The sequence below is a fragment of the Taudactylus pleione genome, unplaced genomic scaffold, assembly GCF_031769625.1.
Source record: "Taudactylus pleione unplaced genomic scaffold, aTauple2 ptg000556l, whole genome shotgun sequence".
NCBI classification, from domain to species: domain Eukaryota; kingdom Metazoa; phylum Chordata; class Amphibia; order Anura; family Myobatrachidae; genus Taudactylus; species Taudactylus pleione.
The window spans coordinates 23,472,797-23,616,975 of NW_028284958.1; positions in this window are offsets into that span (position 1 = coordinate 23,472,797).

Sequence of the window (144,179 nt, forward strand, 5' to 3'; positions counted from 1 at the left end):
GTTCCGTGCTCGTTGCCAGGGGTTCCGTGCTCGTTGCCAGGGGTTCCCTGCTCATTGCCAGGGGTTCCATGCTCGTTGCCAGTGGTTCCATGCTCGTTGCCAGGGGTTTCATGCTCATTGCCAGGGGTTTCACGGGAGAAGATGCAGCTTTCTGCATCTTCTCCCGGCACTTCCAGGAACGCTATGTGCTGGACTAACAGACCAGTAGGACCTCTAGCATATGTCTCCTCCTAGGCGGCGGCCATTTTTGGAGGGCCATTTTCAGCAGATTCCATGCGGACGGCTAGTCCGCATGGAATCTGCAGCCCCCAAACAACTACGAGGTCTGCGGGAGCTGAGTCAGCCCTTCAGCACCCCCTCAAAGCCGGCGCCCGGTGCACGTGCATCTCTAGTTCCCCCCTAGTTGCGGCCCTGATGATGACTATGGGCCTGATTCAGAGCTGGACGCAGTGCTAATATTTTCGCAGCTGAGCGATGCACATAAAGTCTTGGAAACCCTTACTACAATTGCGTAGGGAATCGCTAACACTTGAGAAGGGGTTTGCAATCCCTGGGTCTTCCAGGGTGGAGACTGAGAGATCGCAAAACGGGGCCATTTCATGGGCGCGTTATGGGAGTGTCACTGGCATGTCTGGGAGCGCTGCTGCATTCCCAATTGAAAATCCAATGCTTCAAAAGCCATGTTTCGTTGGATTAGAGCAGAGTAGATAGAGTAGACCCTATGCTACTGCAAATGTTTATGGTGCAACCGATGTTCCGTCGATGTTGGTGTGCTTACAATCTCCATCACAAATGCACAGACCACACAGCCTGAAAGTGTTTGTCTCACCGCTCATACTCTCCATCGCACCAAGCTGAGATTAGCATTTGCCTGTTCCTGCAAACGGCTTTTGCGAGAGCTGCTGCAAACGCGGCTGCATTAACAACCATCTCTGAATCAGGCCCTATATCATTAAGCGCTAGATATTGAATACACAGATTGTCAGTGAAATAAGTGCTTGGTGCTGATTTTGGGGTCAGAGTTTTTTTTAAGTATATAATAGAACTAGGGATGTGCAGGCTCGGATAGGTTCGAGTTTGCACGTGGAGTTCGGATTTTTCCCTCCAAAAAAACGGAACTCAGAACGAGGCAAAACGTCATCTTACATGGACGAACATCATCATTCCTGGTCTTTTGTCCAGGAATGATGATGTTCGTCCATGTAAGATGACGTTTTGCCTCGTTCTGAGTTCCGTTTTTTTGGAGGGAAAAATCCGAACTCCACGTGCAAACTCGAACCTATCCGAGCCTGCACATCCCTAAATAGAACACATGTAAATTTTGTGTGAACTGTGCAGAAATGTGTTAATTGGGTAGAATAGCTTAGAGAGGTTAATTGGGTGGCTCTGATCTTAATGTTGTTGAAACAAACAGTTCTAACAACAATTTTCTCCATGGAATTTCAAGTTCAGAGTATCATTATGGTAAGAGTAATGTCAAATTCTTAATACACAACTCAAAATCATGTGGCAGGTGTAAAGCATGTACCTAAGAATAGCAACTACAAGAAAAGATTTTCAGAACTTTATATACTTTGGGTTTCATGCATTCTGGGTCTTCCAACTTACCTTCACTGCAAACTAATGAAACACACCAAGCTGTACATATACTAAGGTCGTTTTTTGTTCGAAACCAAAACCGACCAACACTTATAGATATCACTGTCGTGTTTGTGTCTAAAAAATTCTATATATACTATACATTGAGTTTCAGCTTCAATTGAAACTCAGCGGCAATGTCAGTAGTATTCTGCTGCTCTAAACGACATCAGTTTTTCAGTTTTCAGTTCTAAACTAATGGCAATTCAAGGAACAAACACGATGTCAATCCTGTCCAAACAGAAGCACTGCACAGATCATTATGATCTGAGCAGGCTTCTGAGATGTTAAATGTAAAGAGAGTTAAAACTAAACAAAAAATTGTTTTCCTCTCTCCCCATAAAATCATAACTGGCCCCGGACCTTTCAGCTTGGGACAATATTGTAAAATAGGGAATAAAAACACGTTACATGAACATTACCTTTACTGACCCGTGCAACTCAGGTCTATTATTTGCTCTGGTTGGCAGTCAGTTTTTGGTTGTTTTACAAACCGACCATAAGTAAATCTGCAGTTTTGGTCGATTCACAAAATCAATGGAAAATCAAACAAACACAAAACCGATCTTTAGTAAATTTACCAAGTTTTTGATTTAAATAAAAAAACACAATTCAGGTTGTATTTCTTATTGTTCACCACTAGAGGGACACGGTAAACCACAACATGATCATTTCACTACAAATTGTGAATGTATATTTATCTCCAACTGGGACAATTGTCTATATTTATTTTTATACAGTATATAGAAGAAATTGGTTTAAAAGACAATTCTCTTGAATGCCAGTACCAGATTCTAAGCATCATAGAGCAAGAACTAATAGAAATAAATTCTTTATTCTACCAAAAGTATACTGCTTAGACAGAAAAGCAGAAAATACAACTGGTTACTTAACGAAATGGACACAACATACCAACTTTATTTTGAAATAAAGTAAATAGAACAAACAGAATAATTACCTTTGTCGGAGATATTTTTCTGTTGCCTGAGACTGGCAAATAGTGTGCGGAGCGTTCAGCATAAAGGGAATTTGCTTTTGAATCTCAAAGAATGAACCCTGAAGTTTGGGGCTGGTTCAGAGTTGTACTCTAATGCCTCTGCTGCTGCGACTGTGTACGCAGAGATTATGCAAAAATAGGCGAATGTTGCAGTTGCCTGGTTATGTATCGGGCTGCCCACCAGCGGCTTTGCAAATCCAAGCATCTGCGTACAAGGATTATCGCAGTCCTAAGTAAGCCTATGATCCCCCAGAAAGGAGGAGGGAACTGAGACACCAAGCCATATTTCTTCCGTTCGGGATCGCAGACGCAGGATGTGACATGCCCCCGAAACAATAGTGACACACCTGCGTTCTTTGCCACCATTCCCAATACCTACCCCAAACACTTCCTGTCTGTCAATTGCACTGCGACGACTATGGTAATGTACCTTGACGCATACGCGGTTTACTGATAATCGCTCAACTCTGTAAACAGTGGCATTGCGTACAATTGTGAATCAGGCCCAATGTCCTTATAAATGATCTGCTTTTTCTCTCCCCTCTCCTGGGCAGCTAGCAGCTGCTTGGTCATGTTATTATCTAAAGGCACGTTATAGGGCTCTAGGTACTGCCCCCACCATCTATGCCACAAATTCTAAAAAAGAGTATTTATCCAGGTTTGTGTTATTCCCCCATAAATGTATAATATTATTACCCAGTGTGAATTTGTAAATTAATGTCATTTGGATTTGGAAGAGCCGTCACAATTTCGGAGAGACAATTATTAGATTTAAAGCGGCAATTCGTTTAAAGGCAAGACCAAGTTGGTTTTGCTTTTAAACTAATTGCCGTTTCAAATCTAGTGACAATCTCGCTGGAATTACACTGGCTCCTGTAAATTGCAGGCTATTACAATTGGCCCCCTGACTGAATCAAGGTACAATAAATCCTATTGAAGCTGAGCCTTTGGGAGGAAATCTTACACCTGAGTTCTCAGGGCCTGATTCAGCAAGGATCGCAGTTGCAAAGATGCACGCAATCGGTTGATTAATTCACATTGCGCATGCATCGCAGTGCGCAAACTAGCAATTGCGATGGGAAATGCGTTTGCAGAGGCTACGCAGACCTGAGCACAGTGATTGACAGGAAGAGCCGTTTGTGTGTGATGGTGGTGGAGGGGGTGGTCCAGTGAACGCAGACTTGCCAGTGCTTTGGGACGGCGTTGCAGGGGTGTGCATAAATTATCCACTGCAATACCATACGTAGCCTGATTCCTCATAGCATGTGCTGATGTTAGCAATTCCCGAGTGAGGTCTGACCTGCCTTAACTGTGCGTATGGGTCCGATGTTACCGATTATTTCGCTATGTTGCCCAAGTATACGGATGTGTGTAAGGGAAAGAGGGCGTCCTTATGGTAAACTGTGATCGCAATGTGATTGCAAACATTTGAATTTCACCACTAATAATAGCAACTGCGGAGCGTGCGTTCTAGCAGAATAGCGATCCTTGCTGCATCAGGCCCTCAGTCTGTCTCTCATGAATGGATAAATCGATCAGCCTCACCTACAGGGGCGTTAGAACAATTTTATGTTAGGGGTGAAGCATAAAATCGTTCCGACACCCTTGCGCCTCCCCCCTCCCTCCTTTACCTTCCCTACCCACGCAGGGACTGGAGCAGCGGACGTGCTTTATAGCAATAGGCTGGACATCTCCTGCACTGCACGGCGGAGGAGGTGTAATGTGGGGTCTTTTAACTTAAAGAACGCAGATTACACCTCCTCCTTCATGCAGTGCAGGGGCCGTGCAGCCTATTGCTATAAAGCACAGCCCCTGGTTGCCCGCCACCGCCGTGCCATTCAAATGTTTGGGGAGGGGGCGAGATGCCCCTTGCACCCGTTCCAATGCCCATGCTCACCTATATATCCAGAGCCTTATATTTCTTTCACCTGTACATTCAGAGGCTAGTCTATTTCCCTATAGATTGTCAGCTTGCGAGCAGGACTATCTTACCTTTTTGTCTGTATGTTATTACCCAGTCCAGTCTTATTAATGATTTGGTACCAATTGTATAGTGAATATGCTGGCGCTATATGAATAAATGTTATTAATATTATTCATAACTAGCTGGGATACCCGGCGTTGCCTGGGTTGAAGACTGGACCCTGAAGTACGCATGCAGACTTATATGTTTACATTGCCCTCGTCTGTAACCCCATTCTATTGATCCTGAAAAGGACCCCACTGTTTGCTAACATGCATGCAAACAGTGGCGTAACTACCGTGGGTGCAAAGGGTGAGGCTGCTATGGTGCCCGAGCTGCCTCTGTGGCCCGCAGCTTCCCCTACACCCAGTCATGCACCCAAGGTGGGCCAGTCCAGTCAGGGCCCCCGAGGAGGGCCCAGGTGTCAGTGGTGTTGATTTGGTGCTGGCCCGACAGCTTATTACAGCTGGCGCACCAGCAGGCAGTCATGGAAAGACAGCACCACCGGTCACAGGGCAATCCGAGCTAGTGGACCTGCAGCCAATCAGCAGTGGCTGCTGGTCTGCAAGCTCCGATTGGCTCGCGACCGGCACCAGATTCGAATGGCGCCAGCGCTGCCTGTCTATGTCTGCTGTTGCCAGCCAGTGCATCAACTGTAATTAGCTGATGGCCTGGCACCAAGTCCACACCTGCTGGCAGCTGATGGCACACAGGGAGAGACAAGAGGCTGCTGGAGGGACATGAGAAGGTGATTTGCAGGGGGGGAATAATGTCTAAGGGGCATTACTGTGTGGCATAATGTTATGAGGCATTACTGTGTGGTCAATGTGTAAGGGGCTGACTAATATATATGGTCATTTTAAAAAGGACAATCTCTGGATTTAATGTGAACTTCTATGAGTCATAAAATTTGCTCAGAGTGTGAGGTTAAAAGGGTACTTCCAATTTCCACTGGAGCCAGCCCTGGAACTTGTGTAATTTAAGAATGTCCCCATTTTTAGGGATTGCATGACAGTGTGTGACCCTGATGTAGTTTAAGCCTAGGCAAAAAGCTGATCCTGGTCAAACTACACAACCATGCCAAATTTGGTGGAGCTAGGTCCAAAACTCTGGCTATGCAAAAAGGACAAACAGGCAGACAGACAAACATGCTTTCTTGCTTATTATATAGATAATGATGATAACAACAATAATAATAATAATAATAATAATAATATTCTGTCTCCCTCACCTGTGTATCCAGAAATTAATCTATATCCCTGACCTGTACATCGAGAGATAAATCATATCCCTCACCTGTATATGCAGAGACAAATTAATGAGCCTCCCCTGTACATTCAGAGATGTTTCTCTCTACCTGACACATCCATCCAGAGACTGATCTATCTCCCTCCCCTGTACATCCAGAGACTGATCTTTTCTACCTGTACATTCATAAACTGGTTAATCTATCAAGAGAAGAATCTTTCTCCATCACCTGTACATCCAGAAGCTGATAGGTCAATGTGGTACATCCAAGGGTGGCATGTGAGGAGAGATCTGGTGTGCAGAAATGACATGTGAAGGAAGATCTGGTGTGCAGAGGTGGCATGGGAGGAAAGATTTGGTGTGCAAAGGTGGCATGTGAGGAAAGATCTTCTGTGCAGAGATGGCATGTGAAGATCTGGTGGGCAGGAGTGGCATGTAAGGAAAGATCTGGTGTGCAGGGGAGGCATGGCATGTGAGGAAAGATCTAGTGTGCAGAAGTGGCATGTGAGGAAAGATCTGGGGTGCAGGAGTGACACGTGAAGAAAGATCTAGAGCCCAGGGATGACATGTGAGGAAAGATCTGGTGTGCAGGGGTGGCATGTGAGGAAAGATCTGGAGTGCAGGAGTGGCATGTGAGGATAGATATGGAGTATTCGGGTGGCATGTGAGGAAAGATCTGGTGTGCAGAGGTGGCATGTGAGGAAAGGTTTGGTGTGCAGGAGTGACATGTGAAGAAAGACCTTGTGCCCATGAGTGGCATGCAAGGAAAGATCTGGTGTACAGAGGTGACATGTGAGGAAAGATCTAGCGCCCAGGGATGTCATATGAGGAAAGATCTGGTGTGCAGGAGTGGCATGTGAAGAAAGATCTGGTGTGCAGGAGTGGCATGTGAGGAAAGATCTGGTGTGCAGGGGTAACATGGCATGTGAGGAAAGATTTGGTGTGCAGGAGTGGCATGTGAGGAAATATCTGGAGTGTGGGAGTGGCATGTGAGGAAAGATCTAGTGCCCAGGGATGGCATGTGAGGAAAGATCTTGTGTGCAGGAGTGGCATGTGAGGAAAGATCTTGTGTGCAGGAGTGGCATGTGAGGAAAGATCTGGTGTGCAGAGGTGGCATGTAAGGAAAGATCTGGTGTGCAGGGGAGGCATGGCATGTGAGGAAAGATCTAGTGTGCAGAAGTGGCATGTGAGGAAAGATCTGGTTTGCAGGAGTGGCATGTGAGGAAAGATCTAGCGCCCAGGGATGTCATATGAGGAAAGATCTGGTGTGCAGGAGTGGCATGTGAAGAAAGATCTGGTGTGCAGGAGTGGCATGTGAGGAAAGATCTGGTGTGCAGGGGTAACATGGCATGTGAGGAAAGATTTGGTGTGCAGGGGTGGCATGTGAGGAAAGATCTGGAGTGCAGGAGTGGCATGTGAGGAAAGATCTGGTGTGCAGGAGTGGCTTGTGAGGAAAGATCTAGTGCCCAGGGATGGCATGTTAGGAAAGATCTGGTGAGCAGGAGTGGCATGTGAGGAAAGATCTGGTGTGCAGAGGTGTCATGTAAGGAAAGATCTGGTGTGCAGAGGTGGCATGTAAGGAAAGATCTGGTGTGCAGGGGAGGAATGGGATGTGAGGAAAGATCTAGTGTGCAGAAGTGGCATGTGAGGAAAGAGCTGGTGTGCAGGAGTGGCATGTGAGGAAAGAGCTGGTGTGCAGGAGTGGCATGTGAGGAAAGATCTAGTGCCCAGGGATGTCACGTGAGGAAAGATCTGGTGTGCAGGAGTGGCATGTGAAGAAAGATCTGGTGTGCAGGAGTGGCATGTGAGGAAAGATCTGGTGTGCAGGGGTGGCATGTGAGGAAAGATCTGTAGTGCAGGGGTGGTATGACATGTGAGAAAATATCTGGTGTGCAGGAGAGGCATGTGAGGAAAGAGCTGGTGTGCAGGAGTGGCATGTGAGGAAAGATCTGGTTTGCAGAAGTGGCATGTGAGGAAAGATCTGGTGTGCAGGGGTGGCATGTGAGGAAAGATCTGGAGTGCAGGGGTGGTATGACATGTGAGAAAATATCTGGTGTGCAGCAGAGGCATGAGAGGAAAGATCTGGTGCCCAGGGATAGCATGTGAGGAAAAGATCTGGAGTGCAGGGGTGGTATGACATGTGAGAAAATATCTGGTGTGCAGGAGTGGCATGGGAGGAAAGATCTGGTGTGGAGGAGTGGCATGGGAGGAAAGATCTGGTGTGCAGGAGTGGCATGTGAGGAAAGATCTGGTGTTGCAGGAGTGGCATGTGAGGAAAGATCTGGTGTGCAGGAGTGGCATGTGAGGAAAGATCTGGTGTAGGAGTGGCATGTGAGGAAGAACTGGTGTGCAGAGTGGCATGTGAGGAAAGATCTGGAGTGCAGGAGTGGCATGTGAGGAAAGATTTAGTGCCCAGGATGCATGTGAGGAAAGATCTGGAGTGCAGGAGTGGCATGTGAGGAAAGATCTGGTGGGCAGGAGTGGCATGTGAGGAAAGATCTGGTGGGCAGGAGTGGCATGTGAGGAAAGATATGGAGTGCAGGAGTGGCATGTGAGGAAAGATCTGGTGTGCAGAGGTGGCATGTGAGGAAAGATCTGGTGTGCAGGAGTGGCATGTGAGGAAAGATCTGGTGTGCAGAGTTGGCATGGCATGTGAGGAAAGATCTAGTATGCAGATATCCCTCTGCCCTAATGGGAGTTGACCACAGCACCTCAAGAGACTGGATACAAACCTTCACAAGTGTGCACTGCCCTATAGCGTGCCCCAACTAATGCTTTCCCCCGTTGGGCCCATCATGCACCGTCTGTTCCTCACCTGCACATCCAGAGACAGATCTAACTCCCTCCTCTGTATATCATGAGACTGATCTGTTCCTCACCTACTTCTCCAGAGATTGTATAATTAGTTTTTCAACTAATAAGCAAGTAATCGTAATATATATATATCTCTCTCTCTCCTCTCTCTCTCTCTCTCTCTCTCTCTCTCTCTCTCTCTCTCTCTCTCTCTCTCTCTCTCTCTCTCTCTCTCTCTCTCTCTCTCTCTCTCTCTCTCTCTCTCTCTCTCTCTCTCTCTCTCTCTCTCTCTCTCTCTCTCTCTCTCTCTCTCTCTCTCTCTCTCTCTCTCTCTCTCTCTCTCTCTCTCTCTATATATATATATATATATATATATAAACTCAGCTCCAAATTTCCTCAGTGCTTTTGTAATAATCTGTAATTTCTAAATAGATTGGCACTTTTAGATGTTTTTCTACTTTTAAATCCTCTCCCTTCCTTATATTATTACTGGTACACCAACCACTCACTGTATTTATATATGTACAAAGAAACACATATTGCCAGTATCTCTTTAGTCCTTCTTGGCTGTTTCTATAGTAGGAGAGATCCAGTGCAGCATTTCTAATGAATTCTGGGCACTGTTGGTGGAAGCTCACCACTGACACCACGAGTGATGTCAGTGGGCCGCCCCCAAATGGCAGGCGTTCCGTCGGGAACGCCTCCGTTTGGCCAGCCACCCCCCACCCGCCTACAAAACGGTGCGAACTGTCGATCACTGTCGACACCCGCCCCTTTTGTAGTGAGACCCGGAGCGAGAGAATATCTCTCTCGCTCCGGGTCTTGCACACGCGCAGTGCGGCTGCTGCGCGTTCGCAGGGCCTCAACATCGACCCGCTTGCGAGCGCATAGGCGCTTGCGAGCGTGTCTGAATGAGACCCTCTGACTGGTATCGCTTTATGGGAATCTGGGGATCACTACTTGGTATAGGACGCATGTTATCCGGAAGACTGCGTTGATTTTGGTCCATATTCCATCTGGACCTCAGGTAGGCGAATCCCTGACCCTCAGTATAGTGACTGGAGAAAGAGTATTATATGCCTGTATATTATGTTTACATTGTGAGTGCACTGAATTATATGAAAATACTTACTCTTGTCAAATGGTCTCTGCACTAGCACTTTTCATGTATCGGCTCAACTCTTTTCCACATGATACGGAAAGTGAGAGATACAATTTATGTTTTTCAGATTGAATATCAATCATTGGAGTAAAAACCAATATTCCTGGAAATTGTGGAATTATCACTTTCTGGAAAATAAGTCCCATCTGAAAAAAATCAGAACGGAACCCCCATCTTTAACAGGGTGATTACTTTCCATTACAAAACATTTGTTTGGACATGTTTATGGTGAACAGCGCTTTTGGTGGCATTCGAAAAATCTTTTTTACTGTAAAAATCTGTATTTGAAATATACTCCTATCTTCTGCACACTGACCAAAGAGTGGTAATGAAGGCTGCTGGATCTATGGAACCCCATGTTCCATAGATCACTGCATTGATTTCGTGCGAGGAGACAAAACTTTTATTTGATGGGCAATGTTCTGTAAAGCTGAGATTGTCTGGCTCTGGCTGGATATTGTGGCATAAATTGGGGCATAAAGTGATTATACGCTTAGGGAGGTCATCATAAAAGTGAATAGGGATCGCTGCTCCCCGTCACACCTATACGATAACACCTGCACAGTTTCCTATTCTCTTTCATGTTGCCCTGACTGCTCATTGGGTCTGAAAATGCAGTTTTCTGTAGAGTAAATACCGGTGCATAGGCAAACGCAGGGGGGGTTTCCGTCTGCCTGGAAACCCCCCTCCCCAGCCCACACCATGACCACAATAGAAATAGTAATATAATAGATTGTTACTAGTGCTGCATGTTCTTTTCAGTATCACAACTGAAATAAAAGCACCAACTGTGCTTTTAACATGTATCAGCAGGGCCGGATTAAGGTCTGTGGGGACCCCTATATACCACCGTCCCCTGTAGTAATTCCCCTTATGCAGTGCCCCAGTAATGGTCCCCTTATACAGTGCCCCCATTAGTGCACCTTATATAGTGCCCCCAGACCCAGTAGTGTCCCCCCCTATGCAGTGCCCCTTATATAATGCAGCAGTAGTGGTCCCCTATACAGTGCCCCCAGTAGTGCCCCCAGACCCAATATTGGCCCCCCTATGCAGTGCCCCTTATATAACTCCCCATAATGGTCCCTCTATACAGTGCCCTCAATAGTGCCCCTTATATAGTGCCCCCAGACCCAGTAGTGGTCCCCCCATGCAGTGCACCTTATATAGTGCCCCCAGTAGTCCCCCCTTATGCATTGCCCCTAGAAGTAGTCCCCCCCTATACACTGCCCCCAGTAGTAGCCCACCCCTATTCAGTGCCGCCAGTAGTTGTCCTATGCATTGCCCCCAGTGCCCCCATGAAGCGGCCCCCCCTATGCAATGCCCCTTACACACACAAAAAAACAACTTACCTGAAACCCCGCAACCTGACGCGACCGCCGCTGTCCGCTCCGGCTCCTCTTCTCCTGCAGTATGGGAGAGACGTCAGCGTCATGACATCACTCCCATCATCACCCGGGGGGGAGCCCCAGCCGGCTCCCTCCATTGAAGCAGCAGCCAATGAGAGTCTGTGTGACTCTCATCGGCTGCTGCAACAAACATACAGCTACCGGCGGCGGCTGTGTGTTTGTCACTGTGTAGTGTGGCCGCACTCACTGCGGTCTACACTACACTAGCGGCGGGTGAAGCCACCGGCTGCACCACTGCTAGTGGGGGCCCCTCTGTGTGTGAGGGCCCAGGGACGACCGCCCCTGTCGCCCCCCCCCCTTAGTCCGGCCCTGTGTATCAGTCAGTAATAAATAACCTGTGCACCAACTAGAAGATCTGGAAAACATGCACTGTTAGAGATGCACTGCTATAGAGCCCAATATGTACATACACAGTATGTCCTGGGCAGTGCTAGTGTGATGTACTGACTGGTTTGTACAGTGCTGCACCACTAGCACCAGGTTCAGGTGTGTTCGGATTGCTTCGGTGGCCGATTTCCCCGTGTTCAAATAGGACACACCATGACAGAGAGGCAAGCCTGAATTCCCCTTTTGCAAACACAATGACCAGTCAGGAGGGAAGGTGCAACGCAATTTTATTATTTGTTAATAATTAACAACAAATAACAGGAGATATTTACCTTTTACAGATGGAATGAAATTAATTACACTATTCAATGACATGGTATTTATTTATTACCTCCCCATCATCTACCGGTGACCCCAGCTGGCAAGCATGTGAAACCAACATGAACCACAATTCCTGCAGAACTTTACGTTACCAAAAAAACAAATGAGAGACCTAAATATGAAACCTGCTGGTCTAGCTTGAATCAATGGTGCTCCGGCAGTCTATAGCTGTGAAATACAGTCTGTGTTAACGCTCCCTTTTTGCTGAGAAAAACATGGGAAAAACACATGCAGGTTAGGCTTATATCAGTAGTGCACCAGCTGTAACAACAAATAGATTATGCAAAATAATTAGCTCCAAGCAGGGTTATGCACATGCAGGTTGGATAGGTTCTTGTAGTGCACCAGCTATACCAACAAATAGTCTATGCAAACAATTAGCTCCAAGCAGGGTTATGCACATGCAGGTTGGATAGGTTCTTGTAGTGCACCAGCTGTAACAACAAATAGTCTATGCAAAATAATTAGCTCCAAGCAGGGTTATGCACATGCAGGTTGGATAGGTTCTTGTAGTGCACCGGCTGTATCAAAAAATAGTCTATGCAAACAATTAGCTCCAAGCAGGGTTATGCACATGAAGGTTGGATAGGTTCTTGTAGAGCACCAGCTGTATCAACAAATAGTCTATGCAAACAATTAGCTCCAAGCAGGGTTATGCACATGCAGGTTGGATAGGTTCTTGTAGTGCACCAGCTGTAGCAACAAATAGTCTATGCAAAATAATTAGCTCCAAGCAGGGTTATGCACATGAAGGTTGGATAGGTTCTTGTAGTGCACTGGCTATAACAACAATGTAACACAGTCCTTGAGCCTTGAGAAAATAGGGACAACAATCTTCCTAATTGCCTGTGCCACAAATTACTATCACCAGAATTGCCAGCCGGGGTTACATTACACCACAGAAATTGGCAAGGTAACAGATACACAGTAAACATGCACCTTTTTCTAATGAGATTACAGCACAAGTAATATAAATTACATCAGCATGAATGGACTTTGAAATGGTTACCGGGCCAAATAGTGTATAAGAAACAATTTACATCAACACCAATATGGGTAAATACTCAAACATTTCATGCAAGCAAAATATTAATCAGCATTGACAATAATAACACAGCGAGCAGTGAACAGCTTTACAGAGTATTATGACAGATAAAGGGCCACGGAGGGCCACTATCAACCCTTTAGCTAACACATGAGTCAAACAGTAAACAGAGCCAAATACATATCACATGGCATTACATTTACTTTAAACCTAGACATAAAATACTTTATACCCACAGTGGCATCAGACATGAGCCGACACCCATAAGGCACGTCCCCTCCTGGACATGAGCCAGAGGTTCACAGGAAAGAAAATGACCACCAATACAACTCTTGGGAAAAAGAGGGGGTGACCTATCTTTTACTTACCCCCTATTTCAACATTACACACACACTTTACCCAATTTAAGGCACTATGACCCCTTTCTACACCCAGTTGTGTGGGAGACTAACCCCCGGTCCCAGCTTTTACACAAAACCTAGTCTCCCAGCCTAATCATGGTTAGTCAGAAGATAAAGGATAATGTATTGGACCCAGGGGACCCAGATAGGATAGGTGTACAGAGGGGCAGGGCCTTAATGGAGGGAAGATAGGAGCTGTGGAGGGACAGAGTATAGGGAGGTTCTGGAGTGATCTTACCCCGCGCAGTGGCTATTCAGCCTCCTCCGATGTCCAGGGCAACTCTGGGATGCACAGCACCGCATCGGAGCTTCCAGTTGCAGACCTCCAGCAGGTATCTTACAAAGAGCAACAGGTGCAAAATCCCTTTCCACAGGGGCTCTGTCCAGCAAACATACACAGCAGCAGGAGGGGTCCTGAAGCACTCTTCCTCTGGGGCTGTCTTTTCTTCTGCCCGTGCGGGTGCCAGCAGGGTTTTCGTCACTGGCGGGACCTTTTCCTCAGCTGGGGCTTCATCTGCGACGATGGAGCGATGAGATCTCCTTCCCAGGCAGCTACTCTTCTCTCCCAGCATGCGCAGACTTCCACATGCGGCGCCTCCTGATAACAGGCACTTAGGAAGGCAGTCCTTTATTCAGAGGGAAATTCTTCCAAAGCAGGATCCTCTATGCAAGTCCCCAAGCAAGCTTCCTCCAGGGACTCACATCCAGCATCAGAGCACCTCTCCTGGCAGATTGGATAGGTAGCTTTCCAGGCTAATGTGAAGTCTGTTAACTGAAGACAGGGCAAACATAAAAGTTATAACATCCTTATTTTTACAGCTCCAAGGGCAACTCCACAGCAACTCCTTACAGACAGCACCAGGTACAGTATTTGTAATCCAGGATAAATGAGAGGGGTTACTGCTCCCCTATTTGTACAGATCCAGGGACACTCCACAGCAACTCCTTACAAACAGCACCAGGTGCAGTATTTATAATCCAGGGTAACACAGGGGGATACTCTCCCCTATTTTTACAGATCCAAGGGCTCTCCCCAGCAACTCTTCCCTGACTCCTTTTACAGAAATTCTATCCAGACTCAGCACTGACAGCCCTGAGGAGGGTATTTTATAAGCTCTCCCTCACTCTCCTCCCTGTCGGTCTGGCATCTATGAGTGGACAGGGGGGAGTCAGCAACAGGCCACCTACAGGGATCTCTGCCTGGACACCCAGGCTACCAATCAAAAGGGCAAGATTTTCCCTCCTAAATGGGACGCTGACCAAGGAGCACTTTCTACCTCCTTGTTTGCACATGCTCAGTGGGGTTCAGGGAGAAAGGTCAGCAAGAGTTCACTGTATTATCCTATGGGGCCAATGGTGCTGTATGATCTTTTATATTATATTTAAAAAAAAATGACAGGGGCTAAAGAACACCTAAGTGTCTCCCTGATTTACTAAGGGGTAACCCCATAACTATGGGGGTATCACACTAGGTTCTTCTGCTGCTGCTCCTCCAGGCTCCCGGACTTGCTCCAATAGTCTGGAATGGTGCCCACATGTAAAATAAATACATTCAGCTCAGGCAGGATGGCCTACTGGCGCATCTAATGGCTTACTGTGATCACTGGGCCTGTATATGCTGAAATTAATACACACAATACACTTTGTATGACCTTATTAAAGCTGGTTAAGTACTAATTCTGCCCTCTTCATTGACAGGCCACACTCGCTCTAAAATTAAGCACTTGGAAACGCCCCTCTAGAAATCCTGCGTTTGCCCTGCTGTTGTTGCGAAGCCGGTGCTCACCAGTCAGAAATCCGAATGCCAGCATCCCAACAGTAAGTAGTGGGGTTAGGAGGAGGGTTAGGGTTACGCACTAGGGGGGGGTTAAGTTTAGGCTGCAGGGGGGAGGTTAGGTTTAGGCTGTGGTGTGGAGGGTTGGGTTTAAGCTGCGGGGAGGGAGGGGTAGGGGTAGTGTTAGGGTACTTACCGATAGCTGTCGGTATCTTAAACCTGTCGGGATGCCAGCGTCGGTATACTGACCGCCGGGATCCTGAGCGCTGGCATGCCGTACCCCACCCTTTTAGAATGCCACAATTTTCCCTGGTGCAGGGCTGAATTAAGGCTTGTGCTGGCCCCAAGGCAACTCATTTGTGGGGTCTCATGCCAAGAAAATTGTTAAAAAGATATACTGGCAATATTAGTAATACCGCAGGGAGACACAGAACGATTTTGGACGCAAGAGCTGTGGATCTCAGTGGTACTTTGTAGGGAGCTAACATGGGGTGGCCAGCCAGAACAAAGTCACAGTAGCGCTTATGCAGGATGTCATATTCAGACAGAGAAATTGTACCTGCCCAAGAGCTAATTTCTATGGTACGTCCAATGGTACCGCTGCAAGCGGGCGTCTCAGTATGATAAGAATCAGCCATGGCTTCAGCAGCTGCTGTGTCTATATCCACCTCAGGAAAAGCCCCATAATGTGGAAATACTCCCAACAGCACGAATATGTTGAGCACACTGTAGTGCTCCCAGTTCACATTATGCCATATAGAAACCCAACTTCACGTTATGCCACAGTGCCCTTCATGCTGGCGATGTAGCTAAGTGAGGGAGGCACTACATGTGTGGGGGCTCCTGTGCCACTGCCCTGGCTGCCCTGTAGTTAATCCGGCACTGTAGTGGCTAAGGGAGCATTAGCAGTGATACATGAAGGAGCTCTCCTTTCATAGTTTTTTATATTTTCATTATATTTGTGCTGGTATGAAGCACAAAAAAATACAGAAAAAACAAAGACCCCCCAAACAAAAAAATCCTTCTAAGCTGGACACTGACCAGCTATTTTTTGAGTTTTGTTTCTTCAGCTCCTATGTTATAGCACCTGGGAAAGAGATGAATATAGGAAAAGCAAGAATTCTTCCATAGGCTAAATTATGTGTATTATGGAACATGGTTATGACTCCGTTTGCCCATGCCACTTCTGATTGGCAGCTACCAGCCAGCATTCTACCTACAACATACAGAAGATGAGGCTGAAAAGGCATGAAGGTGAGAGAAGATAAAGAAAAGAGATGACGAGGGAAAGACTGGGTGGTGCAAGAGGAAATTAAATGGTGGGGGCAGCTAGGAGAAGACAGAGGGGGAACAGATAGGGGGGCAGATGGGATGGGGGGACAGATGGAATAAGGAGACAAAAAGGGAGAAAGAAACTCTTTGGAACATATGGGGTGGGGGTCAGAGACACATATGGGGAGGTGGCACAGTGGCACATGGGGAGGTGGGCAGAGGCACCCATGGAAAGGCACGGTTGAGGCACACATACAAAGCTCTAGAGAGATAAATACAAGATGAGACAGACACACAGGGGTGGTGGAACAGAGAGCTGCAGACACGGGGTGAGATTACTGTGCTTCTTACAATGCCACCTTTTTCCTGTACTGTTCAGTTTACAAGAGGTCTGGCCAATCGAGAGGAAGTTGGGGGAAGGAGGAGAGATGCAATGGTGGGAATAGGCTCCAGGGGCACTGCACTGCACTGCACTGCCTCTCTAAAAGGCAGTGTGCTGCTTGTCCATCACATCTTCTAAACAAGTGGCACTGATGATACTAGCTGCACACTGCCTCTGATACACAGGAATGTCTGTGCATGGGGTGCATTTAGCGGCAGGGATCATCAGCAGGCCCCCTCATATCTATCCCCATCCCCTACCAACCTGATGGTGGCCCTGTGCTCGGTTTTACTGCAAGACTTCCTTGATGATTTTTGTTTGCATTGTAATCAGGCCCAGATTAACGTGTTTGCCTTCCTAGAACAATTTTTTGTGCTGTCCCAAACACATTCCTCCACATCCATAGTTTCTGATGGATCACAGACCAACTGCCTGTCATCTATATAATACAAATCACACGGTGTGCAGCGTTCCGACCCAGAACTGGTCCTCTATAGCCTTCCCAAAAACCTGGGCCTAAGTAAGTAAGTAAGTTAATACTGTTGTTCTCATTCCACATAAAAAAGGTACTTATTAACTTATTATTAGCTATTAACTTATTCAATTGTTAAACTATTTCTTCCAAAGCCAACAGGGGATCAAACCTTACTCTGGAGTTAAACTCTGAACATCACTGGTGGGTGATGTAGTCATAATGTTGACAGTTATGATGTCGACATTGTTGAAATGTTGACATTGAACATGTTGGCATCTGCAGAGACTAGATGGTTAGGGTTAGGCTGCGGCAGAGGAGGGTTAGGGTTAATCTCATGGAGGGGAGAGTTAGGCACTAGGGGAGGGTTTGGGGATAGGGCTATACACACAGCCAGAAGTGCTGCACGATGAGTCGGAAGTCATGAGGATGTCACCGCCAGTGTACCAGGCAAGTTACCACTAAACCACTAGGGATGATTTGTTGACATTCTAATCATGTCATCATGTCATTACTGTTGACATGATACATGTTAACATGATCAAGCATGTCGACATTATGAGCATGTCGAAATTCACATGATGAATGTCAACAAATATACAACACCCATTAGTAGAGCTTAAACACAGTGTAAAGTCTGCATCACCCAGATGGCTGAAGGAGAAACTGGGTTTAGACAAGTAATACCCCTTTTACACCAAAATCCTGGGTACGACCCCGTTTACACTGCAACTCGACCCGGGATATATATCTATACAAAAAAGGGAAATGCTGTCTTCTTGTAGCTCAGTTGTGCAGGATATGCAGACGGATACGTTCAGTATCCCAACACATGGGATGCCGGCGCTTAAATTACCGGCACTGGAATCCCGACACCTGCCAGAATCCCGGCGCTGGCATCCTGAAGTTAAGTTGCGAGGGTGGGGGGAGGGTTAGGGGTTAGAGTTAGGCACTGGGGGGGTTTTAGGGTTAGGCACGAAGAGATGAGGGTTAGGTTTAGGGTGCGGAGAGGTTAGGTTTAGGCACTAGGGGTGAGGTTAGATTTAGGCACCGGGGAGGGAGGGTTAGGGCATGAAGAGGGTGAAGGTTTGGATACCGACTGACAGGTGTCGGTATCCTAACCTTGTCAGGATGCGGCGTCTGGATTTTGACGGGCGGGACGCTAAGCACCGGCATCCCGTACCCATCCCATGCAGACAAGTGGTTACAAAGGATTCTAGTCAATCATATTCAAGTGATTTATAGTCCCTGCTAACCTGCATAAATAAAGTGTTTCAGAGTATTAGAATAAAAGGCATTATTCCTGAATTTCACAAAACATGACAAAGTACTATTACCATGCTCATAGTTATCATCGAGGACTATAGATGCCGGCTGCATAGGGGAGATCCTCATTTCCTAGCTACAAAGGTCGCACAATTCTGATCCATGGAAACTTTTACCAAGGAAAAAGACGAAATTGGAGGAGAAACACATGACAAGAAAAGGGAGCGGAGGATTTGTAAAGAAAAAAGGGGGAAATAAATAAAGACCAGTACAGAACAGAGTGGTGGAGAATATCTAAGCAAACATCTCAAAGCCATCCTTCAGCTGTCAGGAGGAGACATACACATAACCAAAGAGATAAATAAGGTTATCTATTATGGCAATGACAGTATACAGTATATGGTCCAAATAGGAGAGAAAGACATTCATTATTTTACACAGACGGTGTAGATTTACAGAGAGTGGTCCTAAAACGTGAAGATTTCATACCTCTTTTACATCCAAATTCCCCCCCCAAACCTTAACCCTGTTCAATTTAAACAGCGTTCACCAGTCACCTTGTTCAGATCTTATGTGTTTGCTTCAAATCCTCTCTGCTGAGTAATATCTACAATAAGAGGAGTCTCCAGACTATTTTCTCCCGAAGTAGAACATACAGTAAGCAAAGTGGTAAATATAATGTAGATAAATCTGTGGAGGTGTGACAGAGAGTACAGTGTAAGGTGAAATCGTGACAAGTTGGTAAAGGAAAAAGAAGGACCAATGAAGTACACAGGAGGAAGATAGTAATACATTTCATGGCGGAACAGAGGCTATATTTATGGCTTGATTTCTTTGTGAGTTGGTTTGCAGTAATCAGCTAAAATACACATTCAATGTCCATTACTTCGCTCTTAGGCTCCCATAGTGAATAATATATCAGATAACTTGAGAAATGTCCTTCTAATTGCTCTGTATCGCATCTTCCAAACTTTGTTCTGGCTTCTCATGTCTGACTCTATTTACATTGTGTTGGGGGCAAAATTTCAGCTGTCCTTGCAGGAAAATTGCAAATTAGCTTTTACCAGTACATTACATTACATTACAGGACAATATAGTACAGTACATTACAGGACATTCATGACCTAATCAGCTATACTTTCAGCACTAGTCAAATGGGGAATGACTCCATAGCTCCAAGTCAAGTACCAGTTACTTGTATAAGATTGACAGTAACGGCAAAGCCGTATTAATACCTTCGGAAGGGACTTGAGTGCCACGGGCTGCCCCTGCATAAAGCGCCCCTCCCCCCTTACATTCTGCCAACATCACCTTTCCAATGATATTTCGTGAAGATTGCGCATACGCAGAAGGGCTCTGGGGCCATCTTTTAGATGATGTCACACAAAAAATGGCATCGCCAACAGATTACATAGGGGGGACCCAATGCACAGTACACAATGGGCTCTATTCTGGGTGCAGGAATCCCTTTGACTCAGGGTTCTGTACTGCTTATATACAGTATACGCCACTGTGTAGAAGAATTCCCTTAAAAAAAAATTGTCCTAGATAGTCTTGGGGTCAAAAAGCAATGAAGGCGATTCACTTTAGCGCAATGTTAAATAGCCCTGGGAAGAAGTTCCCGGCTCTTTGCAATTGACTACGCTGTTAAATCGGACTACAGTGATTTCCGGGTGCAAGCAGCAGGCCGGCACTTTAGTCAGAGAATGCCGGTTATCGAGACTAAACACCCAGGTTACAGCGCGGTAACCGGCATTTCCCGACTTAAGTGATTCTAGTCTGACTTAACGGCGCAGTCAATTGAATAGCTCCGGGAACTCCTTCTGGGGCTATTCAATATCGTGCTGAACTGAATCGCCCCCAATTACTGGTTATCTGGAAATCTTAGGTACAAAGTGGAGAATTATACAGTTAAAAGAAATCTATTGTACTATCTGAGTCAAATCCAATGAGATATAATAAGCTTCCCCATAAGGACATAAAGCAGAGTAATGAGGACAGCACGGGATGCACTGCAAATGAGATAAAAACAGTTTGCCTTAAATTAAAGATTATAAAAATAGCCAACTGTCAGACACAATGTGAAAACTATTAAATAGACATTTGACTTGCGAGAGCAGCTGAGCTGAGCATTTATTATCAGTCATTGTGTGATATGAATAAAGCACCAGAATAAAGACCACTCTACCAATAAGCTAAAAAGGACGTATCCACGTAAGTGCAACATAATTAGACGCAGACACAAACACTTCCAACTCTAAGAGACGGTCAAAATGACTCCTTAAGCATTCAAAATATATGTAATAAAAATGGATGATCTACTAGTGAACGATGACAAACCCATCTGCGATAAAGACTGGATTCACAGATGACTGCATATGTGGCAAAACCTGGGACTTTTATGTGTTATATGGGAAAGGATAATATTATTGGCTATTACTAAATTGCAGAACAAATAATCACATTTTCCATAAATTACACATGACATAACACATACTTGTCTACTTTTTATATCTAACTTTGTGGAGATCCAGTGGCCAAATCGAAAACTTGATAACCCCATTTGCATGAAATGTGCAGAGCGACTGTAGGTGTATGACGCACACAGAGACATGATGCCCGCTTAGGACGCCTTTTGCATTGTGAAGAGAGTAGTGTAAGCTGCATAATGCCATGTTTCCCATCATCACCGCATTCCACATTAAGGGCGTGATTCAGAGACGGGCGATGCTGCATTGGCTCATGTCTGTAGCCGGGGTCGCTGCTGTGATAAAATGCAAATGCTATTATCCTGGTGTAGTAGCCTGCGCCTTAATGTGCTAGGACTGTGACTCTGCAAGCTGTAACACCGCCGGTGATCTAGGTGCCACCATTGTGTGCACCATCAACACTTGCACCAGTCCTATGGTAGGTGCACTTTCTCCTCCTGACATGGCCGCTGTGGTTGTGCATCTGTGTACGTAGCCGCTTTCACTGACACGCCTGCGACACTCTCACAACACGCCCATAATACTGACTTTCTTTGTGTTCACTTCCAGCCACCGCCCAGGAACTTTTCTGCCCCAATCCTGATACCGCCTGTGCCGATCGCAGCTTTGTGCATACACTCTGTGAGGCGCATGCACCGTAGGGGTTTTAAGAAATTTTCTCACATGTGCGCTTGATAAAAACACTCAGCAATGTGAACATCGGCGTTGTGTGCGTGCCCTGGGGACCTGATTCTCAATCGGATGCTTCAGCGGCCGTTTTTATCTGTCTGAAAATGGGCGCCGAAATCAGTGCAACTGCAGCAAAAGACACTTTTGCTGACTGCGACTCGCCTGGGTCTGGCTAGCGACACCGTTACCGCCCAGAAATGCCCTCTCTGCATCTACATTTGTTCTGCGGCTTTCAGCAGTGACCATCAGACTAAAGACGTCAGCCACTAGCGTGCAGCCCTCTAAGTTCTAACAAGTCACTGGATAGTTTATATGTGTTTATTTAATTTATATTTTCTTTGTCATTGGGATTTAAATTATTTAACAGGAATAGTAATAAATAAGAGGAATAGTGATAAATAATTTATATAAATATAGCCCCGGCTGAATGATTGGAGCAACAGACAGTTTCCAAAAAAGAGGCACTAAGGCCCTAGCCTCATTAAGGAGAAAGTTCAGACCTGTCAGGGAAAAGGGGAACATATATGCAGCACAATAAGCCCAGGATTCAGAGGAACTGTCTCATTGATAATCTGGGCGGCCATAGCTATGACTGTGGACCAATTATGTTGGTTGATAAGATGTGATCAACAACTATGGAAGAATGAGCCTGAAGTGGATTTACATTTTACGGACCACCTGTTTGAGTACACCAGGCAATGGCTCCTTCTTCTTATCAGTTTCTAATTTAACTCAATAGTATGTATGGTAAAAGACCTCTTAGTAATGGTATCTGGTCAACTTATCGACATTCAAAATGTTGACACCAAAATGTCAACAAGTTCTGAATGTAAACAGTCAGAATGTCGATATGGTCATTAGGTCATCAATTAATGTGTAGACATGCATTTAGGTTGACATAGTTAAAATGTTGACACATTCAGAATGCTGACATTTAACATGTCATCACACCAAAATGTCAACATGTGCTTTTGTTGACCTTTAGGGTTAGGTTAGGGTTAGGTTTAGGCTAAAATAACAAAACAAAAAAAAAACAAATGTCGTCCTTTTAACCATGTTAACCTTATTTCTGGTCTACATATTGATTGTCGACCTCATGATTCAGAACCTGTCGTCATTCTGGATATAGACAAGTCATACCACATCCTTATAAATAGATCAGTAGGCTCTCATACACTAAAGATGTGTTTGAAGTGCACTTGTCATGCTAAGGCATATGCTGGAGGGGGATGTAGTAATGAAACCGGCGGCCGCAATGCCGCCCGTCTCAATCCCGACGCTGGAAGGCCGACAAGTGGGGATGTTGCTCATAGCAACCAATCAGATTCTAGCTATTATCTTCTAGAAGGTGCTAGTTAAATGATAAGTAGAATAGAATTGGTTGCTAACTTGCTATGGGTAACATCTAAACTTCTAAAAACTCTCACTTTAGTAAATATACCCCTCAGACTGAGTCACACTCTGTCACATGTAGGGGGGAGTCGGAGACTGCGGCTATTAACTGTACTCCTGCTGGGCGCTGTGGTTGCGCATTGCGCTTTAAGAAGGGGCCGCCCAGTGCCAGCAGAGAGACTAGAAAAAAAATTAGGTGGGCGGACGGTGTTCCACCCTCAGGACAGTTGTGCTCTGTGCGGTGGCACCAGACGCACCACCCTAGCTACTGCCCTGGTATTTACTGCAGATAGTGCCAGCCATATTATCCAGCACTTTAAAGAGAATTATTATTATTATGCTCTATTTTTAAGGCGTGCGAAAGTTTTAGTATGACCATTCATGGTATATAATACAACAGGCCTGATTCAGAGATTTACGCTAATACAATAGCAGCTTTCGTACAGGATGCAGCTGCAAAAATATGCTAATTCCTTCCAAAGCATAGCCAAGCATAGTGACTCCAACTGCTGCCTTCTCATATTCATCCGACGATGTACTACAGCATAAACAATGGTACTATTGACGCACATCGGGCAGTCACGCAGCATGTAAGTCAAATCTGCCCAGCCACAAACACTGCAGCTCTCAGGACACGCAGAGAGCTCTCATACTCTGAATGCAGTTGCAATGTCTAATTTATGCAGGCCAATAGAACTGCGTATAAATGGTCAGACACGCTTGTGTTTTTCTAACCATCCCCCCTATTACCACCCCCAAACGCTAACTGTCACTCACTTTGCGAGTGGTTCCTGTGTACGAGAGTAATCGCAATGCAGTCACAGCTTGTGCGCCATTCACACTAACACATTAGCAAACAGTTTCTCATTCTGCAAAAATATTGCCATTGCATCTGTCTCTGAATCAGGAACACAGGGCCTGATTCAGACACGGACGCTATGCTGCGCTCACTCGCATTGAGTGAGCTCTCGATGTTCCCGATTAATCCTACAACTGCCGGAGATGACGTGTGTTGCGAGTGACAAAGGGGCGTCTTTATACAGGTGCGAGCGCATAGTGCGGCCATTCGCTATTACTTAGTGGGCGGCTTTACGCGACGCAGTGCGAGCACATGATTTAAATAGCCAGCCCCTTTTAGCCAGCGAGCGGCCGCAAATAGCGTCCGGGTCTGAATCAGGCCCACAGTACCAGTAAGAAGTGACCGATCAAGGGTACAGTAACTATGTAATAACTGATAAAATATCCTACCAGAGGGCTAGTTTTAGTGCACCCCTTCCACCCAATCCAACTTTTCTTTTTATAATTAAAAAAGCGCACACATTGACCCCAAAGGCAAAAAAAACACACACATTGGTCCCCTCAGAAAAAAAATCAACACATTGGGACATATTCAATTACTGCGGCTATCGTGACCAAGTTTTCATTAATGCATGTATGCACACTCTCGATTCCCACACTATCCAATTGAAAAAAATTGGTTGCGGTTATTTTTCCTGCAAAGACCCACATTTAAGATTTGTAGATCAGCCTGTATCCCCCCAAAAATTAAAACAAATATTGGATAACAGTATAGATATTACTGTCCCAATGAAAAATATTTTGAGCTTTAAAAATTTTTAAAATAGCTGATTTGTGCTTTTTAAAAAAATTTTTTTTTTAGAAAAACAAACTTTTTGTTTAATTAAATATGACTAAAATGAAACAGTTGAAAAAAATATATGAAAACGTAGATTTTGTAACATTTGTGGCCACTTTAAAAATGTTTGCAAAAAATATATATATATTTTTTTTTTCATTTAAACAAATACTTTACTTGAATTTGGGGTGCATAAAAATAAAAAAAAGTTAATTTTGGGGTAACTTGAGGCCACTTTTTTCACTCCAATAATGACATGTAATTATTGGACCAATTAAGCTAAAATTATCATATGTCCAGTTGCCCCCCTCATGAAAAAATAAAACATATTGGCCTAGACAGGTAAAAAAACAAACACATCGGTACCCAAAAAATAAAACACATTGGCCTCAAGACATCGGGCCTCACTGGGAAAAAACAGAGACACTGTCCCCCACAGGAAAAATATAAAACACATTGGCCTTCACAGGAAAAAAAGAAAACACATATTAATTGCACCAGCCCCCCCCCCCCACAAAATTCTGACCTGTCAGTAGCAGAAGAGAAGAGAGAAAGAGGAGCACCCAGTCACTCCCTGCCCGCAGCCATGGCTGGCACCGTCACGAAGCAGCGACTGCAACCTCAGTTACTAAGTACCTGATCCAGAGTTGTACGAAATTCCAATGGCTTGCATGCAACTCCGTTGGTGGCTGGTCAGCGCATGCCATACATGCCGACATTTCACTCCTTCCTTCCGAGAGGGAGCTGTCAGGCAGTCTCGGCAAGGGGCGGGTCGCGGCGAAAAGGGGGCATGGCCAATCGGTGACGCATAGTTGGGGGGCGGAGCATGTGGGCAATTCAGCACGAATCGCGTCACCGGCCCCTCCGCTGCCGGGATTTTTACAGTAAGTGCAGTGGGGACAGACAGGTCGCTGGTGCCCAGGAGGCTTGCCTGCCTTTCCGGGGGGCCGGGAGCGGCACCCGATTTTTGGGAGGCTCCTGACCGAATCGGGAGGGTAGGAAAGTATGGCGCATGCACAGGATCTGTACTGAATATATGTGCCAATCAGTGTCTGCAAGATCACACGCAGTGCTCCCTAAGCCACCGCATGATTGACATGCTGCGGGCATTTGAGAGCAGGGAAGGGGCAGTGATGTCCTGTGTCCCAGAAAACTGGGGCATGTCTGCCTTGTTTTCAGGGCATGCTGAAGCCACTGTTGTGTGTCTTCCGACGCAGCTTCACTGACCCCGGCTGCTTGAAAATACTGGCCATCCTGAGTTAGCCTATAGTTAGTACTGGCAGTGTAGTTTGCCCTACGGTTGCCCCCAGACCGCCAGTCTGGGGGCAACTGTAGGTTACATCACAAAAGTTTCTCACCATCAGGCTATTACACTTGGGCAGTGGTAGTAATTTGGAATGTTTGGCAGAATTGGATCTGGAATCTGTCAGGTCCAGTGATTTCCACATGGGTGTTTCCGAAATTGCCTTGTGAAGTTCTTTTAAGGTGGGTAGACATTAGGCAATGTGTCACCCAATCCGATGGATCGGGCCATCATATCATCCTCATCGGAAAATGTGTACCCACTATGGACAACCATGCAAGCTTTTGCAGGTCGTTCATAGTTGCCGTTCCGTTGGCCTGCATGAAGGACCGACGGAACGACCCAGCTGGCAAAGCCAGGCAGATGAATGGAGGCGGTTCCCGACATATTGGGCGTGTAATGTGTACCGGCCACCCGATATGTCGGACCGTTGGGCGTCGCTTCGCTTGGTACTCACATCAGTAAGTGTATACCCAGCTTTAGAGTAAAAGGGAATCTTGTTAATCTGCTATCTGGTTAATGAGAATGGGAACAACTAGTTTTTTGATGTAGTTCTAAATCAAGGTCATCTTGGAGGTACATTTTAAACAGGTTTAAAATGTAACTAAATTGTAATAGTGGACTAGGGTCCTGATTCCTTACGCATCGCAACTGCGATTGCAATAGCGATTACGCTCGCAGTCTCACTGCAATAGTATGCTAATCCGTTGCAATTGCTATGCTGTCGCAGCACAACATAAATACACCCACCTTACCTTATAAACATCCGTCATCCTTAGTAAGACTGCAAAACCATCGGTAACATTGAGTACCATCGCAGCCTCACGCACACTTGCACAAGCTCTGACCTTACTCAGGAAGTGCTAACTTCAGTGGATGCTATGAGTACTCATGCTGCATAAGGCATCGCAATGGATAATTTATGCACGCCCCTGCAACAGCATTCAAACGCACTGGCACACCTGCGTTTCGCCAACCACGCCCCCATCACCACCCACAAACGGCACTTCCTGTCAATCGCTCTGCGATGGGTCTGCGTAGTCACAGGGATCGCAGTCCCAATCACAGTGGCCGGTTCGTGCACGTGCACTGCGATGCATATGCATGCGCAGTACGCAATAATCGACCGATTACTGCGTGCGTAATCGCAGCTGCAATCGCAATAATGATCCGTAATGAATCAGGCCCATCATCCAGACATTTACAATTGCTCTCTGGACTTTAGTGTGGCCTGCTGCTGTGGTATGAAGGTAGTGATCAAAGCATTTGTGGTATGGTCTTCGGCCTCCAGGAGAGCAGGGAGACCTGCAATTTATTGTATATCCTTCTTTGCATCACTAAGTCCTCCGTTAAAAGCATTGGTTACTTTGTCCATCACGGAATGAAAACATGCTTTAGCTAGTAGCAGCAGGAGGTTCCATAGGAAGAGAGGCAGAGGTAGCTCTTGGTAGCGATAAAACAATTGGGAGCAACAAAGCTACTTTGCTAGCTTGCACTGATCAATTTGCTGTGTGACATTTGTATATCTGTGTGCGTCTGAATCCTAGAGCCGTATTCAATTTCAGCGGACCCGCGATACTTTTTTGCCTCCCGGACTTTTCACCTACCTTGCGTGTTTTTGAAAAGTATCGCGCGCGTGCCTGCGTATCTCCGTATTCAATTTGAAAGTAGGCGAAAACGGGACCCGGCGAAACTTGAACAAGAGGAAAGTACTGTCAGATTTGGGGAAATCAGCCTGACACCCCCCCAAAAGATGCTGACATGGGGGTTAGCTATGGTTACCCACGATTTGGCTTGCTGAAGGTATTTGGTGTTTTTAAACGGGCTCAATAGCGGCTAAATAGCATTTTTCTATACCTGATGCAGAATAGTATTTAGGAGTATTTTTTGCAGAAAATAACTATTCCCAGCAAATTTGGGGTACTTGAAAATGGGGGCCAGCATATTTTAAAGTTGCTAAAGTTAAGTTGAAAAAATTGTGAAAAATCCACCTGCCGCAAGCACCTACAATGAAAAAAACACCTGGGGCATACTTGGGGACCCCAAATTCAAAGTGATTTTTTGGGGTGTTTTTTAGTGTTTTTTAAACTTTTTTTAACACAGATTACCTTTGGGGGACTGTCTGAAGGCTGCACGGGGGTTCTCGCAACATTGCACTTTTTTCCGCCTGCTATTCATAGGCAAAACTTTTCCACCTATTACATTGCATTGACTTCCGTCTAGGCAGAAAGTCTTCCAAATTGAATACGGCGGAAAGTCAAAACAGGCGAAAATGATGTCATCGACGGAAAAGTATCGCGGAAACTGACTTTTCGCCTCAAATTGAATACGGGCCTATGTATGAAGGGCTCTGATGTGAGCGGCTGCGGCGTTTCCTCACAACAAGTTCCGCTGTGCTTCATCTGTGACTTTGATTGTCATTTGCTTTCATACGTTACCAGATTTTCATTCCAACCAATCAACTAGTTGGATGGTTTGACAGAAAATCTTTACACGTGTACCCAGCCTTAATCAGGCCGGGTGTCTTGCACCATATGGCGTATAGGCCTACTCTCATGCCTACTCTCCCGATTTGGCCGGGAGCCTCCCGAAAATCACTCCTGGCCCCCCAGAAAAGTAAGCAAGCCTCCCGGCCCCGCCAGTCCCCACCCCCCCGCAATGCATCCCCAAACACCCGCAGCCGTGGGGCTGATGACGCGATTTTCGCCGAATCGTGACATCATGACCCCGCCCCCTGCTCCACAATGCCGGACATATCGGCATTGTGTAGCGGGGGCGGTTCCAAAATTTCGCTAGTACGTGGCTCTGCCCCTAGCCCCATCCCTAAACAGTGTGCAAAGCCCTGGCCACACCCCTTTTTACCGGCTCCACACCCCTGCTAAGCCGACCTGGCTGCTCCCTCCCGGAAGGGTCAGCCAGGATATCGGTAACTATGGGCGCTAGATTTTCACCTTTTGATATACATTCCGTGCATGTTATCATTTTAGTGTCGACTTTCTGAATGGTGACTATGGGGTCTATTTACTAAGCAGTGTTAGGAGACAGAGTGAAAAGTGATAAGAAAGTGATAAGGTGCCAGCCAATCAGCTCCCAACTGTCATTTTTCAAACACAGCCTGTGAGATGACAGTTGGGAGCTGATTGGCTGGCACCTTATCACTTTCTTATCACTTTTCACTCTGTCTCCTAACACTGCTTAGTAAATAGACCCCTAAATATACGACACCACCGCTAACAAGTTTATATGCACGTTATGATTGACTCTAAATTCCACTAGATCGCAGCTTGCAGATGATGGAGGTTATTTAAGAACAGGTGCAGTAATCCACAACAACCAATCAGATGCTTTCTGTCACTGGGCCTGTTTCATCATGGATCACAACTGCAACAGTGGCCCTGATTCAGAGCCGGACGCTCTGACAGAGCGCTCGCTCTGAATCAGGGCCGTCCCTGTTCCGTTTTGGAGCGGCCTCCTGGGCTATAGCGGTGGGCCAAAATGATGGTTGCGATGGTCAAGACCATCGCGACCATCGGGCTTGCGACGAGACCCTGCGGTAGAGTCTCGCTGCCGCAAGCCCAGAAGTGCTTTTGGCTCTATCAGAGCCAAAAGCACTCCCACTGACATCACTAGTGATGTCAGTGGGGCCGGACCCAGACGGTAGGCGTTCCCATGGGAACGCCTCCGTCTGGGCAGCGACCAGCGACCATCGACAGCACGCTCCCTTTGGTGCGAGACCTTTAAAGACGGCTTGGCCGTCGTTATTCGGGTCTCGCGCATGCGCACGACGGAGCCGCCTCCATCATGCGCATGCACACTTGGGAACCATCGACCTGCTTGCGAGCGCTCGCGAGCAGGTCAGAATCAGGCCCTGTGTACGAAGATCGGCCGATGGTGCATACTGCGTATGCATCGCAGTGGGCGTGCATGAGTTAACATTGCAATCGCACTGCGATCACTTATGGAGATACAAAACCATCGCAGATCGAGGGACGGGACGTCAGCGTTTGGGGGTGGCGACAGGGCAATAGTTGTAGAAACGCAGGCGTGAATGTCCGTTTGAACGCCATTTCCTGGGCGTGCATAAATTAGCCACTGTGGCGGCATACGCGCCCTACGACAGTTGCAATTTCTGAGTAAGGTCAGCCCTGTTGTAATTGTGCTTGAGGGGCCGATGTTACTCGATGGTACCGATGTATACGCAGGTCTGCGAGGTGTTACGGATGTGCAAAGTGGTAGTGGGCAGTCTGCGTGGATAATCGCAGCTGCGATCGCAATAGCGATTCATAGTGAATCAGGCCCACAATTCGGTATTGCTTTACAGATCTGGCTGATTGATTGCTAGCGGTTACTGCTCTAGGTAAGTTGTGCCTATGTTTGTAACTAACCCCTCCACCTACTGACCCAGGTTTGGATCCTAACACAGGGCCTGATTCAGACCCACTCGCGAGCACTGAGCGCTCACAAGCGGGTCGATGTTGGCCCAGTGTGTATGCGCACGACGGAGCCGGCTCCGTCGTGCACATGCGCGAGACCCGGATAGCAACGGGCAACCCGTCGCTCTGGGTCTCGTACCAAAGGGGGCGTGCTGTCGATGTTGAGTGACAGCACGCCCCCTTTGGTGGGCGGGTCGGGGGCGTGGCTGGCCAGGCGGAGGCTACCGTCTGGGGCCGGCCCCACTGACATCACAAGTGATATCAGTGGGAGTGCTTTCGGCTCTGATAGAGCCGAAAGCACTCTAGAGCTTGCGGCAACGAGACCCTACCACAAGGGTCTCGTCGCAAGCCTGGGTCGCGATGGTTTTGACCATCGCGACCATCTTCCTGGCCGCTTGCTATAGCTGTGGGTGGTAACCCACAGCTATGCGAGCGGCCAGGAGGCCGCTCAAAAAAAACGGAGGGCTGGCCCTGATTCGGAGCGAGCGCTCTGTCAGAGCGTCTGGCTCTGAATCAGGCCCATTGTACGGTATATTTACATCAGTAGGAGTAGTAAAGTTTGGCAAATAAGAATTGGAACAAAATAGTGTATACTCATTTAATTTGTGGAAATTATAATAGTTTCATAACTGGAAAAAAATAATCTAGGAAAAATTCCTCCTTGCCAGACAACTGGAAAACTGAGTCTTCTCCCAAGGAGAATTGTCATTATATATACACAGAATGTAAAATAGCTTATGCTATAGAAGTATTGGTAATACAGAACAGACTGCCTTTGTGTTCTGCAAGTGCCCAATTCTCTACCTCACTGTATATAGTGCTGGTAATACTCTCTCCCTTACTGAATTATTCTCTCTACCCCCCTCCCCCTCAGGGCCTCATCATGCAAGTTAAGTTCTGCTCTCTGCCCCCCGCAGTGAGTTGGCAGCCCAAGCTCTGCTGACAGATGATCCTCGCTGCTGTCTGCAGATAGGACCTGTGTGATGGATACTTTGCCTGTGAATATTATTGTTGCAAATTAGCATGTTTATGAAGGTAAAAGTGCCTGTTTGTATTCTCCTAGTCAATGTCTGCAAGGACTGAGCTCCATCTGCTACAGAGAACCTGGTGGGAGAAGAGTAATCTTAGTGATTCGATTGGTCCACACATCTGCTGTTTTGTGTATCACTGGACTTGTGTAGCTGCCCAATATTATTATACATAAGTCATGTTTACACTGGTAATCTCCTGTAAATTCTATGTTATGAACTCACATCTGTGACAGTTTTAGCATTTAAGGCTGTAAAAATGTCTGTGTTCTATGGCAGACCATACCGTGTACTTCATGCAGGATGTGAATATCTGAATATTATGTATCCAGGGTCGTAGTTGGCGGCCACGGGCCCCGGGTACTGAGGAGAAGGGGGAAGGGCGGTTGGGGGGGGGTGCTCAATCCATGGGAGGCGTGGCTATCAGTGATGTCAGTGGGGAGCTTCCTGCTCAAACAGAGCAGGAAGCTCCAGGGGCTTAAGGTTGATGCGACCCTACCTTAGGGTCTCGTTGTTAGCCCCGATGGTCGCGATGGTCTTGACCATCGCGACCATCACCCTTAGCGGTCGTTAGAGCTGTGGGTGTTAACCAACAGGGTAACGACCGACATGGAGGCGGCCATTCAGGATGCAAGCGGCCGCCCTGTTTCAGAACGACCGCTTGCATCCTACGACCGCCTCTGATTGAGACCCAAAATGCTAGTGATTTAGTGGTATATAAATGTATATAGAGATATGTATATACACCAATAACCATAACACTGACAGGTGAAGTGAAAAATATTGATTATCGCTTTAGAATTGGCACCTGTCAAGGGGTGGAATATACAGTCAGGTCCATAAATATTGGGACATTGACAGAATTTTCATATTTTGGCCTCTATTCACCACCACAATGGCTTTGAAATGAAACAAACAAGATGTGATTTAATTGCAGACTTTCAGATTTAATTTGAGGGTAATTACATCCAAATCAGGTGAACGGTGTAGGAATTACAACGGTTTCTATATGTGCCTCCCACTTTTTAAGGGGCCAAAAGTAATAGGACAAACTAAACAATCCTAAATTAACTTTCACTTTTTAATACTTTGTTGCAAATCCTTTGCAGGCAATTGCAGCCTGAAGTCTGGAATGAATAGACGCTGGGTTTCATCCCTGGTGATGCTCTGCCAGGCTCTACTGCAAATGTCTTCAGTTCCTGCTTATTCTTGGGGCATTTTCCCTTCAGTTTTGTCTTCATCAAGTGAAATGCATGCTCAATCGGATTCAGGTCAGTGGATTGACTTGGCCATTGCATAACATTCCACTTTTTAGCCTTAAAAAACTCTTTGGTTGCTTTTGCAGTATGCTTTGGGTCATTGTCCATCTGCATTGTGAAGCGCCGTCCAATGAGTTCTGAAGCATTTGTCTGAATATGAGCATATAATATTGCCCGAAACACTTCAGAATTCATTCTGCTGCTTTTGTCAGCAGTCACATCATCAATAAATACAAGGGAACCAGTTCCATTGGCAGCCATACATGCCCACGCCATGACACTACCACCACCATGCTTCACTGATGAGGTGGTATGTTTTGGATCATGAGCAGTTCCTTTCTTTCTCCATACTCTTCTCTTCCCATCACTCTGCTACAAGTTGATCTTTGTCTCATCTGTCCATAGGATGTTGTTCCAGAACTGTAATGGCTTTTTTAGATGCTGTTTGGCAAACTCTAATCTGGTCTTCATGTTTTTGTGGCTCACCAATGGTTTGCATCTTGTGGTGAACCCTCTATATTCACTCTTGTGAAGTTGACTTTGACACATATGCATCTACCTCCTGGAGAGTGTTCTTGATTTGGCCAACTGTTGTGAAGGGGTTTTTCTTCACCAGGGAAATAATTCTTTTGTCATCCACCACAGTTGTTTTCCGGGTCTTTTGGTGTTGCTGAGCTCTCCGGTGCGTTCTTTCTTTTTAAGAATGTTCCAAACAGTTGATTTGGCCACACCTAATGTTTTTGCTATCTCTCTGATGGGTTTGTTTTGATTTTTCAGCCTAATGATGGCTTGCTTCACTGATAGTGACAGCTCTTTGGATCTCATATTGAGAGTTGACAGCAACTGATTCCAAATGCAAATGTCACACCTTTTACATGCTTAATTGATAATGAAATAACGAGGGAATAGCCCACACCTGTCCATGAATTATCTTTTGAGTTGATAGTCCCATTACTTTTGGCCCCTTAAAAAGTGGGAGGCACATATTGAAACTGTTGTAATTCCTACACCGTTCACCCGATTTGGATGTAATTACCCTCAAATTAAATCTGAAAGTCTGCAGTTAAAGCACATCTTGTTTGTTTCATTTCAAAACCATTGAGGTGGTGAATAGAGGCCAAAATATGAAAATTCTGTCGATGTCCCAATATTTATGGACCTGACTGTATATTAGGCAGTAGTTGAAGTTGATGCGTTGGAAGCAGGAAAACTGGACAAGTGTAAGGATCTGAGAGGCAAGCAGGGGTGTATCTACCCACTGGGCAGGGGGGGGGGCGCCGTCTGGCAGTGCCACTAGCAGCCAAGGGGTGGACTACCCCAAGGGTGGAACTAGCGGTGGTGTGCTGTGGTACAGGAACCCATAGCTGCCGCTGCACCCACCGCTAGTCCCCCGGGCTCCACAAGTGTAGGGCAGACCACAGTGAGAGTGGTCTGCCCTACACAGTAAAAAACACACAACCGCCAGTGGCGGCTGTGTGTTTGTTATAGCAGCCAGCCAATGAGAGTCAGGCAGACTCTCATTGGCTGCTGCGTAAAAGGAGGGAGCTGGCTGGAGCTCACTCATGAGCCCTGCCTTCCGGCTCCCCCCACAGGGGGTGATGGGAGAGACGTAATGACGTCTCTCCCATAGTGCTCTGCAGAGGAGCGGACAGCGGCGGTCGCATCAGGAGCGGGGATTCTGATACGTTTTTTTTTCTTCTGTGTGTGTAAGCCTGGCACAGGGAGGCTACTAGGGGGCACTGTATATCTGGTGACCACTACTGGAGGCACTTTATGGGGGGTGGTGGCCACTACTGGGGGCACTGTATAGGGGGGCTGCTATTGGGGGCACTTTATCGGTGGGGGGTGCTACTGGGGGCACTGTATAGGGGGACTACTTCTGGGGGCACTGTATAGGGGGACTACTACTGGGGGCAATGCAGATTAGGGGGGACTAATACTGGGGACACTGTATAGGGGGGACTACTTCTGGGGGCAATGCAACATAGGAGGGACTACTACTGGTGGCACTGTATAGGGACTACTACTACTGGGGGCACTGTATAGGGGGGAGTACTACTGGGGGCACTGTATAGGGGGGACTACTACTGGGGGCACTGCATAGGGGGGACTACTACTGGGGGCACTGCATAGGGGGGACTACTACTGGGGGCAATGCAGCATAGGGGGGACTACTACTGGGGGCAATGCAGCATAGGGGGGACTACTACTCGGGGCAATGCAGCATAGGGGGGCTACTAATGGGGCACTGTATAGGGGGGTCTACTACTTAGGGCAATGCAGCATAGGGGGGATTACTCCTGGGGCACTGTATAGGGGGGATTACTACTGGGGATAATACAGCATAGGGGAATTACTACTGGGGCCACTGTATAGGGGGCACTACTACTGGAGGCAATGCAGCATAGCGAGGATTACTACTGGGGGCAATACATAGGGTGGACTACTACTGGGGGCAATGCATAGGGGGAATTACTACTGGGGCACTGCATAGGGGGGAATACTACTTGGGGCACTGTATCGGGGGGGAGGTGGCCGCTACTGGGTTCACTGTATAGGGAGGACTACTACTGGGGCACTGCATAGGGGGGACTACTACTGGGAGCACTGTATGGGGGGGTGGCCACTACTGGGGGCACTGCATAGGAGGGACTACTACTGGGGGCACTGGATAGGGGGGTAGCTGTATTTATTCTGAAATTATGGGGATGGGGGGCGCCCATCCATTAGTTTGTCAGGGGCGCTCGGATCCCAAGATACACCCCTGGATACACAAATCGCTTTCTTAGAGTCTCAAAGGTCTATTTACTAAGCCTTGGATGGAGTTAAAGTGAGCGGAGATAAAGTGCAAGCCAATCAGCTCCTAACTGTCATTTTTCAAACACAGCCTGTGACATGGCAGTTAGGAGCTGGTTGGCTGGTACCTTATCGCCATTAACTTTATCTCCATCCAAAGCTTATTAAATAGACCCCACAGTGCTGTAAGGAAATTGCTGACACTAGATAAATGATTGTGGACGGGAGGGAAGGGATTCAGGGCCTGATTCAGAGACGGACTCTAATGCAATTTTCTTGCAAATCGAGCGATTGTTTGCTATTGCTTATGCACCGCACTGCGTGTGTGCTGTGATCGCACTGCGATCACGCACGCACAGAGGAAACTATCGCTAAGTTACTGACAGACTGCCAGCATTTGGGGGTGGTATTGGGGAGTGGTCACAAAAATACAGGCGTGCCTGCCCTTTTAAACGCCGTTACATGGGTGTGCATAAATTAGCCACAGCTATTGCATATGCAGCTCTGCGTGTCAGAAGAGGCCCCATGGCCTTGCGGAAGGTCAGACTTTCCGCAAGGGTAAAATGGCCGCCGATGTATTTCGATGTTACCGATGTTTACATAGGTATGCATACTCTCACACAGGTGAGAAGGCAGCAGTGGGCATCTTGATGCTCAGGTGATCTTTGCAGACATTTGCATATTTTTGCAACTGCGGGAACGCAGTTACGATCGCATTAGTGTCTGTCTCTGAATCAGGTACTCAGTGTGACTAACAGGATGATGATCACTTCTGTATGGGAAACAATCAGGCAGAGAAAACAAGGGTGGTGGGTAGAGAGGATGCCCACTGGGGGTGGGATTGGAGGGGGTTGGGGATAACTGGCCAGGAGGTAGCGTCCCTCACTTTATAGGAATTCAAGTCATAACCAAAAATAGTAGAGGGGGGAGACTAGAGAAATCAACAAGTATGAACTAAAATGGATGGTCAATTTGAGAACCCTGGCACCATATGGACTAATTCTGAATAATGAGGTGAAATCAGTCATCACAGGATGATTCCACACAACATACACAGGTTCTGAATGTTCATCCTCCACCAAGTTCACCAACACTAGCGATTATCATTAGTTGACATCTATATTCTCAGTTTGATTACTTTATTCCTCCTATTTTGAGCATTTTAATTCCTTCCCTTCCCTTTATCTCTTCAATACTTCCAATAACCCAATTGAATATATTTATGGACATACATTGCTCCTGAGGATGGTGTCATCAACACACCGAAACAGCTGTTGAGCTGATGTGAGTTTTTTATGAGGGAAAAGCATTGCGCTGTTATATGCAGATCTCATTATGGATGCTGATAAGTATTAGCCATATGTCAAGCCACTATGTTAATTGCTGCTTAACTGCCTATTGTACCTTGTACTTGCACTTTATGTTTTTTGAAAAATATATTTTTGTATGAATTCTGGAAGTGCTGGCTGCTTTTTTTTTATATTGCAACATTTTGTATGTGCCTAGCACTCCTGGGCTTCTAATTGGTGAAGTGTGTGCAGTTTGTCTAATTGATGTGATTTTGGACACATATTTTATATGTATGTACACGTGTGCATATATAATTTCATAATGTTATCATTCTCTTCCCAATCTTAGGCACCTCCACCTGTAACACATGTAGCATTCCCCCATTGCACTCAAACCTTGGAAACCATCATGAGATTACCCCCATCGCAATTTACTTCATATTTAACGCCCTAATTCAGAGCCGCTCGTTAGCAGCAGTACGCTCGTAGCGTTCCGATGTTGTGCAACTGCAACCTGCTTAGGCCTCTTTTTTAACAAACTACTGATTCACCCTAATACCTTTGTTGTTTTTTCTAAGCCACAAAGCATGTTCAAAGACTTAACAATTTCACACATTACAGGATTCGGCATTATGAAAGGTGGCATTTTTTGAGACAGGTTACACGTGCTTGTAATGTGTAAATAAATAGTCTTTTTAACGGAAAAGAAAACTTTAATACACAGCAAACACAAACAGAAAGTGAATTGTGACAAGCAATTCACACAGTGAAAACACACTACAAAAAACAACCTACACCAAATGCAAAAAAAACAAACAACACTCAAGAACTGTTGAAATAAGTAGCAGGCCAACATGAATCCACAAATGAGGCGATGAAATAATATTTCAACAAGTTAGTTCCAATGTGGCCACATGTAGACAATTTAGTGGATCAGGTAGTAGGCATCGTTTTTACATGGTTTGAAAAGGAAGACAAGAAAAAAAAATGAAAAACAAGATTAAAAAGGCACATTACAATCGTACATGTAGACATTGGGACAATTAAGTAAATGTTTGTCAATAATTACCTGAAAAATCGGGCCACCACATCATCGCGTATGGCCCCCCCACATACTGACCTCCGACCAACCTCGGGGGGGCCATCCTCAGGTAAGGCATCCTCTGGCTGCATTGGGACACCAATCCTTATGGCGATGTTGTGAAAGATCCCACACAGGTCCACAATTTTCGAAACCATAGCCGGCAAATACATGAGTTCGCCACCAGAGCGGTGGAGGCATCTGAATCGGCCTTTTAAAAGGCCGATACAGCGCTCCACCACCTGCCTGGTGGCTGTAAGTGTAGAATTATACTCACTTTGTGGCCCTGGTGTGGGAGCCAAATAAGGAGTGAGCAGCCAGGGCGTGCAAGGGTAGCCACTGTCTCCTGTGAAAAAACAAAACAAACAATCAGGATCACTGTGTATGAAGCTTTGCATTGGTTACAACTAAAGGTCTCCACTTACCCAGAAGCCATGCATCACCAGCTTGTAGGTTGTTTAATTTATGCCAAATCCCTGATTGCCGGATGACGAATGAGTCATGTGCACTCCCGGGTAATTTTGCATTCAGGGACAGGATCTGGAGGGAGGCATCACATACCACCATTACATTAAGTGAGTGATAGTGCTTTCGGTTCCTAAAAATTGCCTCCAGCCGTGCTGGAGGCTGAAGTGGTATGTGAGTACCATCCACAACCCCTATGATGTGTGGGAAGCCAGCTATTTGGTAAAAATTGGCCTTCGCCACACTAAGGGAACCCATATCCAATGGCATGTTAATAAAATGATGGAGGTGCTTGAAAAGGGCCTCCATCACTGCCCTCAGGATCCTTGAAAAATGAGGATTGTGAGATTCCGGCCACTATTCCCACCGTGGTTTGAAAGGATCCTGAGGCACAGAAATGTAACACCGCCATTAATTGCGTAAGTGGTGGTATTGCTGTAGGACTGTCAATTTGCTGCTCAAGATCACTCTCTATTAATGAGAGAGTGTCTATGATGATTTTTGGAGGAAGAAGCTATCATCGTAAAACCTCATCATCGGGCATTCCAAAAAGGGTGACACATGTTCTAAATATCTTGGGCCTTGCACGCCTACGATGCCTACGTCTGGGACGAGATTGAGGTTGGTCGGGTTCTGGAAGCATGGCCAAAACAATACGACCAACATCAACCTGAAATGGGAAGCCAGGTAGTTTATTTTTTTTTAAATGTAAAGCCAAAAATATACTTATCTTAGGTTAAAAATCCAAAGATGCTTACATGCCGGGGTATTGTCATGAGTGCAACAACCTACATTTCCAAAATTGAAATTCAGGTTAGATTTTTTGGGGGCCATATTTGATTCTTTTCAAAAAACAAAAATGCGTTAAAAGATAGGGGAGAGCACACATTATTTAGAAAATGAACCCTACATTGAGAGGACAAAAAAGAATGGGCAAATTTATACCCAAACAAACATTATTGCGCTAAATAGTTCGCATTTAGCGAAGGAGAATAAGGAAACATTAGTGCGCTAAATAGTTCGCATTTAGCGAAGGAGAATAAGGAAACATTAGTGCGCTAAATAGTTCGCATTTAGCGAAGGAGAATAAGGAAACATTAGTGCGCTAAATAGTTCGCATTTAGCGAAGGAGAATAAGGAAACATTAGTGCGCTAAATAGTTCGCATTTAGCGAAGGAGAATAAGGAAACATTAGTGCGCTAAATAGTTCGCATTTTGACATTGAAAAACCAAGGAAAAATATTTGCCAATAACTGACGCTATATTTAGTGTTAATACATGATATCAAAAAATATAAATAAGACATTAATGTTCCAAATATATGCGAAGACCAACACATCAAATTCTTCAAATAATGTTAAAATACAAACTTACCAAAAGTTGAACAATAAGTCACAGTCCAAAAACTTCTCTGGGGCCAAGCCAAAATAACTGAAAAAAACAAAATTAAATATAAAAATGACGAAATTCGGTTTGTAGATACCTTATTTTTAAAAGGACATGAAAAAAATACTTACTCCAAAAAAAACCAACAAACAAAATATCCGCTAGAAAAAAAAACGAACGGAAAATAGCCAAAAAAAATAAATCACTAACTCCACCTCCAAAAATCCGCCTCACAACCACTAATCCCGCCAACAAACCACGACTACACACAATACCTCCAACAATCAACATCCGCCACCTCGACTTGAGTCGCCCATATCCATAAATAGTCTTTATTTTCCCGCTCAAATTAAGGACGGATCATAGGAGCGCACAATCAATTATGCGTACCAAAAATAAGGACGCATGTATAAATACGTCACGGAAAAGCCAAAACGGTCTGGTGTAGTTCAAGTTGTTTGGATCAAAATGGCTACAGACCAGCAAAACGATAGCCAAGAGGCGCCCGGTAAGTACTTCTCTCTTTCTGATGAAAGGATTAATTAGACCCCGAATTTAGAGACAGTTGGACATGTAAATGATAAAAAATTTTGGTATAAAAGGTGTGGAGGATGCCATGGAAGAGGCTGCTGGGCCGAGTATGCCAACCAAAGAAACCAAAAAAAAAAAGGCAGCCACAATTCACAAGAAAGGAGATGGAGGTTTTGGTACAAATGTGTGTTGACACCCTGCCACAGGCAGATCGGAATATGGGTTCAAGCCAGAAGTGGAAAATGTGGGAGGAGATAGCCAGTGCTGTCAATAGGGTGGGTGAGTTTGAACATCTAGCCCGGGATGTCAAACACCGGTACGTAAAAACTACATTTTTAATATAAGTGGTTACAGGCCCAAATACTGCAGGAATAATGCATTTTTTATCACCAACAGATGGACCGATTATAAATATCAGCTGAAACAAAAACTGGCATAGAGGGCTAGGCATGCAAGGGGGACAGGTGGGGGTCCTACCCCTGTGTCATTGGAGCTGAATGACCTGGCACAGGGGTGTGTGCAGTATGAGGAGGTGTTTGGCGTGTCCAACATGGATACGGACATGCCAGACTTTGCGGCTCCTCATGTTGTCCCAGGTAAATGTTGTTATGTTACCAACTCAGAAATGTGTTTGTGACAATATGTAGATTGTAATGTTCCTCTTTTCTCATTTTTCTCACAGAGACACAGGCTGATGAGTCTGCTCCAGAGGGGAGCCTTGGCCACAGAATTTCTGCTGGCTCTGCAGGGGAGGAAGCAGTAGATCCGGCTGGGGACCCTGCAGAAGCCAGTCCAGGGCAATCCCCCTCGCAGGCAGTGGCCCTCCTCACGGATCTCAATTATAAATCGGATCACCACACGGAGATTCTGCTGAGGATGGATGCCAGTCTGCTACGGGTGGCGGAGGCCATGGAGCAAAATGCTGCGGCCAACGCGACCATTGGTCAGGCCCTGGCGGAAAATATCAGGGCCAACATCCGAATTGCCAATGCCCTGGAGCAGCTCGTTCGCCAGCACATGGTGGAGCCGGCCTCCCTTCGTGATGGAACATCAGGATCCTCCACCTCTGGCACAACAACAGCCATCCCTCCAAATGTGCCTAGCCCTCTGCCTAGTCCAGAGGCCACAACATCTGCCTCTGGAGAGGCCAGCCAAAGGACATCCCGGACCCGGTCAGGCTCCCACCCTACCCCAGCCAAACGGGGCAAAAAGCAATGACAGCACTGGCTAAATTTCCCACAATCCTTCTGTGCTTGACCAATATTCCTTAAGGGCCAAAACTTCCCTCTCCTTTCTTGTGAATTGTTTTTAATGTGTGTTATTTTATTTTGGCCAAATGCCACTCTTGTTTTTTATTTCATTATGTCATTTTTTGTGACGTCATCCAGACCTGCAAACTGGCAAATGGCCTTAAAAAACAAAAAATGTGTGTAAAAAAATAAAAACATTCTAAATCTTCACCATTGTATTGTGACATTATTCTAAAAATGGTTTTTAGGTAAGCCCGGCCCCAAAAAAAAATAATAAAAAAAATAAATTCTAAAGGGTTAAAAACCATTTCGGAGTTTAAAGGAACACTTTTCCATAAAAAAATGGCTGTGAAATTTCCGGGGACATTAAAAATGGAGAAAACACACAAACATGATGACAATATTTAATGCCCACTACAAAGATGGCAAACATCACACTCCCTGAAGAAGGGCTGATCAGCCAACACACGTAGGAGCCTATCAGAAGTTGCACAACCACCACGACAATCCTACCATTAAGTCTCCTCACTGAAGAAAGACTTTTGCAATCTGTTTGCTTTTCTGCAAAATTACTATATTTCAGATAAAAACATGGGGATTTTGTTCATATTCTGCTGAAAACATTTATACCGCGATCACGGTATGTATTTAGATGCCCACCATCCTGACACAAAACGCATGGGCTAAGAAGCATAAGGATTGGACTGAGGAACAGTGGAAGAGGGTGCTTTGGACTGACGAATCAAAATAGTTACCCTATACTATCTACCTAAGAGGAACGTGCTCTTGCTATACTAACAGGTGCATATACATATAAGCCCCATCTACAGGAACCTATACATAGGATCACCTCCCTCTTCTTGTGAGCATTGACCTATTCCCTGCTAGGGCAAGTCCACGGTCCCCAGTCTCTAATTGTCTTTTATCCTGTCCATCTTGTCATGAATATTCAAGGAAATGATGATAGTCTTGCATTGTCCATATGTTTGCTTGTCATCCTCAATGAGGCTGGTTCCATAAATGGGGCAGCTTTGAATATTGTCTTAGGCATAGATATTATCATAGACTTGAGTTATCATCAAGGCCTTTGGTGTATTTTCCTTGGAGAAACAACAGTCATGTGTAAGTAACTTCTTAATCAGAAAAATAACAAGTTTTATAGCAATTAAATGATTACAAACAAAGCTAAACCTTTATTAATAAGTGAAAGAATTTCTGATATCCATCTACCAAATTCATTAATTCATTTAGCTGGGTTTGATTAGGAAATCCATTCATTATCATCAAGATCATACTCAGTAGCGGTTCTAGGGCCGGGCAAGCCGGGCCGTCGCCCGGAGCGCCATGGTGTCCGGCGGGCGCTGGAAATGCCCACCCTCCCGGCGCCAAAGTGTTTATGAAGCTTCAGTGGGAGGGAGCGGAGGAGGGAAGGGGCGGCCACACAGGACGGCGCTGGGCGCAGCAAAGTCTAGCGCCGACCCTGATCATACTCTAGATCAGGCATGTCAAACTCAAAATAGCAACCGGGTGAAATATTCAAAGTCTAAGAGTGTGTGGGCCGCAACAAAAACAAATTCTTATATGCAATTTGAAAGGTTTATTATTAATAAAAACCAATGCAGTGCCCCTTATGCAATACCCATGAATTTGTATGGAAATGTGGAGTGAAAAGGATCAAAGGCGATACCACAAACTATATGTAATCAGACAAAATAAAACAATCAATCTCATATAGGCAAAATAATACTTATACCATGGAACGTTACATGCAGCAATTCAGTGTGCTTGGTCAAATATTGCGATGATGATCAATTATATGAAAAGAGAAAAAAATAACAACAAGGATCAATGTGTAGTAATGTTGTAAAATTCAGATAGTTAATTTCCCCTATTCGGTGGATGAGGAAGTGAGGCAGTTTCCCCAAAGGTTAGGACAGATCCTCGCCACCACTAAACGATGGAATATAGTGTACCAGGGACTCACTTGGATCAAATGTGTGAAATACTTGTAAAGGTATCTTTACTCTACCACGTGTTGTATGAGCAATGTTAAAGTGTACCCCGACTCACATGAAACATGATAGGAATCCACATATAAAGGTTTCTTTTAGGTTCAAGGACGTACGTAAATGCGTCTCAAAACAATGTTAGAAAAATGTTGTTTATTCCAAAAATAATTTTAAAGTACCAATATTATGGCCAGGTTCTTAATCTAAAAGTTCATAAAACAGAGGGCCTGATTCAGACCCGCTCGCAAGCGGGTCGATATTGCCCAAGTGCGCATGCGCACGACGGAGGCGGCTCCGTCGTGCGCATGCGCGAGACCCGGATAACGACGGCCAAGACGTCGTTATGGGTCTCGCACCAAAGGGGGCGTGCTGTCGATGTTGATTGACAGCACGCCCCCTTTGGTGGGCGTGCTGGGGGCGTGGCTGTCCAGACGGAGGCGTTCCCATGGGAACGCCTACCGTCTGGAGCCGGCCCCACTGACATCACTAGTGATGTCAGTGGGAGTGCTGTTGGCTCTGATAGAGCCAAAAGCACTTCTGGGCTTGCGGCAGTGAGACCCTACCGCAGGGTCTCGTCGCAAGCCCGATGGTCACGATGGTCTTGACCATCGCGACCATAATTTTGGCCGCTCGCTATAGCTGTGGGTGGTAACCCACAGCTATGCGAGCGGCCAGGAGGCCGCTCCAAAAAGGAGAAGGGACGGCCCTGATTCAGAGCGAGCGCTCTGAATCAGGGCCAGAGTCCAGATAACAATGGGATGGAGAGATGGAACGATCACATATGCAGGAATAATGTACAAAATCAGCAAGTAAAAAAGGTCCGGACTTTAAAACCTGTTATCTAGGAAACCGGCATACCTCCAATAAGTGCTGGTTTTGGAAATTTTTGGAAATTATGCAGAGCCCCCAGTACTGTCCTTAGTAATGCCCCTTATGTTGTGCCCCCGGTAATGCCCCTTAAGTTGTTCCCCCAGTAATACCCCTTATGTTGTGCCCAAAGTAATGTCCCTTATGTTGTGCACCCAGTAATACCCCTTATGCAGAGCCCCCAGTAATGTCCTTAGTAGTGCCCCTTATGCAGAGCCCCCAGTAATGCCCCTTATGTTGTGCACCCAGTAATGCCCCTTATGCAGAGCCCCCAGTAATGCCCCTTATACAGAGTCCCCAGTAATGTCCTTAGTAGTGCCCCTTATGCAGAGCCCCAGTAATGCCCCTTATGTTGTGCCCCATTAATGTCCCTTTATGCAGAGCCCCAGTAATGCCCCTTATGCAGAGCCCCCAGTAATGCCCCTTAGGCAGAGCACCTAGTAATGCCCCTTATGTAGTACCCCCAGTAATGCCCCTTATGCTGTGCCCTCTCCCAGTATAGAAAAGGCCCCACTCACCTGTCTGTGCAGTACTCACCTTTCTTCACGATGGCCGCTGGGCACCGCTCCAGTCCACATCATCCCGCGTAGACGCTGCTGTTGACTGGATCTAATTAGAGCCAGAGCGGCAGACGCAGGCTCCGCTCATTGCGGGCGACGCGTGATGTCATGACGTCACCTACGTGCTGTATAACAGGGAACGCTGGCCTCTGAATCGATCAGAGGCTTCTGATCGCTTCAGAGACCAGCGTTGCCACCTTACACAGCTGAGCTCCGATCGTGGCAGGGGTGTTGGCCGCATATCATATATATGTGGGCCCACACTCTCGGGCAGCATAAGATGTTTATTCGGGCCGCATGTTTGACATGCCTGCTTTAGATCATTATGTGTTTTCCTGAACTGGTCCTTAAGTTTCTTAATTTTTCATATGTATCTGTATCAGGTCATAAAAGTTATCAGCTATATATGTTACAGCAAGCTAGTCTCACTATTGGACACATACCTTATCAAGCAGCTGTACGGTAGTTGAGGATCAGTCTAAACTTTCCCATAACCTTTACTTTAAATTGCAGTTTATTAGTGATAATTTTAAGCACATCATCTATAACATTATCAATTTGGCTAAAGCTTCTATATTGTGAACATACTATACACTGAGTCTACATATTGTTACCGTTTCCTGTCTCTTGATATACCACTATTTATGCAGTTACTCAGCTTTATACTTGTGATAAAAACTCAAACTTTAAAAGTAAACTTAAAACTATAACAAAGCTAAGTATACATCCCCACAAGCCTTTGTCTGGCCTGGGGCCTAGCAAACCAGCTATTCATAATATCAAGTTACCCCCACTCCCCTTGGATGAAGATTTTGCAATAGGAAGCGTATATTCAGGTGTCCTTCCCATGAAGTTTCACTGAAATAAGTGTACTCATCAGGATTTGGAATAAACTTTCAAATCTGGTCTCAATAGCCTTCCTGGTATGTTACCAAGTTATCATTCAATCTCCTGATTGTAAACGGTGGGTACCTGAATCAAGATAAGGGACTGGAATACAAGAAAACACCTAACTATGTATTTTAGTTAATTGTTTCTGTAAGATTGATACATAGTACACCATGTCTACAGATGACCTTAATCATTATTTTCTTAATTATCTTAATTATCTTGGCCATTGTCTTTGCATCTGCCCTCCAACACACCTACCCTCCGGGCTAGTGACTGATGAGGCTCGTACAGGAGGACATCACATACAGAGCATTTAGGCAGTGGTATAAAATCAATTTGTATGCTTTGTAAGTAGTGGCGGATCCAGGGGGGGCACGCGGGCCCGTGCCCCCCCCTGTCGTTTCTGCCACTTTTTTTCTCCTAAACGGAGAGCAGTAGCAGCAGGGCACTGAAGGGACCCGCAGCGGCATTGACAGCGTTACTTACTAATGAGTCTGGCTGACTCATTACATCACTCTGCGGCCGGCTGCGTGCTGTAACAAAGCAACAGCAGGAGGTGGTCCGGCCAGAGAAGGGGAGGGGGGGTTCTCCCCTCCTGTATCCGATTTACCCTCCTCTTAAGCTCCTCCCCTCTGATGCTGCTAATTGCCGGGGCTCCGACGTCACGATTTAGTGACCGACCTCGGCGCGGAAAGGTTCCTAGGAGCCCAGCGTTCCCAGCCCCAAACTGACTGCACTGGCTGCCGTTTGTGGCAAATAAAAAAGGCCCGGCGACAGCGGGGGGGGCAAAGTGGACACACATACTGGGCCTCGTGGATCAGAGGGGCCCCGACGATAAGGGACAAAAAAAACGGGCCAGCAGCACCTTATTAAGCTTTTTTTATACGACTACTGTGCTGTGTTGCTACAGCAGCCATCCAGCCAAAGTCCCGCCCACTGACACCATCACATGATACACACACCGAGACACGCAGGGGCTGGTGGTCGTCCTCCTGGGTCCAGGTCCTGCTGCCCTCCTGATTCTTTCCTATAGGATTCCTCCCCAACTTTCCCATTGTGGCATCAAAGCCCCCCCTCCCCCCCTCCCGCGGCCCCTCTGTCCCACGTTGGGTCCGTGCTTTGCCCTGCTGTGTCGGCTGTATTATCTGCATGCACATTGATCGGTGTCTGGATAAAAGATCAGTCCTTCACTCACAGCATACACTCTTAAGGTGGGTACACACCTGACAGATATATCTGCAGATGATGGTCAATCATAGACACTGAATCGCCATCATCAGCTTGTACCCTGGGGTCCCGGGGGCGGGACCCGGCAAGGCGGGTTTGGGGTGTGTTCCGCCCCCCTCGCGGCTGCCGCTGTGTGTTTATGGGCGGTCTTCAGACCGCCCGTACACACTTGCCGATGGACAGATATGTCTGCAGACATACCTGTCCATCGGCTGTGCAGCACAGCCAATGCGATGTCGGTGAACGACGACGTTCACCGACATATCGCGGGTACACAGATGTGCAGCAGATATATTGGCCGATCAATTGGTCGGCCAATGTATCTGCCAGTGTGTACCCACCATTACACACTCACTCCGCCCCCCTCCCCTCTCTCTCTCCCTCCCCCCTCCCTCACTCTATGGTTAGGGTTAATTTTCCCGTTCTATGTCCATGTAGATAGTAAAAGTGGTAGCTCACCGGCCTTGCCTCTCCCCTTCCCGTCACGGGTCACATGGTTGTGACGTAAGAGGTCCTTCTACCAACTTGGATCTAGCATCAACCCTCACTCCATCTTTCTCTCTCTCTCCCTCCTACACTTTTTCTCTCTCTTTCCTACTCTCAGCTATTGTGTTAAGCCCCCTTGTTTTTTTTCTGCCTATCTCCCCCACTGATACTTTCCCTTTATGTCCCAGTAAACCTGTTTAACCCACTTTAATCCCTCCTTCAGAGACCTCAGATGGGTTTGGTAAGGGATCCCGGCTGTTAGGAGGCCGTCAGTCAGAATACTGACAGCAGCATCCCGACAGTCAGAATCCCGACCAGATAGGGTAAGTGTCCTAGCCCTCTGTCACAGTGCGCCGGACACTGGGCGTAACAGCACTGGGGTCCTGATCAGCGGCGGCCAGCAGACGGGGAGTCCCCGGCACTCGCTGCTAGTGTCTTTCTTACTGCTGGGCTGATGCAGGTGGCTGCGGCTCCCCCTAGGGGTGCACACCGACCTGCAGGAAGATTTAGTGACATCACAGGAGGCGCCTAATTCAGCCTTCTGGGTGCACTCCTGTGCCAGTGTATAGTCTCTCATATCATACTCCAGTATTCCTGTCTCTAGTGATGCGACTTGTTACAGACCCTTGGCTTGCTTGTGACCTGATTCCATCCCTGGTACTTCACTTGTTATTCTAGTTCTGACCTTGGCCTTGTTCCCGACTCTAAATTGTCTGAACCCTGGTGCTGTCTTGTCCATCGGATTCTGATGCGGTTTGTCGGGTACGTTTGTACGTCTTCATTGTACATCGCTCCATTCCAGAGTATACCAGTACCTGTATCAGGGAACCAAGCCTGAGGGCCGTGACCTGTGTGTCGGAAGCAGCTAAGTCCAAACCTCCTTACAGGGGTCCTTGGTGAACACCGCCGACACAATAGACTTCGCGCCTCAGTACTGGGTCTCGCCAATCCCGGGTTAGCATCTACTATTCATCCATGAGTTGTGACACCCTCCCACTATCCTACCTTTCCCGCAGCCTAACACTCCCCTTCGCATGCCTAACCCTAACCCTCCCCCCGAAGCCTAACCCTCCCTATGCTGGGTACTCCCCCAGAGTGATGCAATCAGGATTTCCTGATAGGCCACGCCCCATTTGTTGGGCTTCGCCGCGCAAGGTGGGCTGAAGAGTGCACACCGGGTGTCGCCTCTGTGTCCAATACTGTTCATATTAATTTGTTAGGTGAATTTGGGAGTACGGGGGGTGTTGGGAGTCAAGTTTGTATAAACATGTTTGTCTTATTTACAGTTCTCTCATAAATGCATATTTATGAATTACAGAGTATCAAATGGAACTGGCTCCTCCAGATCTTTCATGCTGCATAAGAGATCTGGAGATGCGATGAACAATCCAACGCATCGCTATGCGGGGGTGGGGGCTTGATGGCATATCGGGCAGTCGGGCATTGGATTGTTCCATGTGTGGGGACTGCCCGATATGCCGGCCATCGGATTGGCCGTCGCATCACCGGCTACACATCGTACCATGGGTAGCTGGCTTAATACTCCTATTTTCTAGCAGTGTTACTTACCTTTCCAGTCACCAGCTTCTGCGCTTGTGTGCCCTCACTCTCCTTGGGGAAATTTTTCCTCAAATTTCCCCTGAACCTACCTCCCTCCAGTGTCAGAACATGTCCTCTTGTTCTTATACTTCTCTTTCTTTAAAGGAGGGAGATATTCTTCAAAGAAAGAGAAGTATTAGAACAAGAGGACATGTTCTGACACTGGAGGGAGGTAGGTTCAGGGGAAATTTAAGGAAAAATTACTGCACAGAAAGGGTAGTGGATAAGTGGAATAGCCTTTAGAGGCTAAGATGGTAGAGCAAGTTAAACATGCATGGGATAGACATAAGGACATCCTTCAGAAGAAGTAAGGATCAATAAGGGTTGAGGTAACAATATGTTTAAAAATGGGGCAGACTAGATGAGCCAAGAGGTTCTTATCTGCCGTCAAATTCTATGTTTCTATGTTTCACTTCAGTACCTCTACCCTCACTCTCCCTGTAACTCCCCCACAGTGTCACTAACCTCACCCTCCCTGTAACTCCCCCTCAGTGTCCCTAACCTCACCCTCCCTGTAAGTACCCCTCAGTGTCCCTGCCCTCACCCTCCCTGTAACTCCCCCACAGTGTTCCTAACCTCACCCTCCCTGTAACCCCCCTTTCAGTGTCCCTAACCTCACCCTCCCTGTAACTCCCCCACAGTGTCCCTAACCTCACCCTCCTCGTAACTTCACCTCAGTGCACTGCCTTCACCCTCCTTGTAACTCTACCTCAGTTTTTCTGCCCTCAAGAGTGACGAATTGGGGATGTCATGAGGAGACCCCCCTCCTGGTGAGCCACACCTCCTTTCCGGGAGCGTGTGCGCCCAGGGCGCGCACATGAAAACTCTGCCTGCACCTTAGCTCCCTGCCCTACCCCTGGTCTGGAATGAACATTAATAGGAATAACATTAGAAATCTTTGCTGCCTAAATAATGATCACAATGACAAACTTCCAAGGTAACATAAGTCCTGGTAATGGGTTGGAACTGGGACCACCCATTATCAAATGTCTAGTTTCGTCTATTCCCTTACCCTATCATGGTGCCCCCCCTGTCATTTTTTTCTGGATCCGCCCCTGTTTGTAAGGAACACTGAATCTGGGGAGTACTTTTCAAAAGAGTTGGTACAGTCTTACCCGGACTGTTCAATGCACATATTAGACACCTTGTTTCAAAGGCCTGTGCTGTCTGTTATGTGGGTTTACCAAAACCCTGTTCCTTCTGTTACTAAAGTGGGTCTCCTTAGTAGTTTTGGGACACTATGGCCTTCATTCAGAGGCGGCCGTACGGTCTACGACAGCACGGCCGCCTCAATGTTTGTCAAGTGCGCATGCGTGAGACCCGCTACGACCGGCAGCGCCGGTCATAGCGGGTCTCTTTCCAAAGGGGGCGAGCTGTCAATGTTGATTGACAGCTCGCCCCGTTTGGAAGGCGGGCCGGGGGGGTGGCAGCCCAAACGGAGGCATTCCCATGGGAATGCCTACCGTTTGGGGGAGGCCCCACTGACATCACTAGTGATGTCAGTGGAGAGCTTCCGGCTCTGACAGAGCCAGAAGCTCTCCGGGGCTTACGACAAGTGAGGCCCTACACTAGGGTCTCATCATAAGCCCCGATGGTCTCTGACCATCGCGACCATCACCCTAGGGGTCGTTAGAGCGTAAACCCACAGCCTAACGACCAAAACAGAGGCGGACGGTCAGGATGCAAGCGGCCGCCCAGTTTCTGAGCGACCGCTTGCATCCTCCGACCGCCTCTGAATGAGGCCCAATGTCCGTACCTTGGGGATATAGATTGACTGATAAAGTAGTTCTAATCACATCCCAAAATTCTCCTACTATAGTCTGTAGATAATCTCCATTAATATGGCAACCTACCAACAAACAAAAGGTACTTCTATGTCTATTCACTCTGGAAGTATAAGGATCACAAGATGTATCAAGGGACAATACTTATGCTAATCAGGAAAACCAATTATTAGACTGTTAAACACAATAACACATTTGCATTTCTCATTTTCAAATCTATAAGGATTATAGTCTGTATACATTTTTAAAGATTCATTAGACATGTAATTTCATAAAACAAAACAAAAACAAGAGTCTGAGACACATAGATATCCGTACCTGAATCCTTAGGCAGACACAGGAGTTCCACAAACAGTGGAATCTAGCTTGAGCAGAAATTACTGATCTCAGCATTAACGTTAGAAGAATCCACTGTTCCGGTCACTCCCGACGTGTCCGTCTCCGGATCAGGGATAGGAATCTCGTTGGGACTCTCCAAGTATGATAGATCTATATGAGAATCTTCAACTGTTTAGCACCAGGCAGAGCTCATTGTGTGTGTCAAACTCTCGTTCAGGATATCCCTTGTTAAGCAATTGCTTGAGAGGAAAAGAGACTGGAACCACGCAAGTCTGTATTCAGATTCCTCTGAGTGTATTTCAAAAGTAAACAGATCTTTATAAGCGGATTTACAAGCAAAATGATCTCGTAGTGCAATATGTACAATTATCAGTAAGTATTATTCTCCAAGTTTAGTGTTGGGAGAACATAAATAACTCCTTATTCCTCATTATTTCTTATCTATCTCAGGAAGGGAGGTTAGAATACATGGGAGCTTAGAATACATAGTCTATTCATGCTACTATCTTGTCTGAAAAACATTTGCACATTTCAGGGTTTCTGAAACTCAAAGGTTAGCAAAAATCTTTCTCTGTAATACTCTGCATTAAAAGCTATGGATAACCTTAAAGGCATGTAACTAAATGAAGTCTACATGTGGATAGCTTAGTATCAGATTTCTCAGACACAAGTACTGTGACAAGTTAACGCAAGAATAGTAAAAAATGACTTTTTCTGGGCGGTACCCCACTGTGTATACAAGTACTGTGACTCTGTTGGCTGTACCCCACTGTGTATACAAGCTCTGTGACTCCTCGGGCCATGCCCCACTGTGTATACAAGTACTGTGACTCCTTGGGCCGTAGCCCACTGTGTATACAAGCACTGTAACTCTATTGGCCATACCCCACTGTGTATACAAGCACTGTGACTCCTTGAGCCATAGCCTGCTGTGTAAACAAGTACTGTGACCCTGCTGGCAGTACCCCACTGTGTATACAAGCACTGTGACTCCTTGGGCCGTAGCCCACTGTATCTACAAGTACTGTGACTCTGCTGGCCATACCCCCAGGGCCAGCTCGAGGCATGTTCGACCAGTGCAGTCGAACAGGGGTGCCACCCCATAGAGGGCACAACCCCTCCCAACCATTCCCAATTTCAGAGGGATAGTCCTGTTTTTCAGGTACTGCCCCACTGTTCCACCTGTGGGTAAAGTGTCCCGCGGGTGGTTGGGCAGCTCCACCGCCGCAGCCATGTGGCGGTACCGTCCCCAGGCAAGAGGAATGGAGGAAGAGGCCTGGGGGAAGCCCAGCTACTGACGTAGTGCTGTGCTTACACCCAGCCCGACATTAGTGGGAGGCGTGCCATAGGGCACGCCCCCAAATAAACGTAATTTAGGGGACGTGGCCTATGGTAATCAGGTCACACCCCCATTTTCGAACTAAGGCTAAGGAGTGCCAGGTCTCAGTCCCGCACATGGTTTGGCTAACCCTGGAGCCGGCCCTGTGTACCATACTGGGTGAGTGGGAGGGCCCAAGGACAATTCCATCTTGCACTACCTTTCATTTCTGCCACTGCTGTGTGGCAAAGTTTCATATATGTGCTTTAAACTGTGGTGTTTGTGCTGCTGCTCTGTCACTTAGTAACCAGCCAGCTCACTGCAGCCTTTGGCAAATAATGGTGAAAACAATATTGTGAGCTGGTCTAAATTGACTGTAAATGACTGGAAATTAATGTTATTGAGGTTAGTGATACTCTAGGGACAAAAAAGCCCAAATTATGTGATTTAAACTTTTTTGTCAATCTTTGTAAAAAATCCAAATCCAAAGCCGGATGACGAATCAGAGCCAACTCCAAATCCAGCAAAAATGGTCCAGTGCACATCTTTAGTTTCTATAAGGGCTGCTATACCATCGGATTAAGCTCCAGTTTTTTGCATTGGCATGCTATTCTCAGTCTCTGGGCCTGATTCAGATCCGCTCGCAAGCGGGTCGATGGTGGCCCAGTGCGCACGCGCGGCGTGCACACAGCACGTGCGTGAGCCCTGGAGCGAGCGCAAAAAGCACTATCTCCGGCACTGGCATCCAAAAGGGGCAGCTGTCGATGTTGATTGACAGCTGCCCCGTTTGGAGGGCGGGGGGGTGGCTGAGCAAACTGAGGGGTTCCTGCAGGAACGCCTCCGTTTGTGGGCGGCCCTACTGACATCACTAGTGATGTCAGTAGGTGGACTTCCTGCTCTAATAGTGCAGGAAGTCCACTGGAGCTTGCGGAAACGAGACCCTACCGCAAGGGTCTTGTCGCAAGCCCGATGCTCGCGATGGTCTTGACCATCGTGACCATCATCATGGCATCATGGTAACCCACAGCTATGCGAGCGGCCAAGAGGCCGCAACAAAAAAAACAAAACACACGCCCTGATTCAGAGCGAGCGCTTGCTTTTTGTGAGTCGCTCTGAATCAGGCCCTCTGTTCTGTGTCTGCCATATGTGTGTCTGTCTATTTGACATGTGTGTTTGTAACATGTGAGAGGTAGGTGACAGACATAATTTTGATGCATTTTAACACCATTTGATAATGATATGAATTTGTATACTAAAATTAGGGCTAGACCTAATTTCAACTAATCAAATTCTCCAAAGCTTTGGGGTCTAGATGACCCAGGCCATTCAGGTATATTTATTATCCTTCTACTTCTAAATTCCCACACACATAAGTAATACTTTTATTTTCAACTAACAAGTAGTTACCGTCCACATTCCACACCCATCATCAAACCATGGTTGCCGACATTCTGGCTGCCCCTTCCGGCATCCAGATCGGCATGGCAGGGGGGCGGACAGCTTACTGTCATTTGTGGGTGGAGCGAGGGGTGGGGTCAAACTATCACATAATTTTGTCCCCGCCCCTAGTGGGTTTCTCAGGTTATCGCGGGGTGGGGGTCAGGAGGCTTGCCTGCCTTTCCGGGGGGCCGGGAGCAGCATCTAATTTTCGGAAGGCTCCCGGCCAAATTGGGAGGGTAGGCAAGTATGGATCAAACTAGACTACACTGCAGATCTGACTGGTCAGTATCCCACACTGCCCCAAAATCCACTAGAACAATCTTTTCCAGCCAGAAAATGACAGGAATGAAGCTGTAATATAAATTAGTGGTTACTCAGATCATCTTAACAGTCTTTCATAGGTGCATGAAAGAGAGGGTTTTTTTGTCTAGACTAGAAAAAAAGGAAAAAATGTCCCCCAGCACTCTGCAATAGACCAGCAATAAGATTTGAATACTACATTATAATGGAATTCCAGAGATCTTTGTTGCATATATTTGCAAAGATATGTTTAAGCGCCGGACCACATTAAGGCGTCTCTGTACCAGTATCCTTAATGCTACATGATAATAGCACCCACTTTGGATCATATAATTGCATACTGCTATGCCACATTATAATAGATACTGTATATTAATGTATGTGCTAAGTGGAGAGTCAACTCACCTGGAGGTACCACAGAATCCTCCAAATAGCACTACAGGAACTAGCACACCCTCCCAATGCTGATCCCATCAATGCTTCTCAAAACAGTGATATAAAATAGTGGTTGCTCAGATCAACTTATAGCATACTTGCCTACTTTTGAAAAAGCTTTTCAGGGAGACTGTGAAAGTAACACCTATGAGTGCAGCTGTAAAGTGGAGGTGTACTGTTACATCTGAGAAGCGTGTTATAAACCTGACTTGCATCCAAATGTAAATGAGCCGCAAAGCAGTTAGGGCTCTATTTACTATAATCCGCATTTGTAATGCAGATTGTAGTGTGATATTACCGACTGAATTCGCATTGCGAATTCAGGCAATATCACAGGGATTTACTACAAATCCCTTGCAGTGACAGAGCTTGCGAGAAAGCTCTGTCCCTGCGAATCCCCTCCGGAGCCTTATCACGTTATATTTGCAAGTGACAAGTGCCCCGTGCATGCGCCAACCGGCCGCTGCTGCTATCCCCCGTCGCCAAGCCCCGTCCCCGTTGCTAAGCCCCCCCGCGCGATTGCCGACCCCCCTCCCTTAATTACACTTACCTGCAGCTATCGGGCCTTCGGTGATGTCCTCTGTCGCTCCAGGCCAGCTGACATCCCATACTGCACTGGGACCCTGTCAGGTGACGACCGGGCCGCAGTGCAGTATGGGAGACCAGCTGACCGGAGGGAGGACATCACCGGAGCCCCGAACTCCGGTCCCTGGACTCAGGTAAGTTTGATTTTTGTAACTTTTTTTTTTATTTTTTACAGTGAATCAGCGTGTGGTCTGTTTAGACCACACAGCTGATCATTGGGGCCGGCTCCGGGCTCTGCTCTGCCCATTATAGTGGAGCAGGAGTCCGGTAACCGGGGGAGACCCTGAATAACGCCACCTTCTGGTGTTCAGAACAGCGCTGAAACCCGCCGCGGGACTACGGACAGGTATGTTTAAAATAATATGGGTGCAGGGTGTGCGGTGCGGGGCCCTTTTGCCCCGCACACACTGCACCCATTATAGATAAGCCACTGGCCCTAGTGTATTCTGCTATCTAGCTATGACCCATTCATATCGCCATATTATCCATTTCACAAAGCACAGGGAATCTACATACTGTGGGTCTAATTCCGAGATTTCCGCTAATGCAATCGCAACTGCGGTCTCTTACGGATCGCGATTGCTAAAATATGTTAATGTCTCCAAAGCTTGGGCGAGTATAGGGACGCCCACTGCTGCCTTCTCATACCCGTCCAACGGCGTACAACAGTGTAAACATCGGTACCACTGGCGCAGATGGAAGCGGTATGAAATACCGCCGGCCGCATGGCCGTCAGTTCGATTCCCGGCAGCATGAGGCAGACAGCTGGAGAGATCCAGGCAGCGGCAGCCCGACAGCGCTGGAAAGCCCGATCGTCCCTAGGTAAGTACTTCCTAACCTAACCCCCCTAACCCTCCATAGGGGTGCCTAACCCTAACCTCCCCCTCTGTGCCTAACCCTAATCCATACTTGCCTACTTTTGAAAAAACAATTCAGGGAGATTGTGAAAGCAGCACCTATGAGCGTGGCGGTAAAGTGGGCGTGTACTTAGACATCTGAGAGTCGTGTCATAAAATTGATTTACATCCACATGTAAATGAGCCCCAAAGCAGTTAGTAAGATCTACTTGTTGATGAAAATACACTGATACTTCTCAGAAGATACATGTAACCATAGGGATCATTGTGCCCTATAACCAATGCAGGAAATTATACTAATGATCCCATTTGAATGTATATATCTATTTTTTTCTTTTATATAACAGTGTCATAATGGGATGAAATGAGGGAGATTGGTAGACTCTTCAGGGAGACAGGAAGATTGCTGCTATTTCAGGGAGTCTCCCTGACAATGAGGGAGAGTTGGCAAGTACAGTATGCCCTAATCCCCCATCTAAGTGCCTAAACCGAACCCTTCCCTTCCCCGCTGCCTAACCCTAAGTCCCCCGGGAGGTGCCTAAACCTAACCTCCCTCCCGGGGGTGCCTAACCTTAACTCACCCTCCCTCTAGCCTAACCCTAACCCTCCCGGGGGGATGCCTAACCCTAAAGCTGGCCACACACTAGACCAACTTACATCCAACCAGCCAACTTGTTGATTGGTTGGAATGAAAATCTGGTAAGGAATGGGAGTAAATGATCAGCAATTTGCTCCTAAATGCCAGAAAACAGATGAAAATGGTCGTCAGTCAAGTTTGTTAAATGTTTGATCTAAGCAGTTTTTGTTCATTTTCCGGCGTTTGGGAGCAAAGTGCTGATTGTCATTTGCTCTCATTCCTTACCAGATTTTCATTCCAACCAATCAACAAGTTGGCTGGTTGGATGTAAGTTGGTCTAGTGTGTGGCCAGCTTAAGTCCCCCCGGAAGCCCTAAACCCTCCCCCCCCACAGCTGTCCGCTCGCGGCACCCGGCATTCCTTCGATCAGGATACCGGGCGCCGGTCTCCCGGCATCGGAAAAATGACAGTCGTCTAGATTTAGAGGCCTGTCATTTAACCCTCGCTGGGATAAAGCAGTCGGGAAGCCGGCTGTCGGGCTTATGTCAGCCGGCTTCCCGATTGCATCCCGCGCAGATCAGGCAGCCAGGCAGCTTGTAAGTCAAGTCTGACCTGCCTCAAACACTGCGGCTCTCCTGACACGCTGAGAGCTCTCATGCTGCAAAGGAGATCGCAATGGCTAATTTATGCATGCCCATTAAGAGGGGTTTAAAAGATCCTGATATGCCTGCGTTTGTCTAACCACCCCCGTTACCTCCCTTACTTGCAAGTGACTCCTATGTGCTAGCCTGATCGCAATACAATCACTATACTTGTGCAGTGCGGCATGCGCAATGGCTAACAATCGCTCAATCTGCATAATTATCGGCTTGCTTAAATCTTGGTATCAGGCCCTTTATTTATTACAGAGCACGCTATACATGTATGCAATACTCCACATCCATGCTATTTATATCAGTGTGCTATGCTCTGTGCTGTACTATGCCCTGCTGTGTATGTGGTGTTCCTACATGGCTGAAAAAAACAAATCAGTGAATGAATAGGAGTCAAAGACGTCTTTATAATGGGTGCAAGGTGTGCGGGACACACGGGCCCCTGGGTCCAGGGGGGCCCACACCGCACACCCTGCATCCATAGGTAATTATACTTACATTTCCGCATACTCCAGTTTGCTGGGAAAATGGCCCCTATTACAAACACCTATTGGATCACAAACTCTTATTAACATGAATTACAAACAACAGCACTATTTTAACCTTGTCATTTGTTGTTCCTATTGCTCAATTACAATGTAAGCTTGTTAGAAGAATGACCTCAATTAAAATGTTTCTCGTCTGATTGTGATGTTTGTTTTTTCCTATATTGATTCTGTATACACTGTGTTACACAACATACAGTACACAGGGCTGCCGACAGCTCTGCCAGGTCCAGGTAGAGGAAGGGGTGTGACCAACCGGGGAGATGTGGCCAGACCCCCTCCTTACAAGAAAAGTCCTCTCTATCACTGCCCAAACTTAAGTAACAACAGCAGCAGCACCTGCCAAGAGCCAGCTCGGGTGAAGGGGGCATGACCTAATCACAGGAGATGTGGCCACGCCCCCTTAAGGAAAAACACCTTTAAAAAATTAGTTGCAGCGCCGGGAAACGGCGCTGCGCGCTGGGGAGGGGGGCGCTGTAAGCCCCTCAGTCCCGCGCAAACCCAGGGGTGGGCACGAACATGATGATCGCTCCCCCCACAGGCAGAGTAGACTGCTGCTGCTCTGCAGCAGCAAGCAGTCTCCCTTTGCAGCCCAGCACACAGCAGCGCGTGCTGGGCTGCTCAGCTGACAAAGAGGACGGGGGACTGGTGCCGGACCCGGGCCCCCGCAGGGCCTCTCCAGCAAGCTCGGGCCCGGGTAATTTGGACCCTCTCCCCCCCTTCGGCGCCCCTGTGTGGCGGGAGGTAGCGGTCTGCAGCACCCACCCCCTCTCGGCACCCCTGACAGTAGGTACTGTACATAGGGGTCTATTTACTTAGAGGAGGATAAAGTGAATGGAGATAAAGTACCAGCCAACCTGCTCCTAACTGTCATTTTTTAAACAGTCTGTGACATGGCAGTTAGGTGCTGATTGAGTGGTACAATGGGCCTGATTCACCACAGATCGCTATTCTGCTTATACGCACGCGACTGAGTTGCTAATATCAGCGGTGATATTTAAATGTTTGCATTCACATTGCGAACGCAGCCTGACATAAGGATGCCCACTTCCCGTTACTCACATCCATATACTTGACCGACACAGTGAAACAATCGGTAACATCGAGTAACATCGGACAATTAGAGAAGCCCAGACCTTACTCAGGAATTGCTTACTTATGCACGCCCTATGACGCCTCAGGCGGTATCTGGTATCGCAGTGGATAATTTATGCACACCCCTGCAATGGTGTTTAAACACACTGGCACGCCTGCGTTCGCCCGACCACTCCCCCGTTACCACCCACAAACGGCACTACCTGCTAATCACTCTGCCAAGGGTCTGCATAGTTACTGCGCACGCAATTCCTAGCGCAGCGCCTAGCTTGCACATGCACACCGTGATGCATGTGCAATGCAAATTAATCGACCGATTGCATACGCATAAGCAACTGCATTCCTTGCTGAATCAGGCCCTTTATCGCCATCCTCTTTATCTCCATCCAAGGCTTAGTAAATAGACCCCATATATACACAGTATATCCAAATCCTTGAGTAAGCAAAGTTCTTTTCCTGAAAGCAATGGAAAGGTGAATCCTTAAGCAAATCACATACAGAACCATGTGGTTGTTTGTCACCAACAAACTAATAGATTTGTAGCTTGTTCTTTTCCTACACTAAGGGCAACCTTTCTATTTCTAACGAAAAGACCGGATATGAATGGGCCCATGGAATGTGGTTAGCTGGTGACCTCATACATAGGTAGATTTATTCAGCCAACCAAAAACCAAGTCATTTCCATCATAAGAAATAATAATTCTACCTCCATCAATGAAGGCAAATTTGGTTAAAAATAACTAGATTACTTGGCGCACTGCCGGCTAAAACATACTGTGTAGTGCAGTTGTACACAATTACCTGTGCATTCTTTGTGCCTCGCACCTCAGTGAGGTCACTAGTTCTTAGTGAACTTGCCTAACATTGATTCAGTCAATAAACTGTAATACCAACAGGTAGTACATAGTAATGTCATTAGCCACAGTTTTGCAGCTGTCACTACAGAGTTAAACTAAACAGCAGAGTAATTACTTACAGTAAGTGCCTCTCAATGAGTTAACCCTTTCACTGCCTAACACAGATAAACATCTCTCTGTAAAGAACAAGCTGGGGGGTTATATGTGAATTTTCCCAACGCAGCATGTCTAATAAATGCCTTGGGGGTGAGTCATTTAATAAAAAATCCTGTAAGTGTGGGAGGGGGCTTCTTTATGGCAACCTGTTTTAGGGCCGGCAATATGGTAATTTGCAACGTCTTTGCTATTTTATGCAGAGCATTAGCCGAAGCAATTTCATGCATATGGATATAATGCATTAGGTAGAGTCATTTAAATATAGTGAAACTAATTTTATCATGATTAGTTGTAGGATGCTCCGGCACCATCTCATCCATAGAGCAGCCAATTTGCATGAAAATGCCTGTGGTTGCCCTAGTAACGGGCAAGGCGCTGACGGTCGGGGTCGGCACCAGGAGGGGAGTTTGTATTAAAAATCGGTCTCCAAAGTCCCCCCGCCTTTTAATTCATTATGGGCTGCGAGTAAAACAAATGAATAGCTAAAACACTCATTAGCGTGACTCTGCCCCTCCTGCAGAAGCACAGAGGATGGATGCAGAAGGTGGGAGAGAAAAGCAAGAGGGAGAATTCCAGAACAGAACAGAGGGAGAGATGGAGATCCCAATGTCTAAAAAGCTGAAAAATCCAATCAGATCCTTTAACAATTGATTTCACAGTAAATATGTACAGGTGGAATCCAAAAGAGGTGCAGGGAGAAAATACTAATTTATCTGTTTGAGCAACTGGTGCATTCGAATGAAATCACTTTTGACCACTGACTATTTTTGCGTATCTCCATTAGTATAAGGTAGTGCATATATCTATATCTATACTATATATATATATTTTGTGATATATTCGGGGTAGGGGGTCCCTCTCCTGGGGTAGATGGACACCTCCTTACACACAGCAGCCAGGAAACAGCACACCAGTCCAGGGTTTTCGTGCAAGCTGGTCGGAGCCAGTTTTATTGTGCAATATAAACAACAAAATAAACAATACATAAAAATAAATCCTAGCCCGTCTGGGCACTAACTAGACAGGTTATTCCCTCTCTACAAGTGGCAGGGCCTACCGACTTACCACAAACACAGCACTTTCAAATATCACAGTGTCTCTGAACAAACCTCAGTGTCTGTTCTCCCCAGGGTATGTGAGACACTGAACCAAAACCTCAACACAGCTATATGAACCACTTGCAGGTGCAACTACTAATCAGCCTGCTCTCAGACTGAAAGGCCCAACACCAGAAATGTCCTGTGGATGGAGCCCTCCCTTCTCTTCTCACATCCACACGCCTAGGACCCATTATCCGGCTTTTACCAAAAGCCGACACTTCTGGTCTTCTTTGGCATAACAGACTTTTCCTGGGGTTTTAAAACACATACTGTATGATTGGAATCTGGGACACACATATCTGCCATCCCAGACTTCTCCAGTGCTTCTATCTCATATCCCCCCCCCCTTTGTTTCGACCTGTGGGGCGGAACAACTGCAGCCCCCAAACAATGAACACGCGACAAAGCACCTGCATTGGCCAGTTGGCTTCTTGGCCTGTGTTTGACTGTAGTCAGTGATCAGTCTGAACTTCCTTCCTACCAAGTAGTATCTGAAAGTTTCATATGCCCACTTTATGGCCAACACTTCTTTCTCGACCGTAGCATAGTTTCTCTCATGTACATTCAATTTCCTGCTTAATCAACAAATAGGGTGTTCTTCACCTTCTTTGCTCTGGGACAGGATCGCTCCTATGCCTACACCTGATGCATTAGTCTGCACAACAAACTCCCTGTCAAAATCAGGGGTCATCAGAACTGGTTGGGTACACAATGCAATTTTTAACCCCTGAAAACCCATCTTTGCTTCAGGACTGCATTTAACCATGACTTTCTGTTTGCCTTTGGTAAGGTCAGTCAGTGGGACTGCAATGGCAAAATTGGGTATAAATCTCCTATAATACCCAGTAATCCCTAAGAAGGCTGCTTCTTATTCAGGGGTTGTGGTCAGTTTTGTATTGCCTCAATTTTATTAAGCTGTGCCTTTATCAAACCACCGCAAATGGTGCATCCGAGATACTTTGCTTCTTCCATCCCTAGGCAACATCCTTTTGGGTTGGCTGTCAAACCTGCCCTATAGATGGAGTCCAACACTGCTTGCACTCTGGGCAAGTGACATTGCCAATCAGGACTATGAATGACAACACCTTCTAGATAAGCAGAAGCATACTGTCTATGGGATCTTAGAATTCTATCCATCCTCCTTTGAAAGGTAGCCGGTGCCCCATGTAACCCAAAGGGCAACATCTTGTATTGGAACAACCCTTCTGGTACAGAAAAGGCTGTCTTTTCTTTTTCATTCTCAGTTAACGGCACTTGCCAATACCCTTTGGTTAAGTCTAGAGTGGTTAAATACCTGGCTGTTCCTAGTTTTTCAATTAGTTCATCCACCCTAGGCATAGGGTAGGCATCGAACTTTGACACACTGTTACATTTTTGGAAATCGTTGCAGAAACGCACACTCCCGACAGGCTTTGGAATAAGCACATGGGACTTGACCACTCACTATGCGTTTCTTCAATTACACCCAATTCCAACATTTTTTAAATTTCTTTAGATACAGATTCTCTTTGGGCTTCTGGTAACCTATAGGGCTTTTGGTTAATCTTAACCCCTGAGTCAGTGATTATGTCATGTTTAATGACTGTGGTTTTTGCCCGGGTTATCTGAAAACAAAACCCTATAAGAAATTCCTTAACTTCCTGCTGTTGAACTGCCGACAGGGTTTTAGCTACTGTCACTTCGGGAACCAAGGGCCCTGGGTTTACTGGAAGGGCTGGGACGGCTGACAGAGCTGCTCTATCCTTCCAAGGTTTTATAAGATTTACATGGTATATCTGTTCTGGCTTTCTTTTCTCAGGCTGGTAAACTTTATAATTAACCTCTGCCACTTTTACATTTTCCCTGGCTTTTTACCAGAGTAGGGTCATTTAACTGCTCCATGAAAAAGATCTCTTTTCTGACTTCCAGATCAGGCAGGCGACCAACTGGCTCAATAACACCTCCCACCTCATTAGGAGGCACATCACTTGGTGAGCCACCATCATTCTCAGCATTCTCTGGTTCGCCAACCATACTAGAAAAGGGAAACACCTCAGACTCTGAAGAAACTCCCTCTGCTACTGCATCAGCAACCTTCTCAAATGGGTCGGGGTTATATACTTCTAAAACAAATCGGCTTTCCCACAACTTCCAGAAGTGAGCAGAGTCTCTCCACAATATTGCATCATACATCAAGCCATGCACCAAACCCACAGAGATTATCGCGGAACCACATTGTGTTTCTATGTTCACCTCCACAGTAACATAATAGCGAGTATCCCCATGTATGCTGGTCACCCCAACAGTTTTTCCCTTATGCTTCAAGGGGTTCACCAGTTCAGCTTTCACAAGTGTAACCAGGCTACCAGAATCTAGCAGAGCCTCTACTCGGTTACCTTCTACACATTTGCTTATCTGTCCCAGCCTGTTGGTCAGCAGTGCAGGCTGGCTGTGCAAAGAAAGACATTCTGCGATTGACGTAAGCAGTATCACATTGCATAGGTTCAGAGGTAAGTGAACAATTAGCAGAAATATGGCCCAAACCACCACATCGGAAACATTGAATCATGCTATTATCAAGTCTACTACGTAGGAACCTTCCTGCCCTGGCTGGCCTATCTCCAGGTTCCAAACCCTCAGTCTTAAGTACATTCCACAACCCAGCACCCTTCTCCCCTGGAACAGTCTTACCAGTGATCACGGGAGATCGCCGTTGCAGAATCGGGGCTCGGTGGGGCACACTCAACAGTTCCTCAGCTGCCACATACATCTCCACCAGTTCAACCAATTGGTCTGCTGTTTTAGGGTCTGCATGGATCACCCACTTGCACAGAGTTGCAGGTAGACACTGCAGATATCGATCCATAACGACCCTTTCTACAATCTGTGGTGCTGTTAGAGTCTCTGGCTGAAGTCATTTTGTGGTAAGATGGACGAGGTCAAGCATTTGCGAGCGTGGAGGCTTTTCTGTTTGGAATTCCCAGCGGTGGACTCATTGGGTGCGAACAAATACTGTGACTCCCAATCGAGTTAAGATTTCCTGTTTCAATTTAACATCGTCTTTTACATCAGTCAGGCACAAGTCATAGTAGGCTTTCTGTGGTTCTCCCGACAGGAAGGGTGCCACCAGACTTGCCCACTGCCCTTTTAAGCCAATTCTTTCTTTCTTTAAAAGACCATAAGATATGCTTCCACATCATCATTCTGGGTCATCTTTTGCAGAAAGCGACTGGCCCGTATGGTGTGAGTGTGAGTTGGAAAAGCAGGGGAAGCATCTCCAGACCGGACTACTAGCTGTTGTACCACCTCTCTTAAGGCCTGGTGGGTTTCCTCTATGGTGACTTGTTGTTGCCTCTGGGCGGTCTCCAAGGCCAATAATTGCACATTGGTGGATTCCTGCTGAGCTCTGGTAGTTTCCTGCTGAGCTCTGTTAGTTTCCTGCTGAGCCCTGGTAGCTTCTTGCTGTGCTTTGTTAGTTTCCTGCTGAACCCTGGTAGCTTCTTGCTGAGCTTTATTAGTTTCCTGCTGAGTTCTTTTAGCTTGGAGCAAGGCCTTAACAATGTCCTCCATGTTGTCTTTAGGTATAGGTTGGAAGCGGAATCTAGCTTCTCTAAGCATCTACCGATGCCACCTTCATGGATTTAATAAGACACAGGTTGACATCCAACAACAAATTGGTGTCTGTCTCTTTAAATTTTCAATGCAAAACTCTTCCACTTGCTGCAGTTTTCCGTGTGTCTGCCCGCATTCTCCACCACTTGTGATATAGTTGGGGTAGGGGGTCCCTCTCCTGGAGTAGATGGACACCTCCTTACACACAGCAGCCAGGAAACAGCACACCAGTCCAGGGTTTTCATGCAAGCTGGTCAGAACCACTTTTATTGTGCAATATAAACAACAAAATAAACAAAACATAAAAATAAATCCTAGCCCATCTCGGCACTAACTAGACAGGTTATTCCCTCTCTACAAGTGGCAGGGCCTACTGCCTCACCACAAACACAGCACTTTCAAATATCACAGTGTCTCTGAACAAACCTCAGTGTCTGTTCTCCCCAGGGTATGTGAGACACTGAACCAAAACCTCAACACAGCTATATGAACCACTTGCAGGTGCAACTACTAATCAGCCTGCTCTCAGAGTGAAAGGCCCAACACCTAAAATGGCCTGTGGATGGAGCCCTCCCTTCTCTTCTCACATCCACACCCCTAGGACCCATTATCCAGCTTTTACCAAAAGATATAGATATTGTGACACAGTTAGGTTAGGGGGTCCCTCTTCTGGGTAGAGGACTCCTTCCTTACACACACACACAGCAGCAGGGAAGCAGCACACCAGTCTGGATGCAAGTACAAGCTGGTCGGCGCCAGTCTTTATTGTACAATGACAGAAATATAAAGAAAACATAAATATAAATCCTAGCCCTGTCGGGGCACTAACTTCACAGGTAGTTCCCTCACTACCAGAACCTGGCAGGGCCTAATGCCCTCGCCAGCAACAAAGCACAGCACAACACTCACAGTTAGGTTTTTCCAGTGTCTCTGAGCAAACTCCCTGTCTGCTCTCCCAGGTGAGACAATCAGCCCTCAACACACTAGGCTTATATTGGCCACTCTCAGGTGGAAAACTAACAAGCCTGTTACCAGGCTGCGAGAACCAAAACCTGAAGTGGCCGTGGGTGGAGCCCTCCCTCTCCTCTTACCCACAACCCCCAGGTCCCAAACCGGCTTTTCAAAAAGCCGAAACTCAAGCCTGCTACACTGCAGACTTTCTCCTGGGGGTTTAAAACACAAAAGACAGGAATCTGGGACAAATGTACCTGCCACAGACCACTTTACCAGTGATCCTATCACATATCCCCCCCTTTGTTTCGACCTGTGGGGCGGAACAACTGAAGCCCCCAAACAATGAACGCGTAACAATGCGTCAGCATTGGCCAGCTGGCTTCCTGGCCTGTGTTCCACTGAAAATTTAAAAGTTTGTAACGCCAAGAACCATCTTGTAATTCTCGCATTACTGTCCTTATTTTCAGACATCCACTTCAGAGGGGCATGGTCAGTGATCAATTTGAACTTTCTTCCGACCAAGAGAGCCTCTAACGCCCACTTTATGGCCAACGCCTCCTTCTCCACTGTGGCATAGTTTCTCTCATGTATATTCAACTTTCTGCTAAGATAGAAAATAGGGTGTTCCTCACCCTCCTTGTTCTGGGACAGGACCGCTCCTATACCTACTTCTGATGCATCGGTTTGTACTATGAATTCTCTTTCAAAATTAGGAGTCATCAGGACTGGTTGGGAACACAACGCTACTTTCAACTCCTGAAAAGCTTTCTCTGCCTCAGGACTCCATTCTACCATGACTTTTTGTTTGCCTTTGGTCAGGTCAGTCAGTGGGACGGCCATGGTGGCAAAGTTGGGTATAAACCTCCTGTAGTACCCCGTAATTTCCAAGAAGGCTCTCACCTGCTTCTTATTCAGAGGCCGTGGCCAGTTTTGTATGGCATCAACTTTATTGAGCTGAGGCTTTATCAGGCCTCTGCCAATGGTGTATCCCAGATATTTTACTTCCTCCATGCCTAGACAACACTTTTTTGGGTTGGCTGTCAAACCTGCCTTATAGATGGAGTCCAACACTGCTTGTACCCTGGGTAAGTGAGTTTGCTAATCAGGACTATGAACGACCACGTCATCCAGATAAGCAGCTGCATACCGTCTATGGGGCCTTAGAATCCTGTCCATCATTCTTTGGAAGGTAGCAGGTGCCCCATGTATGCAGGTCACACCAACAGTTTTCCCTGTATGCCTCAAGGGGTTCACCAGCTCAGCTTTTATAAGTGTCACCAAGCTACCAGAGTCTAACAGTGCCTCTACTCGGTTGCCATCTACAATGAGTACACACATGTGCTTATCAGTCTCAGCCTGCCGGTCAGCCGTACAGGCTATCTGTGCAAAGAAAGACCCCCTGCGGTAGACATGAGCAGTATCACATTGCATAGGTTCAGTTGTAAGTGCACAATTAGCGGCAATATGGCCGAAGCCACCACATCGGAAACACTGAGTCATATTAATGTCTAGTCGTTTACGGGGAAAGAACCTTCCCGGCCTGGCAGGCCTGTCTCCAGGTTCTACACCCTCAGTCTTAGGTACATTCCACCGCCCAGCACCCTTCTCCCCTGGAACAGTCTTACCAGTGTCTCTGGGAGTTCGCCGGTGCACCATCGGGGCTCGGTGGGGCATACTCATCAGCTCCTCAGCCACCACGTACCTCTCCTGGGTAGAGGACTCCTTCCTTACACACACACACAGCAGCAGGGAAGCAGCACACCAGTCTGGATGCAAGTACAAGCTGGTCGGCGCCAGTCTTTATTGTACAATGACAGAAATATAAAGAAAACATAAATATAAATCCTAGCCCTGTCGGGGCACTAACTTCACAGGTAGTTCCCTCACTACCAGAACCTGGCAGGGCCTAATGCCCTTGCCAGCAACAAAGCACAGCACAGTACTCACAGATAGGTTTTCCAAGTGTCTCTGAGCAAACTCCCTGTCTGCTCTCCCAGGTGAGACAATCAGCCCTCAACACACTAGGCTTATATTGGCCACTCTCAGGTGGAAAACTAACAAGCCTGTTACCAGGCTGCGAGAACCAAAACCTGGAGTGGCCGTGGGTGGAGCCCTCCCTCTCCTCTCACCCACAACCCCCAGGTCCCAAACCGGCTTTTCAAAATGCCGAAACTCAAGCCTGCTACACTGCAGACTTTCTCCTGGGGGTTTAAAACACAAAAGACAGGAATCTGGGACAAATGTACCTGCCACAGACCACTTTACCAGTGATCCTATCACAATATATATAGTTCAAGAAAGGTGCAGCACTCACGGATAAACTGTACAGGCACAAAGGGTCTTTAACATTTCAGTTCTTTATAACTGTCCTCAGAATGAGAACAGTTATAAAGAACTGAAACGTTAAACACCCTTTGTGCCTGTACAGTTTATCCGTGAGTGCCGCACCTTTCTTGAACTCTACAATTTGCCGTGGAGGCACCCGGTAAAGTTACACTGCTGTACTCTGAGTGCCAGTCCTTCTGCCGTTTGTGTATATATATATATATATATATATATACATATACACACACACATATACACAGTCAGGTCCATAAATATTGGGACATTGACAGAATTTTCAGATTTTGGCCTCTATTCACCACCACAATGGCTTTGAAATGAAACAAACAAGATGTGATTTAACTGCAGACTTTCAGATTTAATTTGAGGGTAATTACATCCAAATCAGGTGAACGGTGTAGGAATTACAACAGTTTCTATATGTGCCTCCCACTTTTTAAGGGGCCAAAAGTAATGGGACAAACTAAACAATCCTAAATCTAACATTCACTTTTTAATACTTTGTTGCAAATCCTTTGCAGGCAATTACAGCCTGAAGTCTGGAACGCATAGACATCACCAGACACTGGGTTTCATCTTTGGTGATGCTCTGCCAGGCCTCTACTGCAAATGTCTTCAGTTCCTGCTTGTTCTTGGGGCATTTCCCTTCAGTTTTGTCTTCATCAAGTGAAATGTATGCTCAATCGGATTCAGGTCAGGGGATTGACTTGGCCATTGCATAACATTCCACTTTTTAGCCTTAAAAAACTCTTTGGTTGCTTTTGCAGTATGCTTCGGGTCATTGTCCATCTGCACTGTGAAGTGCCGTCCAATGAGTTCTGAAGCATTTGACTGAATATGAGCATATAATATTGCCCGAAACACTTCAGAATTCATTCTGCTGCTTTTGTCAGCAGTCACATCATCAATAAATACAAGGGAACCAGTTTCATTGGCAGCCATACATGCCCACGCCATGACACTACCACCACCATGCTTCACTGATGAGGTGGTATGTTTTGGATCATGAGCAGTTCCTTCCCTTCTCTTCTCATCACTCTGGTACAAGTTGATCTTTGTCTCATCTGTCCATAGGATGTTGTTCCAGAACTGTAATGGCTTTTTTAGATGTTGTTTGGCAAACTGTAATCTGGTCTTCCTGTTTTTGTGGCTCACCAATGGTTTGCATCTTGTGGTGAACCCTCTATATTCACTCTTGTGAAGTCTTCTCTTGATTGTTGACTTTGACACATATACATCTACCTCCTGGAGAGTGTTCTTGATTTGGCCAACTGTCCTGAAGGGGTTTTTCTTCAGCAGAGAAATAATTCTTTTGTCATCCACCACAGTTGTTTTCCATTATCTTCCGGGTCTTTTGGTGTTGCTGAGCTCTCCAGTGCGTTCTTTCTTTTTAAGAATATTCCAAACAGTTGATTTGGTCACACCTAATGTTTTTGCTATCTCTCTGATGGGTTTGTTTTGATTTTTCAGCCTAATGATGGCTTGCTTCACTGATAGTGACAGCTCTTTGGATCTCATATTGAGAGTCGACAGCAACTGATTCCAAATGCAAATGTCACACCTAGAATCAACTCCAGACCTTTTACCTGCTTAATTGATAATGAAATAACGAGGGAATAGCCCACACCTGTCCATGAAATAGCTTTTGAGTTGTTAGTCCCATTACTTTTGGCCCCTTAAAAAGTGGGAGGCACATATAGAAACCGTTGTAATTCCTACACCGATCACCTGATTTGGATGTAATTACCCTCAAATTAAATCTGAAAGTCTGCAGTTAAAGCACATCTTGTTTGTTTCATTTCAAAACCATTGTGGTGGTGAATAGAGGCCAAAATCTGAAAATTCTGTCAATGTCCCAATATTTATGGACCTGACTAATTATATATATATATATATATATATATATATATATATATATATATACAGAAAACTCAGCACTCACCATTGTTAAATCACTCACAATTACACATAAATAATGGGGTTTTGGTTCATGGATTGATCAATGCATTTAAGCCTGCAGCCCACATCACGGGACCCCACTTCTCTGCAGGTCCTACACTATCTGTCATACTTATGGAAACCTGGTAGCTGCTATCACAGGGTTTAAAATGAAAAAAATGTTAACTGGTTTAAAGCTCACCTGCCAACTAATGGCTTTTAAAGGCAAGACAGTCACCAAACATAGCTTCTATCATATTACCAAAAAAGCAGCTGACACAGGCTATTATAAATGAGCTTGCACAGGGGTGCATGAGAAAGCTATGATCACAAAAGGTTAATTAAAAATTAACCAAATAAACAAAGTCAGAAATCCACTGCACTCGCCACTCCCAGATTTGGGGTGCAGACCTGCACTCACAATTCCAAGGCATGGAGTGCAAGTAGCTTGTGACCACATTGCTTAAATGAAGTTGTCGTTAATATCAGCGCTGTCAGTTGGAGTGTGAAGTCTTTTTTTTTTTTTTAAAGAAAAAAAAACTTATTTTTACTTTTATAAAACTTGTGTGTGTTCAAGCAGGCCAGCCAGTGGTACTGTGTTAAACAATAATGCGCAGTAGGTGCTGTGCCACTGCGTTAATAATATGAGTGCTGTGAATCGATATGGATCACAATCAGTTGATAGAAGAGTAGGAGCAGCAACCAAGTACTAGCACTGCAGCCAGTCATGATGATACTAGTTCTTCGAGGGCATATAGGGTTTATGAGAGGGCATCTGAAATCAAAACAATATTTCACAATGTTAAAGAAAAAAACATCACCTCTAATAAAGGTAAAGTTTACTGCTGAAAAACATAAAATTGGCAACATGCCATACACCACAAACAGTGGCAAGGAAAGGCTCAGGCCTTTATTTGTGAGAGGTGGTTCTAGAACGACTGTCAGTCAGGCATCTTCTTCTGTAACCTCACATGCAACACCTTCTCACTTAGGGGTAAATTTACTAAGATGGGAGTTCTATTTAAGAAGTGATGCTGCCCATAACAACCAATCAGATTCTACTTCTCATTTATCTAGCAGCTTCTAGAAGTTAATACCTGGAATCTGATTGGTTGCTATGGGCAACATCACTTCTTAAATAGAACTCCCATCTTAGTAAATTTACCCCTCAGAGTCTAGAAAAGATGTTGAATGCAAAACAGGCAAATCAGTGCAGAAAAAAACACTAAGGGATATATTTACTAAAGTGCGGATTTTTAGAAGTGAAGATGTTGCCCATAGCAACCAATCAGATTCAGCTTAACATTTATTTAGCACCTTCTAGAAGATAATAGTTAGAATCTGATTGGTTGCTAAGGCTGAAGAACAAACTGTGTTCGCAAACATCACAAATCCCTGAGGAGAGTCTACAGGTGTCTACTAGTGCTTCTGTATGTGTGAGTCTTACATTTCTGATACTGCACTTGTAAGGAAACATCCTTCCACCATTTCTGCACCCAGATGGAGACATAATAGAAATTGAGGATACTAGTGTGGAAGTGCAAAAGGAGGATTAGAAGGATATTTGTGTACTATCTGACGCTAATGAGGATGATGATGATGATGATGAGGATGTTGTTTGTGTAAGTCAGCCAGCAGTGGCAGCAGATGTTCTTGCTAGTGATAAAAATAAATCCATTGTCATGCCTGGGCATAAGACCAGAAAAGTCACCTCTTGGCTGTGGAATATTGTTACCCAAGTCCTGGCAACATTTGTGAAGGCATTTATACCATTTGTGAGACCAAAGTTATTAGAGGTAGAGACGTTAACCATCTAGGCACCTCCTCCCTGTTATGCCATTTGCAATGAGTTCATATAACTTATTTAACAAATTATAATAATCTGTAAAATATTAACGAGGAGTCCAGTATCAGCTTTCAGCTGTTTAGACCAGCACATGCAATCTCCCCCACCAACTCCCTCATCATCAACCTCCTCATTAATGATCAGAGGGAGTCCTTCCAAATAATTGTTTTTTGGGGGACCAAACAAACCAAGGACTGGCAGTCCCTGTCACTGAAGTGCTTGGTTTGTTAAACTGTGCATATCCTTTTTAATATCCAACATAAGGGTGGGTGAGAGGTCCCAAGGACAATTACATCTCGCGCCACTTTTCTTTTCATAATGGGCTGTATTTTTGGGGAGCATTGGGGAGGGTCTTTTTGCATAGACATTTTATATTGGTTATTGCTCTAATACTTTACTACACATTTTAAAAAAGATAATAATAATACAATGTTCATAGCCAAGGATTCCCGACATTGGTTAGAGAATAAAAACAAATAAGAGGCTGACTTGCTGGCCATACTACCCCCCTCCTCCTTTCTTTGTTAATCAAACAATTAAATCAACTAACTAATCAATCCTTCCTTCCCTTACCTGCCTTTCACCACATAACTCTATTTCCCTGTGCTACCCTTGGGCCTATGATCTAGATCTTGATTAATGAAAACATTCTATGGGGTCATATAGTTTATTAAAATACCATCCTGTATGCCACTGCTGTGTGGCAATGTTTCCTAGATGTGCTATAGTCTTTTAAACTGTGTGTCTTGGAGCCGCTGCTCTGCTGCTTATTTTAGCCATCCAGCCTTTGGACAATATTGGTGAACAATATTGTGAACTGTGAGGTTGTCAAAATTGTCTGAAAATGACTGGAAATTCATGTCTTTGAGGTTAATAATACTGTAAGAACAAACACAGGCCCAAATTACATGATTATAGCTTTTTTTTACATTTTTTTTTAAAATAAATACAGATCCAAAACACGTAAGGGTGATTTTGCAAATCCAAACATGAAAAAGAATCCAGATCCAAAACCAACACACAGGGGTCCACACACATCTTTAATTAAACATTACCTCCACCTCTGCATTTACATTGCGATACATATGTGTGAAAATTCAGAGCAGAGAATATGCTGCAGCGTGTATGTCATCTTTTTCTCAATGATAGCTCGTAGAGGGGCTAAGTTTGAGTTGGATGGATCTCCAACTCAAATGGACGCAAATGGCGAGTTCTCACTTGCAGCACGTGCGCAAATGCAAATTAACACATTTTACGTTAAGGTAGTAAATCAGATTTCGGCAGCTGCCCGCATCTACAGTCACTTTGCATGTGATTCAGTATCAGCACAAGAAGCTAATACAGTATTTTCTCTTGCATATTTAACAATTCATACAGGATGTTACATGCAAGTAGGGTACGGTCATCAGTGTGATTGGTGTGGGTCATACTTGCCTATAAGCCTGGAGAGGAGATGCAGATGACACTTTGGGGGTGGGGCTGGCTGCATTACGTTATTAAGCCCTAAATAGTGGAGAGGGGGCAGGGCTAAAAATTACGCGATTTGTGTAATTTTGGCCCCAGTCCCCCAATATGGACAGTGACTCCTGGTTTAGAACATAAAACAACACAAAGGACACGTGCTCCTTATTGTAATACAGTAAAGAGATTAAAAGAATACTACACAGGAGTATTAATTCTCCTGAAGTTCCAGCGTCATGAACGTCTAGTCTAATAAAGATGCAGTCTCTGTCCTCCAAACTTTTTCTTGACCAATTTATGAACGTGGAATCACACAGAATTATTGATTTTCTCAAAGTTCCAGCATCATAAAAGTATAGTTCAATTACGATGCAGTCTCCATGTTTCTTAACCACTGTATACACATGGAACCTAAAATAAAACAAAAGATACTGTATGATTCTCATGGCATCAAATAATTTAATAACCATACACATTTATACATAAAAGGACATGTAAAAAGGCCAATAAGATGGTGAGTCAAACTGCGTACCAGAACACAGTAATCAATAAGCACATCACAAGTAAAAAGTATTTAAAGATGTTCAGCCTAGGCATGAATACCTCTCCCTGAGATGTTCTCCAAGTCACTCTTGACCGGTCACAGTATCGCTTCCATCCACCACCGACGCATTTCGACCATTCGGTCTTTATCAAGACCGAATGGTACACAGTTTGACTCACCATCATGTATGATGGATACTACATCGTAATTGAACTATACTTTTATGACGCTGGAATTTGTGGAAATTAAATACTCCTGTGTGATTCCTCGTTCATAAACTGGTCAAGAAAAAGTTTGGAGGATGGATACTGCATCTTTATTGGATTAAATTTAGTATTTGTGATACTGCTAGGGTTACTGCTCCTGTACATTGTGCATAAGTGTAACCCCTTTTTTTATTGGGTTAAAAAAATGTGCCTCCACCCAAGCTTAATTATATGCGTGTATAATACCTAGGCTCGCTTGGGTAAGCCTGATTAAACTTAAGTGTATTTTGCAATTTGGTACACACAATAATTATCTCTCAATAAATCACCAACTTCTTTCTCCCTTTTGAATCCTGTAGGTACAGATGAAATGGGAACTTCTTAATTCTCTTCCAGGTAAGTAAACACATGGTATTATAGACTTTTGTTATTTTATGTTAACAGATGTGAAAGAATGAGCGCAAACACATTAACAACACATCATAGTTTTCATCATACATTTAGGGAACATGCATATATACCAATAACAAAGTTACACTTTCCTCTAACACTAATGTCTCTTTGATGAACATACAAATTGATGAAGTCCTCTATCAATTGTGTATATAGACATCCTTGTTAATATCCACCATGTATTGGTCAGCTTTCAATGTCTTTGAAACATTTCAAAAATGACTTCTTGTATTACCAATAGTTTCTTAAACTAACATAAATAGCACAATAAGGGCGGGCGAGACAGGAGTCAATGAAGGAGTTTTATGAAAAGAATTTGTAGCAGTACCCCAATTAAGCCACAATATCATATATAAGTCTCCAGAAGTGGGGATGTTATTGATGTAATATAATCCTTTCACTTTATACCTGGGCCAGAGCTATGTCCCCAATTAATGATTAGATCAATCAGTACTTGTACTGTAGATAATTTGAAGGTCGCTGCTTGCCCAAAACCTCAGGATAAATTAGTACTCCAGGTGCTTTTCTCTCCTCAGGATTATCTCCCTAGTACTTATCCTCCTTTTTTGCTATATGTGTGACTAGGATTCCAAATAATAATGTTAGTATAAGTCTCAAGGTGACTTCTGGGGTAGAATAACTCCTATCTGTGCTGTTTACGTTTAAGGTCACTTATTAATGCTGTATGAGAGATCCAGCTGAGTGAGTTACTGGTGTAGTAGTACTCAGTGTAGGTACAGCGCTACTGCTGTTCCCACTGACACTAGTTAGCTTCACTCACTTCTGCTACCAGACTAGCTGTCAGCTGCCTGTATAATGCAGGCTCTCCTTGCCTTGGTATCGGTAGCTGGGACTCACGCGCGGCTGTCAGCTGTCTCAATATGGGTGGTCTCTCTTACTGACCGGCCCCGGCTCTGACGCGACAGTACTCTTCACCTCCGGCCGCCTTCTACTGGAACAGCCGCTGGGAACTGTGGTCACCTCTGACCAAGAATCTACCCATCCAGCCTCACACTGGCCCTGCCCAAACTCACACTCCCGGACGCTGCTAGGCTCTCCCTTCACACAGCGCCGGTGGAGTGATGAGTGGCAGCCTCTGGTGAGGGGAACTCCAGACTGTCAGCTGCTGCTAACAGTTCTTATCTACCACTCTCTAAACGGATCCTCTTTTCCTGACTGAAACCAAATCACTCCCACCTATATTACTCCGCCCCTGCTCTGCATGCTTATGATCCAACATTAACCCCTGCCAGTTCCGCCCTTTTACAATCAAAACATAACATTTTACAAAGATTCATCTCTATATTTAATCTTATACGCTAAAACAACTTTCACTATTAAATTGTGATATATCATATCTCAGAGATCTGTCACAATATCCCTATACTCCCTGTAGAACAAACTCTAGACATATATCAATATGGCTACATAAGAGACAAATAGACACTTTGTTTTGATATTCTAGTGCAGGGGTCTTCAACCCGTGGCTCGAAGAGCTCTGGTGGGTGGCCCGCCGACCGGGGAGAGCTGTTCCCTGCAGCCAGCCAACAGGCTTCATTTGCCGGGCGCCCGCTGAGATTTTACCAGCGGGCACCCGGCTCTCTACCTGCACCGCCAGCCGGAGGCTGGAGCTCACTCCTGAGCTCTGGCTCCCGCTGTGTGTGCAGTGCACTATGGGAGAGACGTCATGACGTCTCTCCCATAGTTCAGACAGAAGAGCAGCCGGACGGACCAGAGGCAGCAGACGTGGGAGCGGGGTTTAAGGTAAGTAATAGTATTTTTTTTGTAAGCGGCTTCACTACTGGGCACTACTACTAGGGGGCATTACTATTAGGGGCACTATTACTAGGGGCATTTCTATTAGGGGCACTACTACTAGGGGGCATTTCTATTAGGGGCACTACTACTAGGGGGCATTTCTACTAGGGGGACTAGTACTAGGGGCATTACTATTGGGGCATTACTATTAGGAGCACCAAAACTAGGGGGCATTACTATTAGGGGCACTAGTACTGGGGACAATAGTAGTGGAGGCACTAATACTGGGGCACCACTAATGGGGGCATTGCATAAGGGGCACCACTCCTGGGGGCACTACATAAGGGGCACTACCACTACTGAGGACACTGCATAAAGGGCACTACATAAGGGGCAGCACTACTGAGGGAACTGAATAAGGGGTACTACCACTACTGGTGGCACTACATAAGAGGCATTACCACTGTGGGCACTGCATAATGGGCAGCACTACTGGGGGCACTGAATAAGGGATACTACCACTACTGGGGGCACTACATAAGAGGCATTACCACTGTGGGCACTGCATAAGGGACACTGCACTACCACTACTGGGGGCATGGCATATGGGGTACTACCACTACTGGGGGCACTGCACATGGGGCACTACCACTACTGAGGGCACAGCATAAGGGGCCCCACTGCTGGGGGCACTACATAAGGGGCACTACCACTACTGGGGGCATTGCATAAGGAGCACCACTACATTGGGCATTGCATTAGGGACACTACTGCTGTGGGCATTATGTGTAAGGGGCACTACTGCTGTGGGCATTATATAAGGGGCACTACTACTGTGGGCATTGTGTATAAGGGGCATAAATGTGGGCATTGTGTAGAAGGGTCACTGCTGTGTGTCATACTTGAATAAGGGACACAACTATGTGGTGTAATGTGAATTGGGTGAATCAAGATTGTGCTACTGTGTGGCGTATAGCTTAGTGGCCCTCTGGCTTCGTTGAATTTTTTTTATGTGGCCCACACTGTGTAAAAGGTTGAAGACTCCTGTTCTAGTTACTCCTGGTATTCTCCCCATCCTGCCCACTTCACTAGGAAGTGTGCAGGATGCAGTAGATCATACACTATTCCAGGGGTGTGGGGGACTACCCAAAAAATTGTGAGTCTCCTTACCTTCTGGGATAGTAGGTAAGTATGATGTGGGTATGCTTTATTACAGTACCACTTTTCATTGGTCAAGAATTATATACTTCGTTGAATGTAAAAATGTGTGGTGTCGCAGGCGTGAAAAGTAAAATCCCTTTTTTTTATTTATTGATGGAGATTTAATGTGACATAGGATAAAAGTGTAACAATAAGAACAAGTATTGATATTAAGTAATATAAAAATACAGGTTAAAAATACAGGTTACTCTATGCTGGATATTGTCTTGTTATCAAAGGGCCCACAAAGGTATCTTCCCGGAGAGGTGTGAAGGGGGCGTGGTTTAACACATTTCGTTTGACCAATCAGATTGACCTTCGTCAGTGGAAGTGGAAAAATTATGTTTTATACAGTTAAAAGAAAAAAGTTTAGAGAACTTGGTGAACAGGAAGATTGGAGTCTGCACAGTAGCACACTCTTCTGTCAAGAGGATGCATGTTGCTTGATGGCGCCTAGACAACAAGCTGGAGGGGTAAAGTTACTTCCTATTGTCCACAGTGATACACTTTCTGGAAGCATGAATTTGAGGTGGCTGAGGACATCCAAGTTGAAAGGACAGAGAGGCATTTAGTAACGTGGACCAACACAGATGCTGATGGATCCAGAAAAGATAAGTAGATGTAAATATAATTTGCATATAGATTATATTTAAATATTTACATAAGAAGTACCTGGAGAGGGATCCGATGGATCCCTCTCCATCCCTCATGGCTTGTGCATGTGCTGGCCCATGGCTGCAAATGCACAATAGGCATACTGGGTCATAAACCTGAAAATCAGTACTTCACCGGTACAGCTTTACATCAGAAGCGCTGTCCGGGCGGGTAAGTAATCATGCATACCTGCATTAAAATATGCTGATATGCACGCAAATAGGGGCAGGATGTACTGTATCATAATTGCGATACATGATAGATCACATTCAATGTCTTAAATGTAGTGTTTGTTTGAAGTGAAGTTTCTCTACCTAATTTACACAAACAAGGACCCCCTACCTGTTCTAACATATTTTTTCTATGACGTTTGAGTAAACATGGTCACTCTCTAATAACAAACAAGATCACAGTAAACTAAGGCAGGCTGTAGTAATCATGGAGAAATCTCTGATAGTCGCCTTTCTGTTTCCAAAGTGCCATATCCACTCTCCCTTCTATTTCTTTTTTATTTTGTGCCAGATAAATGAATATTTCTTCTGCTGGCACAATCACACAGCTCCCTTTTCCACTCTATAGGGCTGCTAGCAATCTGCAGTAATTAAAGCTTTATACCTTTCTCACTCACTTGCCATCTGCTGCATTGTACACAGGCCTCAGTGTGAACGTAGGGATATGCTAGCATTCCTGAACTGAGGATCAGTGTCTTGCATATGAATAAACTCCCCAAATATTATTACATGGACAATACATCTTATTTACAGATTTATTTCCTAGCCACCTCCCACCAACATGTAACATCTTCCAAACTATCCACATATCCCTCCTAATATACTAACCCAATCAGCCCTCCTTTTGTCACTGGTTATAACATGAGAACTGCACTCATACAGGGGTATTCAATATGGGAGTGAAAAGTCCGTGCTGGACTTTTCGCTCCACAGCGGAGATTTTCCTGGGATAAAGTATCGGGCGCTGCGCCCGCTTTATCCCCGTATTCAATATAAAAGCTACGAAAATGGGAACCTGCGAAGTGGGATCTGCGAAAAAATACGAAATTTTCCTGGAATAAATTGTAGGACCCCCCTAAAGCTGTAAAAACATGGGGGATCACTATGGGTACCCCCGTTTTAGCTTGCAAATGAAAGTCGGGGATTTAAATAGCGGCTGCAGGTGTTTTTTTCCCCACATTAGAGAAGTGATGCAGAAGAGCACTTTTTTTTTTTCGTTTTTTTTAGTGGTCCCATCAAATTTGGGGTACATGAAAATGGGTACTAGCATATTTTTAAGTCCCTAAAGTCTTTATTTAAAAATTCTGCAAATATGCACCTGCCACTAATAGCCTGTTCTAGAAAACACCTGCCGCATACTTGCAGAATTCCCTATTTTTAAACACTTTTTTTCCCTTTTTTTTTTTCACCCCAAATTTTAAATAATGTTTTTGGGGTGTCCCTATTTTTTTAAAAAACTTTTTTTGACACAGTTTATTTTAAAATGACATTCCCAGGGATGCAGGCTATTTTTTTTTAAGCCTGCACCCCTAAACCCCAATTCTGCACTTTTTTTCGCCACCTATTCATTGGTGAAAAGTTATCCCCGTTTTTTTTCAAAGACTTTTCGACCCTGCGAAAAGTCTTTGAAATTGAATACGGTGTAAAACCAAAACCAGCGAAAATGACGTCATCGGTGTGAAATTATCGCAAAAACGGACTTTTCGCTCCATATTGAATACCCCTAATAGGGGCAGATCGCACATAACCACATTGACTTTTGTGAGTGTCATAGGCAGGGCCGGATTAAGGAGGGGGGGCAACAGGGGCGGTTGTCCCTGGGCCCCCACACACAGAGGGGCCCCCACTAGCAGCGGTGCAGCTGGTGGCTTCACCCGCCGCTAGTGTCCCCGGCGCTAGTGTAGTGTAGACCGCGCAGTGAGCGTGGCCATGCTACAAAGTGACAAACACACAGCCGCCGCCGGCAGCTGTTTGTTACAGCAGCTGATGAGAGTCACACAGACTCTCATTGGCCGCTGCTTCAACGGAGGGAGCCGGCTGGAGCTCACTTATGAGCTCTGATTTCCGGCTCCCCCCCGGGTGATGATGGGAGTGACGTCATGACGCTGACGTCTCTCCCATACTGCAGGAGAAGAGGAGCCGGAGCGGATAACGGCGGTCTCGTCAGGAGCGGGGGTTCAGGTAAGTTGTGGGGGTTTTTTTGTGTGTAAGGGGCACTGCATAGGGGGGGGCCGCTTCATGAGGGCACTGGGGCAATGCATAGGACAACTACTAGCGGCACTGAATAGGGGTGGGCTACTACTGGGGGCAGTGTATAGGGGGGACTACTTCTAGGGGCAATGCATAAGGGGGGGACTACTGGGGGCACTATATAAGGTGCACTGCATGGGGGGGACCACTACTGGGTCTGGGGGGCACTATATAAGGGGCACTACTGAAGGCACTGTATAGGGAGACCACTACTGGGGAGTTATATAAGGGGCACTGCTTAGGGGGGGACAACTATTGGGTCCGGGGGCACTACTGGGGGCACTATATAGGGGGACCCCTACTGGGGCATTATATAAGGGGCACTGCATAGGGGGGACCACTACTGGGTCTGGGGGCACTATATAAGGGGCACTACATAGGGGGACCACTACTGGGGGCACTGCATAATGGGCATTACTACAGAGGACGGTGGTATATAGGGGCCCCCACAAGTTTGTTGCCCAGGGGTCCCACAGACCTTAATCCGGCCCTGGTCATAGGAGTGTCGTGGACATGCTAGCTGACATTGTGGTTGTCCCCTCTGGGAGGGGGCGGCCAGGTCGGCATAGTGGGGTGGGCATGGCGCTCCATAAGGGGGTGTGGTGGGGATGGCATGCTTTATTAGAGGTGGAGCATCATCATGGCCACGCCCCCTGCTACACAATGCCGAGATTATCATCATTGTGGCGCAGGGGGCGGGGCCAGGATGACCTGATTCAGGGCAAATCGTGTCATCGGCCCCCTCGGCTGCCAGGGTATTTAAGTTATGGTGCTGGGGGGGCGTCCGATGATGGTGCGGGAGGGCCAGGGTGGGCGTCTGACTGGGAGACTTATCCACCTTTCCGGGTGGCCGTTTTTCGGGAGGCTCCTGGACATTTCGGGAGAGTAGGCGAGTATGGTCATGGGCAGTGGCAGCTCCAGAGGTGGGGCTGCAGCGAAGTCCACATTTCATATAGGGGAGCCACACCAACTGCCACCTTAGACGCTGCCAAACAACACCGGCCGGGACTCACGGGCAATTGGTGTAGTTTCCCTATTCACATTTTGGTCTGCACTGCAGCCCCGCCTCTGAAGCTGCCACTGGTCGTGGGTGTGTATTAAAAGCTCTCAGCGCTATCTCTTACACCTAGCATGGTGTTGGTGCATGTGCTGATGCTGATGGTGGCTGCAGCATTAGCATCAGGTAGTAAATAAGTCTTCTGCGGGTGTCCGCAACTACAGCCCACTTTGCGTGTGACTCCAAATCAGCCCCATATTGCCTCGGTGCCTTAAAATTAACCCTTATTAAGATAATGTCCAGATATAAGATACACCTATTCATTATCATTTTAGAGCCTGTTACTAATGTGGAAATGCTAGTTTCGCATGTTTTACGTAACAGACCCATTCACTATTATGGGCCCAATGGGGCCACCTACTATTCAGTAAACTATCCTCGCAAGCAACAACATCTTCAGAAGATGGCATTGATTCCCAGAGCCTTGCTCCTTCCTATGGGAAGAAGGCCCGGGTTGCGATGAGTCCCTCCGTCGCCGCCACTGCACTGCGCAACCTTTGGCTGTGCTCATGTGTGACCTCAGGGCCTGATTCAGAGCCGGACGCAATTAGCGCTCGCTCGTCCAGAAAATAGGGGTGGCTATTCAAATGAACCGTTCGCTCTTTGCGGTCTGTTCACGCCTCTAGGTCTGAACGAGCGAACAAAACTTGCGGTCGTTTTTTGGAAAAATATGCCCCCTGGCCGCTCGCATCCTACGTCATATCCGCTATTTATTAGATTAATCGAGTACATCGACCAGGGTATGAACTGCTCGCTATTCTTGTGGTTGGTTTTTGCTAACACAATTTTGCGAGCAGTTCTGGCTTTAAAATAACCCAGTGACGTGGTCAATGACGCTGCTGTTTTAATTATGCACACCCATAAAACGCCCGTTTTGACATTTAAGCACGCCTGCGTTCTGATCTCCACTCCCCGTTTTCAAGCACCTTCCCCTGTTACCACCCACATACGCCTCTTTCTGTGACTCAAATTATCAGGCATTCGCTATTTTGCAAGCACATGAATTTCGACCGCACTGACTGGTTCGCGCATGCGTATAACGATCCGTACGCATGAGCAGTTGGGCAAACATCGCTCGGAGCGAACGAGCGGCCGCTTACGAGCGGCTCTGAATCAGGCCCTCAGGTCACTCATGCAGATGGCCAGCTGTGGAGGGGCTACTTCTGTAGCAGTGTTACTGTTTTCGGGCACAGCTGCTTTTTGGAGCAGCTGTCCTAACACCAGAGCAATATCGGATTGCTCCTGTACTTAAGTATCCGCCGCAGCAAGTCGCAGCGAGTTAAATACTTACGGCTCCCAATAATGAATAGACCCCTAAGACTATACGGGATGAGAACTCTACCTCTCAGGGATCGCTAACTGTTCATGGTTTGCAGATCTCCTTATAGTAGCACATGAGTAGCACCTTGGGGAGAATTAAATTCAGCGTGATAAAGGCAAGTTTTCAGGGACCAGGCTATCTGGAATGGAAGAGAGCAACGGCCAGAGAGCAAGCAGTGTCAAACAATACTCTAGCTTTATTAGGCATGTCCAGCATTTATATAGTTTCTTCTTACCATTTATGCACATGCGTATATAATTTGATTAATAGTCACGTATACACTGGGTGCTATTACTTGTGTCAGCAGCAGGGAGCAACATTGTATTATTAATAGGCAAACGCTAACACTAAATATTTCTTGACACATAATTAAGAGGTTCTGCTCATTATTTCTGTGAATCCAGATGTGACCTAGCATTCTGACACTTGTTGATACATCTGCACCACTTTCACAATAGGCGCTTAGAACTCTTTATCAATAGGTGCACATTCCTGTCTCAGCATAAATTTGAACAAACCAATATACAGAGTTTAACTCCATCAAGCGCAAAGGAGTTCCCGGAGCTATTCAATTCACTGCGCTGTTAAGTCCGACTAAAAACACTTACGTTGGAGCAGGGCCGGCTCCAGGGGTCTGAGCACCCTGTGCCGGGCCATTACTATGCGCCCTGTAATCGCGCGCGGCTTCAAAATGGGGACGTGACCTCATTACCATAGGCCACGCCCCCTAAGTGCTCTAAGTGATGTTATTTGGAGGTGTGCCCGCATGGCACGTCTCCAAATAACATCAGGCTGGGGGTAAAGCCCAGCCCTCCATCACTGGCTGGGCTTCCCCCAGCCCTCTCCCGTCATTGAATGGATGCCACGCGCATGCGCGCTGCATCCATTCACACTCCAGGGGCCTGGCACCACCGCACAGCTGCGGCAGTGGGGGTCCCCAACCTCCCGAGTTGAGCACCCGCGGGCCACTTCGGCCCACGGGTGGCACAGGATGCTGGGGAGGGGTGCGCCCTCTATGGGTGGCACCCCTGTGTGAACGCACTGGTCGAACACCCCTAGAGCCGGCCCTGCGTTGGAGAATGCCAGTTACCACACATTAAGCTGGGTGTTTCGTCACGGTAACCAGCATTCTCTGACCAAAGTGTTGGGCGCGAGGCTGTCAGCGCCACGCTAAGCCGGAAAGCAGCATCACGGCCGGCAATTGAGTCGGATTTCTGCTTGCACCTCAGGAGGGTGCAAGAACAAATCCTGTAGTCGGACTAAACAGTGCGCTGAAGTGAATAAGTCTGAGAACTCCTTCTCAGGGCTATTCATCATCGCACTGAATTGAATCGCCACACTTGAGTCAGTTCAGCAACTAAATATTAGACATGTGCTTTTGATAGATGAACAGGAAAACATGCAATATATGAGTGGTCCCTGAGGAAAAACAGCACTACATGACTATCCAAGGATAGGGAATGATTTTTTTCAGAGTACACTACTGACTTTATTACAAGTACAACACTCATTCATTGTGCTGCATTTGTCTAATGAGGAGATGCAACCAGTGGTGTGGGGTTCAAAGTGGGTCCCCTCATTGTCAGATGTTAAATACATTGGGGTCTAGTTACTAAGCAGTGTTAGGAGACAGAGTGAAAAGTGATAAGGTGCCAGCCAATCAGCTCCCAACTGTCATTTTTCATATACAGCCTGTGAGATGACAGTTAGGAGCTGATTGGCTGGCACCTTATCATTTTTCACTAACACTAACACTGCTTAGTAACTAGACCCCATTATATTGGGAGTCACTTTGTTCAGGTTCCAGAGCATTGGCACACTGACACACTGAGTTTCAAAGCTATAACCCATTGACACTAGGGCAGTGGTTCCTAAACTGGGTGCCTTGGCACCCTGGGTGCCACAGAGCACTTGCAGGGGTGCCACAGCTGGTGGTCCAGTCATTGTGACTGTCAAAACCAGTGCTTGTGGCCAGGGGTGCCGAGGGGGGCGGGTATTAATTACCTGGGCTTGTTGGAGGGGCCTAAGGGAGAGCCCGGGTTCGCCACTGCCCCCCATCGTACCTATCAGCATCCTTTCTCCCCAGCCCAGCACACAGCCCCCTACTGGATTCACCCTTAGATGAGGGGTTCATAGCACTCCCCTCTCGCACTGCAATTATTCATTTATTTAGTTTCTTAAGGAGGGTGAGACCATGCCTCCATGATTAGGTCACGGCCCCCCAAAGTAAATAAATAAATTACCGGGCCCGAACCACCGCAGGTCCGCTGGTGGCTGCCAATCATATTATGGGTGGGATGTATCAAGCAGCGCATTTTGGATGTGATACATCCTGTCACTTATCGCAAGCATAGCGGCATTTATTAATGCAGTATGTATGTACAATTGTGATTAAAACCACAAAGAACAGCTCTTCTGATAAGAGCTGTCCTTTGCGGTGTGAGGACTTCTGGGTTTATGACCCGGGAGTCCTTCTATCATACTTGCCAACTATCTGGCTGCCCCTTCCGGGAGGGAGCAGTCAGATCGGCATAACTGGGGGGCATGGCCAGCAAACGAGGACGGGGCCTGTCAGACGACAAGTGTTTGGGGGGTAGGGCGGGAGGCGGAGCCACACAATCGCATCATTTTGGCCCCGCCCCTGCTACACACTGCTGATATTACAGGCAGTGTGAAGCAGGGGGCGGGGCCAAAATTACGCGATTCCGTATGAATCGCGTCACCGCCCCCCCCGCTGTGGGGGTTTTACATGTAATTGCGGGGGTATAGGAGGGGTCGGCGACAGCCGGGAGGCTTGCCTGCCTTCCCGGGAGGACGGGAGCGGCGCCCGATTTTCGGGAGGCTCCCGACCAAATCGGGAGGGTAGGCAAGTATGCCTTCTGTGCATGCGTGACTGTTGGCCAGAATATGCGTGAGCTGAGGGGGGCACTGGGAGGGATCCTGTCGGATCCCCCTCAGGGAATGCTCTGAAAAGAAGCCGATGGGCTTGTATTAGGCAATGCCATCTATGGATGGAGTTGCCTATCAAGACCAAGCTCCGGAAACTTTTGCTTTCTGGAGCTTGATACATATGGTAACTGCTGTCAAAACTCAGAAATCGCAAATTTCAGAGGTTTGACTGCATTTCCGTGTTAGTAGATCCCGCCTAATATGTGGATAAACAGAAGCACCGCGCTGTTCAACACATAAGTGAACCTAAGGATGACAATAAAAAGTTTGGCCTAGGGGCGCCATGAAAAAAATGCTGATATTCTAGTGTGCGGTGATTCAAAATAGTGTGATGACTACTGCGCTAGGGTATCCAAAATGTTAAATCTAAAATAATCTATTTTAGCATTTTAATAATTAGTTATACTAATAATATCTGTAGCCTTACCAGAAACCGGCATGATTTCAGCCACTGGTATGCAAGCTGAATATATGGCAAAGATGGAAGGAACGCAGAAAACAAGCAGTGACCAAGATGTTGCTGGATGTCACACAGTATAGTTATACAGCCATAGTTTATTCAGTATGTCATAATATCCCAGTCCTCTTTTGGCTGCTTGCTGTCAAATAGCAAAATGTGCTGTAAGTTGTGGTACTCCCATTCCTGAGCATCCACCATTCACAGTGCATTATAGAGATGAAAGAGTTAACCAGCTTACAATAACATCACCCTCCCCTGTTCACTTTCCATTGCCCAAACTATCTCCATTTTCATCTGTTTTAGCTCTGATGTAAAGCTGTCGTTTTATTGCTTGGTAAATTAAAGCTGCCATAAATTGATTGAACTAAATTAATTGGAGAGTTGTCGGCGAGTGAGGCCGAGCTCTGTGCTGCTGGCACAGCGTCTTACCGGGATTTTAATCACAACAAGAGGCAACAAATCTTTCTGCGCGGATACAGAACACTGCTTCATGCTTGAATTTCAAATTGTTATAGGAGCTGTTAATCCCTGCGACTGGGAAAGAGTTAAATTAACGTAACGTAATTTGAAGACCAACTATCATAAAAACAATATTAGCTAAACTGTTTCGTAAACACAGGACATTATTGATGAAAAATGTCATGTTTTTCCAAATGCTGTTTCATTGTATTAGAACAGCAGGGTGGTTTCCTAACTATTGATTTACAAGACTATTCTGTTATATTGGATAGCAGTGTGAATAATTTACCCAACCATGCATTAGACTTCCATGTTCCTGCAGATAGCGTTCAACATCAATCAAAATAGTTATAGATTAAATAATGCTTTTCTCAGCAAAACAAGCATCTGTGTTTTAATCATCCCAAAACAGTGCGATAAAATACATATGCACCCTGAGCACAATAAACCTGGATGGTCAGATTTATAGGTTATTGCACACGTATAGTCGGGCAAATGGCAGGGCATCATATAAACCTTGGCAATAAGGCATGTACTTTCTATTTTCATCATCCAGAGATGTGAAGACTGTTGAAGTATGGCGTGCGCTCCTCGCCATCTCCATAATGCTCATCTAACGAATCATATGCCCTTACCAAGATGGCTGCCGTTTCGGTCTTCTTCGCATCTACTGCGCCATCTTGTTACTGTGTATGAGCACCACAGATTTTGTCTGAGGTTTGCAGACTGCCACATATTGGCAGGGCAGTTCCAAGGGCAGAGCAACCGGTGCCGCCACCCAAGGTGCAATGCTGATATGGTTGCATGGCTGCCTGTTACTCTTGATTTTATAAACCATTGCATTCTTATGCTGAAAGGTTGATGAATTGGAAATGATTCATAACTGAGCATAACTGAGATTTGAGAAACTATTAATATGCCCATACGGAGACTACCGAAAAGAGGAAAATCCTTGTCTACATCTAATAAATGGGATGTAGTCAGGAAGACGGTGGTCGAAATGCTGACCGCCGGCTTCCTGACAGTGAAATCCCGACATTGGACTAATGATAGGCGTCTAAATACCTACACCTATCATTAGCCCAACGCCGAAATTCCGACACCCAGCATACCGATCATATGTAAGCCGGGCGTCGTGAGCGGATAGTCATGGGGGGGAGGGTTAGGTTTAGGGTCTCCCGGGGGGACTTAGGGTTAGGCACCCCCCCTGGGAAGGTTAGGGGAAGGGGGGGGTTAGGGTCAGGCACCCCCGGGGGGAGGTTAGGGTCAGGCACCCCCGGGGGGAGGTTAGGGTCAGGCACCCTCCCAGGAGGGTTAGGGTGTGGGTAGGGGGGTTAGGTTTACGCACCCCAGGGGGGAGGTTAGGGTTAGACACTAGTGGGGAGGTTAGGGTTAGACAACCCTAAGGGAAGGTTAGGTGGGGTATAACATACAGATTCCCTAATAAATGATTTTCCTATTGGCCCTTGTTTCTCACAATTATTATTGCTTGAGCAGTTGTATTACATTTGAATTAATCTGGAGGATTTTTTTTTTTTACATCAGAAGATCTATTGTAAATAAACGCTCCCTCGATTTACAACAATATATACAGAAAATACAACAAATGACGGTTCTGATCTGGTGGTGTGAATCAATGTGATTTGATGTATGCTTTGACTCTTAGTAAATCTCACCATTTACAATTCGTGCATTAAAAACACCACAAAAATATTTGGTTTAGTGAAACTGCACTTTAGTAAATCTTCATTTTCAAGATGGAAAAGTTACCTTCATATTTAAAGATTAATTACCCTTGTTTGCATGTAAAGGACTCATAGGGCCTGATTCAAACGTGGACGCTAATGCCGCCATGACTGTGTATTTTTCTGCAGCACAACAGCGCCTTCATGCTGATCTGATTCACACATAGACGCCCAACGGCTGCGGCGCTAATCCACCGCTGTGCGTACAAAGCCTCACCATTGGTCGCAGCATCAAACATCGCACCAGCCCTATGGAGGAGCAAAATGTCTGTCTGAACATGGCCACCGAAATCAGTGCAACTGCGTACGAAGACACAGACGCTGACCGTGACACGCCCACGTCTGGCTAGCCAACCCCTTGTTGCATCCCAGGAAAGCCCACTGAAATTGCCTCTTATTCGTCCCAAATCGCTCTGTTTCCCCCCGGTGGATGCATGCACTGTGTGATTCGGAAACATACGCAGACTTAATACATCGGACGCTTGCGTCCGACATAGCTGCGGTGTCCAACTCTGAATCAGTCCCATAGATTAGATTCAATTCTCTGCAATGTGCGGCCTGGATGTCTAGCCACTCACAACCCAGTCTGTCTGCGGCATTTTGCGGTCATCGCAGAGAATGGAATTTCCCCTATAGAGGCTAATTCAGTTGGTGTGATAAGCATATAAATAGAGCACCTTTGCACGTATTCAGTGGGAGTGCCCGCTCACCGGTCCTCATACTAGAAGTACTGGCTGTGGTGAGCAGGAATGTTGGACATAAAACAAAAACTGTTCTCATTTCTATTTCAGAAGTTCTCATTTCTCTTTTGTATATTCACTAACTGTTGTGGAACTTCTCTCACCTATTGAGGAACTACAGTTTCAGCAGGGGGGCTGCAGATCTTTACTGAAATTGCTAGTGCTTGATTAACCACAAAAACATATATTTTTAAAAAAAAGTAACTCCTCTTTCGCCAATTTAATATAAAATCTCTTCCCTTTGGGATCTATTTATCAAAGCAAATATTGCAGCAGATATTGGAGATATCTGCTGCCATACCCTGTTTTTGACCACAAAAACAGCCCCCATAGGTTTCTATGGGGGCTGTTTCAATTGGGATGCAGTCAGGAAGCCGACGATCGAAATGCCGACCACTGGCTTCCCGACAGTCTAATCCTGGCAAGGTACTAATGACAAGTGTCGAAATCCCTACGCCTGTCATTAGACCTACGCCGGGGAGCCCGACGCACGACATACCTAACGAAGGTAAGCCGGCGTGGACAGCTGCGGGGGGGAGGGTTAGGTTTTAGGGCTCCGGGGGGGGACTTGGGGTTAGCACCCCCTTGGGAGGGTTAGGGACAGGCTAGGGGAAGGGGGGCTTAGGCACCTCCGGGGGGGGAGGTTAGGGTTAGGCACCCCCCCACGGGAGACTTAGGGTTAGGCTGTGGGGAATGGGGGTTTAGGTTTAGGCACTTAAAGGGGGGGTTAGGCACTTGGGGGGGAGGTTAGGGTTAGGCACCCCTAAGGGAGGGTTAGGGTTAGGTGGGGGAGTAAGGTTAGTGATACTTACCTTAATTAAGGTATTACATACTATTCCGTTTCAATTACCTAGCTCTGGTAGTGAGTTTGGCCGTGGTAGCTTATACAATCAGGATGACTATGCAATTCACAGCCTGGTCTATCCCTGGTCTGTTGGGACTGGTTGTCAGACCTTTAGATAGCACAACAGGAAATTCACTGGTGTTACATCAGTACCTCAGCCCATCAGGAAAGAATGGCGTGTTAATGTAGCACATACAGTATGCTTGGTTGACCATTAAAGGAACACTCCTGGTCACTGTCTCAGGTTGCCCTACTATAGGCACACTCCTTGTTGCTGTCTCAAGCTTCCCCTTTTATAAACACATCCTTGGCCGTTGTCTTAGGTTGCCCTCTTATTGGCACACTCCTGGTCACTGTCTCAGGTTGCCCTACTATAGGCACACCATGGTCGCTGTCTCAGGTTGCCCTATTATAGATACACCCTGGTCGCTGTCTCAGGTTGCCCTACTATAGGCACACAATTGGTCGCTGTCTCAGGTTGCCCTACTATAGGCACAATCTATGGTCTATGCTGCCTTCATACAACCTTAACAGAGATTAGGTCACTATGCGGCATGTTGGCTAGTACAATAAAGTGAAAGTGAGTATGGAAACACTGATTTTTTAATTCAGCTTCCTGAAACAGTTCAGACAATGGTGCTTCATTATCCACAATGGACAGTATGAAAACTAAAAGCAGTAAAATAATGAAATATGGAACTGCCTTAAGCATCTTTGTGTCTGAATACTGGAAAAGATGAGTTTCTGGATGAACAGGCCCTAATCAATACACAAATATCCATGAGAATACAGATTTATTACAGCATCTGTCTGGATGTGCACAGTAAAGTATTCCTCAGTTAGTATGCAGCGCTGCTCTCTAACAATATCATTCTGTAAAAGAAGCTCAACAACTTTCCATCTATTAAATCCAAACTCCCATATCCCTCATTTCTGCTTAAGAAGTCTGGTTATGATTTCTTCTATCTGATTAATTGATCATCAGAATAAGGACTGTGTTATATTGCGGTTAACAAAATAGACTCACCATTATCCTGAGGTCACAAGCACAGGCTCTACATGGTTTGGGTTCACCAAACTAGAACTGAATTTCTAGAAAACTTCGTTAGCTTTATAGAAATTGAAAGAAAGTAAAAGCAAATGTCTTTTTGCAGCTTGATGCATTTGTGTCCCCTGACTCCTCCCATTTTGATACTGCATAGACGCTGATAGATAGTGACTAGGAGACAACCACCATTACGGGGTCTTTACCCCACATTAATTTTTCACATTGTAGGCGGGATGTATTAAGGTGAAAAATGCAGTAAAACTAAATTTTCCATATGTACTAAGCACCGGAATGCATCGATTCGTCCCTGTGGGTAATGCCATCTTCAGGTGGTTTTACCCAACTGAGAGGAATCCGTTTGGATCCTTTCCATCTCTCCCCATGGTGCTGGCGTTCTTCTGCGCATGCGCAGAAGAACGACAGAGGGACTTCTGGGCATACTTGCCAACTCTCCCTGATTGTTAGGGAGACTCCATGAAATAGTAGCAATCTCCCTAACACCCTGAAGAGTCTAGCAATCTCCCTGATTCCACCTTACCCCCGGAAGTCCCTCTATCTGGGGGTATCGCAAAGGACAGCTTTATCGGGAGAGCTGTCCTTTGCGATTAAAATCATATTTCTAAGTACATACCGTGGTAATCAACTGTGTATGTACTCGATAAGAGGCGGGATGTACTGCATCACGGATGCAATGCTTAGTACATCCCGCCCAATAAGTTTCAATTTTAAATGTGTTTTACAATCAATGATCAACATTATTTGCTGTAGTTATATAATTCTGCCTGCACAAATGTACTTAAAAAACAAGCCCCTCTCACTTATATGGCATCACTCAGTCTAAAACCTTGTTTAGGAATGCATAACAGAATTGATGCATCTCAAAGTAGTCCTTGTCTAAATTCACCTCATAATTGACTAACCTCAGACAGCAACTTGGTCATGTGACAAGAAGCCATAACTTATATATAGTTCTTCTTAAATCTTGACCAATAATAGATATGTTCTTCTTTTCACTAGTATAGCACCAGTTTGCTTTAACATTCAAGTGCTGGAGGTGTCTCGGTTCCACAGTCCTATCAGGAATATACCGCCTGCATCTTATAGCATCAGAACCCTCCACTTCATTTACTGTTATTGTTTTAATAAACATGAGGCACTTTCGATCTGTGTTCCCATTTTCCCTGAAACTTTGAATGTTTCTGTTTCCTAGTCACATAATTAAAGGAAAAAACTGCTAATGACGTTAACTTTGTGCTGTGTTAATGACAGAGAGAACGGCGCCACAAATTGCTGCCATTAATAAGAAAAATAAAATATTTAAAAGGGAAGATCCATGAGTGTAATTTTAATAAACCAAAATGAGGAAAATGAATTCCTGGGCATTTGTGGCAATTTAACTCTCTGCTGAAATCTCACATATACATTGGCGCAATTATTTATTGTGTGTGTCTCATATTAGAAAAACACAACACACACAGTGGAAGCAACCCATCCAGCTGTATTTTAGTCTCACTTTGCGAGTATTTATGCCACCGATTAGTCTGCTCTCCCTGCTGTCCTGGAGTATATTACACATTAATATTATATTATCCATCTCGTAGCACTGATGCCTCAACGTAGCCACACTATTTATATACACAACAGGTACCTGGAGTTCTGTTATTTACTCGCAGGCTGGTATTTATTAAGTAATTTCCCAATTTTCTCCTAGTCCTCCACAAACACAATGGATGGTTCCCTGTTCTTGCTTACATACTTGCGCGCTGTCCCTGTCAAGGTCAGTCCCTTTTTGTACATTAATTAGTATAATATTGAAGAGCCTCACATAAGATTTCTATTTTCCTGTATGCTGTTCTAGGTATCTTTTTCTATTCTGTATACTGTAGAAGTTGGTTTTATAAAAGATTATTAAGTAGTTATATTATAATCATTGATCAAAATATTTTGTGATTAGTGCCAGTTATATGAATCATCTTATCCTGTGACATCCCTGGGTGCAAGTAAGCCAGGAAATAATAGATCTTGAAGTTATATATCTGCTGTACTGTAGGTCAGCTGAGATTGTTTGTGCAGAAAGGCCTGGGTCTGGGATCTACCTACACAAGGTATAGTTTATAGTCAGCCCAGATTATGTGAATTCTAAGGGGCATATTCAATTAGGCTCGAAAAGTTCTGTACTTTTTGCATGCCGGACTTTTCACCGACATCGCTGGTTTTGCAATGCGAAAAAGTATCGCGCGCGGCCCCGCTTCTCCCCGTATTCAATTCCAAAGGACGCGAAAACGTGTCCTGGCGAAATTCAAACAGGCGAAAAGTGCTGTCAAATTTGGGGAAATCAGCCTGACACCCACCAAAAGACGCATTAACATCGGGGATCATGGTAGATGCCCCCGAATAGCCCTGCTGAAGCGATTTGGGGTACTTAAATGCTCTCATTAGCGTCTTTGCACAAGTGGTGAAGAATAGCATTTGGCAGTTTTTTTTGGTGGAAATAACTAGTCCCAGTAAATTTGGGGTACATGAAAATGGGTGCAAGCATGGTTAAAAATTGCAAAAGTGAGGTCTTAAAAAGCGTTAAAAACACACCTTCAATCAAGAAAAACACCTCCCCCATACTTGCAGACCCCCCAAAGTCTATTTCGCTAGTTTTTAAGTTTGTTCCCTAACTTTGAACTTTTTCGCCCACTTTTTCAAAGTAATTTTTTGGGGTGTTCGTGGTCTTTATTTTTTTTAGGAATTTGACGCAGTTTACCTTTCCTAAGGGTGCAGGGTGGTTCCCCCACCTTTGCACCCCAAAACGGCAATTCTGCACTTTTTTCCGACAGCTATGCATAGGCGAAACTTTTCCGACAGGTACGTTGCATTGCGTTTTCGCAACGGCGAAAAGTCGCAACAATTGAAAACGGGGATAAGTTTCTGCTGACGAAATGACGTCATCAGCGAAACTTTTTTGCCGAAAATGGCTTTTCGCCACTAATTGAATATGGCCCTTAGTATAAGTCCCTCTAAATGTATTATGATTTATATAGGAACCAAAATGCGTCCATAATCAATATTTGAGAAAATTTCTGTATAAACTTGTAATCAGTGAACCTAGTCACATGATATGTGACAAACATGGTTACCAAAAGGACCATAAAAACCAGTTAGTGAAGCAATGTTGTTTGGGTAAGTAGAGATTCTAACCCAGCATCTATGTGCTGCACGCTGTGTGAGCCTCTCAGAGAGATGTTGCCAGTCCATTGCAGGTCACAATTTGCTACTCAGACTCTCAAGTGGAGGACAACCAGCTCACATGGTCTATTCATGATGTTAATTATTGAGGTCCGGACCCCGATAATTAACATTCTAACCCGCCGCGGAATCCGGAGCAAATTAGCATTGCTCCGGCACGGTGACAGCTGATGCGAAAATCAGCTATCCCGCAAGCGGCTTCACAGCTCCTTTCGGAGCCGTGACACTACTGCACATGCGTGACCTACAGGTAATTCATACTTCATGTTTACATTTGCAGGTGAAAATTTTCATTTTCCACTGCTTTTATAAAATTAGGTGATTATGAGTGAGGCCTTATTACAGGGATTATGCCATGCAAGAATCGATGGGGCAGCTAGTGATAGTGATTTTTCTTTTTCTATAAATGCAAGCAATAGAGGGTTTTTTTATCATCACAATAAGCTGCAATGTCTTGTTTTTAGGAACCGTTTTTGTTTTGTTTCAACCTGATTTGACATGTGTTGTTTTCTTTGCAGTATTTATAGTAAGGTGAAATATATTACAGGTAGACATGTGCGCTTACCCCTGTGTTTTGGTTTTGGATCTGGATTCACTTTTGTGATTTGGTTTTGCAAAACCACCTTTAAAGGTGCGTAACCACTTGCCAATAGAGGAATGACAGTACGGTTACAACATTGTAATCGTACAGTCGTTCCTCATCCTGTAAAGTGCCTACACTGAACGATATGTCGTTCACTGCAGGCACCCTCCCTCATCCCTGAACATGCACAATATGTCGTTATCGGCAGATTGACCAGCATGTTCAGGCGATGACTGATGTCGAAAACAGCTAGCGGGAGCGCACATCGCTGGTCGTTTTCGACATTTTAATTCCCGATTTGTGAAAGATTAATGAGCGATTGAACGATAACGATGTCGTTATTGTTCAATCGCTCATTTTAATCGCCAAGTGGATACGCACCTCAAGTGTTTTTGTTTTGGATCTAGCTTTTATTTTAAAAGAAATTGACAAAAAGTTTTTAAAAACAGCTAAAAGTATGTCAGTTTTTCATATCCACAACCCAAAATTCGGATTTAGAATTCCAAATTCTGAACCGCAAGAATATCATTACCATGACTCAGATCTGCCCAGATCTCCACAGGAGATCATTACCACAACTAGGATCTATCCGGATTCATGAAATTCGGATGGATACGACTTTCTGGAGAACCGAAACGTACTTCTCTAATTACAGGGTGCCTAGCTTCTAGGTAACATGATTTCTTACTTGTGCTTTTAGATGTGTGATTATAGCATGACACATATTCAGATGTAACTTGCACTCTTACCCTGTAGGCATTAGAACTTTAAGCATGATGGTAAAACAGGGTCGGCCTAACTACGGCTCTCCCCCAGCTAAAGTCTGGCTTTCCACCCCATTCGGGATTCCACCGGAGCTCCAGACACTCCAGAGGTGGTAAATGTCCTCCTACTATACCTCTTCCAAGTCTGCACATGTCACTGCAGTCTGTGCACTGATTCTGTCATGTGCAGCTGTGGAGGGGGCCGGTCCGGCAGTCGCTAGTCCAGCATACTTCACTAAAGTGTTGCATTTGGACTCAGCAACTGCGGAAGTGGACACAGACCAGGAAGTTTGTCAGGAGGACATTTTCGGAGAAGTAAGTAAAATAAGGGGGGTTCTGAGCTGGCACTCAATGGGGGGCTCTGAGCTGGCACACAAGGGGGCCTCTAGACTGACATACAGGGGGGCTCTGGCCTGGCACACATGGGGAGGACTCAGCCTACACTTGCTCACCCTCTATCATCCCTTACCTCCTCCTTTCTGCCATACATACTTACCAATATTTACAAATGCCAAATCAAGACATAATCAAACCCTGTCCCAAACTGACCATGTCCCACCCTCATCTGACCAAACCTCGCTCCAATCTTCCCATAAATGCCATCGTTGAAATCAAAATGTCACCTCTTTTGTGACCCGTGAATCATAAGTGTCTCGCTTAAATCAGGAAAGTTAGGAAGTTTGCTTGATTTTAGTAGCACAAGGATTCATATGAAGGGCTATAACTAGGAGAGTGCATGCGAGCGGTGTCATTGCAACGGGCCCTGGAGGAGGTACTTGCATGTCCTTACAGTGGGCCTAGAACGGCAGCCTCTAACCAGTAGCACTGCTGCAGAGCCACCTGTCCTTAGGACCTGATTCAGACCTGCTCGCTAGCAAGCGGCCGCTAGTTGCTGACGATGTCCGCTAATGTGCGCATGCGTATACTTTGCAGTGCGCGTGTGCAAACTAGTACGAGCAATCGGAATGTGCTCGCTCTCCCTGCAAAGACACCCCAGTGGAATGAGTGACAGAAGAGGCCATTTGTGAGTGGTAACGGGCAGGGCAGTAGTAACGGGGGTGTGGAAGTGTGAACGCAGGCATGCCAGAGTGTTTTCATGTTGTTTCAGAGGCGTGCATAATTAACAGGCAGCGTCATAGTACACGTCAGCTGGTTGTATTATTCACTGAACTGCTTGCCGTGCTTGTGGTAGGGTACACTCAACTGCAAGCGCTGCAGTCAGTGCCGATAGAACCCGATGTACCAATGGTTGTATGTATTTCCAGGAGATGACGTGCGCTAGTGAGCTGGTGGGCGTCTATAAACACAAAGTGATCCCACGCCAATACATAGTGGGCGTGCTTATGCCTTGCCATGCGAGCGCCTGCCTTGATATCACTTAGCTGAATTTCCATACGCTGGGAGCGAGCGGCCGCATCTAGCGAGCGGGTCTGAATCAGGCCCTTAGGTTGCTCCGGGCAATGCATTACTTTCAAGAGTCAGTGGCCTTGTCCCTAGGCGTGATATAATGACATCACAGGTGTAGGGGGCGTGGCTGGCACACGGAGACATAATGCCCTGTTCCGCTGGTCATACAAGTCAGATGCATGTATGGTTCTATGTGTACACGTTTTTTGCATGTACAATACAGAAATGCAGTGGCATACAAAGTAAAATATTTATATAGAATCCAGTAACTGGAATGAATAAAAGATCAGAGATCACAAATAGCTAACTATTTCTTGCCGATCTGGAGAGTTTTTCATACATATCATATCATTTTACCAATACTCTCTCCCCGGGGACCTGTATGTGGTGTGTGATGCAGCAGTCTCTGGCACTACAGGGGTTAGGCGGTGCTAGCGATGTACTTATAAAAATTACTGTATAAAGAGCGACTTTCATTGATGCAGTTGAGCGTCTGCTGTTTAATGGCCTTTGTTGAATAAAACTTTCCAAGATAACTAAAGATTTATGGGGATGTTTTCCTAACTGTATTTGTATCTTTTTTAATTAAATGCCATTTAACATAACATTAGATTAATTGGATAGAACAAAATGTTATTTCACTGTAGCTGAAATCATAAAAGGGGCTGCTTACAGAATGGTTTGGGGGCATGGAAGAAAGCAGCAGTAACTCTTTCAGAACCAGCTTGCTCTGCATGCAACCACTCTCAGAGTGATGATACTGAGAGAAGACGGTGGTTGAATTGTAAGCTCTTCTGGTTAGTGGCTAGAAACTTGTCAAAGGCAGATGAGAGCTACAGTATATGGTCTGATGGGCACATTTAATTTACTAATTCATTCTAGCCTACATTTTATACCTCACTTGTGGGAGATGCAGAGAAGAAGAGGTGGGCGTGACCTGATGACACTATGGGGTCTATTTACTAAGCTGTGTTAGGAGATAAAGTGAACGGTGATAAGGTACCAGCCAATCAGCTCCTAACTGCCATTTTTCAAATACAGCCTGTGACATGGCAGTTAGGAGCTGATTGGCTGGTACCTTATCACGTTCACTTTATCTCCTAACACAGCAAATTTGTTGGTTGATCCAATCAGTACAGCACAAACTAATAAGAGCACTGAGACATGAGGCACTAAGTGCCTCAGAGCAAATGTAACATATTGCTTCACTTGCTGATATAGGCTACCCTACGCTACATTTACTAGGATTATTTTCAGAATAAATATATGCAAACTTGCTTGATAAAAGAAATCTAATTTGCATTCAAGACATGCCGAGCCAGGTCCATAGGGTAATGTCACATCAATAGAGAACAAGCAACTGCAATCATTTATAGAGACCTCTTAATGGCATAATAGCTATAAATGCTCCTGCCCTCTGATTTTATCTCTTTAACAAATTGTTGTTATTTTAAAATTCTATTATATCAGCCCAATGAATTAGAGCATGTTTAAATACATTCAAGCCAACAAAACATCTCCTGCAGAAAAACATAAAAAATGGGGGACAACTATAACGGCAGGTTAAAAAATAAAATAGCATGAAGATGTAGTTTCATACATACAGTAGGTCGACATGTAGGAGAATGATGTCACTTCTGTTAGTGTCATTTTCCCTAGATCACTTTGTAACAGGGTCTTTAAGAATATTGTAAAATTAACCATTTTGAATTCTACTCTTGCTCCAAAAGCAAAATGGTCCAAAATAAGATATTTTGTTAATATAAAACTTTACAAACGGGTATACATATCATCTAACAATGACATCTATTTACTCTTATGAAAACATTTTTTGTCAATGTCATTTCAAATTTATTTATTCGTTTAAATTGATATTTTCAAGTATTTCCATATAATAATCCACACTTTATTCTGTCTTTAGAATATTCCTGTTTGTGTTAGAATAGTGGGCTGATATGCTAAATGCTATATCAGCTTGTCAATATCAGCAAGAGTTATTAGTCTAAATAAACCATATACATGTTTGCATAAACATGGCCCAGAACCATAGTAGTAGTCTAAAGTATGCAAAGTAATTGATCAAACATTGATGTTTACTTTCATTAAATGTTCTTAGTACAATATATTTATGCTTAAAATGTGAGCTCAACATAAATATCTGCACTTGTTTATATCTAGCTATTTATATCTAGCTATATCTATTTCTACCTCATCCACATATATAGATAAATACTTTCAGTAAACTATGTGGATCTATAAGGTATATTTAATGATATTCTTGTTATCACTCGTTACGAATCTTAAATGGTGCTTCAACCAATCAGCTCCTAACTGTCATTTTACAAACACATGACAGGAGCTGATTGGTTGGAGCACCATTAAAGATTAGTAATGAGTGATAACAAGAATATTACTCGTTAATAAATATGCCCCTATGTTTAAAATCACCAGCTTCTTTTATGAACAAGTCACAGACCAGCAGAAGTTGAATAAGGGAATTTACTGCCTATGCACAGTGAACATTCACTAACTGTACTTTGCTTTTAGTTGATAATTCTGCACTTGTACTGTGAGTTGAGAATATACAGAAATATAGATTATTGCTAAATGTACCAGCTCTATGGCAGGTGAATACAACCAAAGTAAAAAAGCTTACAGCAGTGAGGACATAAAGCTGGCCGTGGATGGCCGAATATACAGTAACAGTAACTAGCTATGGCTGTGCACTGCTCAGAAGATTAGTGAGACAATGTTTGCTCTTCAGTAAATATATATACTTGGATGAAATGAGCAAAGAAAATAAAAGCAGGACTTTAATGGGCAGAAGAAATACAATATCATACTTAGTAAATCAGCCTACGGACCGCACTGGCTCAGCAATAGCAACTGGCAGATAGTAGGAAAGAAAAAAACAGATTAAAACAGAACTACACAATAACATCTCTGGTGACAATGATACATTTCTCATTTCTGAATTGCAAATATTACTGTAGCTATATGTGGTATGATGTAACATGTTCTAAACTGTCCTACAGTATATTGTGTTTATACTATTCTGCTGTGCTATACAGGATTTCTTTCAGAAAATGTATGGGGAAAACTTGGGCACATACATTTTCTATGAATGTACAGTACTGTGGATCATTTGGTTTAAGTTTGTCCATAAAAGCCTCCAAACTAGTTAACATTTGTGATTTTTTTCTTCTGTCTGTGACATGTGCTTCAGGCCAGCCCCATACCTGCTGTATTAGTCACTGGATTGTTGCTATCGGGCACCAGCCAAGTTATAGTGTCACCGATGGTGCTGTAGCGAGCCAATTATTTAACAAATAATATTACTTGGACTTGAGCAATGAGATCACTTCTGGAATTATTAGGGCGTATTAGTGGGGTCAGGGGATATCTGCTCCTGCAGGCCAACAGCAGCAGTCTACCGGTAACATTTGCAAACATACTTAATTCTCCTTTCAATAAAGTCTTTGATGAGCATCAGGGTTATTTAGAGCCATAGATACTGGGATTTCAGGCACATAGGGGGTCATTCAGACTAGGTCACAAGCACCGATATGCTTGCAAACGGGTCGATGGGTAGCGTGCGCAAGCCCCGGAGTGAGAGAGAAACTCTCTCACTGCGGAGCTCGCTACAAAAGGGGCGGCTGTCGATGTTGTTCGACAGCTCGCCTCATTTTGTAGGTGGGCCGGGGGGGGGTGGTTTTCAAAACGGAGGCGTTCCTTAAGGAACGCCTGCCATTTTGTGGGCGGCCGCACTGACATCATCAGTGATGTCAGTGGGGAGCTTCCTGCCCCATCAGAGCAGAAAGCTCCCTCTGAATGAGGTCCATAGTCCCATATTGGTTGTACTATCACAGTATATAGGACCAATATTACCTAATGATATAATAAACCTGTGGTCCTGGACCTATAAGTTACCTGCAGTTTTTGGGGGTAGTGGCAGATATGCATTTAGGGGCGTTTTCAATTAGCGGTGATAATATCAGCTGATTTTGGCAGGGAAATCGGCCGATTATCGCATGCGCACTCCCGTTTTCGCAAAAAAAAGGCGAAAACGGGTAGGTGAGATAAAAAAACAAGCGACAATAGGCGAGGACATGCAGGAAATTGCATCTGTACCTCAAAAAATGGCTGCCATACATTGGAAATTAATTTAGAAGTGTATTATTGGCCTTAATAAAATGTTAAAAAATGATAGAGTGTTATTTTTGTTCCAAGAAATTACTGTTCCACGTAAATTCAGGGTATGTTAAAATAGGTGCAAGTATATTTTCGTGTCGTAAAGTGCACTTTTAAAAACCATTAAACCATTAAAAAATGTCTACTGCAACCACATGCAATGTTTAAAACACTTGACGCATCCATAAAGCCCCCCGAAATACCACACCCAATACGTTAAACCCATCAATTTTTTTTTTCACCCAAAATTTGACCGGTCGTTTTTCTCCAAATTACGAAAAACTTTTTGGGTAATTTATCATTAGGGGAGGGGGTCTCCAAAGGGTTCTGAAAGAATTCCCCAAATTTTTAGGCAAAAGTAGTGATTTTACATTTTTTTCACCTGGTCTGAGATGGTGAAAACTTTTCACCTGTTTCTACCATTTCAATTATCATGGGTGCGATAATTTACAGAGAAATCTCGTGTGCGAAAACATCACGGGTACGATAATTTAACGTGAAAACGGCACTTATCGCACCTAATTGAATCCAGCCCTTAGAGTGACACCTACAAACGTGCACTGTTAGCAGCAGGGGCGTCTTATAAGAGGAGGGGGCCCGTGTGCACTCCCCGTGCGTGGCCCCCTCCTCTCTCCCCGGTGGCTGGCAGCTGACTAACGCGGCTGACCAGCCACCGGAGCATTAGTAGACTCTGGGCACTAGAGTGTGCCTGGAGTCTACTGCGCATGCGCAGAACGCCGGAAAAATGGCCGCCGCGGCCATTTCCCGGTGTTCTGAGCAGCGCCGACACAAGATGCGGGACCACGGACAGGTAAATTTTAAAAAATATGGGTGCAGGGTATGCGGTGCGGGGCCCCCCTGGACCCGGGGGCCTGTGTGCCCCGCACACACTGCACCCATTATAGATACGCCACTGGTTAGCAGATGTTTTCTTTAGAAGGGATTGATGTGCAAAATAGGCCCAAAGGGTATAAAGCCCATCAGTATTCTGTATGTAACCAGCACAGTTAGATACACCCTCTAACCATACTTGCCGACAATCAGCTCCAGCCTTCCGGGAGGGAGCTGATTGTCGGCTAACACAATCCGGGGGGCGGAGCCGGCCATTGATGTCACACTGGGGGCGGAGCCGGGGTGGCCCCACCCCTCTTCACGATGCTGTTATTTTTGGCATTGGGAAGTAGGGGCGGGGCCACGATGATGCGATTCAGAGCGAATCACGTCACCGCCCCCCCGCTGCTGGGGTTTCTAGTTTTTTCTGGGGGGGGGGGGGGGGGGGAGGTCGGGAGAGTCGCAGGCTTCCGGAGGCTGTTTACAAAACAAAAAAAGCTTCATGTACAGTTGGATGTAGATCATACTTGCCTACTCTCCCGAAAGTTGCGGGAGGCTCACATTTTTCAGGTAGCCCCACACACCACCGTGAGAGTATGCAGATCTCCCGCATCCCGCCCATGAAGTGGGCAGGATGGGGAGATTTTATGGGAAATTTGGGGATCCGTCAACCACCTTGTGGACCCGCGAATCACAAGCTTTCCTGTAAAGAGGACAGGGCCTAATGTTGGCTACAGTCTGGTTCCCCCCCCCCCCCCCCGACACTGAGAGCAGCATCTCCTCTCCAGGCTGCTGCAGGAAAAGATTTTTAAAAAGTCGGTAAATATGATGTATATAGTGACCAAAATGCCCACGTAAAATGCATCCAAAAAATATGGAATTGTGTGCTTACAGTGAGCTGCAAGTCTATAATGGGTGCACACGGTCCCATGGGTCCAGGGAGTAAGGCCTCTGTGCCTCCTGTGCTCTCTATGTCGCCAACTTGTTAGTGATGCATTCAGAAAGATGGCGCTGCACAGGAGCTAGCAGAGACTCTGGCAATGTGACAGAGTCTTTGCTCTCTACTGAACATGCACCATCTTTCCAAATTTATCACTGGCAAGATGGTGCACCGCACGGAAGGCACATTTAATCAGGGGCTGCTGTTCTTAATACGCCCTAGGTCTTAAGCTGCATACACACACAACAATTTTTTTAATGATTATCGTTAAACGATATCGTTTAATGATAATCGTTTGCAAAAATCGTTCACTTTCTGAGTCAGATGAACGATTATCGTTCATGCGCGTTCACGTTTGTAGTTCAGTCAGACTTGTCAACTCAACGATTTTAATTAAGGGAATATGCAAAAATCTTTGTAGTTCATAAAAATCGTTCATTACACATTAAAAAATCTGACAGATAATCGTTCATAAAAATCGTTGGTAACTAAATCGTTGTGTGTGTATGCAGCTTTAATATTAGTACGCCTCAGTATATAATACGATAAATGCACCGTCTTCATTAAGATCAATTATATTTGAAAATATATCATTATGCAATAGACACACTAGTCATCATCAGACTGCCATCTCACAGGCTGTGTTTGAAAAATGACAGTTGGGAGCTGATTGGCTGGCACCTTATCACTTTTCACTTCTCCTAACACTGTTTAGTAAATAAACCCCTAAGTATTTGATGTCATACCAGCTACAGCCTACATACCAGTCAACTAGTTGGACGGTTGGACAGAAAATCTTTAGGTGTGTATGCACTCACTCTGATCATTGAGAGATGCTGGTTAGTGCTGACCATGTTGTTCACATCCAGGCCCTGCAAGGAGTATGTGGTGTCATCCATATTTTTATTTCACACTTGAGTATTGAAATCCTTAAGGATGAAGAGGCCTGTTCAGTGCGGGACTGAATTCACTGGAGCTCTACTAACATCTACATGTGGTGGGTGCTTTTGTAATAAAATGGTTAGTGCAAAAACATCTGAATTTTTGAATGTGGCAAATACATGCTGCCATAAACTGTTTGGGCATGCTGGTGCATTTAGAATCTGAAGGGCTACATAAAAGACAAACCTTTCAAAAACACATGCATTGTGAAAAAAAAAAAAAATCTGGTTCCCCCAATTCTTTTTCCGCCAATTTTTTTTTAATAAACCTAAATTCAGGGGATTCCTCTTCATCCTTAAGGATTTCAATACTCAAGTGTGAAATAAAAATATGGATGACACCACATACTCCTTGCAGGGCCTGGATGTGAACAACATGGTCAGCACTAACCAGCATCTCTCAATGATCAGAGTGAGTGCATACACACCTAAAGATTTTCTGTCCAACCGTCCAACTAGTTGACTGGTTGGAATGAAGACCTGGTAACATATGGGAGTAACTGATGATCAGCTATTTGCTCCTAAATGCCAGAAAACAGATGAAAATGGTCGTCAGACAAGTTTGTTAAATGTTTGATCTAAACAATTTGTTCAAACAAGTTTTTGTCCATTTTCTGGCGTTTGGGAGCAAATTGCTGATTGTCATTTACTTTCATACCTTTCCAGATTTTCATTCCAATCAATTAACTAGTTGGATGGTTGGACAGAAAATCTTTAGGTGTGTACCCAGCTCGCTCTGAATTGTTGTGGCTAAACTCCACTTCTGCTAACTAATCAGAGCGGCCGTCTCCTCAATTAGAGCAAAGTCTTTCTAAGCAATCAGAGCAAAGCTGCTTTCTTTTGGTGAATACAGACACGTATTCCAGTCTGTAATTTATGACAGGGCTTTGTAAGGAGCAGGTTAGCTTTGTCCATATGAAGCAAAAGTCTGCACCAGTTGAAGGGACTAGTTGGGCGTCCCTTGCAAAGTGCACCGTGCTACTAGTATTGTGAGTAGCAGTGAGATCACAGTGAGACAGCAAATGGCAGTATCACTGTCTCCCCACACCATCTCCTAAAAGCATATAGTAGACATATTCCTTCAAGTAGCCTGGACTGACCACACCTCTGCAAAACCAAATACTTTCATCCAGTTTGTATCATAATGAGTCTACTTATCAATTACAGACCCTCCAACATGACACCTTCCACCAGGTACAAAATGCTCTGCTCCTGGACTTCCCACCTAATTTATGATTGCAGCCACCTGTGATGAAACACCTGTCTCATCATTTAACTAGTTCGACACAGGTGACGGCAATCATAAATTAGGTGGGAAGTCCAGGAGCAGAGCATTTTGTACCTGGTGGAATGGGTCATATTGGAGGGTAGGTAATTAATATTTCTGGGATATCCTTGGAAAACACAGGGGGTACCTGCAAATATTAAGTTTCCCACAAATGTATGTACAAGGGATCATAGCAGATATCGGAGATATCTATTGCGGTTCTCCGTTTTCATCTGCAAAAGCTGCTTAATTGCAGAATTTACCAAGCTCCGGAATGGGAAGTATTCCAGAGCTTGGACCCTGTAGCTAAAACCATTGGAGATATCTGATGCGGTCCTCCGTTTTTTACTGCAAAAGTAGCCCCCACTTCTTACATATCGTTGGAACGGGCTGCTTTCAGAGCACTTGTCCCTGCATGTGATTAAATTATTACATTCGGGGAACAATAATTTCATATTGCCGTGATTAACAAATATGCCCCTAAATGAGATCCGGTGTTATTGGTGTTTATAGACATTGCTGTTGCATTATTACAATCAGTCACTTGAGGGAGCTCTCGTCTTTGCTATAGAATTGTAATATTCGGAAAGTGTAAGAGGATTATCAAAGTAAGAGTTTTCCAAACCATATTTTGAAATGTTTATTTTTGTGCGATTCCCAAACAGTACAGTTTATAAAAGTAAAATCCGCATACCAGGCTGCATTTATTCCAACCAGCAGCTTCCAAACCACAATGCAAAACTGCGCTGAACCCGACAAAATACGATGAAAATGTTTAAGACATAGTTCCCATTGGCAATAATCGTCATATCACATGTGCTTTGAGTATGATACATATACACACCTGTCTGATTCACAGTTGGTTCCTAAAATGTGACCACAAGGTAGGAGTTCAAATAAGCTTAAGGTGCATACACACACAACGATTTTTTGAACGATAATCGTCCAACTTTGGTTGCAGCATTCAGCAGTGTCATCCAGGCCAAAGATGTCACAATTATCATCAACAAGTAAACTTGGATCAGGCCTTTAGGACACACAAAGATATAACTCCTATATAATGATTATACGCATGTGTCCTGGTAGGGATCCAAACTAATATTATAGGGTTTCTCTTTCAGTATGAATAGTTACCAATTCTTTTGATTTCCTTGATTTTAGTGATTTGTCCCTGAAATTATTTTACATAAAAAATGTCCCTATACAGTATTATAGAATATTTACCTTGACTCTCTGGGCCTGATTCAGCAAGAAACGCAGTTGCTTATACGCACGCAATCGGTTGATTCATTTGCACTGCACATGCGTATGCATCGGAGTGCGCATGCGCAAGCCAGGCGCTGCGATCGCAGAGGCTACGCGGACCCATTGCAGAGTGATTGACAGGAAGTGCCGTTTGTGGGTGGTGATGGGGGGGTGGTCGGGCAAACGCAGGAGTGCCAGTACGTTTCAACGCTGCTGCAGGGGCGTGTGTAAATTATCTACTGCGACACCACATGCCGCCTGAGGCCTCATAGCGTGTGCAAAAGTAAGCAATTCCTGAGTAAGGTCTGAGCTTCTCTAACTGTCCGATGTGTTATTCAATGTTACAGATTGTTTCACTATGTTGGTCAAGTATACGGATGTGAGTAAGGGAAAGTGGGCGTCCTTATGTCAGGCTGTGATCGCAATGTGAATGCAAATATTTACATAGCGCTGCTGATATTATTAACTGGGTTGCGTGCGCATAAGCAGAATAGCGTTCCATAGTGAATCAGGCCCTCAGTCTGTATAATTTATGTATTTGATCAAATCTATTATAATTCTCTTGGCTTCATATATTAATATCAATGTTCGAGTATTAAGAGGATTTCAAATGTAAAAACCGGATAAATAATAACTGAGGTCAGTAAAAATATGGGGGCCAATGCAGTGTACAACCAAGCCCATTATGTGGACATCTTGCAGTTTTTTTAGCACCGTGCTAGCCAAGCGCATGCATCTCTGCCGCAACTCCACCTTATTCCTGGACAACTGTGTGAGAGGGTGTGTCTAGGGAATGTAGACCCAATTGTGGGCTATGCAGAGCAGTGCCTACTGTATGCTGAGATCCCTCTAATTGCAGACAAATCTCTAGCACCAGTTACAGGGCTGGTGCTGGTGCACACTGATAATGGTGACGGTTATTTGAAAAAGTGCATGGATAGGTGCTGTGCAGTCACAGAGATGGGTAGAATTCAGCATATAAGCAAATATACGCATTGAACAGAATAAACCAAGAGACAGGACAAACATGTAAAAGTCCAGATAACAATACAAAGAGCCAGTACATGTGAGGGAGAAAAGAAAAGTAGACATCTAGGGGGAATTCAATTAGGTCCAATTATCTCACACCTGCGTGTAAGTGCGGCTATATGCTGCACTTATGGCACCTCTGGACTCGTAGATTTTTGTTTGCATCCCCGTAGTGCTGCAAGCAAAAATTTGCAAGTCAGACTTGAGTCCAAGGGATATATTTACTAAAGTGAGAGTTTTTAGAATTGGAGATGTTGCCCATAGCAACCAATCAGACTCTAGCTATTATCTTCTGTTAGATAAATGTTAAGTAGAATCTGATTGGTTGTTATGAGCAACAGCTCCACTTCTAAAATCTCTCACTTTAGTAAGTATACTCCCTAGCCTTGAGGGGGCAAGATAATTGCACCTAATTGAATCACCCTCCAAATATGAGAAACCATATAGAAACTCAGTTTGAGGTCTATGTACTAAGCCTTGGAGAGAGATAAAGTAGATGGAGATAAAGTACTACTAACCAATCAGCTCCTAACTGTGACTTTACAGACTGAGGGCCTGATTCAGAGCCGGACGCTCTGACCAGAGCGCTCGCTCTGAATCAGGGCCCTCCTCCCTCAACTTGGAGCGGCCTCATTGACGCTCGCATAGCTGTGGGTTACCACCCACAGCTATAGCGAGCGTCCATGATGATGGTCGCGATGGTCAGGACCATCGCGACCATTGGGCTTCCGACGTAGACCCTGCGGTAGGGTCTCGCTGCCGCAAGCAGTGGAGTGATTTTGGCTCTATCAGAGCCAAAATCACTCCCACTGACATCACTAGTGATGTCAGTGGGGCCGGCTTCAGACGGTAGGCGTTCCCATGGGAACGCCTCCGTCTGGCAGCCACGCCCCCGGCACGCCCACCAAAGGGGGCGTGCTGTCACTCAACATCGACAGCACGCCCCCTTTGGTGCGAGACCCGGAGCGACGGAGAGCCCGTCGCTCGCCGGGTCTCGCGCATGCGCACGACGGTGCTCCCTCCATCGTGCGCATGCGTAGTAGGGCAACATCGACCCGCTTGCGAACGTCCTGCGCTCGCGAGCGGGTCTGAATGACCCCCTGTGTTTGAAAACTGACATCTCTTTCCAAGGCTTAGTACATAGAACCCTGTAAGAAATATAACATAGTCAGTTTCCAGAACTATCCCCGTGTGTCTCTTCAGCACACTTGTGTCTCTCCAGCATCATCCCCGTATCCCTTTAACGCCATCGCCTTGTGTCTCTCCAGCACCATCACAGATATCTTCTGCTTAGCTTTCTCTCACAATTTGGTCCACTGTCCCCATACACTAGTATGGGGACCTATAATCATCAAACTCTGAAAATGTAATATTTTTGGTGCTTCACTGCGGGAGCTTTTTCCATCTTCAGATAGCATTTGCTCTCGTGACCCACTCCTTCCTTATGGGCATGAGTCCCAGGTTGCGAAGAGGGAACCTTTCGGATGCCTCTGCCCCTGTCCATCTCCTTCTGCTGGGGTTGGCACTGCTAAGTTTCACTGCTCCTAAAGGACAGCCGATTTTCCTTGAATTGAAATGTTTATAATTAGCATAATAAATAAAGCCCTGTGTCTCTACAGCACCAACTTTCTGTCTCTCTCCAGTACTATCCCCATGTGTCTCCAGTGCCACCCTGTGTCTCTCCAGTGCCACTCCCTGTGTCTCTCCAGTGCCACTCCGTGTCTCTCCAGATTTTAAAGGGCCGTTTAGAATCATAAGGCCCAGTGCAACTGTCCGCTTTGTACTCCCCTATCACCGGGCCAGGTGGTAAGGGTTGAGTGCCAACCTTTAAAGGTGTTGACATGTGTGAACCAGATGCGGATGGGATGTGATAAATTTGTCCAAAATCGCAATGTGATATATGAACCCTCATACATCTCACGGATGTATCAAATGTCGCATAGAGGGACAGAGCTTTCTTCCATTGCAAATCCTCTCCCCCGCACTCCCCAAGGTATTTTTCATAACAACCCCCTTCACACCGTGATTTCCCCTCCTTCCCGCAATCACCCCTCTCTCCCCATAAGCTCTTAAAATAATACTCACTTGCACCTAGGGACCAGTGGTCAATTATCTAAATAGCTCCAATGGGACTAAAATACGCCAGCTCCAGGTAATGTTATTAGCTGTTCCAGTTATTTTTTTACAATTTGGGCAGATCACATTTCCCATTACAGTATGGGAAATGCGATCTGTTTACTAAAATAATGCAAATTTAAGGACTTGGAGTAGTTTTTTAGGAAACTGATCCTAAAGCCTTTTAGTACATTTAAGTGATAATAAAATAATGTGAAAAGGGTGTGAAAACACCTGTTTTCAATTTATTTTAGTATAAATAATATTGATAAATATGCACGTTAGTGTCTCCAAGGACATGCACTACGTCTGGATGCTCTCCATCCCACAGGAGCTCTCGGAGCCCACGGTGCTCTTCCACTGGAGTCGCGTCCTAGTTACATATCCTTAACCCTCCCAAATATCACAGTTATCAATAAGTCTGTTCAGGCTTTACTATTCATTGCTGTATAGAATTTTAATTAATACCTGGAATATTTTACATCTGAAAAAGCTCAGGTGGCATTCATTATTTCCTTCTTGTGTGGGCAGGTTTTGGCATGGGCCTCTCCTTCATGGAAGCGCAATGATGCTCGTCTCTATAATTTTACCACCTTATTGGAGGCAAGACAATTGTTGAACCCCGATGGATTTCTTTTGTGGTTGCCAGTCTCCTATGCTTACACCAGCATATTCAGCCAGTAGGACAATATGCCTTCAATTTTGATCTCTAGCTACTGAATTAAGGTAGAATAATGAGACTTTGGTGGCCACAATCTGCCAATGTCTTGATGACAAGATAAAAAATGAACTTGCCTCAAGAGAGCTGCCATCAACACTTGATCATCTGTTTGCTCTCTGTATAAAAGTGGATAACCATTTTTGTGCATGGGCTCAGGAAAAGATAGTTACACGTGGGTCTATGCTGAAATTAACAATCTACTTTGCATCACCTTGCCCTTGCTACTTGGTCATTCCAAAGAAAATTGCTTGTAGAACTGTCTTGTTCTCAGGGCGGTAGTGTGGACTGCACATAAGTGCAGTCCGCACTACACTAATAGGAATCAAACACACAGCCGCCGTGTGTTTGACCATCGCCAGGCCGCTCGCACAAGCGAGCGCACGCAAATAGTGTGCACCTCTGAATCAGGCCCTCAGTCTTCAGTGATCTGCTCTTGTAAAGTGCATCTTCATCTGGCTCAGCTTTCAATGATTAGTGCCTACTAAGTGCATTTGCATCTGACTAGGCCTCCAGTGTTCTGCATTTAGAAAATGCAACTGCATCTGACTCAGGGTCTGATTCAACAAGGATCGCACGCTAGCAGATGCACGCACCCGGCCGCTGCGAGAATATGCTAATCAATGCATACGCATGGAGACCGCAGCACAAGATGCAGACGTCCAGCCCCATATTAAGCCGCCCATCTCCCTTTACTCACAGCCTGATCAGTACACAAGATAGCGTAAATATCATTAACATCGAGATCCATCAGACCCATACGTACAAGTGGTTGACCTGACCTGCCGCAGGATTTTGTCCGCTTCCTGTGTACAGCTTATGGTATGGCTGCGTATGCCGCCGCACTGCCTTAATTATGCATGCCCTATAACAGCATCCCAACGCACAGGCACACCTTCGTTTGCCAGACCACCCCCGTCACCACCCAGAAACGGCACTTCCTGTCAATATCGGAAGGGTCTCCGTACACTGCGTGTGGTCTGCGTACCCTAACCCAATGGCACTGGCTCGTTCACTCATGCGCACTGCAATGCATACGCATGCTCAGTGCGAAAACATTGGTCAAGTGCGTGCGTTCTCTCCATAGGCATCTTTATAATGGGTGCTAGGTGTGGGTCCAGGGTGGCCCACACCACACACCCATAGGTAATTATACTTACCTATCCGCCGATTCCCGAAGAGCTGCTCCACAGCTCCGGATAGGCGCTGCGGAGCAGCAAACACTCATTGGGAAAATGGACGCCGCTATTTTCCCAGTGATCTGCGCATGCGCAGAAAAGATGTCCCCGGGAAAGTAGCTGCGGGCGCCATTTTCCAGGAGACCCGCGCATGCGCAGTAGATTCTGGCTTGAAGCAAGAATCTACAGCGCTTAGTGCCGCTGAGCCACCGACAGAGAGGAGGGGGCCCAAACGGAGGCTGCAGACGAGCCCCCTCCTCTCTTAAAATGCCCCTGGTTCTCTCCTTTGCGTTCCTTGCTGAATCAGGCCTCCAGTCTTCAGTGATCTGTCTTATAAGCATATACGGTTTTAGATTCTATCTCCAGTTACCTGCATATAACTCAATCCTACATCCATTCAGTTTGCACTCATCCCAAGCATCTGCCATCTGGGCTGTTCTGCACTTCACCCCCATTCCAGCAGGTGTAGTGACTACATGTACACGTTGGTGCAATCTCTTAGCATTGTGCAGCACTCAGGACCGGCCAGACCAGCTTAATGAAGGTCCCAAGCTTCATCTAGTCTCCAGTACGCCAAGGTTACTAAGCTAAGGGTTATGATCCAAATCTACAAAACCCCATTGACGTGACAACAAATATCCACTCTACCTAATATAAGTGCTGTTTGATCTGATTAAGCCGGCCAGAATTTTTACTAAACTGGACCCTCCAAGGAGAAATCTAACCCCATTCGCATGAAAGTCGGAGATGAGTGGAAGATTGATTTGTACCAGAACTATCCATGGTGCCTGAAATCAGATAGATCTCTGCATATGCTCACCTCTGAGTGGCCTGCCTTTAGGTCTACACTAAGGCCCGTATTAAATATGGGGCAAAAAGCCAGAGCTCGGACTTTTTGCCCTCATGGCCATTTTTTCAGGGATAAAGTATCGGATGCGTATCCGCTTTATTCCCGTATTCAATTAGGATCCGGCGAAAATGGGACCCGGCGGAAACGTAAGTATCGAAAAATCCAGGGAATTTTCGGGAAATGTTCCTGGCACCCCCCTAAAGATGTCCAGACATGGGGGATCACTATGGGTTTTTGCCTGCTGAAGGTAATCTGGGTTTTTAAATAGCCGCGGCAGGTGCATAAATGCGCCTGTGAAGAAGGGGTGAAGAATAGCACTTAGAATTTTTTTTTTGCAAAAAAAAAACTACTTCCATCAAATTTGGGGTACATGAAAATGGGTGCAAGCATATTTTTAAGTGCCTAAAGTGAATGTTGAAAATTCTTCAAAAATGCACCTGCCACTACTACCCGCATTCTCGAAAACACCTGCCGAATACATGGGGACCCCCCCTGAATAAATTTTGCTAGTTTAAAACCTAGGGCCTGATTCAGAGCCGTTCGCTATTTGCGGTCGTTCGTTCAAAAACAAGGGGTGGCTATTCAAATGATCCATTCGCAAATTGCAGTCTGTTCCCACCTCTAAGTCTGAACGAGCGCGCAAAACATACGCTCGTTTATTCGATAAAAACGCCCCCTGGCCGCTCGCACCATACGTCATGTCCGCTATTTATTAGATTAATCGAGTACATCGTACAGCATATGAACTGCTCGCTATTCTTGTGGTTGGTTTTTTCAACCGCTATTTTGCGAGCAGTTCTGAGTTAAAAAAAAACAAGTGACGTGGTCAATGACGCTGCTGTATTAATTATGCACTCCCTTAAAACGCCCATTTTGACCTTTAAGCACGCCTGCGTTCGAATTCCACTCCCCCGTTTTCAAGCACCTTCCCCTGTTACCACCCACATACGCCTCATTCTGTCACTCAAAATAGCAGGCACTCGCTATATAGCGTACAAACGATTTTTGGCCGCACTGACTGGTTCGCGCATGCGTACTAAAAACCGTACGCATGCGCAGATGTGCGAACATCGCTCGGAACGAGCGTACTGCCGCTAGCGAGTGGCTCTGAATGAGGGCCCTTGTTCCCCTATAATTTTTTTTTCACCCCAAAATTAAAGTACATTTTTTTGGGTGTCCTGGGGATTTTTTTTAAATTTTTTCGACACAGATGTCTCTTAGCCTGCAGCCCTGGGAGTGTCCCCTATTTTTTTTAAGCCTGCACCCCTAAACCCCAATTCTGCACTTTTTCCCCGTTTTTTAACAAAGACTTTACGCACCGGCGAAAAGTCTTTGTAATTGAATACGGGGATAATTGAAACTGCGGAAAAATGACGTACCATAACTGAGGAACCATAACTGAGGAACCATAACTGATTTAATGAGCCATTCGCAGTGTCACTGTACCGGCCGTGTGTACGTGCATGGCTTAATCTATGAGACAAGCACATGCTACTAGCAGGATCAACTAGTAGCTGATAACCTGTTTTTGCCTCAAATTGACTATGGCCCTTAGTCTATGTGTGACCATCCACTCAGTGCCCAGTTACACCCACTCAGACACAAGTAGAAATGTGGCTGAATCTCTGAATTGCCCATAGTTGTTCAAAGCAGCACATACTGGGCACAATCCTCAAACTGGACGTGCGTGCCTTATCTGCATACACAATTTATGCTCAGCATAAATCTTCTTTTCAAAAACTTATGTGTCCTGTTACCTTTCTCAAACCTAAATAAAAATAAGAAAAAACAACGCTTACCCAGATCAGGGAATCAAATATTTATGCAGCAGTAAAAAAATGTTTTTTGCTACCTCTTGACAACAGTAAAGAAAAGGTAATATACTGCGCTTAAATACCCCAGTCAGGACATTCATTCAAACACACGTAAAAAATTAATAGGTTTACTTACCCGCACTTATGGTCAGAAAAGGTACATAAATTTGCATAGGCAAAAATACCAATAAAAACACAACCTAAAGAAATATATATATCATACTGATAACAATATAGATAGTATTATAAAAAATAAAGAGAGTTGATCAGACTCTGGCCCTGATTCAGAGCCGGACGCTCTTGCAGAGCGCTCGCTCTGAATCAGGGCCGGTCTTTTTTTTTTTTTTTTAAGAACGGCCTCCTGGCTGCTCGCATTGCTGTGGGTTGCCACCCAGAGCTAATGCGAGCGGCCAGGATGATGGTCGCGATGGTCAAGACCACTTGTGATGTCAGTGGGGCCGCCCCCAGACGGTAGGCGTTGGAAACGCCTCGGTCTGGGCAGCCACTCCCCCGACCCGCCCACCAAAGGGGGCGTGCTGTCACTCAACATTGACAGCACGCCCCCTTTGGTGCGAGACCCGGAGCAACGGATTGCCCGTCGCTATCCGGGTCTTGCGCATGCGCACGACGGAGCCGGCTCCGTCGTGCGCATGCGCTCTGGGCCACCATCGACCTGGTTGCAAGCGCTCAGCGCTTGCGACCGGGTCTGAATCAGGCCCTCTATGCATAGGAACCATATATTACTTTCCCAAACAGGAAAAAATCCCCAATCAGGGTTCTCCGGGGTAAAACACAAAATCACAATTTAATTCAGCTCATTTGCTCAGTTGCATCAGATGTGATACATATTATGCATAAGGAACAATTAGTCTCATGTATCCAATGGAATTATTGCACTTTGTATCCAAAATAAAAATCCTCACTTGCTGCAAGTGGTATGACAAGTATATGGCAGTCCACCTCAAAGCATTCATATAATCATTGTCAATTTGATTTCAACATTAGGACATCTATTTCCCAGCACCCCAACTTGAAATGTAGGTCTGGTGTATTATTGAGAGTTTTAATACTTACCGTCACCTCTCATCAACAGCCTCAGGCGGCGTTGGTAGAATGTAATACCCACACTTGAGGGGTGTCCTGTACCTTAGTGGGACACCACTCCAATATGCCTTCAGTTTCTGTAGCCATGTGGGTCCCCAAATTAATAGATCAGAAGACGGCTCGGTGTGCTGAGAGACGACGCGGTGGGAGAGGCGATGGTGATGATGCAGTGAGATGATGGTGTGGCTGAGAGACGCAGGGGGAAGGAAGTTACCCAGGGGGAAAGAGTCTGGTTGAACCGCTATCGTATGATGATGACCTTGTTAATATTCCTACACAAACAGGCATCTTCCGGATGATGTGACCTACATGAATAGTGAATACCGACTGAAGACGCCGTCATCCCAAGGAGGATATATTTCTTCAGAGATTCCACATTGTGAGAAACCACCATATAGGTAAGGTGCATATGGAATAGAAAGGAATGTTCCCATTCTGACAAGAAATTGGTGGCGTGTCATGTTGGCTCGCCCCATTTTTAGTATCCACCTCCTCTTCGGATGTTTGACCATTTTGTGACGAGGGCCTTCGGCGCTCAACTGGTACTTTCCTGTGTGTGTGTGTGGTGGGGGGGGGGGGTGCCTATCTTAAATTTGCCCTGGGCTCCGAAGACCCTAGTTACACACTGCTTTAGACCCACTCCTTCAGAATTTTTCTGCCATCTTGGCCCAGGTCAGAGAAGACGTTCTTAAAGTGTCTACACGGTATAAGATTTCTGGATTCCTGCAGGTAAAGGAAGGGGCATTTACTTACTGTTAGCTGGTGGTAAAGTTTGCTTGTTTACTTGGTTACTCTGCCTAGCATGAAATTCACTCCATGTTTCATAGGTCTCTATGTGTCCTTATTGAATTCATTAATATTAACGTTATTCGCACTACAATTCCGATCCTGCTCATGTTTTAGGGCCTGATTCAGAGATGGACGGAATCGCACAGCTGTACACAAGCGGCTGTGCAATTCCGTCCATTTAAAATGCAAATGCAAAAGGAGGTGTCACACACCACCTTACTGCATCTGCGTGATCCCAGCGCTGCGACCGAGCTCGCAGCCTGGGGTCACCATCAGGATAATTGTGACCATCGGTCGCAATTGTTGTCCATTCGGCCAGAATCCTGGCAGCTAACAAAGCCAGGGAGTCTGCATGCTCCCACGCAGACCCTGGCCTCGGCCCTCCCGGAAAACTGGGCGACACGCCCCTGTTTGTGGGTATGCTGCCAAGGAACGCCCCCACTCTGCCTCCCAAACGCCGCAGCTTGTCAGTCAGGCTGCAGCTGGGAGCAAACTCGCAGATAGAGGGCTGCACATGCGCAGTACTCCCACCATCGGAGATGTGCGCTAACCATTTGGTTAGCATACATCTCTGAATAAGGCCCTTAGGGCCTGATTCACTACCGATCACAACTGCGAATGCAATAGCGTTTTCCACGCAGTTCAACTGCTTTTGCTTTTTCAACCACTGGAGATATTGTACCTGTAATCTGACCTTTGCCTGAATACTGGGCCTGATTCAGAGATGAACGCTCTGACCAGAGCGCTCGCTCTGAATCAGGGCCCTCCTACCTGTTTTAGGAGCGTCCTCATAGCTTATGCGAGCGTCCATGATGATGGTCGCGATGGCTTGCGACGGAGACCCTGCAGTAGGGTCTCGCTGCCGCAAGCCCTGGAGTGATTTTGGCTCTATCAGAGCCAAAATCACTCTCACTGACATCACTAGTGATGTCAGTGGGGCCGGCTTCAGACGGTAGGCGTTCCCATGGGAACGCCTCCGTCTGGCAGGCACGCCCACCAAAGGGGGCGTGCTGTCAATCAACATCGACAGCACGCCCCCTTTGGTGCGAGACACGGAACGATGGAGAGCCCGTTGCTCTCCGGGTCTCGCGCATGCGCACGACGGAGCTCCCTCCGTCGTGCGCATGCGCAGTGGGGCAACATCGACCCGTTTGCGCTCGCTCTGAATCAGGGCCCTCCTACCTGTTTTAGGAGCGTCCTCATGGACGCTCGCATAGCTGTGGGTTCCCACCCACAGCTTATGCGAGCGTCCATGATGATGACCATCGGGCTTGCGACGGAGACCCTGCGGTAGGGTCTCACTGCCGCAAGCCCTGGAGTGATTTTGGCTCTATCCCACGGTAGGCATTCCCATGGGAACACCTCCGTCTGGCAGGCACACCCCCAGCACGCCCACCAAAGGGGGCGTGCTGTCAATCAACATCGACAGCACGCCCCCTTTGGTGCGAGACACGGAGCGATGGAGAGCACGCCGCTCCCCGGGTCTCGCGCATGCGCACGACGAAGCTCCCTCCGTCGTGCGCATGTGCAGTGGGGCAACATCGACCCGTTTGCGAGCGTCCTTTGCTCGCAAACGGGTCTGAATGACCCCCTCTGATCCTAGACCATTGCCTGTGCCCCTGACCTATTTTCACATCTAAACATCTTTTGATTTCTGATACTGTACATCATTATTGTACATATCACCATAACTCCCAGCTACGTTGATGGGGGGCAATTAGAGGGCTGCGACCTGCAAGCTCCAAGCAGTTAAGTCCCTACCACCTTAACTAACTCTCAACACTGTCAGTACCAACCTTTATCTGACAAAGAGTCCCCACTCAGTCAGCATTGTATCAGTGAGGCATGTCAACATTCTCAAATCATTCTTGCCTACGTTTTCATCCCCTCCCCGGGAGAAGCCCGGAGAGTAAATGAAGTAGGCATCACATCGGGGTGGGACTGGCCATCTTGCGTCATTAGGTCCAGCCCCCGTCTTGGAAAAATCTCGCTATTCGCAGGTCCATGTGAGGAGGCAGGGCTAAAAAAAATTAAGTATTTTCAAATAATTGCAGTCCTGCCTCCTCCATGCGGACTGCAATTCCCTTTTTATTCTCCCCCATTCTACCCACTTCACTAGGAAATGGGCCAGATGAGGGAGATCCAGCCACTCTTCTGGGGCTGCAGGGGACTACCTGAAAAATCCGGAGCCTTAAATACACTTAATTTCCATTTAAATCAGTATATTGTGTCCCTCTTGCTCCATACAAATAAAATGTCTTTCTCACATGGTAGCGGACAATGGTCCTGATTTAGAGATTTTTACGCCAATCGAGCAATTGTTTCTCATTGCGCATACATATAAGCCACACTGCGTACATGCTGCAATTGGTTTGCAATTACACAGGCACGAGGATCCAGTCGTAAGTGACAGGTAGGGGTAGGGAAAGGTGGTGGTTAATAAAAAGCAGGCACGTCGGGAGAGTTTAAACGCCGTTACACGGGCGTGCATAAATTAGCAACTGCAATCTCCTACGCAGTATGAGAGCCCTCTGTGTGTCAGGAGAGCCGCAGTGTTTGTGGCTGGTCAGACCTGCCGCAAGGGCAAGATGGCTGCTCAAGTAAGCGACGTCGTACACCGAAGGTAACAGTGGGTGTCCCTATGCTCGGGTGATCTTTGGAACCATTAGCATGTTTCGCAGCTGCGTACCGTGCGAAAATGCAGCTGCGATCACTTTAGTGTCCATCTCTGATTCAGGCCCAATGTCTGACTCATATGAAAGAAGCTCAGCAATAAGGATACATTAATTAGTGGAGTGATTTTAGCAGTCATTTCTGTCAGTCCAAACTCCGCCATTGTAGAAACGTCGTCTAATATAACAATAGCCAAATACAAGTACAGCCCCACTTACTGTACAATGTCTTGTGCGGAATCTTATTCTCCGAATGAAGCAAGCACTCCCAATCAGGGTCGCCATCAGGGGGGGACTGCCGGGCCTCCTGTCCCGAGCCCGGAGAGATAGGGGGCCCGGGTGGCAGCGACGAGGAAGAGCATCGGCGCTGCTGCATTTGCACTACTATGGAGCCGGCCGCAGCAGCCAATCAGGAGAAGCCACTCCTGATTGGCTGCCGTTCCGCGAGCTGTGATTGGCTCGCGGCCAGCTCAATAGTATTCTGCTGGCCGCGAGCCAATCACAGCTTGCGGAACAGCAGCCAATCAAAAGCGGCTGCTCCTGATTGGCTGCCGTTACGCGAGCTAATCACAGCTGGCTCCATACATCTAATACCGCAACGCAGATGATTTTTCTCCGGCTGCCGCCCGATGCATTCCGCGCCGCTGCCTCCCTGGCCCCTTTCTCAGGTAAGTGTATGTTTGTGTTGGACCTGTCTTGTGCCCCTACTTGAATACAGCCAGCCTTCCCTAAGCCCTCTCCTTCCCAGCCATCCTTCCTTTCCTGCCCACCCCCCCCCCCAGTTCAGCCAGCCTTCTTTTCCTGCCCACCCCCCCAGTGCAGCCACCCTTCTTTTCCTGCCCGCCTTCTTTTCTTGCCCACCCCCCCAGTGCAGCCAGCCTTCTTTCCCTGCCCCCCCCAGTGCAGCCAGCCTTCCTTCCCTGCCCACCCCCCCCCAGTCCAGCCAGCCTTCCTTTCCTGCCCACCCCCCCAGTCCAGCGAGCCATCTTTCCCTGCCTACCCCCCAGTCCAGCCAGCCATCCTTCCCTGCCCACCCCCCCAGTCCAGCCAGCCATCCCTTCCTGCCCACCCCCCCAGTCCAGCCAGCCATCCTTTCCTGCCCACCCCCCCAGTCCAGCCAGCCATCCTTCCCTGCCTACCCCCCACAGTCCAGCCAGCCATCCTTCCCTGCCTACCCCCCACAGTCCAGCCAGCCATCCTTCCCTGCCTACCCCCCCCAGTCCAGCCAGCCATCCTTCCCTGCCTACCCCCCCCAGTCCAGCCAGCCATCCTTCCCTGCCTACCCCACCCAGTCCAGCCAGCCTTCCCTGCCTACCCCCCCCAGTCCAGCCAGCCAGCCTTCCCTGCCTACCCCCCCCCCAGTCCAGCCAGCCATCCTTCCCTGCCTACCCCCCCAGTCCAGCCAGCCATCCTTCCCTGCCTACCCCCCCCAGTCCAGCCAGCCATCCTTCCCTGCCTACCCCCCCCAGTCCAGCCAGCCATCCTTCCCTGCCTACCCCCCCCAGTCCAGCCAGCCATCCTTCCCTGCCTACCCCCCCAGTCCAGCCAGCCATTCTTCCCTGCCTACCCCCCCAGTGCAGCCAGCCATCCTTCCCTGCCCACCCCCCAGTGCAGCCAGCCACCCTTCCCTGCCCACCCCCCCAGTCCAGCCAGCATTCCTTCCCTGCCCACCCCCCCCAGTCCAGCAATCCTTCCCTGTACTACCTCCCCCTTCTAGTCCAGCCAACCAGCATGTCTTCTCTGACCTAGTCCAGCCAGTCTTCCCTGCGGCACCCCTATGTCTAGCCAGCCAGCAAGACTTCTCTGCCCTGCCTCTCCCCTAGTCCAGCCGGCCTTCCCTGCCCTTTCCCCCCCAGACCAAACCATCCTTCCATGCCCTTTGCCACCCCAATCCACTTCCCTGCCCTGTGCCCCCCAATTAATATCGTCTTCTCTACCCTGTGCCCCCCCTCCACCATGTCTAGCCATCCCTGATTTACACACCAATTGAGGTACCATCCCCGAAGTAGCTCCACCCACATTATCCACCCAAGTCTGCCCTATACCCCGGGGGGCCCTGCCTATTTTGTCAGTACCGGGCCCCAAAATTTCTGATGGCAGCCCTGCTCCCAATGCATTAGCAGAGATCTACAGTCACTGTCTCACCTAGTGTATGGGAGATCACAATTGTACATACCCTGACTCTGGAGGAGTTTAGCTGTGTTTGGCTTCAGGTCTCCATCACTGTGTAAGCTGGTGTCTTCAGTTACTAAGCAGGGATTTGTAACATTCCAAATGTACAGACAGAGAATCCTAAATGTTAACGTAGATCTAATTTGTATATATCCTATAGCCCGCAGATTTATGTAAATGCAGGAGTATCAATTCCTTCAGGCAGCTTTAGGGCCTGATTCAGAGCCGGACGCAATTTGCGCTCGCTCGTCCAGAAAATAGGGGTGGCTATTCAAATGAACCGTTCGCTCTTTGCGGTCTGTTCACGCCTCTAGGTCTGAACGAGCGAACAAAACTTGCGGCCGTTTTTTGGAAAAATACGTCCCCTGGCCGCTCGCATCCTACTTCATGTCTGCTATTTATTAGATTAATCGAGTACATCGACCAGCGTATGAACTGCTCGCAATTCTTGTGGTTGGTTTTTGCTACCACAATCTTGCGAGCAGTTCTGGCTATAAAATAACCCAGTGACGTGGTCAATGACGCTGCTGTTTTAATTATGCACACCCTTAAAACGCCCGTTTTGACCTTTAAGCACGCCTGTGTTCGGATCTCCACTCCCCGTTTTCCAGCACCTTCCCCTGTTACCACCCACATACGCCTCATTCTGTCACTCAAAATAGCAGGCATTCGCTATTTAGTGAACAAACGAATTTCGGCCGCACTGACTGATTCGCGCATGCGTATAACGATCCGTACGCATGTGCAGTTGGGCAAACATCGCTCGGAGCGAACGAGCGGCCGCTTACGAGCGGCTCTGAATCAGGCCCTTAAGGTGCATACACACTAGACGATATGCTCCCTGAGCGATATCGTCTAGTGTGTCCCCGGCAGGCTGTGCTCAATGTCGTTTATGACATTGAGCACAGCCGCTGAACGATATCGTTCAGCGCCAGGCTCTCTCCCCCATTCCCTGACATGCAGCAACCTGACGAGATCGTCAGGTTGGCCTGCATGTCAGCCCGATGAACGATGATGACGAACGACGCGCGTTCGTTTTGGGGTTAAAAATGGACGACAAAGTGGACGACTGAACGATAACGATATCGTTATCGTTCAGTCGTCCACTTTATCGCCCAGTTTGTACGCACCTTAAGTCCGCAAAAAGTAGAAATTGATAGCAACATGACTCATGCCTATCTCTACTGTAAAGCAATTTCTTCAGAGGCAATACGTGCTTGTCATTCAGTGGGTAGATCTCCAGTGCTGCCAACTATATGTGCACAGTAGCAATGCCACTTTTTGCTGTGGAGCTGGCAGCAGTGGAGGTAAGGATAGGACAATGAGAGAGTCATTATAGCATATGTATAAGAACAGAGTGGTCAACAGTGTCAAACGCAGCCCTGAGATCAAGGAGAACAAGAAGGCTGACCTTGTCCTGTTATTACTTTTCTTTTGGGAGAGTAGGTCACCTTCCTGTGTCCCTCCCAATTCCTAGTAATTGGCCATCATGACGCAATTCATGGCATTGTGCAGTAGGGAGCTCGGCTATGATTTTGTGAATCATCTGGTTACACTCTCTTATCTCCTGGTTATGTGTGCAGCAGTGTGTAAGGTAATGACCTGAAACAACAGCTACAGAGTATAGTAGACTTGTATTATGATCAAGCCTAGTGGTCTGGTCATGTTGGAAGCAGGGGCGTATCTATAATGGGTGCAGGGTGTGTGGGGAACACGGGACCCCGCAAGGCACACCCTGCACCCATAATATTACTTACCTCTCCGGAGTCCCACATCGGCGATGGGGTCTGGCGCTGTAAAACGACTGGAAAATGGGCGCGGCGGCCATTTTCCCATCATTTGCACATGCGCAGTACAGGGAAAATGTCCGCCACGGCCATTTTCCCGGTGACCTGTGCATTCATTATAGACTCTGGGCACACTCCCAGTGTTTCTTAAAGCACGATCACATACTGTATGCAGACACCCACCAGCCTGTTTTAAGACGCCCACTTGTGCACGTCATGTCCAGGAAGTGTATGCAACCATTGGTACATCCAGGGGCGTAGAGAGCCACGTGGGGCCCCTGTAAAGAGGGGTGTGGCCTAATTTCAGAAGGCGTGGCCACGCCCCCTTGAAAAAAAAAAGAGTTTTGCAGCACCGTGAAGGGGGCGCTGTGAGCCCCTCAGCCCGGCGCAAAGCCAGTGGGGGGCGCGATCAGTGTGATCGCTCCCCCCTTCAGGCATAGGAGATTGCTGTGGCTGCTACTTAGCAGCCGCAAGCAATCTCCAGCTGCAGCCCAGCACACGCTGTGTGCTGGGCTGCTGCAGAGGGAGGAAGTGAGGGGGGGGGGGCGGCGCCAGACCCGGGCCCCCGCCGGGCCCCTCTAGAAGCCCGGGCCCGGGTAAACTGTACCCGCTCCCCCCCCCTCTCGGCGCCCCTGGGTACATCGGATGCTATTGCAGCGCTTGAGGTTGACCATTCCCTGCTGCAAGCACTGCGAGCACTTCAGTGTAAAAACCAGCCAGGTGACCTGTACTATGATGCTGTCTTTTAATTATGCACACCTCTAAAACGCTGTTGAGATGCTCAGGCACGCCTGCGTTTGCACCTCCACTCCCCGGTTTTTAATGTCCAGCCCCTGTTACCACCTACAAACGGCTTCCCCTGTCACTCACTCTGCTGGGCTGTCTATGTGCAGCGAGCGAGCGAACGCATTGTGATCTTTTGCTAAGGTATGCACACACATGCGCACAATGTATACACACTGCATACCATCGGCAGCAGCGAGAGTATGCATCTTAGCAAGCGGGTCTGAATGGGCTCCTATATCTGTAGTGGAATTATACTATGTATAATCTTGTGCAGAGGTCATATCATCTTCGGATGTCTAGTGTCCTATGTCTGTATAGACAATAGTAGAACACGCTGAAAAGGTGTAATGTCTTATGTTACATTGAAGGATGCAGACCACACGAATAGACTCACCTACATACGCTGTCAATGGAATTCATTCTGGAATTTTCAAATAAAGAATAATAATAATGATACTAGTAATACTAATACTACAACAGCTACTACTACTACTAATGTTATTATTGCTGATAACAAGGCAGCGTGCTTTGACTCACAACATTCCAAGATAGAGTGTGATGCACAGTTTGTACTCAGGAGTTGGCAGATTACTGATGTCAGTAAGGGGTAAGGCTGCTTATCTTATGTGAATATGAATCTTGTGGTAAAATCACACTCCCACATACAGAGCATGAACACTGACTGTGCAGAGTAGAGTTTGTTTAGCTAGGGAGATAAGGAAATAAACACACATATTGCAAACCTCCAGGAAGACCAACCTTGTCCCAGTCAGTATTTCACAACTTCAACTTTCAAACCTTTGCCCCTATCAGGAACACTCCCCTAGCCCGCCACACACACAGCTCAGGTTCAGGTACGATGTAGCATAGAAACCAATAAATAAGGGTCATAGCTGTTATATCTCTCATATATACTGTACACATACATTTATTTTCCAATTAACTGTAATATACCATTACCTAATTCTTGATGTCAATAACAAACAGATATTCCTGTGTAACTTTGTATAGGACACTGAGGAATGTATGTTCAGGATTAAAAGTGGGCAAGGTTGACATACAAGACAGTGGGTATATCTGAAGACTGCTCCCTGGATTAGCACTGACGAGACACTATGGGGCATATTCAATTAGCCGCGGGGTTTACCCCGCGGCTAATTGTCGCGCTGGACGGGATTCAAATAGCGGGGATTCCACGCGCGAGTGTCCCTGAGACCCCGCGCGCGAGTCCTCGCTGTTTGACTTTACCTCGCACCTCATGTAGGTGCAAGGTAAAGTCAGTGTGAGGCCGCCCTATTCGGCCTCGCGCGAGAGGTTATTACACACTGATTCCGCAGTTCTCGCGGAATCTGGGCCTGATTCAGAGCCGGATGCTATTTGTGCTCGCTCGTTCAGAAAAAGGGGCCGGATATTTAAATAGAGCACTCGCTCTTTGCGGTCTGTTGACGCCTCTATGTCTGAACGAGCGAACGAAACATGCGCTCGCAATTTTTTTAAAAACGCCCCCTGGCCGCTCGCATCCTACGTCATCTCCACTACATATTTGATTAATCAAGTACATCGAAAGGCGTCTGAACTGCTCGCAGTGCTTATGGTAGAATTTTCGTACCGCAATCATGCGAGCAGTTCAGGCTAAAAGACAACCAAGTGACTTGGTCGATGACGCTGCTTTGTTAATTATGCACACCCTTAAAACGCCCGTTTTGACCGTTTGGCACGCCTGCGTTCGGATCTCCACTCCCCGTTTTCAAGCACCTTCCCCTGTTACCACCCACAAACGCCTCATCCTGTCACTCAAATTAGCAGGCACTCGCTATTTTGCGAGCACACAATTTCCGACCGCAATGACTGGTCCGCACATGTTCATTACAACCCATACGCATGCGCAGTTGTGCGAACATCGCTCGGAGCGAACGAGCGGCCGCTTACGAGCGGCTCTGAATCAGGCCCTCAGTGTGTTCTCACGCGAGAGTCCCGGTCTAATGATGCGGGGAAATAGCTATTTAATTGAATAGCTAAACCCTGCGTTGTGGGACTTTAGCCTGTCAATTAGCCGCGGGTGAAATCCCGCGGCTAATTGAATATGCCCCTATGTTATTGCTGGGCACAAGCACTGAATAGCCAGATCTGTCCATTGCAGTCCCCTATAGAGTAGGTATGGCCAGTCCCCAAATTTGAAAGGTTTCATTGACATAAGATAAGAGGTGGGATACACTATGCTGAAAAATGCAGTCAACATGCACCAGGCTCTGGAATGCAAAGCTTTCTGGAGCTCTTAACCATTAATCAACTCCGGGGGAGATGTATTATAGCAACACTTAACAAGCCGCTATAACACTTCCTGCTTCGCCTCTTTACCGAGGCGATACAAGAAGCACTAACGATGAGATATATCAAGCCTAGTGCTGATGCGATGTGTCTCAGTCCCGGCAGGCACCACTGAGCATGTGCAGGATCTCACAAGCATCACGAGATCCTGCATGCAGCCCTGGAGCCGGCAGCCCCTGTGGGCATAGGGCATCGCCAGGCTGCAGCTGTCGATAGCAACAGCTGCAGCGGGAGGAACGGTCAGGTGAACTGGCCATTCATACATAGCCCTGCCTATCGGTGCTGCTATCTTGTAGATAGCAGTGCCGATAATGACATAGCGCCCCTGTCATTTACCGCCCAGGTCCGCAATCATACATTGGGGGAGAAGCGGTATCAGCGCACATAACATGCGCTGATGCCACATCTCCCCCTCTATCTTTAGATGGCATTGCCAAATAGAAGCTTATGGGCTTCTTATGTGAGTTTTTCCCGAGAGGGATCCAACAGAATCTCTTCCAGAGACCCCCATGGCTCACCCATGCAGTGGCTGATGGCTGTGCATGTGCAGAAGGACATCCGGGTCAGCCAGCTGTCCTTTGCTTAAGTGTACATGCATATGGTGTTACTAAGCAGTGTTAGGCATGCGATCATTGGTTGAATACTCGATGTATCCCGCCCTTGGTGTTTGGACTGATTAATAGGATTGACCCGAACACACAAGCCAATAGTATTGTCAGGGGTTATACTGTATGAAGCATGAAAGAGATTTAAATATTAAGGGTAGATTTACTAAAGCTTCTAAAACAGACAAGTGGTGGTGTTGCCCATAGCAACTAATCAGATTCTAGCTATCATTTCTCTATTGCATTCTATAAAATGATACACAGAATCAGATTGGTTGCTATGGGCAACACAACCACTTGTCTGTTTTAGAAGCTTTACTAAATATACCCCAAGGAGACAAAAGAAAACATTTAAATTAATTCTGAACAAGACTCATAAGACAAAAAGAATACTAGGGCATGTTTGGTAGTGACAATTTTTCCCCCTTGTGCTAATGATACACCGTGGAGTACCACCTTCCCAGCCGCACACCGTGGAGTACCACCTTCCTAGCCTCACACTGTGGAGTATCACCTACCCAGCCACACACCATGGAGTACCACCTTCCCAGCCACACACAGTGTAATATGACCTTCCAAGCCGCACACCGTGGAGTACCACCTTCCAAGCCGCACACCATGTAGTATCACCTTCCAAGCCACACACCGTGGAGTATCACCTTCCAAGCCTCACACCATGGAGCACCACCTTCCAAGCCGCACACCATGTAGTTTCACCTTCCAATCCACACACCGTGGAGTATCACCTTCTAAGCCGCACACCATGGAGCACCACCTTCTAAGCCACACACCATGGAGCACCACCTCCCAAGCCGCACACCATTGAGTACCACCTTCCAAGCCGCACACCATGGAGTACCACCTTCCAAGCCGCACACCATGGAGTACCACCTTCCAAGCCGCACACCATGGAGTACCACCTATCAAGCCACACACCGTGGAGTACAACTTTCCCCGCTGCACACCTTCCCTGCCACACACTGTGGAGTACCACCTTCCCAGCCCCACATTGTGTTAGAGATGTATCAAACCTTCTAAAGAGGACAACTGGAGAAATTGCACATAGCACAAATCAGCTTCTACATCTACCCAGGGGCGTATCTATAATGGGTGCAGGTTGCGCAGAACACACGGCCCCCTGTGCCCAGGGGGGCCCACACCGCACACCCTGCCTTTTTCCAGGCGCTTTGCACATACACCATAGGGAAATTGCTGGGAAAATGCCTGGTGACCTGTACATGCCCAGTAGACTCTGACGGCCATCGGGAAGTGAGGAGGTGGCCCAGACGGAGACTGAGCACGAGCCCCCTCTTTTAATACGCTCCTGATTTATCCTGTACTCTATACAATGATACTGTAGCTAGGATCTGATTGGTTGCAATGAGTAACACTTCCACTTGTCCTATTTAGAAGGTTTGATACATCTTCTTATGTGTGAAGATAGAGCATAATCCTGCACAATGTGGGTGCATGAAGACAAAAAAGTGCAGAGCGATCAAAATAAGAGAAATCATGTAAATACAGGTACACTATGCTATAAATCCAGAAATCTAGAGGACCTCTGCGCACTCTGTAAGCTGCAGTGGAGGAAATCAATGGTGGGTCATCAACCACCCAATGAAACCAATGGAGCACATAAAAAGATGATAACCTCTTGTTGCGCTCAGCAAGAGATACACTATGCGATACGAGACTTGTTCTCCTTAATGATGAAATGTATCAAGCCTTGGAGAGAGAAAAAGTGGAGAAGTTTTCTAGCACAGTCTTTAAGTGACAGAAGCTAATTGGTTGCTTTGGGCAACTTCTCTGCTTTATCTCTTGGAGACTCAACACATCTCCCCTTAAGGGTCATATTTATCAAGGGAAATTTGTGGCTTATTCCCTGAAAACAGTAATTTTTGGGCTCTACCTGCAAAAAAGCATCACCAGGATGTACTGTATATATGGGGGGAAATCAGCAGCAGATATCAGTGATGTGTTTTTCAGTCGCAAAAGCATTCCTGTAGCTTTCTCTGGAGACTACTAAACTGTCAAGTGTACCAAGCTCTGGAATGTGAAGCATTCCAGAGCTTGGCCCTGGTAGTAGCCAATGAGCTACTGTAGCACATATTTTTACAGAGAGGGATCCTTAGGATCTCCAGGGCCAGATTAAGGAGCACATGGGCCTGAGGCAACTTCTCCACTTTTTTATTGTTTCATACATCTACCCCTAAGCACTAAGCCTTGGAGAGATATGAAGAGAAGAGAGAGATAAAGTACCAACCAATCAGCACCTACAGTGCATCCAGAAAGTATTCACAACGCTTCACTTTTCCACATTTTGTTTTGTTATAGCCTTATTCCAAACTGGAATAAATTCATTTTTGTCCTCAAAATTCTACACACAATACCCCATAATGACAATGTGTTAAAAGTTTTTTTGTGATTTTTGCAAATTTAATAAAATAAAAACAACTAAGAAATCACATGTACATAAGTATTCACAACCTTTGCTGAATACTTTGTTGATGCACCTTTGGCAGCAATTACAGACTAAAGTCTTTTTGAATATGATGCCACAAGCTTGGCACACCTATCTTTGGGCAGTTTCGCCAATTTCTCTTTGCAGCACCTCTCAAACTCCATCAGGTTGGATGGGAAGCGTCAGTGCACAGCCATTTTCAGATCTCTCCAGAGATGTTCAATTGGATTCAAGTCTGGGGTCTGACTGGGCCACTTAAGGACATTCACAGAGTTGTCCTGAAGCCACTCCTTTGATATCTGTGTGCTTAGGGTCGTTGACCTGCTGAAAGATGAACCGTCATCCCAGTCTGAGGTCAAGAGCGCTCTGGAGCAGGTTTTCATCCAGGGTGTCTCTGCATTCATCTTTCCCTCTATCCTGACTAGTCTCCAAGTTCCTGCCGCTGAAAAACATCCCCACAGCATGATGCTGCCACCACCATGCTTCACTGTATGGATGGTATTGGCCTGGTGATGAGCGGTGCCTGGTTTCCTCCAAACATAATGCCTGGCATTCACACCAAAGAGTTCAATCTTTGTCTCATCATGGTCTGAGAGTCCTTCAGGTGTATATTGGCAAACTCCAGGCGGACTGCCATGTGCTTTTTTCTAAGGAGTGGCTTCCGTCTGGCCACTCTGCCATACAGGCCTGATTGGTGGATTGTTGCAGAGATGGTTGTCCTTCTGGAAGGTTCTCTTCTCTCCACAGAGGAATGCTGTAGCTCTGACAGAGTGACCATTGGATTCTTCGTCACCTCCCTGACTAGGGCCCTTCTCCCCCGATCACTCAGTTTAGACGGCCGTCCAACTCTAGGAAGAGTCCTGGTGGTTCCAAACCTCTTCCACTTACAGATGATGGAGGCCACTGTGCTCATTGGGACCTTCAAAGCAGCAGATATTTTTCTGTACCCTTCCCCAGATTTGTGCCTTGAGACATTCCTGTCTCTGAGGTCTACAGACAATTCCTTGGACTTCATGCTTGGTTTGTGCTCTGACATGCACTGTCAAGTGTGGGACCTTATATAGACAGGTGTATGTCTTTCAAAATCATGTCCAATCAACTGAATTTACCACAGGTGAACTCCAATTAAGCTGTAGGAACATCTCAAGGATGATCAGTGGAAACAGGATGCACCAGAGCTCAATTTTGAGCTTCATGGCAAAGGCCGTGAATACTTATGTACATGTTATTTCTTAGTGGTTTTTTTTTATTAAATGGTGGCCCAGGGCGCATGCGCACGACGGAGCCGGCTCCGTTGTGCGCATGCGCGAGACGCGGATAGCGACGGGCAAACCGTCGCTCCGGGTCTCGTACCAAAGGGGGCGTGCTGTCGATGTTGAGTGACAGCACGCCCCCTTTTGGTGGGCGTGCCGGGGGCATGGCTGCCCAGACGGAGGCGTACCCATGGGAACGCCTACAGTCTGGGCCGGCCCCACTGACATCACATGACAGAAACTGTACAGACAACTTCATTTCAAGCCATACAAACCAGAGTCACAGAGGTTATGCTGAACCACCAAAACTTGTAATAAATACTGTTATGGTTAAAATGCAATGCTAAACGCTCTGAGAAGCTATAATCAACATTGTCTAAATCAGAATCAAAATATCTAATGTTATAGTAAATATCAAATGCTGAGACAAAATAGAGAATACATAGTAGTAACAAATAATAAAATAATTTCCAACTTATTTTTAATTGATATTTTGCATTATAAACAGTGTATACAATGAACAATGTAATGACTGTCTTGCGAAGGAAAAAATATGGGTCATCATAGAAACCAGGTTACCTGTCTACTATAAGATATGTAAATACATGTGAACTGCTGAAAGTAATTTTTTGCTATAAAAGCATTGTTATGTACCAATAAATTATATATATTTTATTTATGTATTTATTTGTATTCGTAACACCTCTGATGTATTAGTGTGGGTGATGTACCATAAGAAAAAAAGCACTGACTATGACGTACCATTACAAGGGACAACAATTACTGTGTGATGGGATCAGAGGGTTTAAGGGATACTGGATTCATCCCTTAGAGCCTCTTTGATTCAAGTGGATCTTCATTTTCCTTCTGGGTCCATACACCAGGCAGTGCAAAGATAGAGTGCGTTCCGTTCATGTACAATCAAGAAGGAAAAAGATTAAAATGAAGAAGGACGGCCCTGATTCAGAGTGAGCGCTCTGTCAGAGAGTCCGGCTCTGAATCAGGGCCTGTATTCCCATTGTTAATCTGGTCCTGGGGATCCCTCCCCGCTGACCCACAGGCCAGTCAAGAGCATTGACAGGCCTGGGTACTGGGGGTGCTGCTAAATTGAGGAGGCGTGGCCACACCCCCTCACATTATTTTTTTTAAAAGTACAATGAACGCTGGGAAGGGGGGCATATTTATCTCCCTTGGCCAGGGGACAGATCCAGGGGGGAGGGGGTGACAGTGCGATCGCCCACCCCCCATAACACTTGCAGGGGGAGGAATCTGCTGCCGCTCAGCGACAGCAGCCTCTCTGGACCCTACACAGCCCAGAACACAGAGTTGTGCTGGGCTGGGGAGACAGACTGTTGCCGCTGAGAAGCAGCAGTCTCCTCTCTCTCCCTGCCTGATGTGCTACTGACCTACCTCTCCAGCCGGCCCGAGCACTACCTGCCCCCCCCCCCTCTCAGGACCTCTGCTGACCCATACTGAAGCAAGTGCAGCATGACAGCCGAGCATGTGAATTAAACTCACCTGAAGCTGGAAGCAAACTGATATTGGTAGCTATCACTTTGCTTCTAACACGTCCCCAGTCCAGGGCTTTATGGGAAGCTCTGTCCCAACATCTGAAGGATGATAATTGCAAGTGAAAATATAACTTTGAGATTGTGGGCGATATTTTCACATAGAAAAAAAGAATGTGATAAATTTGTCCATAAATGACTAAATCTGACCCTATGGGGTATATTTACTAAAGTGAGAGTATCTAGAAGTGGAGATTTTGCCCATAGCAACCAATCAGATTCTAGCTATTATCCTCTAGAAGGTGCTAGTTAAATGTTAAGTAGATATACCCGAGATGTCATTACACTTACTGCCCATTCCCAAGTACACCCAGTAAGAATGCGGCTGCTCGGCTCACTTAAGACTTCTTCTGTCCCTAGGTATGTTTTGTGTAACAACAATACGTCTATAAGTCTGGTTCAGAATTTTATATAAATACACCTTTAAAAATGTGAAAATATTGTCAAGACAACGGAAAATATTAAGAAAATACAAGAAATCCAAAGCCCAGGTTTATTAATAATTTCAATTAAAAGAAAAACAAAGCAACCTTAGACTACTGATGGAAACCACATGTCATTATGTCAGGAGCTGAGCCGACTGGCTGGGCTGGCAGTGAAAAAGTTAAGCCTCTCCTGGGTACATTTTGCTTCTTCTGTGGAAACTTCTGGAAAATGACCAGAATCCTGCCTGAGGCCTGGTATCACATGACAGAAACTGTACAGACAACTTCATTCCAAGCCATACAAACCAGAGTCACAGAGGTTATGCTGAACCACCAAAACTCGTAATAAATACTTTTATGGTTAAAATGCAATGCTAAACGCTCTGAGAAGCTCTAATCAACATGGTCTAAATCAGAATCAAAATATCTAATGTTATAGTAAATATCAAATGCTGAGACAAAATAGAGAATACATAGTAGTAACAAATAATAAAATAATTTCCAACTTATTTTTAATTGATATTTTGCATTATAAACAGTGTATACAATGAACAATGTAATGACTGTCTTGCGAAGGAAAAAATACGGGTCATCATAGAAATCAGGTTACCTGTCTACTATAAGATATGTAAATACATGTGAAAATGTTGTAATTAATTTTTTGCTATAAAAGCATTGTTATGTACCAATAAATTATATATATTTTATTTATTTATTTATATTAGTAACACCTCTGATGTATTAGTATGGGTGATGTACCATAAGAAAAAAAGCACTGACTATGACGTACCATCACAAGGGACAACAATTAAGGTGCGTACACACTGGGCGATAAAGTGGACGACTGAACGATAACGATATCGTTATCGTTCAGTTGTCCACTTTATCGTCCATTTTTAAACCCAAAAAGATGAATGATAACGACGACGCGCGTTCCCACGGGTCGTTCGTCATTATCGTTCATCGGGCTAACATGCAGGCCAACTTGACGATCTCGTCAGGTTGCTGCATGTCAGGGAATGGGGGAGAGAGCCCGGCGCAGAACGATATCGTTAATGATATCGTTCAGCGGCTGTGCTCAATGTCATGAACGACATTGAGCACAGCCTGCCGGGGACAACACTACACGATATCGCTCAGGGAGCATATCGTGTAGTGTGTACCCACCATTACTGTGTGATGGGATCATAGGGTTTAAGAGATACTGGATTCATCCCTTAGAGCCTCTTTGGTTCAAGTGGATCTTCACTTTCCTTCTGGGTCCATACACCAGGCAGTGCAAAGATAGAGTGCGTTCCGTTCATGTACAATAAAGTTAGTCCTGACTGACTGCTTAGACTTTATATTACTATAGTGAGCCTGAGAGTTGCCAAGTTGACAGTGGAGTAATAGAATAAAGCGTATGCGCTTTTAAATGGCATACAATAAATAAATATCCCAAGAGCTGTCATTTGTAGCATATAAATACACTTTTTATTACATGAAGAAACTAGCTGACTGCAGTCATACTTGTTATTCTAAAAACAGACATAAAATAGATACATTGAATTCCAATAGGCAATATGCAAAAGAAAACAATTGAAATAGTGTTGCAATTAACCTCACCCTGTTAAGGCAGAGTATGGCCAGCATAAGGAATCGGTATTTAATGCCGGCAGCTGAATAGCCGCCGGATCAAATACCGACAAGCAGAACCCCGACGGACCTAATTCCCGACTAGGGCTGTTAAGTAACCTAACCCACCCCTCTCCCCCCCAACCCTCCCTTAGTGGTGCCTAACCCTAACCTCCCCCCCGTTAATGCCTAAACCTAACCCCCCCTCCCCGCACCCTAAACCTAACCCTCCCAGGTGAGTGTCTAACCATAACCTCCGCCAGTGGTGCCTAATCCTAACCTTTCCCTACCCCTCCCGGGGGGTGCCTAGCCCTAAGACCCCACGGGGGTCCCTAAACCTAACCCTCCCCCACCCCCCTGGCTAGACACTAAGACACACAGCTTACCTTCATTCGGTATGCTGGGTGTCGGTATTTTGTAGTGGGGCTAATGATAGGCGTTGGGATTTCGACGCCTATCTTTAGTCCCCTGTTGGGCTGTCAGTGTCGGGATATCGGAGGACGGGATAGCGCCCGCCGGTATCCTGACTGCATCCCCCAGCATAACTAGCAAAACTGGATAGTATGAAATCTCCCTTAGTACTTGCGTAACAATAAACATGAAATACTTTACTGGTATTACATTATAAGATCCAATGTTCCTATAGGGAATCCTCTCAAAGTTCTCCAGTGGGTACACTGTTCAGCATATCATAAATTTATGCTGTACCATCAATTCAGTGACATGTGTGCGCAATAGTGCACTGTGTATAGAGCCTAAGGAATTCTCCATAAGGGCCCACGTTACGGGTGTTGTAAATCCAACTCCTAGACCTGCCAATGAAACGGCTGATCTGCTCATTGTCTCACACAACCAAACACTGCCTGGTTTGGAAAGGGCAAGCTGGCATATTATCTTCTGTAGGGGAGAAGCTCTAAGGGGCCCATTTATCAATGATCGCTTTTGCAATGCGATCAGGGCATGTCAGCAATGCCCCTGATCGCACTGCAAAAAGCAATTCTATCAGCCGGATGTATCATCCGGGACATGCAGGCGGGCGGCCCGTCGACCACCTGTACACTTACTGCAGGGACCCGGCGGTGACTTACATCTCAACTGGGCAGGCAAATTCAAGTGCAGACACATCGGCAGAATGATTGGTAGGTGTGTATGCACAGCAGGAGAGTTACTGCATGGGTGCATTATGGTTGTGTCACGGGCGTGTTGCTCATAAAGGAGGCCATATTCAGGGATAATCCTCAACAGCCCTATGGTGCAACAAATGGTGGGTGTGAAGATGAACCAAGCGGTATCTGAGCGTATACAGATGCTGAAATTTGGCATCTCAATCCTTGCACATTTTGATGCACGGCTTCACACCAGGGAAGGGCTATTGTAGTGACATCTGCATAAAGTTGCATGCATGCAACCAGCAGAAGAATCAGGCACCAAGTCCTATGTGTGTATTTTGAGTTGTACATATATCAAGTTAAGTGCAAGTGAAAATACAGTGTAAGTATGCGGCTGCATCAAGATCTTCATGAAGGCCACTACTATACAGCATCCTCAGCATATATAATCACTAATAATTCATTTAAAAATAAAAATGGTGTGTCATCCCCTAAATAATGCACCAGAGCTTCTTTCTGTGCTGGTAATTGATATACATGTGAGTAAATACCTTTTTATCAGTCTCTTCTTACATAGGATTCTTCTTACTTCTGTGGTGAAGTAGTCCACTTATATAAAGTATAAGTATAAAAATAAGAACCATAAGACAATGGGGGTCATTCAGACCCGGTCGTTAGCGCCGATGCGCTCGGACCGGGTCGATGGCCCCCCACAGAACATGCGCACGATGGTGCCGTCGCCGTCGTGCGCATGCGTGAGACCCGCTACGACCGACAGCGCCAGTCGTAGCGGGTCTCGATCCAAAGGGGGTGAGCTGTCGATGTTGATTGATAGCTCGCCCCGTTTGGAAGGCGGGCCAGGGGGGTGGCAGCCCAAACAGAGGCGTTCCCATGAGAACGCCTACCGTTTGGGGGAGGCCCCACTGACATCACTAGTGATGTCAGTGGAGAGCTTCCGGCTCTGACAGAGCCAGAAGCTCTCCGGGGCTTACGACAAGTGAGACCCTACCCTAGGGTCTCGTCGTAAGCCCCAATGGTCGCGATGGTCTCTGACCATCGCGACCATCACCAGAGCGGTCGTTAGAGCTGTGGGTGTTAACCCACAGCCTAATGACCGCAACAGAGGCGGGCGGTCAGGATGCAAGCGGCCGCCCAGTTTCTGAGCGACCGCTTGCATCCTCCGACCGCCTCTGAATGAGGCCCTATATGGGGTAAATTTACTAAGATTCGAGTCTGGTCGAGGTTTTTCTTTTTTCTCGATTAGTATTGCCGAATCTTGGGTGATTTTCCCGTTTTTCATCTCGCAAATTTACTAATAAGTGAGTTTACCTGAAAGTGAGTTTGCCAACGGTGACGCAGATTGAGATATCTCCCCCGAGTTGCAAGTTTAGATGAGATTACTCACCTGAGTTTTCTCTCTGCAAAACTCTCCCGAGCTACTGTAGCAGCCCTCACATATCAGTGAGATATATGAAGGCTATTTGTGTGTTGTACCTGTAAAAACAGGTTAAATGTATTTTTAAAAAAATAGGTAGGGTTCCCCCCAAAAGCATAACCAGCCCCGGACTGCTCAGCCAGTTCTGGTTCCAAAAATGACGGTGAACAAAACAAGCAGGGTTCCCCAGTAATTTAGGAACCAGCACCTGGCTGCAGGCCCAGTGCTGGTTTTAAATATAGGGGGAAAAAATTGTGTAGGGGTCCCCCTATATTTAAAACCAGCACCGGACCCAAACCGACCAGAGTGTAACGCCACAGCCAGGAGACTCTATTACCGCCTCTCCATGGCCAAAGCATTCACACCCCAAGCCGGTCAGGCCAAGCCAGGGATCTCAGGGGAGGTGGGGACCCCCATAAGAAGGGGTCCCCCTCTCCCGATACCCCAGGCTTGGTCTGATGCCCGGGGCTCTTCCCCGCACCTCTGGGCTGGGGGTACGTGGGTAATAAAGTGTAAAATAGTAGAAAACTATTGTATTTTACAGTGGAACTACAGGTACCAGCATGCCTGCCCTTTGGTACTTGTAGAACTACAAGTGCCAGCAGGTGTCTGGCACCCATACCTCCACTGTAAAATAAATAGTTAATAAACCACAGTACACACACACCATATACAGTAAAACTTTATTACATACACCTAACCCACTCACACATACCTGTGCCAGCTGGTCTGCCTCTTCTTTCATGTAGATTCCACGGATGTACCTGGAAAAAAGATTCCATACTCACCTCCATCCTGGCGCCGCTCTCCGTAGCATCCACGTTCTTAGCAATTAAAAAATGACTTGCGCGATCCATACGAACAGGTGCAAGTATATGTTGTCACATACTGTATACTGATGTTTGCGCAGAAGAGCGACATTGGACGGATATGAGAATATGATTACCTGCCCCAGTTCTACCTGTTCAGGTGTAAGAGCTGCAAGGCTAAGATATATACTGAAATCTACATACAGATGCATTTTGATATGCACATGCAGCAAGGAAATACATATATTTGCACCACAACAACTTGCTTTGGTACAACTCTAAATGTGGACCACAATTGTCATAACATAAATATGAACCTACGGTACTATAAGGTTTTCAGATTAGAAAGCATTTCATATGCCTGAAGAACAATTAAATCCCTTTTCTCTAAAATTAATAGAAGGTTGGGTTAGTTTTTATTGGCACCAAGTAGCTACCTATTAGATAGCTTAGGGCTGGGATTTAGGGCCTGATTCAGACCCGCTCGCGAGCGCTGAGCGCTCGCAAGCAGGTTGATGTTGCCCAAGTGCGCATGCGCGAGACCCGAATAACGACGGCCAAGCCGTCGTTATGGGTCTCGCAGCAAAGGGGGCATGCTGTCGATGGTGATTGAAGACGGGCTAATGCCTAAAGCTGCCTAATGGTAGCGCTGACCCTGGGTAAAAGAAATAGGTGAGCAGTGAGCATAAGGGAGGTGATGGAGAAATTTGACTCATAAGGAGTTTGAGGAGTGAGAAAAAAAAATGGAAGAATGGAAAAGGAGAAAGAAGTGTGAGTGAGGTGAATATAAAAGAAGAAACAGATGGAGGGGATAGATATGAACAGTGGTGGCTCTTACCTTTTTTCTCCTGGGGGCTGCCCTGGCTGCAGTGGTGGCTGTGTATGCTGTCCTTGTTTAATGCACATACGCATAAGGAGAAGAAAAAAATCCAAACAAAAAAACATGCATGCGCAGAAAAACGGCATCGGCTAGGGGCTGCATCTGTTCCAGCCCTAATAAGCCAAATACGTTTGCCGCAATAAAAGCAGAAGCTTTTTGCTAATGACAGTCCGGACTGGCAGTCCCAGTGGGAGGAAACACCTCGTCCTGGGACCGCCTGTCTGACATGTGATTAGCAGATAGCGCTTCCAAAAGAAAGCACTTCTGCTTTTATCATAGCTGTTAATTCCCCCGCAGGGGTACCGGGGGGATCCTAGGGGAGTGGCGGATTTTACTGAGAGGCTACAGGGTATAATCCACCACTGGATATGAATAGTTTAGATCAATAGTTCCCTACTATGTTCTGCGACAACCTGGGCATGTGTGGGGTCTGAGTGTATAGAAATGGAATGTTGTGAGGTATGTGGGTATATCCTTTATTTATATGGCACCATAAGGGTTCCGCAGCGCCTTACAAAGCACATAAACAAATGAGCGCTCAAGAAATAGTTAATAACAGTACAAACAAAGCAGGCCAAATACATGATTTATAAACATTGCTGCATAACACTTAAATAAGCAGCGGGGTGTCAGCAACCAAGTGTTAGGTGCTGTTGTAAATTAAAATATAAGTAAGGAAAGAAGCAGGTGAGGGAAGGGGGCACTGCTTGTGAGAGCTTACATTCTAAAGTGGAGGGGCAGACAAACAGGGGTGGTACAGATGGGCTGGATTGTGGGGAAGGAACTTGGAGTAATGGGTTAGGATGAGCGCTGGAAAGCTTTGAGGACGAAAGGGGTCTTGAGAGCCCATTTGAAGATTAGGAGCAAGGAAGCAAAGTTATCAAGGAATTTTGAGCTAAGGCCAGGGGGACGAAAAAAGGCAGCTACTCAAAGAAGTTGGCAGAGGCAAATATCATGAGCATTGAATGGAAATAATGAAATGGACAGTTTATAAGGTAAGAGTTGGTGGAAGTGACCAGACGATAGAAGTACCCCAACACTGTTGCAACCTCCAGGCCAGGGAGTATGAAATAATGTGAGGCCCCAAAGGAGATAGCTGCAGGATTTGGTGATGGCTAGGAGATTCAAGGAGATGGAGATGAAGCTGTCATGGACGGGGACTAGTTGATTATAGACAGAACTGGCTTTCCAGAGGACACAGGAGAGGGGGACAGGGTTAGGAGGTTAGGGTTCTGTTGAAAATACAGATGGCATGTGAGGAGGTTGGGCATTTGAGGGTGTCTGATGAACATATACCGTATATGGCATGAGGGGGTCTGATGAACATATATATGACATGCATCTTCCCAACACCACACTTTTCCTTCCTGCTCTTCTGCTCAATGTGATAGGCAAAATCAATTAGAAGTGATGGGGACAAAAAGGAAAGCAACATGCTTACCACCACATAACTGAACATAAGGATGTCAAGTAAGCACAATTTTCTAATTTTAATTATTTTTGCTGTGTTTCTCAGTAGAACAAGTTTGACTAGGTGTGCAGTGATCCAGGTGCAGAAAATATAGGGTTCCGCAATCTGAGAAAGTTTGGGAACCACTGGGTTAGAAAGTGCAAGAGGTGATGAAGAGAAAGTTTTATGAGGATCAAATGAAAGAGATGAGGAAGGTGAGATAATGGGTTGCAGAAGAATGGAAAAAGAGTGTAGGACGTAAGAAAAGGGGTATAGAGGAAGAGTGGTCAAAAGGTAGAAAGGCCTGAGAGGAGGTTAAGGATGAAGGAAGGAACAATAAAAACGAGGGGAGGAATAAGGGAGGCAGTAGTGGAGGTAAAGTAAGAAGGGATGAAAAAGAAAATTGCCTAAAGACCTGATATACTAAGCTGCTCTGGGCTACTAAACTTTTGATAAAAAATCTGCTCAGCAACTGGGAGCTGTCCAGTGAAATATGGGACCCTCAACATGCTTAACCTGTGAGCAAATAAAAAACATTGTTTTAATTACCTACCTGAAAGTAAGCTATTTCATGTAAATGCCAGGGCTCAATCATAATCCCAGTCCAGCCCTGAAAAAGAAAGTGACAAAGAGGGAAACTGAGGGTGATAGAGGTAGAAAGAAGAATAGGAGAGGAACTGTGAAGTTTATAATAATGAGGATTAAGTGCTAAGGAGAAGGGTCACAGCTTTAGGGAAGGAGGATGAGAGATGAGGCTGGAGGGGGGAGAATGGAGCAAGATACTGTATAAAGGGGCCAAGGGGGGCAGAGAAATATGAAAGGAAGGAAATTGGGGAGATGTAAGAAGGTGATATAGGTGAATAAGGAGGGCAATAGGGGTGAGGTCAAAGGTGAGGAAAGAGATAGACACAGATGTGGAACATGTGGGAAAAAAAGAAGAGAATAATGGTACAGTAAAAGAGAGTAAAGGATGGAGGGGCTGTGGGTGTTAGGAGTGGTGGGCTGGGAATGGTGAAAGAGTAGTGAAGAAAAATAGAAACTGGTGAAGGAGGGAAAGAGACAGATATAACAAAGGTGAATAAGAAGGTTGAGAGGTGAGGAAGGAGGCTGAGAGGTGAGGAAGGAGGCTGAGAGGTGAGGAAGGAGGCTGAGAGGTGAGGAAGGATGCTGAGAGGTGTGAAAGGAGGCTGAGAGGTGAGGAAGGAGGCTGAGAGGTGAGAAAGGAGGCTGAGAGGTGAGGAAGGAAGCTGAGAGGTGAGGAAGGAGGCTGAGAGGTGAGAAATGAGGCTGAGAGGTGAGGAAGGAGACTGAGAGGTGAGGAAGGAGGCTGAGAGGTGAGAAAGGAGGTTGAGAGGTTAGGAAGGAGGCTGAGAGGTGAGAAAGGAGGCTGATAGGTGTGAAAGGAGGCTGAGAGGTGAGGAAAGAGGCTGAGAGGTGAGAAAGGAGGCTGAGAGGTGAGAAAGGAGGCTGAGAGGTGAGAAAGGAGGCTGAGAGGTGAGAAAAAAGGCTAAGAGGTGAGGAAGGAAACTGAGAGGTGAGGAAGGAAACTGAGAGGTGAGGAAGGAGGCTGAGAGGTGAGGAAGGAGGCTGAGAGGTGAGAAAGGAGGCTGATAGGTGTGAAAGGAGGCTGAGAGGTGAGGAAGGAGACTGAGAGGTGAGAAAGGAGGCTGCGAAGTGAGGAAGGAGGCTGAGAGGTGAGGAAGGAAGCTGAGAGGTGAGGAAGGAAGCTGAGAGGTGAGCAAGGAGCATGATAGGTGAAAAAGGAGGCTGATAGGTGTGAAAGGAGGCTGAGAGGTGAGAAAGGAGGCTGAGAGATGAGGAAGGAGGCTGAGAGGTGAGGAAGGAATCTGATAGATTGATGGAGAGTGGTGGTGGGTGAGGGACAGAAATAGAGAAGAGGAGAGGGTTTGGGAGGAGGACGGTGCTAAGACAGAGAGTGAAATGGGTTAGTGAGTGAAAACTTGCAGCAATTACAGTACTTTTTTTCTTCAATCAAAATATAAAAATTAAAAGGGCTTTAAATAGTCATATGGATCATTAAGTCAAGAGGGAAAAAAACCAGACAATTAAAAATGTGCTGCTGCTTATTGCTGAATAAACACACTTGGATATAGGCAGTGGGGGGAGAGTTTCTGAAACCTTCTGCATCTCTTTTGTTGTCTGATTCATGTAACCCTTTAATTAATGGAAATATTTTGTCATTTGTTATTTAGATGTAGCAAATGAAGACTGGGATTACGGATTTCATGAATTTTTAATGGCATAAAACCTTAATAAAGCTACAAATACAATAATTTTCCTGTTAAACATACTGTATTTATTTAGCAAAAAGGCAAATATGCAATGTGGGAGGAAAATCTAATCCAAATATACCAGTGGATTCCATGAAGAACTCACCATAAAGTAGACAACTATCTATTGTGTTTCCGTACCATCAGCCATCTTGCTTCTGAGGTTGCTAACCTGCTTCAACACAAATAAACACCAATTGGAAAATACAGATTTCCCCACACGTCTAGTAAACTTTGCCTGTTCAATACTACATAAATCTCCAATGGTGTCCTATTATATCTATAGTATCCTAGACTAGTGGATGAAAAATAAATTTCCCCCATGACAATGCAGATATGAAATGAGGATTAAGAAGGTTATTAAACAAGTTGTTCTTTTGCTTTTTACAAACAGGTGTAGGATCAATTGACAAACTATCTGTTATTTTACACCTGACTCAATTGCACAAACCCTCTAGAACCACACTACATAGGGCCTATAACAACCGCCCTTTTCCTATAGAGAGATTTGCTATAACCGGTACTGAGATGCCACCAGGTCTTAAACACAGGATAGTAGAGGTTTATACAATAATCAGTAGATTACTAGGTTAATGCTGGATTAGTAGAATAACATATGTGAGTACAATGAGACTGTATAATAAAACTTGTGGTTATTGACAATAACAGCAGGAGCTGTAACAGGTAGCTTGATAATGGTAACTGCAAACAAATTACACTTATCCGATATTAAGTAAGGTGATACTAAACAACAGGTGATGCAGGTAGCAGGAGATCATAGATCAAACTGGAGAGCACACAAAGATTCAGGATACCAGCAGTACAGAGTATTCACCAGACACTCAGATCAGTATGCTTACACCAAGGCATGAAGCCATAACTGACAAAGAAGTGAAGGCCTGGCTACCTTTTAACACACAGACAGACCAATGAGAAAACATCAATTATGACCAACTCCCTGCAAGTGAATAAGTTACAGATGTGCTACTGCACATAGGAGAGCAAATAGTGAGAATCCCCGCAATTTAACACCAGCTGCAGATTTACTGTGCACATACACTGGCATCCCAGTTTCCTAGCAATAACTGGGACCAGCATGCAAAGCAGCTACTGACGCTGGCGTTCAGATCTCCTAGCAACCAGTGGGACCTGAGGAGGTAGTGAAATGCCACACTGGCCACCAAGGCTCTTAACACTATCACAGAGGGTGTAGTAGGTATTACTGCCAGCCGCATGGCCGACGGTTCAAATCCCAACAGCGGCAGCCTGGCAAGGGTGAAGATCCCGATCATCCCTAAGGTAAGTTTCTACTTCAGGGTCCATAGGGTATCCACAGGATACCTTGGGGGTATAGGTGTGACGTCAGTCGCAGGGCACCAAAGAGTTAAGCTTTCAGCCTCCCAAGATGCACTAGATCCCCCTCCTATACCCCGCCCCCGAGCCAAGGCACCTCAGTTTAGTTTGGTGCCCGGCCGGAGTCGGGTGCACCTGTTGGAGTGGGGGCTAGAAGAGCCCCTGAAGCTTATTCTTCATGCAGCTGTGGCTGCACAACTGGATGAACAGCATGGACAGTCAGTCCTGACGTCCATGCTGTCTTCCCTACACCCCGCCGGTACCAGAACGCCGGTACTGATCCGGGGATGCTGGTGGGCGTCTGGGGTCACAGCTAGCGGTGACCCCAGATGCTCCGGACCATGGCCGGATTCAAGGGGGACAGAGGTAAGCAGCGGGGTCCCGCGGTGGGTCCCCGCTGATCACATGGTCCTAAGTCCCCAGGCAGGGGGCTCCCTGGGGACTGGCTGCAGCGTGGAGCCAGGCGACCAACCTTCGCTTCCACTACCCCTTGGGACAGCGGACCGCAGCAGAGCGGTAGCGCTGCGGCGTCCCAGGGGTTAAATGCATGCCAGGGGAGCGCGCCTTCCCTGTCTCACAGCCGGCGCCTCCCCCGCTGCACACAGCCCTCTCTGCATGCTGCCGACTGGTCCTGTGGCAGCGCTCCTCCCCCAGGCCAGCCTCCTCTCTGCTCCTCGGCGGCCATCTTCTCCAGAACGCATGGTGAACGCTGCTGGAAGCGCTGGAAGGAAGCATCGTGGTCTGGGTCCCCCCGCATACCTCTCCTCCGCTGTGGTCAGGTCTGTGTATGCAGCGCTGTGTCCTACCAGGCCCTGTGTCTGTGTAGTTGAGTGATCAGCGCTGTTAGTGCAGGAATTGTTATTTTTCTGCATTGTATGTGACTGTGCTAGCGCTGCTGCCTGTAATCTTTTCTTCTCTAAACTGTCAGCTTTATTACTGTCCCTGTTCTTTCTGCTAAAGCCCTTGCGGTGCGGTGCTGCAGGGTGGTCTCTCGCCTATTTAATACTTAATTGGTGAGAGAGGTCACATACGTGGTGCCATCATGTCTGAAAGTGATTTTCCCCTCCGGCTACAGTGTACCACGTGCAAAGTACCGTTAGCGGAGGGGGAGGGTAGCGCGGAGGGCCTTTGCCGGC